Raw genomic sequence first — 107,567 nt, 5'->3', positions numbered from 1 at the left:
ACATGACCCTGACTTCAAGGAGTGACTGGCCCAGCAGAAACACTGAAGGGGCCACACCTCGTTTCCACGTTCGGCCACCTGCAACAGGCACCACCGCAGAGGCTCAGCCAGGGCCAGGGAGCTGGAGGGGGGCTGCGAGGGCTGAGGTGCTATCACACTCAACTTCCTCAGGACCCCTGTGGGTGCTGGAAGATGGCAGCTAGGGCAGGAGGGATGCACAGTGGGTGGGGCAGAGGCACGCCCAGCCTGAGGCTGTGCCAGGGGAGGGAACGTCTTCAGGCGTGGTCCCCTGCCCCTCTGATAGCCAAACCTCCCTGCCCCTGGTTGGCCCAGGGATCACTCCCTGGCTCCCACTGGTGGGCGGCTATGACCATTCAGCGTCCTGTCCTCACCCATGCCTCCCCTTCCATAATGACCTCCAGACCACCAAGGGCAGAGCTGGGGGCGACAGGGAGGCGAATACACCATCAGGAATCCAGATTCTAGAAGACTCAAGGGCTCCAGGCCTGCACCCACCACTTGGCTGGGCCTGACAAGCCCTTGTTCACCCACAAGCTGGAGCTGGAGCCCCTCCTTATCGGCATCAGGAACCCCCTCCCTGCCTCTTCTTCCAGTTGCAAGATCAGAGGTTGGAGAGGCAGGGTTCTGAAAAAACCCAGGCTTCTCCACCCTCAGACTTGCACACCCACCCGGTCACCTTTTTAAACTGTGATAATCCTGGATAATCTCTCTTTCTCAAATTCTTAACTTCGTCACCTCTGCAAAAGCCCCTTTCCCAAATAAGGTACCATTCACTGGTTCCAAGGACTCGTTGTTTAGTCACTAAGTCATGTCCAACTCTCTGTGACCTCATGGACCGCAGCACACCAGGCTCCTCTGTCCACCACTATCTCCCAGAGTTTGTTCAAATTCATGTCCATTGAATCAGTGATGCCATCCAACCATCTCATCCTCTGCGGCCCCTTCTCTTCTTGCCCTCAGTCTTTCACAGCATCAGGTGGCCAAAGTATTGGAGCTTTAGTTTCAGCATCAGTCCTTCCAATGAATATTCAGGGTTGATTTCCTTTAGGATTGACTAATTTGATCTCTGTGCTGTTTAAGGGACTCTAAAGGTTCAAGGACTAGGACCCAGTTGTCTTCAGGGACTGCTATTCAGCCTGCCACACTGCTCTGGGTGGGTGGGGGGGAATGATGACAGACTTTGTGAGATGGGGAGTGAGAGGTGAACGGGGACCCTAAGGACAGGTCCCCACCTCTGATTGAGGCTGGCTGGTGTAGCGGCTGCATTGTCCTGTGGTTTGGTGTGTGAACCTTGACCACAGGAGTGGTGTGGGCAGGGTCCAGGTTCACTTTGGCTTCTGGGAGTAGATAAGGGGCCAGCCAGGTAGCGGGCTTCATCACCTGCATGATCCAGCTCCCCATCCTCCCATCCTCACTCACTGCCTGGGGATGAGGCTTTGGCTGGGTTCTCCTCTCCTTTCCTCCCACCTGCCTCCCTCTGCCCAGATCTCTAGCCCCAGGCTCCAGGCCCCAGGCACACACTCAGGTCCAGAAGAAAGGCCACTCCTTGAATACCATGGTGGGGGTTGTGCCCAGTTTTCCATGGAGTCTGACTTCTAAGAGGACAAGTTGAGGGCCTCCCCTGCCTGGTTCCCATGATGGGGTGGGAGTCCTGGGGTTGGGGAAGTGGTACTGTCTGGGGCTGGGTTGTCTCCCTGGAAAGAGGGGGTTGAACGCCTGGCAGAGGAGTGAGCAAGGCTGAGAAAGGAGGGCTGGGCACCTGCCTTTGGCTGACTGGTGAGAGGCCCTCCCAGCGACCAGGGTATTTCACTAAGACAGAAGAGCCCTGTGTCCTCTGATGGGCACAGAAACGCCTGCATCTGTGTATAGCACACAAGTGTGCAGAGACACGGCAGAAACACAGATGACATATGTGGACATGCTGACACAATCCACACAGACATATCCTTACAAGCACAGGACACCCAAAGAAAAACACAGGCACATGTTTTCTCCTAGATGTGAAATCATACCTGGGCTCACAGGGGCCCACCCCACAGACAAGGGGTGAAACAGGAGGACACCCGGGTGCAAGGAGCAGCAGACCTTCAGAGAGACATACAGGTTCCCAGAAACATGCCAACGCATGGAGGGTACACACCACACAGACACAGCAGGTGGTTGGGAACGCTCATGCATGGAGCTTGCTTAGGGACACCTGATGGCACACGTCCACCCATCTGAGTGCCCAGTTCCCCAGGCACACTCCCAGCACCCTTCTGAAGCCAAGACTCTTCCCTCTCCAGGAGTGGCCCGGGTGCTACCTGCCACCTGCTCCATCCATGGGCACAGTACCTTCAGAGAGGGCTGGGGAGTGTGCCTCAGGTGGTGGGGAGCAAGTGGAGGCCAGGCAGGTAGGGGAATGGGAGGAGAGGTACCCACCCCTTATAGTGAAGGAGGGTGAGTTGACCCGGGTGAGGGATTGTTCACTACAATTCTTCCCACCTGGTTCAGCATGGGCCTCGCCTCCACTCCACCTGGTTCAGGGAGCAGGTGGGGCTGCCGTCATGCAATGCAGCGGTGGTGCTGACTGGGGGACGCAACTGCATCCTCCACGCTCCTCAGGAGAAACAGCAAGGCAGCTTCTGGGACAGAGAGGATCCCTCCTCGTTGTCATCATCAGGGAACACACCTGGGCCTGACCCCCACCTGAAGGATGGCCTTCTGGCAGGAACTACCTGTGTGAGACCAGAACCAGGCCTTGGAGCAGTTACAGTGACAGGAGTCCCAGTAAGTAAGCCCCTCTCCCCTGGACATGAGCCTGACTCAGCTGTGTCCCTGGCCAGGATCACACCTGTGGGGCCACCTCAGGAGAGAGAATTTCTGGCTGGATGACTTGTGGCAGGGCTCCCTTTCCAAGCTGATAAAAAGGGTAAGGTATCATGGCAGCTGGGCAGACCTTATCTCGACGCCTTTCTTGACTGACAGCCACAAGCTGCATTCTACCAACTATGACTCTCAAGGAGGCTGTGAATGGATACTGTCCCTATACATTGTTGTTTTTGTTCAGGCGCTCAGTCGTGTCCAACTCTTTGCAACCCCATAGACTGCAGCATGCCAGGCTTCCCTGTCCTTCACCATTTCCCGAAGCTTGCTCAAACTCATACTAATCAAATCGGTGATACCATTCAACCATCTCGTCTTCTGTCTTCCCCCTCTCCTCCTGCTTTCAATCTTTCCCAGCAACAGGATCTTTTCCAACGAGCCGGCTCTTCGCATCAGGTGGCCCAAGTATTGGAGTTTCGGCTTCAGCAATAGTCCTTCCAATGAATATTCAAGGTTGATTTCCTTTAGGAGTGACTGGTTTGATCTCCTTGCTGTCCAAGGGACTCTCAAGTCTTCTCCAACACCACAGTTCGAAAGCATCTTCTTCGGCGCTCAGCCTTCTTTATGGTCCAACTCTCACTTCCATACATGACTACTGCAAAAATTGTAGGCTCTACACATTGGGGCCTTAGAAACGCGTCTCAGATTTCGCCCACGCGGAGGCGCCGGCTACCTAGGGAAGAGTAGGGTTCCAGATGCCCTGCCCTCGTGCCAGGTCGCTCGTCCGAGGTGAAGGCCGAGCCTCCACTACCTAAGTTTCTCCTGGGTGTCACCCTGGATGGTCCAACTTGGCCGCCAGGAGAGGGGCGGGCCTGGGGAAACCGGCCAAAGTGGGAGGAGCTCGACTGTGAGGCATGGTGTGGGCGGGGCTCTGTGGGGCGGAGCCTTGCCGTCGGTCGGGGGCGGGGTTTTGGAGGCAGGGCACAGGGGAGGCGGAGCTCCAGCCTCCGGGCTCCGCCTTAGGGGCGGGTCCCGGCCGCCCGGGCGCTTTCCACCGCGGTGTTCCACCCTTCCGGCTCGGAGTTCCATTCACCGCCTCCACCTTCCGCCCCGCGCCGGCAGTCGGCGAGATCGTCGGCGCGTTCCATCATCCCGCGGCCCTTGCGGCGCCCGAGCCCGCAATGTCGGGCCCCAACGGGGACCTGGGCACGCCGGTGGAGGCGGGCGCGGAAGGCGAGGAAGAGGGCTTCGGGGAAGCAGGTGACTCGGGGTGGGGTGGGGTGGGGTGGGGGGAGCTGCTGAAGCGACGTTTGCTTTCTCGGGGGTGCCCTCCTGGGAGGAGGAATAGGGGCCGGAAAGAAACTGCAGAGCCCTCCCATCCCCCGCCCCAGGGAGGGTCCGGAGCTGCAGGCGCTTTCCTGAAATTCGGGGCGAGCACCTGCGAGCTGGCCCCTGGAAACCGCAGCCCTGGAGAACTGTGGTCAGTCGAGCCTGTTTTACAGATGAGGAAACTGAGGCCGCTTCAGGGATCACTCGCTTTTGGGGGGGCGGTGTATTAGGACCTGCTTCAGCCACCTCTTTCAGCCCCTGTGGAGATGGGGACTCCTAAGGGGGCGATGCTGGGTGTGGACCCTCCTGGGTTAGCACAAGGGGCTATCTTGGTGGGCGTGCCACCCTGCTGAGTCAGCATCCCCAGCCACCTTTGCTGGTAGTGGTCTGGAGTCCGGGCGAATGTGACTTGCTTACCCAGCATCCTGTTGCCTGCACAGCACTGCGAGGGGGAACGGGTGGGGGAGGTAGGAGGCTGGATAAGGAGAGAGAAAGATCAGCTCCCTTATCACCTTCTGGAGACTCAGTTTCCCCATCTGTAAAATATGAATAATGGTTTAGTGTCCACCCACACTGAGATGTATAAGGATTAAATGAGAAAACGAATGAATAGTAGGCTCCAAGCATGCAAGTGTTCTGTAAATGGTTAGTCCCTTTAGTGTAATAAAGATTAGTGTATTAACTTAGAGGTCAGGACTTAGTAAATGCGGGCTAAGTATAGACTCTGCTTTTGGCTGTTTTGGGTAACAGCTTTATTGAGCGATAATTCACAAACTATACAGTTAACTTATTTAAATTGTACAATTCAGTGGGTTTTAGGATATTCACAGAGTTGTGCACCCATCCATCAAGACCACAATAGTTTTAGAACACTTCCTCACTCAAGATCTGCATTTTTGTTAACAAAGAGGTAGAGTGAATGGGGTAAGCGGTGGGCTGCCCAGTTCCCCCTGGGCACTGCTGGTGAAGGGCAGCCAGGTGAGGTGCTGGGAGCTGTGATGGGGGCATCTGGAAGGACCTCCCAGGAGTCATGTTGAGCGGAAGTTGGCAGATTGACAGGACTTAGGACATAAAGGAAGAGGGTGTCCTCAACGGAAGGCAAAGACTTGGTGCTGAGAGGTACCCTTGACACTTGACTCAGACAAAGCCCAGCCCCAGGAGTGGAGACACCCGCCTCCCCCAGCCTCCTCCTCACTTGGGTCTCTTGACCAGAATATGAAATGTTGCTAATAGTGACCATCTACTAAGTGCTAGCTGTGGCCAGACCCTGAATTCTTGATATATGTATTTGATGTCTCCCAATAACCTACTTTTTGTCCCCTTTTCCCAGAAAAGTGCAGGAACTTGCTGGGATGGAGCGGAACTGGGACTGAAACCCAAGTGCCCCTGCTCCCCTAGCACCACCAACCAGCTGCAGGACCCTAGGCAGGTCTCTTCCTTCTTGGACCTCAGTTTCCCCATTTATACCACAAGGGAGTTGGACTCTAAGATCCAACAGACGCTTTCCAGGACTCTGTCCTCTGTGAGTTAGGACAACTCTGAGCAATGGGTACCCTTCCCCCAGAAGGCAGAAACCTTTGCACCCTTACCAAGACACACTTTTTTGACGCTGGCCATTCCCACACACCGCCAGCCACTTCCCCTCTGTCCCAAGCTGGCAGCTGAGTGTATCTGAGTCATGGGCTGGCTCAGAACTGGGTCCCGCAGTGGGCACAGGCCCAGACCTTGGGTCCTAAGAGACACTGTGTTGCTGAGAGAGGCAGGTCAGAAGTGTCAGTGGAGGAGACAGTGATGGTTTCTGATGGAGACCAGGGAAGGCTTCTTGGAAGAAGAGGCATTTGGAACTGGTCCTTGAATGACTGTTGTGGTTGAAGCATTCAGGGTGGCAGGGTCAGTTGAGAAAAGGCAGAAGGCTGGAAAGTCAGGCTCCATTCATTCAACAAATGCTTACTGTGTGACAGTGAGGGTACTGGGGAAACAGCAGTGGACACCGGACCCCTCTCGCAGGCACTCACTAGAGTCTGGTGGGAGAGACAGACCGGCACACAATCACAGCAGTCGAGCCGGAGATGAAGGCCATGGAGCTGTGAGAGCAAGGGGGTCAGGAACAGAGGCCTGACCCAGGCTGGGGCGCCATCCGCGCTACACTTGAAGGATGGGTGGGGCTCCTCCAGGAGAAGAGGAGGGAAGCAAGACAGAGGATACGGCACACTCCAGGCAGAGACCACAGCAGGTTCAAGGGGCCTGAGGTGGGCAAAGGCAGGTGTGAGAGAAGAAGGGAGGAGGCAGGGAAGAGGGGTAAGAGGAGGGAGCAGGACCTGGGAGTCTGCCAGGAACCTTATTCTGAGGGCAGGGGAGCCAGGCAGGGCTAGAGAGTAGGGTCTGCCTGGAGACAGAGGCCTGGATTGCCTGACTCAGGCGCATGGGCTCTGGCCTCTAGGCAGTTGATGCAGGAAGTAGAGAGACTCGGGACCTGGCAGGACTTCCCAGGCTGGACACTGTCTGCCTGACCTCCCTATGACCACCCCAACCCTAGAAAAAGATGACACACTAAGCTATTTCTTCAGTGCCTTTCTTCTTTCGATATACACCCATTTTCCAGATGATGACAGTGAAGCTCAAGAAGGAGTAGGGACTTGCCCGAAGCCCTTTTTGAAACAGGCTGGCAGACGTGGTGGTGGGGAGGGCGCCTGTGAGCCCTGAAGAGATATGGGACCTTGATTGTCTTTCCCCTTCCTTCCAGAATACGCTGCCATCAACTCCATGTTGGACCAGATCAACTCCTGTCTGGACCACCTGGAGGAGAAGAATGACCACCTCCATGCCCGCCTCCAGGAACTGCTTGAATCCAACCGGCAGACTCGCCTTGAGTTCCAGCAGCAGCTTGGGGAGACCCCTAGTGATGCCAACACCTAGGCTCTGGGGGCCCCAGCCAGGCCCCAACCCTGCCTTGCTGGTCCAGGCTCTGGCCTGAACACTCACCACCTGGCTTAGATACCTTCTCAAGGGCTGGCCGACAGATCTCCTGGGGGTTCTGCCTGCCTAGGCCACCTTTCTGGTACTTCCCTTGGTGTGTCTGGGCCAGCCCCCACCTCCCAGCATCCCCTCCTGGAGCCAGGTGTGGGCCAGCAGCTCACCCAGCATGCCTGCCTGCCCAACTCCTGGACGCTCCCCACTCTGCCCAGGCCTTGAGTGCCCACATTAAACGGGTCTCCAACACCACTGTGCCTTCTCTCTCTTCTGTATCCTGGGATGAGGACCCCAGTGGCCGCCAGAGGTGAACAGGGCAGTGGAGGCATTGATCACACGCTGGTGGTTCACAAGCCTGGTGGTGGGGCTGGGGTCCTTGGCCTTCTTGTATTTCTGGGCACAGAGGTATAGGTGAGGTCAGGGCTTCCTCCCCACTGGATATGCTCCTGGCCAGAGGTTGCTCCCCCAGACCAGCTGAGACAGCATCAGCCATGCTGTGTGACCCTGGGTGATGTGCTTAGCTTCTCTGGGCTCTAGGGCCTTAGAGCAGGACAACCAAGACCAAGATATGCTGTGTAGCCTTGGGTTCTGCCCTCCAGCTCTTGATCCTCAGTCTTGGTCCTCAGTCTCCCCATCTGGCCAATCACAGGGCTGGTCTGGCTGTCTGTGTCTAAGGGTCCTTCCAGATGGGGATGTAGAACTAAACAGCTTGCTCAGCCAGGGCTCCACTCACTGATGATTCATCATAAGGTCTCCTGACAAGAAGGGTGGGGCCTCTGCTAATGAACATGAACTTGGAGCCAGAGGGCCTGAGCAGTGAGGACCCCCCACTCCTGCACCAACTTTGGTAAGGTCCAGCTAGAGAGAGGCCAGGATGGGCGTCCAGAGCTCAGGCTTGGGGTCAAATCCTGGCCTGTCACCAGATGTGTGACCTTCCGCAGGCACTGGACTTTGCTAGGCCTCAGTTTCTTCGTCTGTAAATTGGGTATAACAACAAGACTTACCTCCTGGGGATACTGTGAAGATTAAATGAGATCTTACTTGAAGGTAGTACTTTCCTAGCCTGGGTACATGCTTAAGAGGAAAACTGAGGCTCAGGAGGTGAAACACCTCATAATCCCAGAGTCCCTGGTGAGGGACCCTGTCTTCAGCTTTCCACTTCTGCCTCCTCACTATCTGCAGAGGCTGGGCGCCAGCTGAGAGCTGGCTGGGGGCCCCCCTTCCCCTTTCCGTGCAGACAGAAGTGCTGGTGGAGACTATACAGGCCAAACTACCTTCCTTTATTGGATTTTCAGTAAAAATACCAACCATATCAAAGTCTCCACACAGACTCCTAAAAAGCATAGCCGATAGGGACCGAGATGGGGTGGGCGTGGGGTGCTCCCTCCATCAGGTTCTGAGGCGTCTGGAGCGCCGGCGCAGTGGGGGCCGAGGGGGTGTGGACGTCACCTTGCTGGGGGTTTTGGCTGTGTCCTGGGTGCTGGGCTGGCTGGGCGCACGGCCGCCGGAGGTGAACAGAGCGGTCAGGGCGTTCCGGGCGTTGATGGCACACCGGCGGCTCACGGGCCTGGTGGTGGGGCTGAGTTTCTTGGCCTTCTTGTACTTCTGGACACAGAGAGTGCGGGTGAGGTCCGGGCTTCCTCCCCACCTGGTGTGCCCGTGGCCACAGGCTGCTTCCCCGGCCCCACCGAGGCTGTCGGACAGGCTGTGTGACCCTGTGTGACGTGCTCGCCTCTCTGGGCCGGACCGCTAGTGCTAATCCTCCGGCCCTCAGCACCACCCGCTCCAGAACAACTGCAAAAAGACCTTGGCCCCAACCTGGCCCGGATTCCCTTTGTGGGTAGAGCCTCTCGTTGGGGGCTGTGCCCAGGGGCTGAGGCCAAGCCTGGGAAGGAGGCGGCCACCGGCCGGACTCACCTGCAGGTTCTCGAAGTGGGCCAAGGACTTGCAGTGGGAGAGCTGTGCTCCCGAGTTGCTGTGGTAGAACTTGTGGCAGATGCGGCAGACATAGCCCATCACGGGCACCAGGAAGTCCACCCCTGAGAGACAGTAGGGTCTAAGCGCTCACATCCCCACGCCAGCCTGGTGCCTCCCCCCCAACCTATGGGCCTATCCTCCCCTAATAGCCTCCAGGTGGGGAAAGAGACCAGGACAGGCTGCCTGGCCAGGACGCTGTGACTGGGACCCGAGAGGCCCATAGCTCCTGCAGGTGGGGTCAGGGCTGGGGTCTTACCGTATGCGGTGTTGGGGTTGTAGGTCTCCGAGCCTTTCCACTCCTCTAAGGATATGTCTCTGGATCTCATCTGGAAACACACCAATGCGGGCCCCGGTTGGTTCTGGCTTCCCTTAGTCTCCTCCTAAACACAGGCAGGGCCTGGAACCCACCCATGCTCTTCAACGCCAGCCCCTGGATTTCCAGGAGGAGGTTGCGGGTGGCATCCTCTAAGCCTTTGCCCATGCTGGTCCTGTGCCCCAGAGTGGCCTTCCCGATCTATACTTTCCAGGTGCGGCTCAGTCCGTCCCCTCCTCCGGGAAGCCCTCCTGTTCCCACAGTGGCCATAATCCATGCCCAACACATCACACGTGGCATTTCACTGAACCCTCGTGACAACTTTCTATGGTTCACGCATCTCACATGTGAGGAAACTAAGGCCCAGGCTCATTAACTCACTTGCCCAGGGTCACCCAGCTGGTTGATGCAGGAGCAGGGTAGTGAACCCTGGTGAACCCCAAGCCCTGGTTAGCCTTTACCATGAGCCTCCGCCAGCTCCCAGAGGCTGCAGAGACCACAGTCTTGCGGGGGGGGGTTCAAGTGATCACCTGCTCGACATGAGCCCCTTCCGGACAAGGCCATGCCTGGCAGTGCCCTCGACCACTTACCAGGCAAACAAATGTGCCTCTAAAAATGATGACCACCCCCAAGGCTGTGGCCCTTCCTTACAGTCTGAGCTGGGACTATTACTTCTAGGCAGAGAAAACAGAGGCTTAGAGAAACCAACGGGCTTGCCCAGGGTCATGCCACTATTGACTTCTGAGCAGCAAAGCTGGCATCACCCCCAATTTGTTTAGGGCTGGAGGCCACGCATGCAACCCTCCATCCACAGCCCCTCTGTGCATGCCCTCTTTGACTGCCCCCTCACCGCCCTGGACTGTGACTGGCAAGCCATATGAGGATAGGGGCCAGGCCTTGGGCCCCAGTATTCCTGGTATCCAGAACCAGGGCCTGGCCCAGAACAGGTGCTCCAGAAACACCTGTTAAACTGAAAAGCTCCTCCAGCTCCTCACTCATGGGAGACAGCAGAGCTGATGTATCCTAAGCACAGGCTGTGGAGTCTCGCTTCCTCGCATCCAAATGGGTGAGACTCTGCCAGGAAATGCCTGGTTACATGCCTAGCATACAGTAAGTGCTCAGCAAATGTTGACTGCGGGAGTTCCCTGGTACCCTAGTGGTTGGAATTCCAGGCATTCACTGCCATGGCTCAGGTTCAATCCTTGGTCAGGGAACTGAGATCCCACAAGCCATGTGGCATGGCAGAAAAAGGAAAAAAAAGTGTTGAGAGCTTCCCTAGTGGCTCAATGATAAAGAATCCACCTGCCAATGCAGGAGACATGGCTTTGATCCCTGGTCCAGGAAGATCCCACATGCTGAGGAGCAGCTAAGCCCGTGAGCCACAACTACTCTTGTTGCCCGTGATCTGCAACAAGAGAGGCCACTGCAATGAGACGCCTGCGCACCCAACTAGAGAGTAGCCCCCGCTCGCCACAACTAGACAAAGCCTGTGCGGGAATGCAGACCCAGAACAGGCAAAAATTAATAAATAAATAAAATTATTTTAAAAATCAGGCAATCTGGCAAGCTTTCTCTGTAAAGAGCTTGATAATAAGTACTTTTTAAAAAAAAAAGTTGACTGCTTTCGCCACCATCATCATTACCATCATCACCTTTCACCGACTTTCCTGTAAGGACCACGTAGCTCCCCTCTCCATGTCTCTGTGATGCTATTCTCTTGGCCTAGGATGCCTTTCTCTTCCACAACACAAGAAAAAATTTCAAGACCTTGCATATTTCACCTGCCACCCTACCGTCGTCATGATGCATATTTACACGTTGTCATATTGAAGATAGTTCCTAATAATACTAGATTGTGGCATGTCTTTGTGCTTGCAAATGCCAGCCCAGTGTCTCCTGGCCCCTGGGAGGTGGGGGAAGGTCTCTCCTGGTCTGGGAGTCCAGCCTCCAGCCTCCTTTCCACACCCCCTTTCCCCAAGCACCTGCTTGCAGAATTCCTCCTCAACCTCGATCTCTTCTTCCTCCTCGTCATCCTCCTCCTCTTCTTCATCGCCCTCAAAGCAGCCCACAGCGTCCACCGTGATGAAGTGGTCCTCGTCTTGGCCAGCTATATCCTTCTCCAGCGTCTTCAGCTTCCCGGGGTGGGTAAGGGCTCAGGTCAGCTCTGGGCAGCCACAATGTGACACCCAACCACCTCACACCCCAGAGAGCTCCAATCCCTCTGGCCCTGCTGTGAATTTGGACGGGAATACACCTCAATTTGCTGTGTGGCCTTGGCCAAGTCTCCGTAGTGCTCTGGGCCCCTGTCCTCTGAGGGAGCTGGGGTTACCTCCTTGGCTTTGTCCTTATGGCCTTGGGACTTCACATGCTCCACAAACTTGCGGGGGGTCTTGAAGTAGCGGTTGCAAATGGTGCAGAAAGGGCGCAGGGATTGTTTGGCGAGCTGAGGAATGTAAGGCAGGCCCAGTGGGCAGTGGCGGGGGCAGCATCCCCAGGTGCAACTGGGCAGGGCCCAGCGAGACGCCACCTCCCACCTGCAGGCCTCAGGTGTGCTATCTCCAGTGTCAGGGTTAGGGTTAGAGTTAAGCCACTCTGCAATCAGCAGACTGTGCTCCACAGAACACAAGCAAACACAAGATGGGATGGTGGATGGTAACAGAGAGACAGGACAGTCAGAAGACAGAGAGGGCAGGTGCCAGAGGACCCCATGAGCCCCGAGGCTGAATGCAGGGTGAGATGGTGCCTCGCCCTCACTGGACAGATGGGGAACCTGAAGCCCAGAGAGGAAACATGACTGATTCATCACGAGCTACAGCCATGCAGGGACAAAGACTGACATTTACTTTCTCCTTCCAACCTGGGCTCCCTCCTCCCCAGCCCTGGGCCTGGAGACCACAGATGGGGTGCCTCTGCAGCCAGCAGTGGGGGGCCCTGGTACCTTGTGGTCCTGCGTCCTGCGGTGCTGGATCAGGTCCCCCAGGTAGTAGAGCTGGCAGGTGTTGCACCAGCGCCTGGGTGGAGGCTCCCTGATGACAATCAAAACAAGTACAGTGTGACACCGCATTCTTGCTGGAAAGACAGCCGCTCTTCCGGATGCTCCATAAATGAAATGCGAGTCCAACAGAATCATTTTTTTTTGGAAACTTAACAAACGGATTCTAGGGTTCGTCTAGAAGAATGCTTAAGTATAAGAGAGAAAACTTGGGGGGAGGGATGAGATTTAGAAGCACTGGGGACACCAGGAGGCCACCAGGACAGGTGACAGAGCGGAAAATACCTGGCCTTGAGAACTCCTCTTTATCCTCCAGTTTGGACACCCTGCCTTTCCCAGAGCTTGTCTGAACCCTTCCCCAATTCCAGGACCTGTCTCCATGCCAGTAAGTCAGGCCCCGCTCTGGGACCCCCAAAGTGCCACTGCCATAGCACTGTCCACAATGGATTGGGAGGATCTGATTCCCTCTCTGCCCTCACTGGACTGGGAGCTCTGGGAGGCCAGGACCTCACCCCAGCATCCCTGGGGTTTGGCAGGGGATTGGTCCAGAGCTCCTGACTGTGAGGGAAGGACAGACAGCCCAAAGACAAGGACTGCCGCATTCTGGGCGGGGCTGAGTCAGGATCCAGCAGTGTCAGGACGCAGTGTAGCGAATCTTCTCCACCTGAAGCTTGTTTACAGCTTGGGCTACAGCCCTGCATTCTGTCGCAAGATCTATTTTTATATAGTCAAACTCATTCTGCAAATGCAATTTTGGATCCTGTTTGGTCCTGACATTGCATCATGCATATGTTTCCAATTGTCAGCAATTCCCTGCCGTTGCCCTATATATTATTAGTTCTTCCACCAAGTGGAAGAACGGATCTAAGTCCCTAGTTTGGGATATTTTATATCATTTCCAAGTAAATTTTTTCACCACTGCATGAACTCTGCAAGGAACATCTCTGTGAGTCACCTCTCTCCTGGCTTTATGCTAATTTGGCCCAAGTGTAACTCCTAGGTCAGCAAGCCAGGGGAGGCTTAAGGGTGGAGGCCATCCTACAAAGCCACAGGGAAATTCCTCTCGAACTGAGAACCAGCTAACAGAGACGCAGCCTTTGAAGAGAGCTCCCTGTCACTCAGGGAATGCAACCAGAGGCCACCCAAGGGCCCTTCCTGTCTCCTCACCCCACCCAGGGAGCTGCAAACTGTGACTCTCTGTAAATCCTCATGGCGGAGCCCCTGACCACTGACTCAGAGCCTATCTGACCAGGGAAAGGATCTGATTTGGCCTCCACAGGACTCATTTCTTATTTTTTTAATACTTTTTTTGGGGGGGGATATGGATCATTTCTAAAGTCTTGGTTAAATTTGTTACACTACTTCTTCTGTTCTATGTTTTGGATTTTTGGCCACAAGGCACATAGGATCTTAGTTCCCCAACCAGAGATCGAACCCACACCCTCTGCATTGGGAGGTGAAATCTTACCCACTGGACCACCAGGTCTGCTGTTCTGGTTTTAATTCTGAACTAGCTGTTAACATTATGAAACTGGGAGAATCACACACAAATCGGTTTCTAGATGCTTCTGAGAAACCAGGAAATCTGGAGCTGAGTGGCAGCTGTTTGGTGAGACAGCTCAGTCCCCTAGAGTGGACTGAGCCAATGTCATCCTGTTTCTCTCACTGCTGACGCCTCCCGGCTCCTGCAGGCCTCAGTGGCTGCCCACTGAGCATTCCAAGAGCCAGTCCCAGACTCTGGAGGGCTGACGTTTCTAATGGACCAAGCCCCCATGACCAAGAAAGGAGGAAACCCAGGGAAGTTCTAATCTCAGGCCATTAGATGAGCATGTCCTGCCTGACCATCAGGCCTGGTGGTTAGAGGCAGCACATATGCCAGGGGAGCGGGGGGTCTGTGCCACAACCCAATTCCCTCCCACATAGGGGGTCACACTGTTCCTGCCTGGATGGAGCCTTAAGAGACCGTCTAGGGCTGGCCTAGGGGTTCCCTGCTGGCCCAGGGGTTAAGAATCTGCCTGCCAATGCAGGGGACACAGATTCAATCTCTGATCCAGGAACTAAGATCCCACATGCCATGGGGCAACCAAGCCCATGAGCCACAACTACTGAAGCTGGCATGCTCTAGGAAATTTGTGCTCTGCAGCTTGAGAAGCCACCGCAACGAGAAGCCTATACTCCACAACTAGAGAGTAGCCCCACTTGCTGCAATTAGAGAAAGCCTGCACGCAGCAACAAAATAAATAAAAATAAATAAATAAATAAAATTTTTCTTTAAAAACAGAGAGGCTGTCTAGTTCATGAGTTCCTGCCGTATATCCCTCGCCAGGCCATTTTACAGATAAGGAAAACTGAGGGCCAAGGCCACACAGTTAGTGAAGAAGTATTTGGGAGAGGGCAATCATAATCCCTTAAGACCTTGTGGATGGTAGATCAGGGGCCCCCTCCGCCTGGGCTGGCTTGTGAGACTACCTCCCCTGCACCATCCAGAGCCTTTGGGACCCCCCACTCACTCATCCTCTCTCTCCAGGACATCCCGGGGCACAGGCAGCAGGGAAAGCAGGTAGGCTTGGCTCATGTGCTGGATCTCGCCGAGCCGCTGCTGGTGCTGGGCTCCCGACATGTGCTCCTGGAACTCCTACAGCAGGTGGGAGCGAGAAAGGGGTGTGAGCAGTGAGCCCCTGAACACTGGGGCTAGAGGAGGCTCCAACCTGGGCTTCCTGGTCACTCCACCGCCTCTGGGAGGACCTTTCTCTTATGACCCTGTATGGGCAAGAGAAGGATGGTAAACTGAGGCCCAGAGTGAGCACACGCCAGCCAGAGCCTCTGCTCCTGCTGGAGACCATGAGCACCTCGGAGGTGAGGAGCAGTCTGATCAAATTCCAGGTCCCCGTGGCTCTGCTCAGGCCAGGCACAGAGGGGTGGCGCTAACAATAGTGACAGTAATCATACCAGTGTGATGCTGCTATTAAGGCTGCACTCTCTCTGGGCCAGCCCAGGGACTCGAGATTTCAATGTCAAGTTGTTGAATCCCCAGAACCTCTCTGGGAGGTAGTTTTTCTTTTTCTAGAGGTGGGTTCTAAACGTTTTTTCTGATGCATGCACAAACTGAGGCACCAATGCCTCAGTTTGGAAGGTGGAATTCACCTTCCAAAACCCACATAGCCGGTCAGGGCTATTTGCACCAGGTCCACCCGACTCTGAAATTCTGCCCCCTTGGCTGGTCCAGAGATGTTTTGTGAGCAAAGGTACAGCTGCCGGAGGTGGGGCTTGGGGGCCCAAGTGAACACAGAGGCAGCCCTGGGAAAGGCAGGCTGGGTATCACATACAGACCCCAAACCCTCCACCCACCAGAGCGTACCTGCTGGCTACTGCAGCTGGCCTTGCAGATGTAGCAGAAGAACTGAAGGGCCTGCTTAGAGGGTGTGCTGGCTGCTGCAGGGGTGGCAGAGGTAGAGTCGCCAGCCCGGGGCGCAGGTGTGAGGGGTACAGTGCTAAAGGCCCGGCTGTCGCTGCTCTGCAGGATGGTGACCTTCAGGGAGCCCCCGGCCCCCCACACCTGCACGGGGAGCATGAACAGAGCTACCATCAGCTGAGCACTTATGGTGGGTCAGCCCTGTGCTGAACTTCTAGGAGCACTCCTGACAGCCCATTTTACAGGCGGGAAAACTGAGGCTCTGAGCCATTAGGTGATCACCCAGGCTTGCTCAGCCAGGCAGCACTGCAGTCAGTATTCAAAAACCCAGGTCCCCCTCAGTTCCCACTGCCTTCTGTGACAGATGCAAAGAAGGGAAGGGGGCTTGGCCACAGTTATACCATAAGGCTCCCCAGGTGGCGCCAGGGATAAAGAACCCGCTTGCCAATGCAGGAGACATAAGAGACGCAGGTTCAGTCCCTGCATCGAGAAGATCCCCTGGAGGAAGACATGGCTACCCACTCCAGCATTCTTGTCTGGAGAATCCCATGGACAGAAGAGCCTGGTGGGCTACAGTCCATAGGGTCGCAAAGAGTTGGATAGGACTGAAGCAACTTAGCACACAGAGCGGAAGGCAAGACTGGGCCCCAGGCCCCAGATGCAGGCTTCCACACCACACTCTCTCCGCTGGAGCATGTAAGCCATGGGGGGGCTCTGAGAGCTCTAGTTTTGGGGTGAGCAAGCTGGAATGGACCCTTATCACCAAAAGTGCCTCCAGATTGTCAGAGCAAAGGCACGTAAAGGCCCACATGAGAGCTGATGAATGCTGTCAAACCCAATCTGGCCTGCCTGCAAACCCAGGAGGAGGGCTGCCGTCACATCTCACAGGAGGGGAAACACAAGGGGGTCCCGGGTAGGGGGGCCATGGCAGGGGCAGAAGGAGGCCCTCCCACCACTGGGCACACCGTGTGGTCCTCATCAGCATCTCGACCCACCCCCAGCATCTCTCTCGCTCTTTTTTCACATTCTGCCACATCCAGGCCACCGGTCAACTCCTCCTGGCTCTCCTCCACGCTGACCTGGGTGCCCACTGGCTCTGGCGGGGCCTCCTCTGGGCCTGAAACGACAGATGTGCTCCATTTCCCAGGGCTCATCTCCCACTTGGGCCCTGAGGGATGCAGGCCTGAGAGTCACTTTCTCCGCGCATAGCCAGGACCTTGAAGCCTCCAGTGCACATGGACCGGAACCCTGGATCCAGGCCCAGTCCTCGGTCCCAGGCAGCACCCAGTCAGGGCTGGACAGGGCTGGGGGAGGAGCAGGGTCCCAGCAGAGCAAGTCCCATCACCGGGCCAGCTGGGAGTCAGTGCTCACTTACCTGCTCCAGCTTCTACTGTGTCAGGCAAAGTTTCTGGCGCTGTGGAGGAAACCAGAACTGGGGCTTTCTCCGACGCTGGCACCGACGCCTGTGGCTGAGTCTGAGGCCGTCCCTGGGTCGGTTCCGGGGGCTGCACCGGTAACCGCACCAGGGGTTGCTTGGGTGGCTGCTCTGGTGGCTGGAGCCTCGGCTGTGCTTCCGTCTGGACCTGCTGGTATGTCTGCGTCTGTGCCTGCTTCTGTAGCAGTGGCTGCACGTGCCTGGGGGGCTGCGGCTGTGCCTGTCTCCGTGGCTCTGCCTCCTCCTGCGGCTGCCGCTGCACCTGCTGCAGTGCTAAGTGCTCTGGAGAGGTCTGCGTTTGTGCCTGCTTCTGCAGCTTTGGCTGCACCTGGACATTTACGGGGAGCGTCTGCGGCTGGGTCTGTGGCTGCACCTGGGCTGCGATCTGCAGGACCCGGGGCTGAAATCGTGGCTGCACTTGGGCTTCCAGGGGCTCAGGCAGCAGCTCGGGTGTCTGTGTCTGCTTGGGTGCCATCATCCGGGTTTGCAGCTGGACCTCTGCCTGCAGCTGCCCTGGGGGCCCCTTCTCTGCGGGCTCCTCTGAGCTGGGAAGGGTCAGAAGATCACATTCATGTCTGCCAACTGGCCCCATGGGCTCCCAACAAAGGCCCTGACCTAGGCTCCAGTCCTGGCTCTGCCATGGACAAGCTGGGGTCTGGGCAGCCCCTACGGCTCTCTGGGCCCCAGCTTCCCCTAAGCAAACTGATCCCTTGCTCCCACCTCCCACAACCTACTAGTATGTATTCAAGGCCCTGGAAGCCTGCTGCTGCCTACCCTCTGGCCACACTCTGAGGTTCCAGGCGCACATTTTTACCCCTCCACACTGGCCCCCTCACCTCACTGTGAAGCCAGAGTCCATTTGGCCAAGGGCCTTCCCAGGTAAGATGCAAAATTAGGTTTGACCTCCCCCCACGCCAGAAACCAAGGTCCTTGCCTTGTTCCCTTGAAGGATCTCACCCCACCTCCCCCTACCCTTTGCCTTTGCAGGAATGAGGGTATAGAACACCTGGGTACAGGCAGGTTTTCAGCCTCAGTTACCTCTTTGACTTTTTAGCTGGTGGCTCAGAGGCTTCACAAGACTCAGGCTCAAGTGCTGGAGTGCGTTTCTCCTTAGTGATGTCATCTGGGCACTGGGGAGGTTCTTGGTCTGGGATGGAGGGCAGGTGAGAGACTGCCATGCCAGGTGGAGCACGTATGAGCTCCCAGTTCCAGGCGGAGGGGCCTGGGCTCACAACTCCCCCCGCCCCCTGCAAGAACCCTGCCTCCCAGATCTGCCTCCATGACTGCCCCCCGCACCCACCTCCCCCCAACCCTTGTCCCTCCGAAGGGCCAGCAGCTTCCCTCTCTCCCTCACCTTCAGGTGTGTCTGTTCGGGGCTCTGCGGCTTCTTCAGACCCCTCTGGGGGGTCTGACTTGTCCTCCACAGGCATCGTCTGAGAAGAAGAATCCTACTTCCTTTCAGAAACCATTTCTGATATCTGCCACCCACCCCAGTAAATATGTCCTTGCCCAAGAGCAGCTTCAACAGGTAGGCTCCAGGGGATGAAGGAGCCTGCCCCAGAGCTGCGAAGGGAAGACCCTAAACACCCTGGGAATCACGTCCAGGGGTTCCATCTAGCTGCCAGCCTGTTAAGTAAATGCAGGTTTGGGTGATGCAATACTTTCTCCGGGTCCATGGTGCTGCTCCCTGATTCCTTACCCTCTTCAAGAAGCAGCCAGAGGGACCCTTCTCAAATGCAGACCTGATCATGTCTCTTGTCTCTTTCAGGCTGAGACCCTCTCATGACTTCCCCTAGCCCTGGACTATTCCTTCCTTACCCCCAAGCCTGAAACTAACTCCCCTCCCCACGCCCCTACACAATCTGGCCCCTACCTCAGGCCTGTCCCTCCCAGCCTCAGCTCTCACGCTCCCTCTCCTCTCTGTGTCCACGCTGGCCTCTCTGGCTCCCCAAAGTCCTGGGTCTTCTCCCAGAGCCTCAGAGGCGTTTCTTGCAGGAAGCCCTCCGAACCCATAGTACAGGTTCCCCGGGGCCTTGGACTTCCTTTTTGCAGCATTTCCCATGGCCATCATTCATCAACTGGAGAATTATATATATTAAGGTCTCATCATCACTACCACCCTCCTCCCCAGCCCAGGATCTCCGGGAGAGCCGGGCCAGATGCCTTCTCTGCCCCAGAGAGTCCTCTGCCTGGCATTAACAGACATCCTCTAAGTGAACACAGGTCCAGATGGCTCCAGGGTACCCCAGGGAGCCCCAGGGGTCCACCTGCCGCTTCCCTCCCTCCTTCTAAGCCCAAGGGACCAGCGGTGAGTGGAAACATGCACCACATCAGCGCTCCACGCCCTTCGCAAACTACCCAGCTCTCACCCTGCATGACACAGGCCCTGGTCTGAGAGTCAGGAGGGCCGGACTCTGGGTCTGCCTGGACAGCTGTGCAGCCCAGGACAATCTCCACCCTTCTCTCTGAGCCTCAGTCTTCCCATATGTAAAATGGGAGCAAGGAGGGAAACAGTTGACAGGACCATGTTAGGACAAGCCCAACTGGAAGGTCAGAGGCTGTGACCCCTCTCTGGAGGGAAATGCCTCACCTCTGGATGTGGGTGGTGTCAGAGCCAGAAAAGGTGGATGCTGCCCCCTCTCCCAATTGGGGTGCTCTCAGGAGTGTGGTGTGTGTGAGGAGGTGTCTGGACATCCGGGGACAGGAGAGACATAGGAAGCATATTATTTCCTTTGAAAACCTCTCTGGTTCTTCCTGCTCAAATCAGGGAGCGCTCATTAAAGGCTCAGAAACGTGAGCTGGCAACAGGGTAGAGTTTAGGATTTTACAACATTGTTTTATCCCAATCACTTTTATTTCTATGCTTGGGGATTAATTCAGAGTTACTGTTACTGTGTTGCTTTTTTTTTTTTAATTTCAGATAGTGATTATTTCTTTTTTAATTTAATGTAACAGAAAAGCAGTGTTCATTTAAAGCTATACTACCCCAAACAGTAGCTAGTAGGTACATATGCCTGACTTTCGAGCACTGGAATTGTGGCAAGCTGAGTCGAGATGTAAGCATAAAATATATACCAATTTTAATGAATTAGTATTTTTTAAAAAAAACTCTCAAAAGAATATAAAATACCTTGTTCATTTTTTATATTGATTACATGTTGAAATGATAACTTTTAATACAATAGGTTAAATACAATATGTTAGTAAAATTAATTTTACCTATTTCTTTTTACTTTGTTACTGTGATTACCAGAAAATTTTAAATTACATATGTGGCTCACACTTAATTTCCACCGGGCAGTGCTGATTTAAAGAAAGTTGGTAAAATATACCTACAATGAATACAGTGTTATATGTCAATTACACCTCAGTCTTTTCAAAAAGAGAGAAATGTTAGTGAACAGTATTAGTAAATAATAGAAATTGTAAATAAAAAGAGAATAAATAGTTCGAGTGGTGTTCAGATATAGCAAAAATCACTTTGGGGTTCAGAAATATTTAAAGCTTTAGAAACACTAGACAAGTCTAACTCTCCCCCCCTATCATTTCATTGATAAGGAAATTGAGGGACAGAGAGGGCGATGATCAGCCCCAAGGCCAATGTGAGCTGGAGGGGGTACTGCTGGTGGGTCCCCAGATATGTCCTCTCCCAACCACACCTGCTCTGCACCCAGACACCACTCACCTTGCGATTGGGGGTCATAGAGGAGGAGGTCCGGGCCTGTTTCTGAGGGGTTCGCCCTGAAAGGTTGAGCTGGGAAGGGTTGATGGGGACCCCGACGGGAGGAGGGCCCAGCAGGGACTGCCGAGTGGCCTGAGGAAAGAATTGCTGGAGATTTGGGGTGGCCAGCTGTGGGGGTGTGAGGCTGGGGGGTGTCAGGTTGGGGGTTGCCAGGTTGTAGCCACGGAGGTTACCTGTGGGTGAAAAGAGGGCAGAAGGGGGATTACAACTGTGGTCGGGTGGTAAAGGTTAGGGTCAGGGGTCAGTGCCCCCATGATGCTTGGGGATCATGGATAATTTCAAAGGGGATCCTTCCCACCCAAGAGCAGCCAGAGGGGAAGAGATTAGAGCCAAAGGCCCAGTCCCACCTGAAGCACTGGTGGGAGGGGGCTTTCGGGCTGGTTTTCTGCTCCAGCTTGTGAGGGAGGGGCCCTTTTCCCTCCTCAAATGCCTCCCTACTCAGTGGCTTGGGCACCCCCAGAAACTCCGCTCACCCTTAGACGTGCTTTAGGGTACACTTTCAGGTATATAAAAGATTCAGCACAGGACCCAAAGGGAGAACCAGCAAGATGATTGGTCCCTGGAATAACAAGATAACTCTCCTACCAACACCAGCTACCTGTCATCAAAAGTCTCCTAGAGGGCCTCCCTGGAAGTCCAAGGGCTAAGACTCAACGTTCCCAATGCAGGGGGCCTGTGTTCGATCCCTGGTCAGGGAACTAGATCCCACAGGCCACAACTAAGACTTGGTGCTGCCAAATACACAAATAAATATTTTTTTACAAGGAAATGTCTAAAAAAAAAAAAAAAAAGGAAATGTTTTTTGGTGACCGGGCACTTGCTATAAAAACAGCCTTAGTCACACCACCCAGCCACCATCAGGGTAACTATTATCCTCTCTACTGATGATAAAACAGACACAAAGTGAAGGAGTGGCTTGTCCAGGATCTCTGGGAGCGGCACTGCTGTCCACTCGCTGGTTCCCGGGTAGGATTCTGGGGGTCCTCTTGACTCCCCTCTCTCTTTACCCTCCCCCATGTAAGCCAACACCATTTCTCTTAACCCTGACTCTTACCCTTCTTTGCAGTCTAGCCTGACTCCCCTTCAGATCTCCACTCCTATCGCCCCTCTTCCTTCCAAAGCCGCTTCATCCCACGTGTGAATTTCAGCCAGTCTCTGTACTGCGATCCTTCTAAAAACCACATTTTGACTTTTCCCCTCCCCCTGCTGAACCCTTCCATAGCTTCCTGATGCTCAGGAAGCCCATTCCTCACTCTGCAAGGTCCAGCCCTGGCCCCCTCGACTCCCTCTCTTGCAGTTCTCTCTCTCTCTCACACACACTCACACACACTGTATTCCAGCCACATGCTCCCATGCATGGGTCTGCCTCAAACAAGCCTGGGTCTGCCTGCCTCTGGGCCTTTGCACATGCTCTTCCTTCTGCTTGGACTGTTCTGCATCTGCATATTCCAGTCATCCTTCATTCCTCCCTTTAGGTGATTCTCCTTTGAGAGGGCTTCTCAGACCCTCTCTCTGTCCCCAGAAACCCAGCTTCCCTGTTTCCAGGCCAGCTGCACAATTCCTTGTCCACTTTCCATTGTCCACCACTTAACCACCCTGGGAACTCCTTAAGGGCAGGCACTTCATCTGACTCAGAGCACTGGGGAAGTATCTGATCCAATAAAGGACAGTTTAAATCCTTACCCCAGTGCTGGGATGGGAAACACAGGGGTTACAGGCATGTATGGGTCAGATGTGCTGGGAGAAATGGTTCAAATGCAGGCTCTACAGTACAAGTTCTGTGACCCTGGGCAAATAAGTTTCCCTGTCTCAGCCTCAGTTCCCTCATCTGTAAAACGGGAATAGTAATAGTGCCTGACTCACAATGTTTTATGAGGATTCACTGAAATATAGAAGTGTGCCTGGTATTTACTAAGCATTTTGTGAACATTAACTTAAATACATATACACATATGTGCAGAGAGAACGCCAGCCAGCTCTTAAACAGTGAGATAAAAGATGGCACACTCTAAAAGAGAAATGGACAAAGGACATGGACAAGTCACAAAATGAATTACGAACATTCAGCAGACACATATAAAATGTTCAAGCACACTAAGAAATGTAAACTAAAAGCACTCCAAGAAATGTAAACTAAAGCATTAGTGATATAGCCTTTTTGCCAAGCAAATTAGACTAGATGTATATATACATATATATTAGAAAAGAGCATAATACCCAGTGTTGCCGTGGGCATGGTCAGACCGGCACTGTCATACGTGGCTGGTGGCATTGCAAACTGGTCCAGTCCTTTGGGAAAGCAATTTGGCAATACTGATCAAGAACCATAAAACACCCATCCTCCCTGACCCAGTCATTCTACTTTGGGGAATCCATTCTAAGAAAATATTCTCAAACACGATATTCATCCCATTATTTAAAGCAGCAAAAAGGAGAAAGAAAAGGAAAAAAAAGAAAAAAGATAGAAGGAAACAGCTGAGAAAGTTTAAGGACATAAGGGCGCACACCTCCAGGGGAATATTAAACAGCTGTTGAAAATAATTTTTATCGAGACTGTCAAATCATATGGTAAATGAACATGCCATTCTGCTCAGTGCAAAAGAAACAAAATACAGCCTTTCATATATATCAGTAATCACAATCATATATAAATCCCCAAGTCTGTGCCTAAAAAAAGAAAAAATGGGAGGAAATATACCAACACTTTAATGGGTGTTCTTTTTCTCTAGAAGTGAGTCTACATATGATTTGGATTTTCTTGTCCTCTTTTTAAAATATTTCTTTCGCTCTTCTTTGAAGAGCATGACTTTTAAAATGAGAAAGAAAAGAGTGAAAAAAAGTATGTAAACATTGTGGGTTCCTGTATGTGGTCTTATCCCTCTATCCATCCCTCTATAATTTATAAGCCGGCTCTGAGGATCGTCCACACCCATGTGGCCATGCGAGGGCTAAAGAGTGACAACATCACATCTTCTGACCTGGCTGCATATCCTGCTGGGAGTCAGGATAGCCTGGGGTCTCAGAACAAAGCTCTATAGTAAGACCTCTAATGAACACCTAGGCCTCAGTTTCTTCATCTGTAAAATGGGGCCATGAGTGTATCTCCCCTTAGGGTTGTCAGCAGAGTCAAGAAACTGGATTTGTACGGGGCTCAGCACAGTGCTCAGCCCTGAAGGACCAGTCAGCTTATCACAGCTACCCTGTGGGAGGGGCTAGGTCTGAAGAAGAGCTGGCTCCATGTCTCTAGACCCCTGCCTCCTCCCAGAGTGGCTGAAGTATTGGGAGCAGCATCATGGAAAGAAAAGCTGAAAGACTGCTCTCCATGTGGAGAAACCCAGGTGAGGGCACAGGCTTAATGCAGAGGACTAGAGACACCCACTCAGAGATCCAGGGGTCAGGAGGCCCAGGCCTCCATCTAGCTCAGCCACTGGTGATGCTGTGTGACCCAGGGCAAATGACTTCCCTTCTCTGGACCTCAGTGTCCTCATCTGTCAAACAGGATGCAAAGGAGGGTGGTCAAAAGAGATCTTTCCATCCATCGTATCATCGAATCTCTCAATGTCAGCAAAATATCTGCTGAAGTGCCCACAGAGCTAGCATCACAGCCAAGGGCCCACCTCTGTGATCAGACAGACCTGCATTCAGCTGAGCAACCTAGGGACTTCCACCTCCCCGAGCCTCAGTGTCCTCATCTATAAACTGGGATATTGACAGTAGCTCCCTCTCAGCGTCGCTGTGTGGCTTGGATGAGACTCGGTGCAGCCGCAGCCATACCTTGTAACTGTTGCAGAAGCAAAGCTCTTTGCAGCGCTGAGCCGTTGAGGAGGGAGGTGGGGCTGGTCCCCTGGAGAGTCAGGAGCTGCTGCTGTGGCTGCTGCGGGGGGAGCCCCCTGTGTGTTGAGAGCAGGGTCAAAGGGTTATGGGGAGAGGCAGACCCTCCCGCTTCTCTGACCCCACTCCCCTCCCTTCTCTTCCCCTCTCTACTGCAGAGGATCCCCTTGGGGTGGGAACTGATGATGTCCAGGGCTCAGACAGGACTGCCCCTGGGCGAAAGGACTGGAAGGAGGCGACTCCAAGGCACGGGCCAGAGTCACCCTGCCCTCCAGTGGGGAGCTCACCTGCTGACGGTCATGGGCAGTGGGGCCTGCGGTGGGGACTGCTGGAGCAGCTGCTGGAGCTGCAGCAACTGCTGCTGTTGAAGCTGCTGCTGCTGGAGCTGCTGGAACTGCTGCTGCTGGTTGAACATGGTGGCTGCGAGAAGGGAGGGAGTCAGGCCGGAGGGATCCCGGGGTGGCTCTCGCGCGCTGCCGACTGAGCTTCACGGCTGCTCTCCCGGTCCGGCCCAGAGCGCGCCACGCGTGCGCTCCGTCCCTTCAATATCCCTCCAATCCCACCAGCCTCGAGGTTTAACCACCCTCCCGCCAACTGCCTCCAAATCTTCCCAACAGTTCCTCCTCCAAACGCCCAATCCCGCCCTCCGTCTCTCCACTCTCTCCGCTCCGGTCCCTCCAGGAGCGGCGCCTGACACTGATACACCTCCCACCGCGCCCTTCGGCCTTTCTTTAGGCCAATCACCTGCCGAACAAGCCAAGCCCCCGGCCACTCACACCGCTCTGATGCTCCCACCCCGTCCCGGGTGCGCGCGTTTTGTCAATAACCTCACCCCCACCCCCACCCCGCTGCAACCTTTGACTGTCTTCCGCGAACAAAGTAGGAGGAAGGCTTCCTTCCACTCTAACCCCCCCCCCATTTCACCAGCCTCTTTCTCTACGGACAGATCCAGCATCACATCCAAATGCGGTGTCCCCACCTGCCCACGAAGCCCGCAGTCTCCATCCGAGTGGCCCCCGGGTCCTCGGGCGTCCCCCCGAGCCGTGCCCGACCCGCGCACTTCGTCCCCGCCCGGGTAACCTCACTGCCACCTCCCCTCACCCGCTCCGCCGTCTCGTAGCCCTCACCGGCGGGGCGGGGTGGGCCGGGCCGCTCCGGCTCGCGGCTTCGTGGGTCCCCGTCTCCCCACGGCTCCGCCCGGGCCTGTCCACTCGGAAGGTCGGTCTGCGGGCCGGGCCCGGGCAGCGCCCCCTGGAGGACGGGAGGTCCAGGTCACGCTGCGGGGACGGCGATGCGGGGTGAGGGTGGGGGTGGGGGTGGGGGTGGGGGTGAGACTGCTCACCCGGCAACGCGGCCGGCGGCGGGAGTGGTTCCCGGCTGCGAGCGGGCTCCGGGCACCTAGCAGACCTTCCGCTCCGCATCCTCCGCATCAGGAAGGGGCGGCTCTGAGCCCCAGGTCCGTCAGTCTCCCAGAAGGGGGTCTGTCGTCTGGCAGGGACTTGGCCGGGGGCTTTGAGGAGGACCGTCCCCAACCGACTTCCCCGAGGACCCCACTGTCCCGCGATCCCAGGGGCCCCGCGTGGGGCTGGGGGTGGGAGGGGGTGAGGAGCCGCCCGCTGTACATTCGGGGGCCGAGACCCAGCGAGTGGACGCCCCCGGCACAAGAATTTGCCCTAGAAGAGGTGGTGGGGCCGGGGAGGGCTGGGGGTGGGGGCTCGGTTTGAAAGTCTTTTTTCGCATTTTCTCGGGTTTGGCGGCGGAGCCAGGGAGGAGGGCAGAGTTCAAAGATTTTAAAAACGGCGCTCATCGTCCTGCTCTCAAGGACCCTTTAATTTTGCCTCTGTCCGGTGTCCCGGTGCCTCGCTCCTCGGTCCCCACACTGGGTTACAGTGTGCGGTTACTCGGGAGCGATCCCTTTTCCCTTTTCCGTAACGCAAAGCCGACCACGGCTGTAACAGCCCAGGGCAACGCGCTCGCTTTGTATCCGGCGCCGACTGTGTGCCGCGCAGCTCACGCGGTGGCGCAAGGGCCCGAGGTCCGCCCAGCCGAGACCCGAGGGTCAACCAGTCATCGTAATCACGTGGCCAGCGCTGCCCTAAAGCTACGGACCCACGCTACTACAGCCCCTGGGGCGGCCGCACAGGTGCCTAAACTCGGCCTGGATTTAGGCGCCAACTGGGCTGGACGTGGGTGGGACTAAGGGGATGTCCCGCCTACGGGTGGAAGGGCGGCTGGGCGCTGCGGGCTTTGAAGCAGAGCCTGGTTTTTTTATACCTGAAGGGCAGGAAGCAACAGCGAAGTGTGTGTCGGCATCACTTCTGCCCAGATTCGGACACGGATCGAGATCCCCCGTTTTTCCAACCAAGCAGATCTCGGCGCTAGCCAGCATTGAACTGGGGCTCCTCTGCCTCCTGGCTAAGCGACCCTGGCAGACCCGGGAGTCCTCGCTAGCCAGCATTGAATTGGGGCTCCTCTGCCTCCTGGCTAAGCGACCCTGGCAGACCCGGGAGTCCTCTCTAAACCTGTTTCTTCCTCTGTAAAATGAGTGCCCCCTCCCGGGTGTGTGTGTGTGTGTGTGTGTGTGTGTGTGTGTGTGTGTGTGTGTGTGTGTGTGTGTGTGTGTGTGTGTGTGTGTGTGTGTGTGTGTGTGTTATTACATAATGTTTCGCACTGGCATCTCGCACAGGGCGAGCTTAGCAAATTGCCAAAATTAAAAATATATATAGTTCAGTTCAGTCGCTCAGTCCTGTCTGACTCTTTGGGACTCCATGGACTGCAGCATGGCCAGGCCTCCCTGTCCATCACCAATCCCCAGAATTTACTCAGACTCGTGTCCAGTGAGTCGGTGATGCCATCCAACCACCTCATCCTCTGTCGTCCCCTTCTCCTCCTGCCTTCAATCTTTCCCAGCATCAGGGTCTTTTCAAATGAGTCAGTTCTTCACATCAGGTAGCCAAAGGATTGGAGTTTCAGCTTCAGCATCAGTCCTTCCAATGAATATTTAGGGCTGATTTCCTTTAGGATGGGCTGTTTGGATCTCCTTGCCATCCAAGGGACTCTCAGGGGCCTTCTCCAACACCACAGTTGAAAAATATATATATAAACCTGAAACTAATGTTCATGTTGGTGAAAATAGGGATGCCAGCACTGGCTTCTTGTGTTGGTTCATCTTTCTGGAAAGTAATCTGCAAATTATCTATCAAGACTCTTGAACGTGTTCTGCCCCTTGACCTGGTAACCCCACTTGTAGGAATCTAGCCCAAGAAAATAATCAGAAACAAGTCTTTTTAAAAACCAGCAGGTGCGTAGAAACATCTATAATAGTGCTCCAGGAAATAATCAACTCTGGAGAATAGCTAAATAAATCATAGTGTCTGCCTCTTAAGGAATAGCACATAGCCTTCAGAAATTATGTCTTCAAAAGATATTTAAACACATATGGTATGACATGAACTCAGCAGGTTACAAAACTGCATGCACATTATGATCCCGGTTTTTGGAAAGAATAAATGTGTATAGTGGGTTCATGGGGGCGAAGATTCACTTTCCTTTTAAAAAAATAATTTGCTATGATCTGTTTGGATGACTTTTTCATGAGGAGAATGTGGACATTTTTTGGAATGTATGTGACCTTGTGCTGCCTCCCTGGAGATCAGAGAATGCTCTGAGGACATTGTTTGGGGCTAGACTCATGTTAATTGCTTTTTTTTTCTTTTTTCACTGAACATCAGGGCATGTGGGATCTAAGTTCCCAGACCCGCTCTAGTGGAAACACCGATTCTTAATCACTGTACTGCCAGGGGAGTCCCTCGTGTTAATTCCTTTAAATCAATCCCTTGCAAGCAAAGCCCCCCAGTGAAGTATATTCAGAGGGAGAAGAGAGGCCTCATCTCTGCATCCCAAATGAGGTCTGAGGATGTAGCATCACCTGGAGGCCTCATTCTTGCCTCCACGTTGAGATGCTCCTTCATCATGAAATAGACTTATACTCAGGTGACACCATGTCCAGACCTATTTGCTCCAGGAATCTGTCTCTTCTCATTATGATATCATATAGTGTGATTATTATGGTGGTGGTGGTGTTGCTAAGTCATGTCTGACTCTTGTGACCTCATGGACTGTAGCCTGCCAGGCTCCTCTGTCCATGGAGTCTCTAGGCAAGAAGCTGTCATCCACCTGTGCCTTTACCTGCTACTAAGTGAGCTGAGGGGAACAGAGAGCAGAGGTAAGGAGTGGCAGGGTGGGCAGGCCCTTGTTGCTGCTCCTACCCTTCAGAGTGACGTGGGGCAGGACCCCGCCTATGTGGGATCTGAGTGTGGCCATCTCTGCCGGACAGGACTGAGTGTGTAACAGGCTCTCCCAGCCCCCACCCCCTACTTACCAGCTTCAGCCACAGTGGCGACCTTCTGTCCCCAGAGGAACCAAATCTCCCTCACAATCTCCCCTTTCCTCACACTCATCACCAGGCTGATTCCTGTCCAGTCTTTGCCGCTCCATTCAAACATCACCTCAGGAGGCCTTTCTTTTTTTTTAACTCCTTTTAAAATTTTTTATTTATTTATTTTTTGCTATTCTGAGTCCTTGTTTCTGTGCAGGCTTTTCTGCAGTTGCAGCAAGCGGGGGCTCCTCTCTAGTTGTGATACTCGGGCTTCTCATTGCAGTGACTTCTCTTGCTGTAGAACACACATTCTAGGGTTCGTGGGCTTCAGGAGTTGTGGCTCCTGGGCTCTAGGGCACAGGCTCAATAGTTGAGTGCACTGGCTTAGTTGCTCTGCAGCATGTGGGATCTTCCAGGATCGAACCCATGTCTCCTGCACTGGCAGGCTGATTCTTTACCACTGAGCCACCAGAGAAGCCCTAGAGGCCTTTCTTGATTGTCAGGTGCACCCTCAAAGCTCTCTGTCCACATGGGGAATAACTGGACAATCTAGGGCTCACTGGGGCCTGAGATTCTCACAAGCTGAGCCATCCAGGGATAGAGTTGGCCCCCAATTCATGCCTCCAGACCTAGCTCTTTCTCTCCTGGACAAATCGTGGTGTGTCTACAATCCTTTAACATTCCCACCAAGAGGTGACAGCCCAGAACTTCCCTGCTGGCCGAGTGGCTAAGACTCCGCATTCCCAGTGCAGGAGGTCCAGGTTCAATCCCTTTTCGGGAAACTAGATCCCACATGCTGCAACTCAAAGTTCATATGCTGCAACTAAAGATCTCTCATACCACAACTAAGGCCTGGCACTGCTAAATGAATAAAATAAATTTTAAAAAAGAGAGGTGACATCCTTTGCTACCTTCATGAGGTTGAAGTTTCTTCAGACAGTACTGTGATAATGATGGTTATAATCACACTAATCGTGGCTCTAATTATTCACTGTTTCAGGCACTGTTCTCATATTTTCTCTGAATTATTACATCATTGAATCCTCCTCATATAATCCTATGAGGTAGTTAATAGTCTTATCCCCTTTTTGCAGATGCAGAAACTGAGGGCCAGGTAGGTGAAATGACTTGTCCAAGGTCACTGGGTTAGACAGTGGTTGGGGTGGGATTTGAACACTGGGCAGTCTAGCAACAGAACTGTGCCCTTGATCCTCAGTACACAAGAGTATCTGCCTTGTTCCAGGCTTATGGAGAGCTCCTCATTGTAAGGTGGGGCAATGCAAGCACAGATGCCTAGACCACTGGTGCCCCAAAGCCCCTGGGAAATCTTGGTGCCCAGCCCCCAGTCACACAGAGAAGGGCACTATGTGGGCCCCCAGCCTGGCCCGGCTGGCTTCAGCAGTGACCTTGCCCAACATGGCTATGTGTCTCGGCTTCTTCATCCACCTGGACTACTTTCTTGTCTTTCTCTCCCCTGTGATCCGTATTCTAGGAGAGTTCAACTCCTGCATCTTGTTAACCTCTTCATCCCCTTATGTCTTGCTTGAGGTCTGGCATGAAGTACCTGATCCAATACCTGTTGAAGAGGGACTTCCTTGATGGTCAGTGGCTAAGACTCCAAGCTCCCAATTCAGGAGCCCAGGCTTGATCCCTGGTCAGGGAACTAGACCCCACATGCCACAACTAAAGATCCTGAAATGTAGCAACTAAAACAAAAAAGATCACACCTGCAACGGAGATTGAAGACCCCATGTGCCACAACTGAGACCTGGCACAGCCAAACACATAAGTAAACATTAAAAAAAATTGCAGAAGAATGAATGAATCCACAGGGCCAGACTCAGAGCAGACTTCATGACTAAATATAATGGCTTGGCTCAAGTGCTGCATAATAAAGCCATTGTGCAGTTCAACACAATCAGCATTTATTGAGCACCTGCTGTATGCCCAAGAAAAACCCTATCAGAAGGGGATAGCGTTTTATTTCATGTGCATTAAAAGTATGCAGATTACAATAGCTGGTGCAGTATAGGATATAAACACGGAAGCCTGGAGTCTCACCAAGCTCCATTCACATATTCATGCCATCATTTTCTGACTTTGTGCCCTCAGCCACATCCCTCTTTGCACCTCAGTTGCTTCATCTGTCAAGGAGAACTAACAGGCACTCGTCCCCACTCCTGAGGGTTGACTCAGCACAGTAATCTGGCCCAGGGAGAAATGCCCAATGAGTGTTCCTGCTGCTGATCTGCCAGAACAGGTGGTGGTTACAGCTTCAAGGGCTCCAGAGAGAATTCTCCCTCGATAGTGCTCAAAGTAGAGGGTCTAAGCCATTTCTAAGACTCTCATTTAACTCATTGGTGTTTGGGACTCCCAGCTTCTCAGCACCTGGGAGAACCATCTGCAGTATCCTTCCTTTGGTCCTCACCAAGCCCTGTGGGAATGACTCGTGTGTGCGTGTGTGTGTGTGTGTGTGTGTGTGTGTGTGTGTGTGCTCAGTTGCTCAGTCGTGTCCGACTCTTTGTGACCCCATGGACTGTAGCTCTGCCAGATTCCTCTGTCCATGGGATTTCCCAGGCAAGAATCCTGGAGTGGGTTGCCATTTCCTCCTACAGGGGATCTTCCTGATCCAGGGATCAAACCTTTTTCTCCTGCATCTTCTGCATTGGCAGGAGGTTTCCTTACCACTGAGCCGCCTGGGAAGCCCCACGGGAATGAGGCCAGTGTCGATATCAGGTTCATTTCCTTTCTGATTCCACCTTTGCTTATGCTGGTTCCTCTGCCCAGAACATCAACCCTTCACCACACACACACCACCAGGTGGCATTGTATTGATCCATTCTTCAAGCCCAGCACAATCATTTTTACCAAACCAGAAAACAAAACCAAAGCACTACTAGACAGTGGGAAACTATGCAGCTGCGAACAAGGAACTTGACCACTCTGTTCTTACACTGAGAGACCTCAAAGACTTACTGTTGCTAAAAAAACAAGTTGTATTTAATAATATATATTAGAGCTCCTCCAGCTCTGATGTGCACAGGAATCTCAGGGGCTCTTGATTCTTGTTAAATGCAGGTTGTGATCCAGCAGGTCACGAGTGAGGCATGAGATTGTGTATTTCGGACCAACTCAGGGTGATACCCAGCCTGCTCGTCTGGCATGGGTGATTCAGCAAGACAGGATTTATAGTATGATCCCATTTCTGTAAAAAACAAAATGAAACAAAATGAATATACATGGGATAAACCAGGGAATAAATTCTAAATAGTGGTTATCTCTGGGTGGAAGGATGACCAGAAGTTTTCAAATACTGTGTAAAGTCTGATTTTTACAATACATTTCTCTACTGTAATTAGGAAAAACAAACCAGCCACGATGGCGCCCCTCTAGGCAGACATCTGTAACTGGCACTCTCTAACCAAATGAATGGCACCAATCCAGGCTTCATCTCTGCCCTCTCTGGTTCTCAGAGCATAACAACAGGCTGGCTAGGAGCAGCCACACAAGATGTGCAGTCCCACATCCACATCCAGTTCCCTGGAAGGCTGAGATCATCAGCATCCTCAGAGCAGTGGTTTAATAAGGATCGCCTGAGCCTCAGCCCGGGGTCATGCCCTTCACGGGCATTCCAGTCTATTATCCCCATGACCCAGATTAGATCACTGAGGCTCAAAGATATGGAGGGACCTGGATCACACAGCTCATCTAAGACCCAGGTCAGGCTCTTGGAATGGGATCCACTTATTCCTCTCTGCCCAGATGTTCCCCAGATGTCCACATGGGTTACTCCCATACTTCGTTCAGGCCTGCTCAAATTTTTACCTTGCCAGAATCCTCCTCCAACCACTGTATGCAAAATAGCAACACAGTCCCCACCTCCAACTTCTCCAGCTTCCTTGTCTTCCAAAGCACTCATGACTATCTGACAGTCATATTTATTGGCTCATTTGTACTTTGTCCTTTTTCTACTAGACTACAAGCCACATGAAGGTAAAGGCTTCATCCATTTTGCTCCCTGCTTTATCTCTGAGGCCTAGCAAAGTTCTGGTTTAATATGTATCAAATGAGTGAATGAACCACAGTCTCCAATTTATAGACTACTGATCTCCCAGCAGTGGCCCCCACTCTGTTCGCAGACGGTGACCTACTGATCCCCAGTAGAACAGGGTTGTTGTTGCTGTCCAGTCTCTAAGTCATGTCCAACTCTTTGCAACCTCAGGGACTGTAGCTCGCCAGGCTCCTCTGTTCTCCAGGGTTCTCTCTCTGTTCTCTCTTTCCTAGCCTCCTTGTGGGGAGTCCCAGTTAGGTTCCTTAAATGCAGAGGTGGACAACTTGGCTTGGGGACCCATGGTCTTTCCATGTGAAAAAAATAAATAGGGTAGGGTTTCAAGAGTTCTGGATTCGAGCCCTACTGTTTTACCACCACCCTGATGGTTTGGGGAGAAGACTTCACTTACCAGGACAAGACGTTCCAACTGTCCCAAGAAGGCCCTTCCAAGTGTCAGGGCCTTTGTGCCTGCTGTTCATTTGGCCTGGCTAGCTGCTTCTCACTATTCAGGTCTCTTCTCAACTGTCACCTCCACAGATAAGCCTTCTAACCTGCCAGGCTAAAGAGAACTCTTCATATGCTATGTTTGTTTCTCACATCACTATTAGTGTACACTATATTCATTTGTACTGTTTCATTTATCTGTTTATTCACTTACTGTCTGTCTTCACTGTAAGATCTATGAGGGTAGAGACCTGGTCTGTCTTGTTTACTGCTATATCTCCAGCACCCAGAACAGGGTATGACTTACAGATCCTGTTCAGTAAATATTTGTTGAATTAATGCTCTATATCTTTTCCTTCTAGAAACAGGGAGATTGAGGCCCAAAGGTGGGAAGGGAAATGCCGGAGATAAATTAGTGCTACAACCTAAAGTAGAAGGCAATGAAGCCGAGTGGAACTGAAGGTCAGAAGACTGTGACCTTGGAGGAGGCCCGTGCCTCCAAGCCTCAGTTTCCCCATTTGTCAGAGGGAGTGAAGCAGCCACGACTACTCTCCAAGAGGTCTGGTACTAAGGGTACCTGGTACCTAGGAGACCTTGCCCGTTTCCAGGAAAGATAACGTGCGGTGCAGCATCTGTGCCTCCCCCAAACACGGCTCGAGCGCCCCCAAAAGCCGCAGATGTTGAAAACTACAGTCCCCATAGTGCCACGGGCGGCGCCTGCGCACAGCTGCCGATCCGCGGCGCTGCGGGCGCCCCCTCGCGGCACTCCGGCGCAGCTCGGCGCTCCGATCCCCGAGGGGCGGGGGGATCCTCGGCGCAGAAAAGCGTCTGAGCGCGCTGCTGCATCCGCGGAGCCGAAGCCGGGAGCCCAAGCGGCGGCCGGATCGCAGCCCGCTGGGCCAGCAGCAGCCATGGGCAACCGTGGCATGGAGGATCTCATCCCGCTGGTCAACCGGCTGCAGGATGCCTTCTCCGCCATCGGCCAGAACGCGGACCTCGACCTGCCGCAGATCGCCGTGGTGGGCGGCCAGAGCGCCGGCAAGAGCTCGGTGCTCGAGAATTTCGTAGGCAGGTAGGAAGCGGCGCGCCCCTGGAACGCGGACTCCCCGCGCCAGGGTCCTCCGGGTCTCGGGACCCGGCCCCGACGGCGCCGCGACCTCGCAGCCCCTGGCGCTGCACCGCGGACGGCGCGGGCCCCCCGCCCCCACCTCCAGCCAGAAGGAGAAGGCGGCCCTCCCCCGCCACGAGAGCCCCTCGGGGGCGCAGCGCCCCACACCCCCCTCACCCCCGCTGGGCCGCAAACGTCAAGCCTGCGGCTGCGGGCTCACGCCCCCCTCCTCTGCTCCATCCTTTAGGAAGACAGCAGACGCGGGCAAAGGGCTGTCCACCCCCCCATACCCCCCATGGGCACCGAGGGGCTTGCATGACTCCCCTCGGTTCTGGGGGTGGTCTCTTGAAGCGGGCAGCACCCTGGGGCCGTGCCCGCAGGCTCTATGGACAGCTCCCCCTCCTCTTATAGGGATTCCTGGACTGCGGTGGGGGGACACCCCTCCCGTCGCCCCTGGGAGAGGACATGGCCCTTTGGGCATCGGGGACCAGATACAGTCTCCCCCGTCACACACACCTCTGCGGCTCCGGCCGCCATCCGTGCGCAGCGCGGAAGAGGGGGGAGGCGCGACTGCAGGATGAGGAAGAGCGGGTGGGGGGAGCCAGCGCCTCTGAGCCTTCCCGGAGCCGCCGGCCCCTTGCCCTGCCGCCGCCCCTGCGGGGTGGGGGGGGCCGCCTGTCAGTGTCGTCCTCCCCTTGGCCTGGCAGAGGGATTGGAATGGAGGGAGAAGGCGGTGGAGGACAGAGATGACTAAGACAGGGAGGGAGGCAGGCTGGCGGGGAGGGGTGGGGGGAGCCATTTGCACGACCTAATCCCCCTCCTGCCTCGGATCCCACAAGGCGCCGGGAGGGCCAGGTGGCAAGGAGTCAGGGGCAACCACCAAGACAAAGAGCCCTGGGTTTAGGGAGGCCGGCAGGGTCGTGATCACCCCCCAGGCTCTCCCCCAAGAAGGGGAGACAGAGATGGGCTTTCCGGGGGCTGAGAAGGAGAGAGAGGCGGGCCCTTTCGCGGGGGGGGGGGGGCTGGAGGCGGAGTGGGGGGGCTGGGCAGACAGGGAGGAGGCAAGAGAACTGACACTGACCTCCCCACTCTGTCATCTGCCTCCCTCACCTCTTTCAGAAACCCTAGCTTTCTTCCAATGACCTTCATGGGAAAAGAAGTGAATGACCTGTGGGAGAGAGGAAGGCAGGCAGGCAGAGTTTTCTCCTCCCCCCATCCCAGGGAGGACAGTTCTGGGCTGAGACATCCTGGATCCCAAGCCAGGTTCTGCTGTGAAACCTCCAGCGAGTCACTGCCCTGTCTCAGCCTCAGTTTCCCCACCTCTAATATGGTCGGTTAGACTGGACTGTCGTCCCCGCCCCTCAAATGACCTGGGAAGCCCAGTGTCAGCCTCAGGGGTGAGAGAGACGGATACTGCCTGGAGCGATATATCTGTGGGACTCGGGAGAGCCACTGTGGGGGCGGCCGGGCCCATCTGCTCAGCAGAGGGGGGACGCCGTCTGTCTCCCGGGGAAGGGCTTCCAGAGAACCCCTCTCCTGCTCATGTGACCCCCCCCCCCCCAAGAGCTGCAGAGACGCAGACAAGAGACACAGAGATGGTCCCTGTCCCTACCGCCTGACAGTCAGAGCGAGGGGGGTGGAAGGACCCTGGAGGCAATATAGCCCCCGAGGCCCTCATGCTTCAGATGACAGTCGTGGCCATCCTGCCCTTTTCAGGGTACAAACCGTAGGTCTGCCTTTCCCTCTGCTCACGCGTGCTCTGTGCCTGCTGCATGCTCTGGACAGGGCACACTGGGGGGCAGCTGACCTCAGCCACCATCTGCCGGGCCCTTCCCCTGTGCCCCCTGCCAGCCTTTATGGGACGGGTCACAAGAGCCCCATGAGGCAGGTACTGTGATGACCACCCTGCAGGGGAGAAAACTGAGACGCTGAGGTTAGAGGCCCTGTCCAAGGTCACAGGGCCAAGAAGGACCGCATCTGTCAGACTCCAACCTGGGGCCTGCACCACCTCTCAGAGCACAGGGGCGTGCAGGTGTATGGGCCCCCATGTTCCCCATCCGAGGAATGGGCCCACTGACAGCTGCTGCCCTGCCTTCCGGAGACATGGGTGCGGGGCTCCAGCGAGTTCAGGGTGTAAAAGCCCCCTTTTACAGACACGTGGAAGGGAGACACTGATATTCAGTTAGGTTTGGGGCCTGCATGGGCCAGAAGACCTAGCCACTGCCGTCTCAGAGTCCACCATCCAGCAGAGAGAGGTACCGGTAGACAGCACAGCAGGCCAGCCTGGCCACAGCTGACTTCGCAAATGTTAGCTTGTCAAGGGATCCAGTGAGATTTGGACTCTGCCCCCAGAGGCCTAGACCCTCTCGCTGCCCTCCACAGTCCAATAGCCTTTGACTGCAGCCCCATGGGAGGATACACAGGGTGTCCAGGCACAGGTCTGGGGCAGGGTAGGGGCATGGCCTGCTCTCCACCCTGGGCTGGCTCCCCAGACCCGTATGCATGGTAACAGCCACTCTGTCTCCTGAGGTTTCCCGGGAGTCAACCCCCCATGGAGAGGAAGTGGAAAATATATCAGAGGAAGCAGAGGCCTCTCCAGGCTTCCAGGCACCCAAGAGGGCCCTATTGTAATCTCTGTAGTGGAGGTGGCCCAGGCAGCTGCCCAGGACCCTGGCAGGGCTGCTCTAGGTCTATGCTTTCTCTTTGTCTCCCTTTTACAGAAAGGAAGACTAAGGCTGATTCATTCAGGCATCCAGCTGATGGACGTGAAGAAGAAAACGGGGGGCCATGGTCAATGCTGGGAGGGAAAAGGGCCACTTTCCACAGGGAGGTCAGAGAAGGCGTCTAGGAATCCGTGGCATCTGAGATGAGAACTGAAGGACAAGAAGTCATGTGACTATTTGGGGAGAAGCATTCTAAGCTGAGGGAACATCACATGCAAAGGCCCTGGGGCAGTAACGAATTTGGTATCTTTGAAGAACAGAAAGGAAGCACTGTGGCTGGTGTTTGGTGAGCAAGGTGGACACAGCATGGAAGAGGTAGACAGGGGTCTCAGATTAAGCTGAGGAACTATGTTTGTTTCTATTATTATCAGAAGCTCTAAAGCAGTGGAATGACTTGAGCTGCTTCCAGCAAGTGCGTGACGGGAAGGGGGACGGGAAACGGATGCGGAGGCTGCTGCGGCGGGCACAGGTGGCCTGGACCGGGCTTTAGCAGAGAGAAGGGGAGAATGGTGGGGTTCAGGATGCATTTTGGAGGACAGTCCTACAAAACCTGCTGGGGGATGGGATGTAGACGGTGAGGAAAGAAGAATCCAGGATGACTTTAGCACCTGTGACCCCGGTGGGTGTTGGAACCATTAACGGAGTCTGGGAGGAGCAGGCTGGGGGTCGGGGGGTAAGATCGGGAGTTTGGTTTTGAACTCGTTGAGTCTGAGATGTCAGGTGGGCAGTGTGGTGATGCAAGTCGGAAGCTCAGAGGGAAGGCAGGCTGGAAATATAAATTTGGAAGAGATGGGATGTCAACTCGTGAGCGTAGATGAGATCATCTCAGTGGTGAGCACAGACAGCGGAGTGCGCGTGGGCCCCCGGACACCCCAGCCCTTTGTGAGCAGATGTCTGGTGCCCCAGGTTTCCCTTCGTCTGCCCCCAGATGCATGCCCCCTCCCCACTATACCCATCTGGCACCAAGTCAGGTGTCCTGGGACAGGCTTCCAGGCTCCGGCACCCCTGGCCTCGCTCACTCTGAGGCCCAGGCATGCTGACTGTCGGGCACTGCCCGTCTTCCCTCCTGTTTGGCTCCCCCGGGAGGCCAGGGCTGGCAGGAGTGTGGCAGAGGGGCTGAGCGCTCAGGCTCTGGAATCAGACCTGAGTTTGCAGCTTAGTTCTGGCGCTTACATGCTGGGCAAACTTGGGCATGTTTCTTCAACCCTGCCCAGCTGCTATTTCCTCATCTGTAAAATGGGGATAATAATAGCACGTCCATCACGGGACTGTGGCGAGTGTTGACATCATGCCCTTGAAGCACTCGGGGTCAGGTCTGGCCCAGAGGATGTGCCCATTCTGTTCCTGCCTGGGCATAGGTACCAGCTGGGAGGAGGGGCAAGGATGCAGGTGGGGCAGGGAGCCTGGTGAGTGAGCCTCTGCCCAGAGCCCAGAGGGCAGCCTGGAGGATAGGGTCTTGGTTTCCTCTGCTGACTCTGTCTACCCCAGCTTAGGCTCACTAAGTTGTTGGTCAGTCACTAAGTCATGTCTAACTCTTTGCAACCCATGGACTGACTGTAGCCTGCCAGGCTCCTCCGTCCATGGGATTTCCCAGGCAAGAATACTGGAGTGGGTTGCCATTTCCTTCTCCAGGGGATCTTCCCGATCCAGAGACCAAACCAGCATCTCCTGCGGCTCCTGTATTGGCAGGCAGATTCTTTACCCCTGAGCCACCTGGAAAACCTTTTACTCAGGCTCCCTGCCTCCTACCAATCCCCTTTCTCTGCATTCTGGTCCCAGCACAGACCTTATGCCAGTCTCTGGCCTCTGAGAGCCCTTCTCTTGGTCAGACCCAGCCCCTGCCGTGGGGGACAGACCATTCTCCACTACTAAGATCTGTCTCTTCCTCTGAACACTTCAGGCTACATCCCATTTCCCAGATTCAGAGACTGAGGCCAAAGAGGATTAGGGCATAATTGAGACATCAGAAGTAGAGAGGCGGAGGGAACTGACATCTCCTTGGCACTTGCAGTGCGCCAGGCCCTGAGGATAGAACTGTGAACAAGCCAGACCCACCCCTGTTCTCGGGGGACTCACAGCTGAGTGGGACAGACAGAGGCTACATTACACAAAGAGCTCTTATGTTGTGGATTTGAAGAAGTGTACCAAGACCCTGATGTTGTACGGAGCAGGAGTCGTCAGGGGGCCAGAGAAGGCATCTGAGCGTTTAGGTCTGGGCCTGAGCGAAAACAGGACTTGGTCAGGCAAAGGAGTGAACCACTCCAGGTGCAGGGTCCCCCCTGAGGAAAGGCCGGAGGTGGAACCCGGAGGAGAGAAGGGCAGTGAGGAGCAGAGATCGCAGTGAGATCAGGCTGGTCTGGGAGGCACTGCGGGCCCTTCAGCCACCCCGACCCAGAGAACCCACAATGTTGTGCCCTTCCCTGCTCAGATCACGCTCCTGGCACATGCCCTCAGCCAGACCTGTGTGCCCATCCCTGCTAGAGGATGTCTTCTCCAACCCCCTGCCCCACCCAGTGGCCCCAAGGAGCTGGGAATGAAAGGTGACTCTGGCAGACAGCATCTGATCCCGGCGTCGGGAGAATCGAGTTTCCCTGGCCTTGGCTGGGGTTGGAGGGTCAGAAACAGGGGGAGGGGACACAGGCAGGCCTGTGCAGAGGGGTCAGGTGGGAGCGGAGGCCGCCAGTCACAGACGCGGTGTTATCAGGCCTGGAACAGGAGGCAGGAGAGGAGCCCACATGCCATATGTCTAAATATTCCAGTTATAAATCAAGCTAAGGAATTGCCAACGACAATGCATTCTGCCCTCCCACCTTGACAAACACACCTTCAAAGCAACCTGGCAGGATGGTGTGGAATTTAGAATTTCAAACTCCTCCCAGTTCTGAGATGGGGTGGGGACTCCCCGGGCTGCCCTCATCTTCCAGCTCCATCAACTGTAGCCTGGAGGTTGCCTCCTCACACTGAGGGCAGCCTGCAGGTGGGAGAGAACCTAGAGGTACCCTTGAGACTGAGAGAAAGTTCCAGGGCCCTTAAGTGTGGCCTAGGAGGGCTGTTCAGGCGCCTCCCTGGTGGCTTAGCGGCAGAGAATCCACCTGCCAATGCAGGAGATCGGTTTTGATGCCTGGGTCAGGAAGATCCCCTGGAGGAGGAAATGGCCACCCACTCCAGCATTCTTGCCTGGGAAATCCCAGAGACAGAGGAGCCTGGTGGGCCACAGTCCATGGGGTCGCCAAGAGTCAGGCTTATTGAGCAACCAAAACAACAGTAACAACAGGAGGGGTGCACAGGCTCCAGCCTGTGCCTCCAGACCAAGGCTCCAGCCTGTGCCTCCAGACCAAGGGCACCTTCCCTTGGTCCCCGGAACCCCTTGCTTCATGGGGAAGGTGAGGCCAAAGATCCCAACAAGGATGGGGCCAAGCCCCCAGGTCCAAGGGCGATGCTGATTATTGTCTTCTTGGAACCAGCAACCTCTTAGGAGGAGGAGCATCATCCCCAGTTTTCAAGTGGTGAAATGGCACCTAGAGGGTAAGGGACCTGCCTGAAGTCACACAGCGGTGCATCGGAGGCAGGACAGGAACCAGCACGGGTCTTCCGTCTCCATGTGAATGTCCACCCTCTGCACCCCAGCCCCTGTGCCGGCCTCTCCATACGCCTCAGCTTCTCCTCCTCTGCTTTCCCTGGTTATCTCTCGGGCACTCTTGCCCCCTCCTGGACTGAACTCTGGCTAAGGAACACCAACCGTTTGCAGCAGTCTGCTCTAGCCACTTGGAACTCCTATGTTGTTGTTCAGTCACCAAGTCGTGTCTGACTCTTTGCGAGCCCATGGACTGCAGCACATCAGGCCTCCCTGTCCCTCACCATCTCTCAGAGTTTGCCCAAGCTCATGTCCGTTGAATTGGTGATGCCATCCAACCATCTCATCCTCCATTACCTTCCCAGTGCCCCGGCCGGAGGCCCCGGGATCAGCTCCCAGCTCCTTTCACATCATCTCCATCCAATGCAGCCTACAGACCCTGTGGATTCTGCCCCAGTCCATCCCTTCTGTACCTGGGCCACCATCACCTGTGTCCTACCCACCACCCAGGACAGACTCCTCTCTTGCTATTCTCCATCGGGCAGCTCAGAACTCTCTAGGGCTTCCCATTCCGATGCCTCTGCTTGAAGCCCTTCTTAGCTCCCTGCCCTCCAAGCAGAGCCTTATCTCCTGAGCTGGGACCCTGAGGCTGGCCTTACCCAGCCAGGCTTCCCTCCGGCGGCCACCTAAGTATCTTGCAGCTCATGGGGAACCGGGCTGTCCCTCCCCCTCACTCTGCTATTCTCTCTGCCAGGAAGGTGCCTCACCCCACCTCCATCTTCTTCCTTCCCTGGCTCAACCTCCAGATCTCACATCAGCCAACACCTCCTCTAGGATGCCTTCCCTGACCACCCTCTAGCATGTGACCTTGGCATGTGGGGCAGGACTCAGTTTTCTCCCAGAATGAGGGACCACAGAGGAAGAAAGAGGCCCATGACCTTGGGCTGAGAGCTCCTGGCAGAGGAGACCCAACCAAGGTTATTATGAATGTTTTACCTGTTTATCTCTGTGCCACTGTTTTGTTCCCAATCTTAGCACAGGGAAATGAGGCCACCAGCCCAGATGGGGAGAAACATCTCAGCAGGTGAATGCAATGCTCCCTGGCACACGTAGGCACCAAGCCCAGGATGGGCACTCAGGTGACTCACGGCAGCGCCAATGGGCAGCCTGCTAGTTAGATCCTTCTACAGTCAGGGTCTTGAGGCATCCCCTCATTGGCCGTAGGAAGGAGCTGCTGGATTGTGTCCCATTTCACAGATGGGGAAACTGAGGTTCAGAGCAGGGAGATAATTTAGTGGAGCTGAGATTCCTTCACCTCAGGCTGTTTGTGATAAGAAATAAGGATCCAGGGACTTCCCTGGTGGTCCAGTGACTAAGACTCTGCGCTCCCAATGCAGGGGACCCAGGTTTGATCCCTGGTCAGGGAACTATATCTCACATGCCACATCTAAGAGTTCGCATGCTGCAACAAAGACCCAGCACTGAGAAATAAATGAAAGAAATAAGGATCCAGAAGTAACTCCATACTGAGCGACTTGGGAAAAGTCCACGCTGAGCTGTTAGGCAGAGCTGCTACCCAAGTGTGGCTCGGAGCCCGTGTTCGTGAGGGGCACCTGACTTTGTCTCTCTGTGCCTGTTTCTTCCCCTCCAAGTTGGGGAAACTGGCCATGCCAACCTCACACAGCCGTCTGAGCATCAATCAAGAGGCCGCAGGTTCCTTAAACAACTTTATTAAGGTAGAATTTACATGCTGTAAGATTCACCCATCTTTAGTGCACACTTCAATGATTTTTAGCATATTTGTGCAACCATCATCACAATCTAATTTTAGACCTCTTCCATCACCCCTGAAAGAAACCTCGTGATGATGCAGATTTCAGAGCCCCCGGAAGCATCCCTGGCCTGCAATCAACAATCCATCTGGGTTTGCCATGACTGTTCTTAAAAGTGATAAAACGTTTACAATGCTGAGCCCCAGGTGTTGGTGGTGATGGTCGCTTTTTATTTTTTCAACATCTTATGTATTTTCTGAAAAATTATTTAATGAGAGAGCATATGATTTTTTTAAAGCAGGGGCAAAAGAAATCGTTTCCATTTTGAAAGCATAAAGTCGTCAACACTTGAAAAAAAGGAAGGAAGGCGGGAAGAAAACAGGGAGAGAGGCAGGCAGGAAGGAAAAAGGCAAAGAAGAATGGTAGGAAGGATGGAAGGATAAGGTGAAAAGAAAGATGACACGTTTTCTTTAATACTGAAGAATAGTCGTTGTGGGGAGAGTGCTGGGCTTGGAATCCAGGGCCCGGGGCACCAGTCCTACCCTGTCACCAACTTGCACTGTGAACTTGGGCAACCCTCTTTCTTGTGCCTCAGTTTCCACATCTGTACAATGAGGGCGGTGATGGGGAAAATGGAGGAACTTCTTCCAATCATTCTTTCAGCCGACAGGGGTGTCCTGAGCGGCTGCTCCGTGCCAGGCTCCAAGTTGGGTGCTGGGAATACCGTGGTAAATAGGGCCAACCCAGGCCCTGCTCTCAGGACATTAGAATACCAGGGGAAGCTAAGGCCAGGGCTGCCCTGAAATCATCAAACCTCAGCTGGAAATTCATGGGCTGTGTGACATGGGCCAGCCCAGGGCCTCCTGGGGCGGCAGGAACAGAGAGGGACTTGTTGCCTGGGGGCAGTCTCACCTCCTCCCAACTGTATTTCTTGGCCCACCCACTCCCTCGCCTCCACCCAGGCTCCCTGCTTCAGAGGGCACCTCACAGTTGGGAGGTGTTGGGCCCCTTCCCTTCCACTTCCAAGGCAAAATTGGGTTGGAAATATTCTGGCCTCCACCCACTCTTCTGGCCAGCCCCCAGGAAACCTATCTTCTAGCTCCCTCCCTGCGGCATCAGTGGATGACATGGTCCTGGGAACCCAGGCTGTGTGCTCAGCTCACTCAACAAGTTTTATTTATAATCATTGCTACCATGCCTGGGTACAGACATTAAGTTATACAGGCCTCACAGAAACCCATTTTACTGATAAGGAAACTGAGATTCAGAGACATCTGATGATTTATCCACAGTCACACAGCTCGGACATCCAGTGCCAGGCCTATCTGACATCAGAATCCAGGAAACAAGAGACAAGGATGACGGCCGCCGGGCACACACCAGTCCAAGCAGGCTACTTGCTGGTGGTGGTTGAGCTCAGCAGGACTTGGGAGCCAAGGTCCCAGAGCAGTTGTAGACTAGGAGCAGCAGCTCTGGGTATAATTCCTCCAGGCCCCTCTGGGGTGACAGTGTCAGTTCGGATAGGCCGTGTGCGGGGCCTGGAGGTCGTGAGATGTGTTTATTTCACCTGCCTTTGCTTCAGGTTTGAAGGTGTCTCTGCAGATGGCAAGGCAAGGCCTCCCCAGGAAACCACCATCTGTCCAAACGAGTGGGAGGCACTGGCACGTCACCATTCACCCCTCCCACACGTCAGTCGAGGCTGGTGGGCCCAGCACACTTTTCTCTGAGCACCTGTTCTGTCCTCTCTTGGGCAAACCAGGAGCTGGGTGGGAGGTGCAGAGGTGGCTCTGGCGGGAGGCCAGATCAGGCCTGAATCCCCAGTGCAAAGGCGCTAGGGGACACCTTATTATTTTTTCAGTATTTATTTATTTTTCTGCGTCAGGTCTTAGTTGCAGCACAAGGGGTCTTCGTTTAGTTGTGGTATGTGGGATCTAGTTCCCTGACCAAGGATCGAACCTGGACCCCCTACCCCTGGCCACCAGGGAAGTCCCCAGGGGGCACTTTAACTGAGGCTATGGGCAGTCTGTCCAGGCGAAAGGTGGACGCTGTGGAGTCGCTCAGCCATGCTTGCTCCTTCCAGGATTGCCTGAGCCCCTACAATAGCCCATCCTGTGCCCAGCACGAGAATCCTGTGCCCAGCATGAGAATCCAGCAGGCAGTGAGGCACCGAGTCTGGATGTGGGAACAGTCGTGCTCATCACTGCCTGTCCAGGCGTGGGCCTAGCTGAGAAGCAGGCTTCCGGGTCCTGGGCCCATCTCAGCCATCCCTTCCATTGCTGTGTGGCCTCACAGCTCCCTGCCCCTCCCTGGGCCTCCGTCCCACCCCCTGGACAATGACGGGGAATGAGATGTTCTCTGAAAACTCCTCCTTCTTGTGGTCCATCGTTTCCAGGCAACATTATGTGGTCAGAATCCCGAGATCTGATTCAGTGCCCAAAGGAGGTGAGGCAGATGGTTCTTCAGGATCTTGGATTCCTTGCTGAATTTTGGGAGGATTCTCCAAAGGAGGGGTGCTGAGGACAGGAGGCTTTCCTTGGCAGCCCCCTCCAGCTGCTGAGTGCCCACTCTGTTCCAGGCATGGGCTAAGGCTCCAGGAATCATTCTGCAGCCACGTGTGGTCATATATGATGCCTCGTTTGGATCATGTGGTTTACAGCTGAGGACCCTGAGGCCCTGAGGGTGAAGCCACTGGCCCAGGGGCACCAGGCTGGAGAATGGCCAAGTCAGGACTCAAACCCAGGGCCTCTGCCTGGCGCCGGTTCTTCATCACTGAGCCAGGAGCCTTAAACTTGTTGGGAACATGGGGATTGTGTTTAGAATCCAGATTCCCACCTCCGCTCCCCTGCCCACCCCAACCCTGAAGATTCTAACCCAGCCTGTCTGAGGAATGTGCATTTGAACAAGCCACCCAGGGAATTCTGAGAGCCTGGGCCAGGGCCAAGATGGGGCCCCTGGCCACCTGGGCGCCCATCCCCACCCCGGCCTGGGAGATCTGGGTCTGAGTAGGCACTGCTTCCACACATGCCCTGTGCTCTAATCTCTGCTTCCCATAAGCTGCTTGTCCTTTAAGTAGCCCTGGGAGGCAGCAACTCGGAGCAGGCTGGCCCAGACCCCTGATCACCCCTCCAGCTGGGCCCTGGGTTCTCCACACCCTCTACGTGGCACCTCAGAGACCTCCTCCCCTCAGGCCTGCCAGGGCCAAATGGGTCCATCTGTGCAGGAAGGGGGTGGGGGTGGGAGGGTGGTGCTCTCAGGCTAAAGCTCCAGGGAAGGTTCATGTCTCTGCCTGGGGAGGGGCTCTCTGTGGGGAGTCCCATCCTTTCCAGCCCCGCCTGTAGTTTCCATGGCAACTACTGTTGCCATGGTATAGCTGGGTGAGGAGAAGGTGGGGAAGAAGGTAGACCCCAGGTCCCCATATCCTCCCCAGCCTCTGTGAGCCGAGATGCCCTATCTCTCCAGTCCTGGGGGGGGGGGGTTCCCAAGTACTAGGGGGTCACGCCTGCAAAGCAGTCAATGAGTAAGGGGTAAAGACAGAGACAGGAATTCCCCCCACCCAAAGTTAACCACCTCCCCCTCGGAGCTGCCTAGTGCACCTCCGTTCCAGCACATGTCACACTGCATCACATTATCTGTTTACTTGTCTGTCTCTCCCACCACGCTGTGAGCTCCTCGGGGTGGGAACCGTCTGACTCATCACCTCCCATCCCCAGAGCCCAGCACAGGGCCCGGCACAGAGCAGCTGCTCCCAAATATGTTCTACACTGAATTTAATTGAATTACATAAAAAGCCAAGTCTGGCTCTTCAGGTTTAGGGGGCAGCAGAGTTTGATGGGAAAGTTCCCAGGCTCTGGGGTCCAACAGCAGCGGGTTTGATTCCCTGGCTCTGCCATTCCTGACTGGGTGACCTTGGATGAGTCATTTCACCTCTCTGAGGCCTTGGTTACCTCATCTGTAAAGTTATCTTCTCCACATAAGAGCACTTTTTGAGGACTTGGGGATTCAGTTCCCTTTTATTATTTATTTTTGGTTCCATTGGGTTTTCATTGCTGCTCGCGGGCTTTCTCTAGTTGCAGTGATTTGGGGGCTGCTCTTCATAGCAGTGCACAGGCTTCTCATTGCGGTGGCTTCTCGTTGCAGAACATGGGCTCTAGATGCACAGGCTTCAGTAGTTGTGGCGCACTGGCTTAGTTGCTCTGTGGCATGTGGAATCTTCCCTGACCAGAGATCAAACCTGCATCTCCTGCATTGATAGAGGACTTCTTATCCACTGTACCACCAGGGAAGTCCTCAGTGCCCTTTTTTTAATTTAATTTTTTGGCCATGCCACATAGCATGTAAACTTTGTTCCCTGACAAGGAACTGAACCCACGCCCCCTCAGTGCCCATTTATTAAGCACCTCTTGTGACAGAAAAGTGTGAGCCCTGCCCTTCTGAGCCTCACAGTCTTGCGCAAATGAAAAGCATTTGCCTGGCACCTAGAAATGATGGATAAATGCAGGATTTGTCATCCTCCTTCCCCATAATGTGGCTGACTCCTCCTCATTAGTCTCTGCTCTCCCCAGAGGTGGGGCAGGGTGAGGACAGAGAAAGGAAGAGCCCTCCCCAGGGCCCCCAGATGAGGCCTTGAACCCAGAAGCCTGGGTCGATTCTGTTGTTCCTGGGACCCTCTGCCCTTAACCTGAGCACAGAAAGCTTTGTGAGTCCAGGTTGGGCTCTGAGCTCAGGATAGAGCATCCAGGTTTCTGCTCTGGCTCTGTCCCAGCCCTATAGTATCTTGAGTATATCCTTTCCCCTCCCTGGGCCTTCATGTGCCTCACCATGAAGGAGATCTCTGTGGCCTCTCAGCTCCCCTCTTTCCTGAATCCTGGGAATCCCATGATTCCAATCCCAGTAGCCTGATCCCTGGAGAGGCCTCCACCATCATACTTGTGCTGGCTTGGGTGGGGCTGTGGGTGCACGGGTGGGGTGATGAAAAGAGCTGACAGGACAGAGAGAAGTGGCACCCTGAAGAGTTAGCCAAAAGGACTGCTGAGGCTGAAATTGACATAGCAGATGTCTGAAGAGTAGACATCAGGTCTACAGGCAGGAAGTGACTTTGGGACCCCTCCATCCAGTCATTCAAAAGGAGCTGGGTCTGCTGGGAGATGATGGGCAGAAAGCCTTCACCAGAGAGTCAAACAGATCAACTGCAGAGTCTGGTAGATGCGGGCTGGACAACATGAATATCTCTGAGCCTCAGTTTCCTCATCTGTAAAATGGGGATAATAATACTGTCTTCCTAGTGAGGCTATTGTGTAGAGTCCATGAAATATTGCCCACAAAGAGTCTGGCATGCGGTAGGCACTTAAGAAGCAAGAGTCCTTTTCCTTGTTTCCTCCTTCCCCTCATCCCCCTCATCCTCAACCACAGCCAGATGGGGCCAGGAGAAGGGGAAGTGAGATGCTGCCTTTCCCCACAGCGGAAAGGAGGGGAGGAAGTGGAGGAAGTGCGGCTCCGTTTCCTTGGCACCCGCTCTGTGGCCACTGGACATTTGGGCATTGGCGTGGGGCACCTCATGCCTCAGTTTCTCCTGAGTTGAGTGGCAGTGACTGAGTTGGGGCAGGGACTTCCCGTTGGCTCAGAACCAACACAGGGCAGACTGTGAGAGAGGTCTGGGGGTCAGTTCAGACTCACAAATTCTGTGACCCAGAGGACTTGAGGGTGATCGTTTCCACCTTTCTCAGCTGCCATCTCCCCTTAGTGAATCTCTTGGGCTGAGGTGTGGTGAGGCACTTCTGGGGAGATTTGAGGTCCCCGGTGACAAGACAGGCATCCCTGGGACACAGGGAGCCTCCTCAGACCTTGACTTTCCTCTCACCCCCAACTCACTGCAGGGACTTCTTGCCCCGAGGATCTGGCATTGTCACGCGACGCCCCCTGGTCCTGCAGCTGGTCAATGCTACCACAGGTATGGGCTTCCCTTCTTTGGACCTCATTCCCCATTTGAACAGCGGGGATAAAAATGCATAACGGAGAGGTGGCCTTGTTGTCGGGGGAGGAAGAAGAAGGCAGTGGTGTGTGTGTTTGTGTGTGTGTGTGTGTGTGTGAAGGGTCTTTTCCCAGTGGGAGATGAGACCCAGTTAAGCTTTGGTTATGATGCTTTCTCCCCCGCGCCTGGCTCCTTCTGGGGTAGAATATGCCGAGTTCCTGCACTGCAAGGGGAAGAAATTCACTGACTTCGAAGAGGTTCGCCTGGAGATTGAGGCTGAGACCGACCGGGTAACAGGCACTAACAAGGGCATCTCTCCAGTGCCCATCAACCTCCGCGTCTACTCGCCGCACGGTGAGATCTGGCCCTGGCCCCGCCCCCAGCCTCTCAGCTCCCTCGCCGAGCCCCGCCCCTTGGGGGGAACTGTCTTCTTGGCCCCGCCCCTTAGCGACGCCTCAGGGCTTCACTCTTCCTCGGCGCGTCATATTATAGGTCCCCAACCGAGCCGTGGCTCCGCCCACCTCTGGCCACGCCTCTAAGGGGTCTCCGTTTTACCCCTCCGCGTTTCCGTAACCCCACCCACCTACGGCCACGCCCCCAAACGCGTCCTCTCTAAGCCTGGCCCTGTTCCTTAATCCGCCCGCCCACGGCCACGCCCCTCGCCTTGAGCCCGCCCTCTCGCCGCCCTGTCCAGTGCTGAACCTGACCCTAGTGGACTTGCCTGGAATGACCAAGGTCCCGGTGGGGGACCAACCTCCCGACATCGAGTTCCAGATCCGGGACATGCTTATGCAGTTCGTCACCAAGGAGAACTGCCTCATCTTGGCCGTGTCCCCGGCCAACTCCGACCTGGCCAACTCTGATGCCCTCAAGGTCGCCAAGGAGGTGGACCCCCAGGGTAGGTTCCCACAGGCGGCCGACATGCAGGGCCCCGGGGTTCTATTCACAGTGTAAGGCGGAGCCACTGGAGGGTCTAAGCGAATAGCAGTGGGATCATATTTACGCCTTTAAAAGTCGTTTGGGCCACCGTGGAGAATGAATGGGGGGCGGAGCACAGGCAGGCAGTGAGTGAAGGAGGGAGAGGACTTGGGAGATAGCGGGAGTGTGGTGGGATCCGGAGTGCCTGGGCTCTCCTGAATGAGGGCGAGTGCAGATGTAGACAACCCTCTTCTACCACACCCTCCCCCCCAGGTCAGCGCACCATCGGGGTCATCACTAAGCTGGACCTGATGGACGAGGGCACAGATGCCCGCGATGTTTTGGAGAACAAGCTGCTCCCGCTGCGCAGAGGTAGGCAGGCCATGCCCCTGACCCACGTGACAGCCCTTCCCTTTCACCTCTAGCCCCTCGCTCCCTGCAAGGCTGAATGACCCTTGACCTCCACCCCACCCACAGGCTACATTGGAGTCGTGAACAGAAGCCAGAAGGACATCGATGGTAAGAAAGATATCACAGCTGCCTTGGCTGCTGAACGCAAGTTCTTCCTCTCCCACCCTTCCTACCGCCACTTGGCTGACCGCATGGGCACACCCTACCTGCAGAAGGTCCTCAACCAGGTAGGGGCTCAGGCCAGGATGTGGTCTGGGAAACCAGCATGAGAGAGAGTCATTGAAGTGTATTTTGGGAGGGTTGCCCACTGTCCCACAGCAAGTTAGCACCTGAGCTTCGCTGCCCCTTCCCTGTCTGGGGCCAGGAGGGGAGCCCTGGCACCTTCCCAGGATGGAGGGTGGCATTGACAGGGGCTTGGGCTTAGGGGCTAGGACTGAAGTGTGCTTGGCTGAAGACCTTGGTTCCTTCTGAAATGGGGAGAGGCTGATCTGGGGACAGGTGATCCCAGGGGACTCCTTGGATATTTCTCTGCCTGGAATGGGGCTTCCAGAATCACTGGGGGGGGGGGGGGTGTTGACAGTAGGGAGGCAGTGTGACGTGGGGCAAAATTGGGGTTCCTGGAGGCCACACACCTTGCTTCCAATCTCAGCTTCGCCACTCACCCACCAAGACTTTCCAGCTCTCTGAGCTTCTATTTCTGCATCTGTAAAATGGTGATAAGACCCATTTCTTACAGTCATTGTGCGGTTCAGGGAGATACTGTGTGGGGGGACCTAACCAGAGTGAGACCCAGAACTCGAGAATTACCTTAAGGGAGGCTAGAGGGCACAAGGGGACAGTCTTCCAGTCATCACTGCCCCTGACTTATTTCACCTGGCTCTTGTGGTGTCTAACACTATTGAATTAGCCAAAATCAAATGATTTCCAATAAAAATCTAAATTTCTGGCTTCTATTAAAAATGGCATTATTGACTCATTAGTTCAATTAAAACACCTCTGTGAGCACCTACTGTGTGCCAGGCAGCTTTCATTCCGGTGGGCAGGGCAGTGGTGGGCAGGGCTGTAGCTCTGCACCTCACCATGTCCACACGGACCCCAGACATCCTGGTCCCTGCCTGGTCCTGTGGGCTTTCTGGGTCTCTGTGACCATGGTCTTCACGCTTTCCTCGCCCCTACCCCCAGCAACTGACAAACCACATCCGGGACACGCTGCCAGGGCTGCGAAACAAACTCCAGAGCCAGCTGCTGTCCATCGAGAAGGAGGTGGAGGAGTACAAAAACTTCCGCCCTGATGATCCAGCGCGCAAGACCAAGGCTCTGCTGCAGTGAGGGCTTCCCCAACCCCTGAATCCCTATTGCGGAGCTGCCCCTCCCACAGCCTCTCAGCACCACCGGGGCTCTCCCTGGGCTCCCTGCACTGGGCTGCTGCTGCCCCCTCAGGTGACACCACTCTCTCCCCAGGATGGTCCAACAGTTCGCTGTAGACTTTGAGAAGCGCATCGAAGGCTCAGGGGACCAGATTGACACATATGAACTGTCAGGGGGCGCCCGCATCAACCGGATCTTCCATGAGCGCTTCCCTTTCGAGTTGGTCAAGGTAGGCAGGCCCCCCCACCCCACCCTGGGGCAGGAGAGCTCACCTCCCTCCCACCCACTCACCTCCCTGGAACTCTCTCACACGTATGTTGGCTGACTTCACTAGAGGCTCTGCTGCCAGTCCTGGGAGTGGGGTGGAGCCTATCCTGACCTCCCAAGTACCAGCAGAGGCCCTGACCAGCCATCTCTTGGTCTCCTACACAGATGGAGTTTGACGAGAAGGAACTCCGAAGGGAGATCAGCTATGCCATCAAGAATATCCATGGCATTAGGCACGTATGGGGACCGGGGAGGGAAGCCGAACCCTGGAAGGCAGAAGGGGTCTAGCGCAGAGGTAGAGGGAGTGATGCAGTGAGCTCCCCTCGGGAAGGATGAGGAGCCCTAGTGCTCAGCCTTCTCAACCCCGACTTTCTGGCTTCCAACTTGGACAGGGTCTGGCAAGGGGCACTGGATAGGAGACCCGGGCTACCCCAATACCTGCAGCCTGCTGCCTTCCTTTGCCTGTTCCTAGGTACAAGGCTTGGCAGCTAGACTAACTGGGTAGAGCCCAAGGTACAGGTAGCAGGGGAAGCACCCTCTGGGCTTGGGTCCCCTGCCCGTCCCCAAGGTGAGACAGCTCCCACCAGTCGTCTCCAGCACAAAGTTGCCCAAACCAATGGGTAGGGCCTGAGATAGGCCACCAGGTGTTGGTCTGTGAACCTTTTGTGATGAAATGAGGCCTCTCAACCCTCCAGACCCTCCCATGATGCCCTTAGCCCAAAGTTGGCCCCATTCCGCCCCACTTCCCTCCTTCCAGCCAACACCAAGGCCAGTGGAGCAGGAAGGAAGACTGGGAAATACACGAGTCCTTAAAATCTTAGCCTCTGCTCCAGGGACCCAGAGCTACACTGATGCTTCAACAAGAAAATTTAAAACACCCACTATGTGCCTAGGCAGTGAACCAGACAAAAATGTCACTGCTTTTATGCAGGTTCCATTCCAAGGTTTGGCATGAAATTTACAGACTGCATTGGCTAAGGCACAGGGAAAAAAAAAAAAAAAAATCTCTCTGCTAGTCTTAAAATAAAACGCTTTCTTCCCAGAAAGGCTCTCAGAGACAACCCAGTTCAGCAGTTTTCAAACCATTTCTAGCCACAGAGCCTTTTGTAGGAACAGAATCTGAAGACAAAGCAGGACATATGCACCAACTATAAGCAAACCTTGTCTTGTCTTGAAAAGTACCAATTGAAAGACCTTCATTAGAGTCCCTCCTGCCCATTTTACAGGTGGGAACACTGAAGCCCAGAGAGGGGTAGTGGGAGGACCCCGAGGGCAGAGCTCAGGGGGTCGGGATGGGGCCGTGGCCTGGTGCTCCTGGCAGGAGCTGGCCTGTGACACTGTGCCCTTCTCCTGCTCCGGGCATTCAGAACCGGGCTCTTTACCCCAGACATGGCCTTTGAGACCATTGTGAAAAAGCAGGTGAAGAAGATCCGAGAACCTTGTCTCAAGTGTGTGGACATGGTTATCTCGGAGCTAATCAGCACCGTTAGACAGTGCACCAAGAAGGTAACCAGCGGCCCGGCCACCCCCAACCTCTGCCCCGCCCTGCTCTGCTGCCAGGCGCTCCTTCCCCACCCCACCCCACCGCCCCCGGTAGCATGTACAGACCTCAGCGGGGCGGGGGAGGCAGGCCACCGCAGTCCAGGAAAGCAGGGCTCTCTGAGGGGGCCTCAACCAGCCCTGGCCCACAGGCTGGGGGGACCAAGGGATTAGACATTGGAAAGACAGGTATGGTGGTGGTTATTTGCTCCGAGAACCCACCAAGAGCTCCCCCAGCTCAGGGAGAAGAAGGAACTCCGTCCCCTTCCTGCTCCCAGAGGTGGGGTCATCTTTGGGGTCTCCAGGGAGGGGTCTCGGGGAAGTCTTGGCCCTGGAGACGGACGAGGTACAGGACCTTCTTGGGTGCCGCCCTAGGGGCCTGGACGGCCAGAGGGATCCAGAGGACCCAGGTCAAGCAGGTATCCCAACTCCTCACCGTCCTTCATCTTCCCCATCTCACCCCCACCCTCACTCAGGACCCTCACTCAGGACCCTCACTCAGGACCTTCCCTGTCCCTTCCATCCACATCCAGCCTTCCAGGGACAGAATCCTCTTCCATCTGGCTCACAGAACCACTCAAGGAGGGCAGAGCAAGGCAGGGAAGATGGTACCCATTTCACAGCAGGAAAACTGAGGCTCGGGAGATCAAGTGACTTGCCCAAGGTCATGTGAGCTCGGAGGTGGCAGAGCTGTAACTCCGAGCCAAGGCTTTGGGCTCCACCCCCCAGCCTCCCCCCCTCTCCCCTCCCCACAGCCGTCCTGGCCCCTCTCTATCACCATCTTCACTCTTTTCTGTCTTTCCTCTTCTCTCTGTCTTTCCAAACTGAGCTCCTCCAGACTCCATTGGAGGAGAGGCACAGGATGCCCCTTGAGGAGAAAGGGAAGGGCCGGAGTAGAGCAGGAAGTAGAGAATGGAGACCAGGCAGCTACACAGCAAGCCCGGGAGGCGTCCTCTGCCCCGTAGTCTATGTAAACGGCGCCCCCTGGGGTTGTGCAGTGCACCGCCTGGGCAGTGGGCTGCCACGACCTTGGCACGTAGGGAATGGTGCTGGGCTCTGGAGGTGGGACGAAGCAAATACAGGAGGTTCTGGGAAACCTAGCGTTGAACAGAATGGAGGTGAGTGGAGTCTGGGCCTGGGTCAGCTCCTCAGCAGGACCCTGGGCTGTGACAAAGATGGCGCTGGAAAAGAGAGAGGGGGCAGGCTTCAGGGTAGCTGAAGAGTCGCGGAGCCAAGCCCTGGGAAAGAATATGAACTCAGTAAGGGCCCTTGGATGGGGCAGGGGCTTGATCCCTCAGACCCCTCCCATGCCCTCAGAGCCCTGGGGGGCGGGGGGGAGCGCTTGGCCACACCCGGGAGGTGCCAGTCTGGGTGGTAACAGGAGGGCCAGGCCCAACGCTCACATTGTCTTCTCTCCTCTCTCTTTCTCTGTGTCGGTGTCTCTCTCTCTTCCCTCGTGCCCCTACCATCCTCCGCCCTGCACCCTGGCTCCGCTTGGCCTTCACTCCCCTCCTCCTCCTCGCCCGCCACCCCTGGCTGCACCCCGCCCTGTTCCCCCTCCTCCTCCCGGGTGCAGGACGGGCCTCTTCACACCTGACCTCGCTTTTGAAGCCACAGTGAAAAAGCAGGTGCAGAAGCTTAAAGAGCCCAGTATCAAGTGTGTGGATATGGTAGTCAGTGAGCTCACGGCCACCATCAGAAAGTGTAGCGAAAAGGTATGATGGCCGCCTGGGAGGGGCTGGGCCTGGCCATCGCTTCCTCACGGCCCGGGCCTCCTGTGGTGGGCCGCAACCAGCTGCTGAGCAAGCCCGGCGGCCTCTCAGTCGCCCAGGTGGACCCAGGCCAGCCCGGGTAGCTCCTGGCTCTGAGATCCGGTGCCAGCTTCTAACCCTGGGTCTACGGTCCTCATAATTCCTTCAGGTCCCCACCTCTGCAGGGGCAGACTGCTCTCACCCAAGCACCCTCAGTGGTCCCTTTGACAACAATGATAATAAGGTGCTGGATGCTGTTTATTGAGCACCTACTGTGTGCTAAGGACTAGGCTAAGTGCCTGCCCTTGTTATCGGACTTCATCCTTTGAACAACCCTAAGCAGTGGATAGTCTTATCCCCATTTTACAGATGACAAAACCGAGTCTCAGAAAAGAACAGCAGAGTGGGATTCAGATTTACAGAGACCAGGGGAAGAGGTCTTGGATCAGGGCCTCCTGGGCCAGGGGAGCCATCCCAGTCCCTCAAAACTAACTTGCCTAAAAGCATATTGGATTACTCCCTTGATTGCAATCCATACACATTTGCTAGGATCAGCCTCTTTTGAGTAGTCTGTGACCTTTCAGATGCCTTTTTCCTATTTGTCTATTTTGGGGCATTTGGAGGATTTTTCACCAGATCATCTAAAGCAGTCCTTCCCAGAGGCCTGCATAAGTCCAGCCTCGCTTGTATTTGAGAAAGCTCCTACACTGGGAGGTGGGGGAATTTCTGCCTTCACTTCATGTCTCAAGTAAGGTATCACGGCTTTTGTGACTTGTACACAATTAGTCCTGTGTGCCCCTTTCACAATCCTGTCTCACTTTTGTGCCAGATGGGAATAGATTAAGCAAATTAGTGTCCACTCAGTGCCTGATCCAGGTGGAATCAAATCTGAGCTGGATTCTCTACTGTAGAGTATATATCATGATATCTAAATCATGGTCCCACAACATCATGACTACTAAGCAATATGATCTTAACTTTTGTTAAACTAAAAAATACTGAGGTTTGTTTTTTTTTTTTAATTTTTGGCTGCACCATGCATGTGTGATCTTAGTTCCCCAAATATGGATCAAACCCAAGCTCCCTGACACGGAGATATGGAGCCTTAACCATTAGACCACAGGAAAGTCCCACGCATTTATTTTAAGCTGCTTCAAATCTCTTTACAAAAGAAGACAATATATATCTAATTTTTTTTTAATTTTGGTTTTTCCCAATGAAAGTGATACGTTCTCAAATAGAGAAAATTTGGAAAACCCCTAGGAATAAAAAAGAGGCAACAACCCTCCCTTTCAAGAAAACCACATTGAAATTTTCGTACATTTTCTGTAAATACACTCCTCTTTTACTTATTTAAATTTAACTATTTTATTTATTTTTTCAACTTTTAAATTTTATGTTGGAGTATAGCCAATTAACAATGTTGTGATAGTTTCAGGTGCATAGCACAGCAACTCAGCCGTACATATATAAATTCCCCTCTCATCCAGACTGCCACATGCATGCTCCTTTGAAAAAAATGAAATTAGCAGTATTGATTTCATTCTGATCTTATATGATTGTTACCGAAATATTCAAACTGCACAGAGTGTGCAAAAGTCCCTATAACCCCACAACCCTAGAGATAAGAACTGCTGGCAGCACTCCTTCCCTAACTAATTACCAATATTCACCAGTTTTAACCAAAGAGACATCACACTGACCACACTGATCCCTGAACTCTTCTTTTTTACTGAATAGCATGAACTGAAATCCTTGCAGTAGCTACATAAAGACTATGCCCTTGGACAACTGTATTGTATTCCACTGTAGAAATATGACATGATTTACATATTCAGTATCTTATTGTCAGACACTTAGGTTATCTCAACTTTTTGTTTTTCCTGTTACAAACTTGCTGCAGTGAATAGCTTTATAAATGTATTTGCAGCATTTATCCTGTTGTTTCTTTTGAGCAAATTTCTAGTATAGAACTGGCTAGTCAATGGATGTAAGCATTTACATTTTTGGTAACTTCTGCAAGATTTGTCCTCCAGAAAGTTTTCACCAATTTATTCTTCCAAACTATTTTTTCTATACATATACTTATGTACATTATTAGGTATTCACACTGTGAATTTATTAGTATCCTGCCTTTTCTCTCAATAACATACATTTTGGTGGGTGTTATTACAAAGTCTATGTGAGCATTTTTAATGATTGTATGCTATTCTATTGAATAGATTTATTAATGTCATGGTTTACTTAACCATTTTCCTATTGATGAACACGGAAATTGTTTCCTGTTTTTCAGTATTATAAATACCCTAGCAATGAACATCTTTGTGTATAAAGAATTTTATTTTTCTTTCTCTAGGATTATTTCCTTAGGACAGATTCCTAGAAGACTGATTGCTAGATATAAAAATTGTGAAACACCGCTGAACTGCATTCCAAAAAAGCGGTAATTAGGATAAGTGGTAATATGTTGGAAACAACCCAGATGTCCATCAAGAGGATATTGATTATAGTATTATACAATGAAAGACTATAGTTGTTAAACGGGCAAGGGATATTTATTTCCATTCATATGTCCTTCCACAATGTACTGTGAGGGAAAAAGCAGGTTTCAGAAAATAATGTATAGAATTTAGGGGGAAAGTAATATATATAAACGATAAATATACAAAAAATGAAATACAATATAATAACCTATGTAAATTATAAAGTTCCAAAGGCATAGCTACTAACCATTATTTTGAGAGGGCATAGGAATTTTTCCATTTCTACTTCACAAACTTTAGTCATATTCAGATTTCTTGTAATGAGTTGATAAGTTTTTATAAGCAGACAACTGATCAACAAAAACTTTGGAGAGGAAAGTTTATAAATTAGTTATTTTAAAAATTGCCTTTTGTTGATTTAATGCATAGTAGGTGTTTGGTTTACATAGTGAAATTTACCCATCTTCATCTTTTTTTTTCCTCCCTAAGTCTTCCAAATTTAGCAAACCCCTTCTGCTAATGATTCCTAGCCCTGCTGGGCTTAGAGTTTTCATCTCTGGATGAAATCTGGAGTTCAGCACAGGTTGTGCTGCTCAATCCTCTCAACAATGCCAACAGGGAAGGTGCTATTATTACCCCCATTTCACACATGGAAAAACTGAGGCTCAGAGGGGTCCAATCACTTTTCCGAGGGCAGCAGGGCAGGGGGCTGGCTTTGAACCCAGAGCCATATGGCTCCATGGCCTGCCTTCCTGACTCCTAAACAGTGGGCTCCAGGCTGACTGCCCCATTTAGCCAAGAACTGAGAGAGAAAAGATCCATTTTAAAAACTGGCTGAAAGTCCTGGAAATGCTCAGAGGCAGCCAGAATGGAAAAAGATGCTCAAAGGGAACAGAACTGCTCAAAGGGGCTGAGGCTGCCCTGTCACTTGTGACATGTGGAAAACTTGACAACTGTAGCATCCAGGAGGTTAGTGGGAGAACTGGTCATGCTCTTTGGCAAATTGCTCCCTCCCCTCCCTCCCTGTCTCTACCCCAACCCTACCCTGGGAGGGAGCGCTTGGGACCATCTCAGAGGAGGCTTTTCTGGTGGCCGTGACTCAGTCTCGAAAAGGAACGATAGCGCATCTTGAGCTTTGTGGGGCAGCAGGGTCCACTGGACCCCTCCAGCCAGCATTCGTTTTTAAGCCCCTGGTCTCAGGCTGCCTCTCTCCCAGGTCCCCTGAGCTTGACCACATGAGCCACACCCTTGGCACACTCATGGGACGGTTGGGGGGATGTGGCATCTCTCAAGGCTGCTTCTCCTGGGCTGGCATCCAGGACGCTGCTTTCTTCCCCACCCTCCTGCCTCTCCTAAAGACCTCACCCCATCTCCTTGGCCTCCATCTTGCCCTCAGAATCCCTACTTGTGACCCAGGCACACTAACCTTCAACTCTCTTCCCACATAGGGGGATCTGCCTGAGAGATCTTAGCCAACCCTAGGAAGAGGGAAAAGGTGTGGGTCTAGTTTTGCCCAGCCTAAGCCCCGCCCGGCAGAGAAGCAGGTCCCTGGGAGTAGACTCCCATCCTCAGCAGTGCAGCGAGTCCCCCTCTCTGAGGAGCTGCTGGTTCATGAGTCACAGGGCAAAGGAGCCCATGTCTGCTCACCCTGGCAAGGAGGGCAGAGACATCCATCCTTCATTCATTCACTCATTCCTTCAACATTGCCCTCTTTGAGCACCATGGTGTGCCCAGCCCTGCCTCTGCCTTCAGGGCAATTACAGTCCAGTTTGGTGAGGGAAGAGGGTGTGTGTTGTGGGGGGTCGGGGAGGGGACATAGAGGTTATCATGGCGGACTTTCTGGAAGAGGTGACATTCAACAGAATCTTGAAGGGGGAGTCCATCTGGGTTTTTGTCCAGAGCCTGGCTGAGCTGGGGACAGAGTTCATAGGCCAAGGATTTGGAACAACTTCCCCTTTGGCCTCAGTTGATTAAAGACTAGGAGTGGGAGAAGGGTGTTGCTGAACTTCTGCCCCAAAGGAGTGGGGCAGACACAGGCAGGCTGGCCAGCCAGCTCGGAGCCAGACAAATGTGTCTGGGGAGTGGTAGTGCCAGGCCAAGGCATGCAAAGGGAAGCAGAGCAGGGTGGATTCTACCATGAGGACCTGGGGCCCAACCAGGCCCCCCGCAGGGTACTGCTCATGCTGCTGCCCTCCCCAACTCCGCATGCCCCCCCCCCCATGCATGCCTGTGCCTCCTGCATGTCCCTCGTGTGACGGTTGGTTTTCCCCTGCCTCCCCTCCCCCAGCTCTTACAAGGAGCATTGCCTGTCCCCAGCCTGACTCAGGAGGCCAGCTGGCACCTTGGGCCCTGCCCTCCCCAGATTCTCCCCGGATGGTAGTCTGCAGGCTGTTACCTGCCTGGTTCCCCACCTGAGTGTGCCTGCAAGCCTTTGAGAAGGCAAAGGGTAGCCCTGAGGATGAGAGAACGTGTGGGGAGCTAACTGTGCCCCCAAACAAAGGCCTCAATCGAATAGGTCTGTTTCCAAGATGGCTGCCAGCAAGATGGCTGCCGAGGAGCAGGCTGATTTCCAAGGCACTTGTGCTCATGGGAACTACCAGCCCCCATGAAGTTGCCCAGGTAGGCTAGCAAAGAGGGCCCGGACCCGGGACGACCCTTGAATTGCCATTTGGAACCCACGACTGAGGGAAAGGGGTGGCCGCGGCTTGGTGCCATCAGCTTCCTGGGCCCCCAAGTCTTGGGCATTCTGTGTGTCCCTCCCACCCCACCCTGGATTCTGGTGGACTTTGGGTGCCCCCTGCCCATGCCCCCTGTGTACCTGGCTCTCTCCCCTGCCACCCTCTCTCAGCTCCAGCAATACCCCCGGCTGCGGGAGGAGATGGAGCGTATTGTGACCACCCACATCCGGGAGCGCGAGGGTCGCACCAAGGAGCAGGTGAGCCCACTTGGCACTGCCCGCTCTTCCCCGGCCCTGAACTCCTGCCCCTGGGCTCACCTCCTCCTTCCCAGTTAGTCTCTTCTGTCTGTCTCTCTTACACTTTCTCTCCCCACATTAACTTTATGCGTCTCTCTTACTCTCTTTTATTGTGAGAAAAAAATACACATATATTTCACTGTTTTACCCACTTCAAATTGTACAGTTTACTGGTATTAAGGGCATTCAGATTGCAACCATCACCACCGTCTATCTCCAGAACTTTTTCATCTTCCTAAAATGAAACTCTGCCCGCCTCCACCTTAAACACTCCCTGGCAGTCCAGTGATGTAGACTCTGCGCTCCCAATGCAGGGGGCGCAGGTTTGATTCCCGGTTGGGAAACCAAGATCCTTCATGCTGCGTGGCGCAGCAAAAAAAAAACACAAAAAAACAATGACTCCCATCCCACCCTCTTCCCAGCCCCTGGCAACCACCATTCTCCTTTCTGTTTCTATGAATTTGACAAGTCTCGGTACCGCATATAAATGGAAGCAAACAACAACTGTCATTTTATGTCTGGCCTGCTTCACTTAGTATAATGTTCTCAAGGTTCATCCGTGTTGTAGCATGTGTCGGGATAACTCTCCTTTTTAAGGCTGAATCATATTCCATTGTATGGGTAGATCACATTTTGCTTATCCATTTGAGTTGTTTTTTTTTCACCCCACATTTGGGCTATTGTGAATAATGCTGCTATGAACACAGGTGCACAAATATCTCTTTGAGACCTTGCTTTCAATTCTTTGGAGTTTATTCCCAGAAATGGAGTCGCTGAATCATATGGTAATTCTATGTTTAATTTTTTGAGGATCTGCCATAGAGTTTTCTACAGAAGCTGTTCCATTTTACAATCCCACCATCTGCTTCTCAACTTTCTATACTCTGGTCATTCCTCTTTGGACCTCTCTATTTCCTGTTTCTCTGGGTCACCATACACCCCCGCATAGGCACCCTCCCTTCCTTTTATGTAGTCATCTATCAAATACTCATTCATTCATTCAATAAGAGGCATGTTCACGAGTGCTCCTCTGGGTTGAGAGGAACAGAAGTAAGCAGGCCCCCTTACAGCTCTCACAGAACTCACAGGTGAGTCCTTTTTCCTTGTCCATCTCCCTGTCATCCTTCCGTCTATACCCACTTCTGGCTCCCAGTCCCCAGCCTCATCCTTATACACTCCTTCTCCACAATGGTGCTGTCCTCAGTCACTCACTTTTTTCAATTTTAATTTTGTCTGTGCTGGGTCTTCGCTGTAGCATGCATGGGCTTCCCTTGTTGTGGAGCATGAGCTCGATGGCACGTGGGCACAGTAGTTAAGGCACACAGGCATTAGTTGCCCCACAGCATGTGGGATCTTAGTTCCCTGACCAGAGATCAAACCCGCATCCCCTGCCTTGGAAGGTGGATTCTTAACCACTAGACCACTGGGTAAGTCCCAAGTATATGCATTTTAATGTTGTCATATAGTGCTCGCTTCGGCAGCACATATACTAAAATTGGAACGATACAGAGAAGATTAGCATGGCCCCTGCGCAAGGATGACACGCAAATTCGTGAAGCGTTCCATATTTTTTGAACGTGGCATTGAATTTAGTGTCATTAGCAGCACTGAAGTCTAAACATTTTAATAATTAATTGAAGTCATAAAATGTATGAATTAACAGCTTTTTAATTTGATATGTTGAAATGCTTCTATAAACCTATCTGACTATATGTGGAGAAGATTGTCGAATCTAAAATATGTATACATTAAAAAGCAGGAAATTGTACTAGCTTACCCTAAATTTCAAATCTTAGCTGATTTTTGTGATTTTATTGCTTTTGAGAGAAAACTTAATATTTGGCTGACTTTTTCATTGAAGAATTCATGGTTATTTCTTATAAGTGAGCTGGCAGATCAGAGGATGGGATGGGTGGCTCTGTCTGTGTTGCTGACGCACCCAGACTGGTGGTCATGTGAGATAGTGGCTGCTGTTTTCCGTCATGGTATCAAATGGGATCTCACTTTCCCATGAATTTCTCTGCATAGTGTAGGCCTTTGCCAAATAAAACTGCAGTTTTTGCTGTTTTAGCCTAGTTTTTCACCCATCTACACTGGCTGATTTTGGATTCTTACCTAAGTTTAATAATAAATGATTGTTAATTGAACAGTGGGAAAAAAAATAATGTCATATATTGCCAAACTGCCCTCCAACAAGGTGATACACATTTATACTTCCATCTATGGTATGTCTTCCTACAGTTGTGCCCACATTGGTCCCAATGTTTATTATTAATTTGAGAGGTCAAAAAGGGTCTCATTTTAACTTACATTTCTTTGTGAGCAAGAGGGAGCATTTTTTACATATCCTTATTGATTATCTGCATTTCTTCTATGGCTCACCCATTCAGGTTCTTTGACTATTTTAGTTTGTGTTTCTTGTCTTCCATTTATTGATTTCTAGGAACTCTTTATTTATTATGGATACTATTATGGATATCTTTGTTTATTATGGTTTATAGATTTATTTCTTATGGATTCTTTATATGCTGCAAGTATGCTTCTCCCAGCTGTTCATGCATTTTAAAACTCTATGGTATCTTTTCCATTTACCTGCTGACCTGTGTATCCTTGAAGGTCATGCTCCTCATCGATATTGAGCTGGCTTACATGAATACCAACCATGAGGACTTCATAGGCTTTGCCAAGTGAGTGCTCCTTGGTCAGAGAAGGTGACACTTTGTGTGACTCTGTGTGTGTGTGTGTGTGTGTGTGTGTGTGTGTGTGTGTATAGGGCCCAGGCCTGCTGAGGCAAGCTTCTGGGTCTGGTGCCCACTGAACAGTAGCAATGAAGCTGGGCCTCTGGAGAGAGGTTCTGGGACTCTCCCTTCTCTCCTTATTAGTGCTCAGCAGAGAAGCAACCAGATGAACAAGAAGAAGGCTTCAGGGAACCAGGTGAGTGAACTCCAGTGCCCCAGCCGGAGGGATGGAGGGTGCCGGATGGACGCCAAGCTCTGAGAGCCCCCTCCCCCGAGGGGAAGGGTCCCACAGGGGCCAGGGAGCCTGTCAGATGCCAGCCACAAGCCTCCCACTCGGCCTCAGTAACCCTCTCTCCTCTCTCCCGATGCCTCTCGTGGTTGCTATGGTTACCTCTTTGCAGGATGAGATTCTGGTGAGTACCAGGACTGGGGCTCTTGGTTTGTATAGTGAGGGGGAGGAGGGGACCCATTTGTAGCAGGGATGCTCAGGGGTCAAGAAGACACCTTTGGTTTGAGCTGCTTGCACACAGCAACACATGAGTGTCCACACAGGCACTCAGGCTAGAGGCAGGACTTAGCCACACACAGAGTCCTACCAATCTGTCCTTTGGTGTGCATGAGCTAAGCATCTCCTTCATCCAGAGGGAGACCACATGGGCTGGAATGGGCCAGAATGTTTGGCAGAGACCTGGCATTGAGTAGGAGCTCTTTAATATCTGTGCGATGGATGGATGGATGGACGGATGGATGGATGAGAGAGAATGTTTTTAAGCTGGCATCCCTACCAGAGAGTTGAGGAAAGAGATGAATGAAATGTCAAGAGACTGGGGCCTCCTCACCTGCTCTGTCCTTCAGATCTCTGCTGAAACATCACTTCTCAGCCCCAGTTGTACCCGTAGCCATAGAGTCTGAGCTTTTCCAGAGGCCATAGTGTCTTTGTGATAATCTAGGTGTTTGTGTGCTTACTGACATCATATCATTTCCCTCTTGAGCCCTCTAAGGGGAAGGGCTGGGTCTGTCTTGTTTACCAGTAAATCCTTAGTCCCCAACACAGTGCCTGGCACCCAGTAGGTGCTCATTAGAAGGAAGGAGTTCATGCAATATCCCAGAGCAGTTTGATTCAGCAGACCCCTTGTAGGCTGGGCTTGCAGTCAGGCCCCAGGGGTAACAGGAGATTCCCGGCGCCCAGGCTCTGGAAAGGGGTTTTGGATGAGCAGGGAGGAGGGCAGAGCTGCGGTGGCCGAGGGAGCACAAAGGCTGGGAGTCAAGGCAGGAGCAGGGCACAGAGGTCTGCTGGTCAGATGCTGGAGATGGAGGGCCAGGGTATGGTATTCAGACTCAATTCCAAAGACAGTGACAAGATGCCGAGGGGATCCTCTCCAGATGGGGATAGGGTGGGAGAAGGCTCAAGGGGGCGCCTGGCTCTTTGTCCCTGTTAACCGCTAAGGCAGCTATTATCTGTGGTCTGCTGTGTGCCTCGGGTTCTCCACAGGCTTCTCAAGGGAGCCAGAGATGGAACAGGAGGGCTGAGAGCGGGGCAGGCTTTTGAGAGCCTCAGAAGCAGGCTTGACCCCAGAGGGCTTTCCTTCTAGCCTCAGTCTCCTCTGTCTTCTCTGGATGCTCAGGGGAGAAGCCAGGGAGGCCAGGGCTTGGGGGAGGGAGTGGAAGCAGCTCCCCCATCTCCTCAGTCTGGCCCACCATCAGGGTCTGCCCTTGGAGCAGAATCCACAGGCCCGGATCTGTGTCAGTGGCTCAGGACGGTCCCAGGGCCAGCTGTTTCCTGCTGTGAAAAGAGAACTTTGCCATTATTCTGGGTTTTCCCAGGGAAGAGGAGTCTAGGCAATTTGTGCTCAGCACCCCCCACCCCTGCCTCCCACTCTACCACCGCCCCCCTTGTCTGAGACCTGGAGACAAAAACTCCTAGAACCCCACTGTGGCAGCCTTCATGTATTCATGCCACAAATATTTATCGATCACTTACTCACTGTCTGCGGAGCACACTGCCAAGTACTAGGATACACCAGTAGAGGAGAGAGTTCACAGTTTAGCAAGGCAGACTGACATCAACTAGTAATCACACACACACACACACACACACACACACACACATATTCAAAATTCCAGTCATCATCATAGAAGAAAATGTCAGGGAGTGATGAAAGATTATAATATGGGTTCTGATTATCCTGGGAGCCAGGGAGAGCCTGTCTGAGAATGTGACTTCTGAGCCTATGCCCAGAGAATGGAGTTGGATTTGCCAGGCAAACAGGAGGAAGTGCTCTCTAGGCAGAGTCAGCATCAGCATGTGCAAAGTCCCTGAGACAAGTCTTTAAATAAGCTGACTCTTAAGCTGAGAAGATATACTCTGGGTCATGTTGCCCATTCAGCCACCTAAACTCAGCTTGCACACTTTTTAGCGCTGGGGAGCTCATCCCCTACCAAGGCCACCAGTTGCCTACTCAGATGGCTCCGACTGTCAGAGGCTCTTTATCCTGAACTGACCTCTGTCTTCTACTCTGTTCATTTGTGGTTCAAAACAGGGCAGGTCTGGCCCCCACCCTCCCTGACCAGCCAGGCCTCCAAGAGCTGAGGGAGGGGTGGCCTTTTGAGTGTCTCTCTTTGCCTACCCCATCTTCCATGGGGAATCTTGGCCTCTGTCCACTGACTTCCTGTCCCCCCCACCACCACCTTCCAGGTCATCCGGAAGGGCTGGCTGACCATCAACAATATTGGCATCATGAAGGGAGGCTCCAAGGAGTATTGGTTTGTGCTGACTGCCGAGAATCTGTCCTGGTATAAGGATGACGAGGTAAGTAAAGGGACATTTGTCATCAAGGGGTTTGTCTGGTGGCCAGAGTCAGGTTTAGATCCTACCACAGGCTTGGAGTGAACTGGACCACCAAATTGGCATATTTAATATCTATTTCATTGATTGATTGACTTATTTTTGGTTGTGTCCAGTACTTAGTTGCAGTGCAAGGACTTAGTTGCCCCAGGGCATGTGGAATCTTGGTTCCCCAACCAGGGATCAAACCCATGGAAGGCAGATTCTTAACCACTGGACCACCAGGGAAGTCTCCCAACAGGGGTATTTAAAAATCCCATCAAAGAGTTCTGAGTGGAAGCGGTAAGTAAGGACTGTAAGCAGGCAATTCTGGGGGCTCATCCAGGAGGGATGGGGAAGATGGCTTGGCCAGATGGGGGAGCGTGGGGGCTGAGCGCCCTAGAGAGGGTGAGCAGGGGTGCTGAGCGTCCCTCTCTGACCCCACCAGGCCCTCAGCCTTCCTGTTTTCTTGCTCCAGGGCGTGCCTGCTCCTCTGTGGCCCCCACAGGCCCATGACACACACAGTCCAGCTGCCAGACACGGTTAACCCCTGCACCCCAGTCCCCCAGGCCCCGCAGTCCGAGTGAGATGCCCAGGGTACCTCCAGCCAGAGGGTCCAAGACCAGTGGGGCCCATAGAGGCACCACACCAAACCTCTCCCTGCCCACCAGGCATAGACCCCCCTGCCACTTCCCTCCCCGGCTGTTGGTCTCCTTTAAGAACCAGTCTATTTGGCTTCCACATCTGGATTCCAGAGGTGACCAGAGAGAGCAGGGAAGGCTGGGATGGAGTTGGGGGGGGCAAGGGGGGGCTTGTGGTAATGAACTCCAGCTGGCCAAGGAGTGGGGGAAGGGACCCTCTTCCTCCTGAGGGGGCCATTGAAGGACAGCGGGAAGCAGAGCTTGGGGTGGTGGCCTGTGGTTTTGGTCTCCAAGCCCCCCTTGGTGATCCCTGCCCCGCTCTGAGTTGTCCCAGGCAGGGCCCCCCTCCCCACTTTGGGCGGGCCCCCTCTGTCGTCACTGGCGGGGGCGCCAAGCCATCTGGACCTCATTACCCCAACCCTGGCCTCTTCCAGAGCCCGGGGCCCCTTGAAGGGATGGAGTGTGAGGTGGCGGGGCACGCAGGGGGTGGGGGTCGCTTCCTGCTCTGCTGCCCAGGGAGGCTCCCTAGACGTGCGGTGGATGGGGGGGTGCCGACTGCTGGCCCCCACAACTCCTGGTGCCCCTGTGCTGCGGTTCCTTAAACAGGGCTGGGGGACATTGTGAGCTGGGCTGAGGGCCAGCGACTGGCTACACTGTGGGGGAGGAAGAAGTATATCTGAGAGGGGCCCCCCGGCCTCGTACGTGTGTACATGGAGGGTGTCTTTTGGGAGCTTTGTACATCTGAGTTGAGTCCTGTGTGATGCTGGCGCCGTCTGTGGGGGTGGGAGTGGGGTGGGCAGAGAGTACTGGGAGGTGGGGGCCGGGTGGACGTGGCGAGTGGGTGTTTGACAGGAGAGTGTTTGGGTTGTAAGCGTCAGGGCGTGTTTGGTATGTGAGGGTCTGCGTGTGTGTTTGGGGGCAGACCATGTGTGTCCGTGCTCACTGTGTAAGCACCAGTGTGTATGTGTGGTGAGTGGGCTCCAGGAGTGAGGACGTGCGTGTGGCACGCTTGAGAATATGTATTGTATGTACTGGGGATGTAAGGATGGGAGAGGACCAGAGTTCCATTGTGTGCGGGTGTGAGTGTGTGTGTGAGCTTGTGTGTGTGTGCGCACTTGTGTGTGTGCGTGGGACATTGGATGTGCGATTTAAAAATTGAATGCGGGAATGTACGTTTCTGAGTGGGGGTGGGTGTTGGTGCTGAGGTGAGGGTGCCTGTGTGTGTTGGATGTGAGTGGATTTTCTTTGTTTTTTTGCACTAAAACCGCTGGGGTCACGGAGGTGGTCCGGACAGGGGGGGGAGGCTGATCTGTCCCCCTTCTCCACCCAGCCACCAGCCATCTGCTCTTCGGGACTTGGGTGGCCCTCTGGACAGACAGTCGGTCACCCACAGCCCAGCCCTCACTGACCCCCCCATCTACTCAGTCTCCCTCCACCACCCATCAGCTCCCCCACCCCATCCGGCAGCAGCCTGGCACCCCCCACCCCCACCGCCCTCGGCGCCTCCTCCCAGCCTCCACCCTGTGCCCCCCAAGCCCCCTGTCCCGGCTCCAGGCTCCAGTTGTGGGATGGCGGGCGGGGGTCGGTCCAGGTCTCCAGCGGCGGCGCCGAGGGTCTAACCCAGCCCAGCCTAACCAATGTGCAGACTACTGTACAATTTGGGAGTCCTGAACAGATAGTCTAAACACTGGGTAGACGGAGTGGAGGGGTCCCACGATCCATCCAGGCAGCAGTGTCTGTCCGTCGGGTGTGAGTTCGGCCCTGTGTCCCGGAGATGCAAGGCCCCCCAGCCCAGCCCAACCAGCCCGGGGTCCCCTCTCTGCTCCGACTCCCCTTCTGCCTCCTTTGACGTGGCAGGGGCGAGCGGGAGCTGTGGCTGGGAAGGAGGGGCCTGGGGAGGGGGCCGGCCTGCGGGAAGGAGGAGGCTGCTCCTCACTGGGTCCAACCCCAGGGCGGGTGGCGGCGGGGCCTCCCTCGAATGCTTCCAGATGTTCCCTGGCCGTGTGTGCAACTTCCTCCTCTCCTCCCCCAGCCGCCCTCTGGGGCTCCCGGCCACCCGCCTGGCATAAAGAGGGCTTTATGTGGCTGGATGGGCCCGGCGGGTGGGTGGTGGATGGGGGTGGGCAGAGGGAGGTGGGTAGGATGACACCAGGACCATGGGGAGCAGGGTCCTCCTAAACCCAGCCGTGCCACCCACCCCCACCCCGACCCCACCGCCCAAGATCCTGGCCGAGGCCCGGAGTCCTCCAAACCTACACCGACACCCGGCCCCACCCGAGGGCATGGGCCCGGTGGAGTTTCCAGTGGGCTAAGGGGTACAGGCAGCAGACACCCTTCCTCTCCTCCCAGAGCCCCATCCCTGGGTACCTCCTCTGAAGACCCCGAAGCTCCTCCCCACTGTCTGTAGGACAGAGCAGCAGCCTACAGACTCATGTGCACATAAGCCTGGCACCCACATGCCACCCACAGATAAGCATAGCTCCTCCCAGACGATACAAATAAACCAGGTTCAGCCCGTTATGTAAACTATATGTACGTGTCCCAGAGGCACATCCGTGCAAACACACAGATATTTATAATTGCCGTGCACACCTAAAAAACTGCACTCGTACAAACATGCTCACCCGCACGGTCGGACTGGCACCTCCTCAGGCACCCTCATGCACACACAAGGACACACGGGCACAGGGACAATGGTGAGAGGGCACGTGCTCTGGCGGGCATGGATTTACACAAACACAACGCCACACACTGCACACACTCACCACCTCTCGGCTTGTGCTGTGTGTCTGTCTGATTGCTAACACATGGGCGGCTGTGGGGAGGGGGCTGAGCCAGCCCTTTGAAGACGCCAGGCCCTGGTGGCCCCCCCTTCCCTGTCTCTCCAGTCAGGAAATGAAGTCAGAGGCTTATCCAACGCAGGCCCCATCGGCCAGGCCGGGGGCAAGGGAGGCCGAGTGTGGGGGTCCCTGGCTGGGGCTGGCCTGGCTTGTATCCAGGGCTTGCTTGGGGCGGGATGTAGGAGCCAAGCTCAGCCTCGCCACCTCAGGCTCTTGAGCTCTGGCACAGATGCGGAGGTGGTGGGAAGGGCTTGAGCCAAGGTGTCCGGCAGGCCCAGGGCTCTGGGGCCAGGCTCTCACTAGATAGCGCCTGCGCAGTTCTAGGGGGCTGGTGGTCCCTAGTCCCAGGTGCCCACCCCAACCCCTCACCCCAGCGCAGAGCATCCTTATGGAGTGACGGGGGGCAGAGAACAGCACCAAGCTCACCATCACTCCTTGCTCTCCCTCAGGAGAAAGAGAAGAAGTACATGCTCTCCGTGGATAACCTGAAGTTGCGGGACGTGGAGAAGGGCTTCATGTCCAGCAAGCACATCTTTGCCCTCTTCAACACAGAGCAGAGGTGCCCACCTGCCCCCATGGGGCCCACAGACCCAGAAGGGAGAGGCACCTGCCCTGAGCCCCCCAGCACGTCATTCGTTTGACAAACATTTGTTGAGTTTCTACTCTGTGCTAGACTCTTGTCAAGATCTCCTCCCTGGCCTGTGCTCCCCGCCCCCATTTCCTTTCTCCTTCCCACCTGACCTCCCTCCCTCTCCTCGCCTGTCTCTCCTTCCCTCCTTCCTCCCCTTCTGCAAGCACTTGGTTAGTAACTGCCCTGGGTAAGATACTGACAGGACCAGGCCTCTCCCTTCCCAACCCAGGGCTGACTCTAACGGCTTTCTCCCACTCAGAGATGCAGATTCAGTACAGCTGCCAAGAGGGGAAAGCCAGGGAGGGGGAAGTGGGGCTTGAGATCTAAACCAGGGACTACACTGTCATGGGTGCCCCTTTGATGAGGGCTCAGTCCCTTTCTAATAGACTATTTTACTGCTCATTTCACTGCTCATGTCACTCATTCTCACAATGGCCCTATAAGGCAGGAATTGTTCCTATTTTAAAATTTTTATTAATTTATTTGGCTGTGCTGGGTCTAAGTTGCAGCACACAGGATCTCCGATCTTGTGGCATGCAAGTTCTCTAGTTGCGGGCTGTGGGATCTAGTTTCCTGACCAGGGATTGAACTTGGGCCCCTTGTATGGGGAGCATGGAGTCTTAACCACTGGACCATCAGGGAAGTCCCAGGAATTGTTATTATTAACCCATCTCCCAGATGAGAAAACTGAGGCTGGGAGAGAGGAAGGGACTTGCCGCAGCTGGGAAATAAGAAAGCCAGGACTGGCCCTGCAGTCATGATGACCCCTGTCCACGCGTGCCCTTAACTACCAAGGTGAAGGGGCTTTGCCCTGTCTCCCCTCACCACCGGCGCCACCTTGCAGGAATGTCTACAAGGATTATCGGCAGCTGGAGCTGGCCTGCGAGACACAGGAGGAGGTGGATAGCTGGAAGGCCTCCTTTCTAAGGGCTGGCGTGTACCCTGAGCGTGTTGGGGTAAGTGGCAGGGGAGGTAAGGGAGGGGCAAGCTGCTTAAAATAAGGGGTCCTGTGGGGGAGCCACCCTCAGTGATGTCAAGTCGTGCCATATTTTCGAGATATTGGGCTCAGAAATAGCAGAGATCCTCCCCCTACCTGCCCCGGGGTGGGATCAGAGTTAAGCCCTCCTCCCATCCTTCTCTAATGCCATTTTACATGACCCTTTCTCTACTGCAGGCATTTCCTATATCCCTTTCATATGATGGTTGTTTCTTGTGACTGCCCTCGCTTTTCTCCCCTCTTTCACTGTGACAAAGTCGAGAGTTGCCTTCGACTTGGGGTGCAGTGCCCAGATTGCTTACTCAGTCCCTCCTCTTTCCTCTATCTGCTTCGGCTACGCTCACTGGTGGCGGCGGCGGTGGTGGCAATGCTGGTGTGGTGACCTCTGTGGCTTTGGTGTGGGCCTCCCAGGACAAAGAGAAAGTGAGTGTGCCCCTCCCTCACCCTCTGCCAGGCATCTCTAGCCTAGGGCCAGATCTGGTCAGGTCTTTAGAATCTGGAAGGTACCTTGGAGATGTCCTTTTCATATCCTTTTCCTAATTTACGGACTGGAAAAGTAAGGCAAATTCTAGGTAGTAGAGTTAGAGCCAAGATGAGGCTGAATGAGAGTATGGGGTCCTGAGAGGCACTAGTGTGGGCACTCGGGCCTAGAGACCCAGAGCTATGGGGGAGCTGGTGTCTTTGTATATAGGCCAGCTGTTTCTCTCTGTGCTCCAGCATTCTAGCCATCCTTGAAGGGGCTGGGACCCTGGGGATGCCTCAAACCTGGCTTTGAGGGCCCAGCCACCCTGATGCCCTCTGTTCTCAACGGCAGGCCAGTGAGACGGAGGAGAACGGCTCGGACAGCTTCATGCACTCCATGGACCCACAGCTGGAGCGACAGGTGGAGACCATCCGGAACCTGGTGGATTCATACATGGCCATCGTCAATAAGACTGTCCGGGACCTCATGCCCAAGACGATCATGCATCTCATGATCAACAACGTGGGTTCACCACCATGTGGGGGGCAGTAGGACCAGGGAAGTGGGTGGCCAGCTTGGCCTTGGGTAGGCACAGGCCAGTCACGTGGGACTGAATCTGGGGAGGGAGGCAGGAGTCCAAGCCAGAGCTGTCCAATTGAAACGTTGTGTGAGCTTCACATATTACTCTGTAGATTCACACAACCAAATTGTTCCAGACATGCTTAAATTTTTCCAGGAAGGGCTCAAAATCTGCATCTCTTTGAGAACTCCCAGACCATGTTTTGAAATACATACCCCCCAGAACCACTTCCACTTGTATCTTAATGAAAACGCATGGCCCTAGGGGAATTAGAACTGTGTTGAAATCCTGGGCTTGCCACAAATTCCCTGGGTAATTCTAAGCAAACAACTACCCTCTCTGAGCCTCTGTTTCCTCATTTGTAAAATATGGATAGTAATAGAATTGAGAATTAAATGAGTATAAAGTGCATAACAACACAGTGCCTAGCATGTAATAGGTGCTCAACGTATATTTAAATAACAAATAAATGAGACACAAGCCAATGGCATAAAAAAACCTCCACAGATATTCTCTCCACAAATATTCCAGAGCCTGGACCAGGTAACATTGAGGGATTTTTAAGAACATTAACCCACCTCCTAGACACAGACTTGTATTTCACCCAGTCCTGGCACACATTCACACCTGGTACTCAAGGGCTCAGAACATTTTAAACTGTCATCTTCCTTATTTTGGTCCAGTGGAACATACAAGTCTTTGGAAAGGGTGTAACTACCCATTTTGGGCTTCCCAGGTGGCGTTAGTGGTAAAGAACCTGCCTGCCAATGTAGGAGACCTAAGAGACGCAGGTTTGCTTCCCTCTGGAGGAGGGCGTGTCCATGCACTCCAGTATTCTTGCCGGGAGAATCCCATGGACAGAAGAACCTGGTGGGCTACAGTCCATGGGGTCGCCAAGAGTCAGATACGACTGAAGCAACTTAGTACTCATTCACCTCATTTTACAGATGTGGAAACTGAGGCTGAATAAAGCTGAGTAATCAGTCCTGTTGCCTGATATTAATAGCCCCTGGGTGTTCCTCCTAGATCTATGACCTAAACAGTTCACTTTTCTTCTCTGGATCATCTGAGAAAAAGGGCAAGTGGGGGAGGGGGGGAAGCAAGGGAGATCTCTAAGTTTAGGGAATGGCAGAGTCCCATACCCGAGCTCCGATTCCTAGAAGGGCCGGGGAGGGGAGGGCAAATTGGTTGGTACAGGGCTCGGGGTCCAAGCCTCTCTCTTTGCCCACTCGCAGACCAAGGAATTCATCTTCTCGGAGCTGCTGGCCAACCTGTATTCGTGCGGGGACCAGAACACACTGATGGAGGAGTCGGCCGAGCAGGCGCAGCGGCGCGACGAGATGCTACGCATGTACCACGCACTGAAAGAGGCGCTCAGCATCATCGGCGACATCAACACGACCACTGTCAGCACGCCCATGCCCCCGCCTGTGGACGACTCCTGGCTGCAGGTGCAGAGCGTACCGACCGGACGCAGGTACCAGGGCCGGCTCCCACGGCCCCAAAGCCCCCCAGCCCGGGGCCCGCGGGAGGAGGGCCGGGACCGGGCAGTGGCGCGCCCGCGTCACCGGGCTGGCTCCCACCTGGAGCGAGGGGCGGGGCTTAGAGAGGGCGGGGCTTGTCGCGGGGCGGGGCTTGCCGTGGAGTGCTGGCTGCTGGGCCGGGTGGAGCAGGGAAGTTAGAGCCTCTAGTGGGGGGCGGGGTTAAACACCCGAGAGAACCCAGGGCCGATAGGGGCGGGGCTTGCGCGCATGGGCGTGGTCGGCACGAGGCTGGGGCGGGGCCTTGGTGTGGGGCGGAGCAGCTCATCTCTTCCCTGCTTGTCCTGTTTCTGTCGCCCGCAGGTCACCCACGTCCAGCCCCACGCCGCAGCGCCGAGCCCCTGCCGTGCCCCCAGCCCGGCCCGGGTCGCGGGGCCCTGCTCCTGGGCCTCCGCCTGCTGGGTCCGCCCTGGGGGGAGCGCCCCCCGTGCCCTCCAGGCCGGGGGCTTCCCCTGACCCCTTCGGTCCTCCCCCCCAGGTGCCCTCGCGCCCCAACCGCGCCCCGCCCGGGGTCCCCAGGTGAGTAGGGGCTGAAAGCGATGGCAGAGATCGCCGGGCGGGCGTGGCCGGGAGGGAGGTGGGGCCGGATCCTGGAGCATCGGCCTGGGTCTCCAGAGCCGGGCCTCTCTGTCCAAGTCACTCGGACCGTGGGTGCTAGAGTCACTGGGGGTGTTGCCGAGGACTGGCGGAGCCTGCCCTCAGGGAGCGCTGAGTCCCGCAGGTGGTCGTTTCTGGGAAGGGGGCGGTGGGGCTCATCCCACCTGCCCTCTTCTTTCCAGCACTTGCATGGCGCTTCCCTCCTTTTTCACTCTCTTTTTCCACACTGCATCCCTTCTTTCCTTTCCAGCCGCTCTTATTCGATCTCCATTCCATCCTCTACTGCTGTCTCCCAGCCCCTAGGGAGCCTACCTCAGGTCTGAGGATCTGAACCCAAATCCTCTCTGGATGGGTAGATTTTGTTCACTTACACTCAGGGCTACCCTGGTGCCCCCACTTCCCCAGTCCTGAACCTTTGGACCTGTCCTCAAGGTTGTCCGGCCTCTGTCCCACAGGAAAAGAGGCCAGGTTGTGACTGTGTGACCAGTAGGGTGTGTGATATGTGTGTGTGGGCGTGCACACGGGTGTGAGAGTGTAAGAATGGCACCCAGGCATGTGGTAGGGCATGGAGCAGCTGGGAAAGGGGTCTGGGAGCCATGGGAGAGCCTGATGGTTTTCTTCCTTCTCCTTGCTTCTGGCCCCACCCAGCCTGGACCAAGGTGGTGCGTGTGAGGGCAGAAGTTGGGTAAAGGCTGCCGATTCCCAGAAATTTCCAGGGAAAAGGATTCTGTGTCATCCCTTGCCTTTGCCTTCTTGACCCATGATCTTCTTTCAAGGAAGGTCACTCTGATGTCTAACTCAGTCTGCCCTGTTTCCACTGGCCATGTTCTCTGAGGAAGCACACATCAGACCAATAGCATCCATTTATGTTTCCATATGGCTGGAGGGGAGGGCCATGGATCTAACATCCATGAATCTAAAATGAAGCAGAGATGGGGCTTGCTCTGTGATGACCTGATGGCCAACGTGGAGGGGTTAAAGCAGGCAGCATGGTGGTGTTCAGGGACACTGGACTGGAGTAAGCCTTCAGGCAAGTCGCTTTCCCTTCCAGGGTCTCAGTTTCCCTTCTATGAAATGATATTTAACATTCTGCCTTCCCAGGGTTGGAGTCGGAATCAGGGGAGACAGTGACTATAGATAGAGATACCACATTAACTGCAAAAGTGGCCATAGAAACTCTCTGCCAACTTCCGACCTGAGTTCAGATCTCTAAGGGTATTTGAGATGCCCAAGCCCGTGCTGAGGTGTGACATGAGAGCTGTAATATTTGGTACCTGCTACAACTCTGGTCTGACTGACACATGGGAAGTCATGGCCTCAGGGAGAGAGCAGTCTGGGGAGCTTCAAGGCAGCTTGACTTCAGTGAGATCCCAGAGCTGATTGAGATAAGGTTCAGGTGGTGAAGAGCCAGGAGTGCTTTGGGGTAAGGAGCAACAGGTGGGCAGAGGTTTAGTGTGGAATGCATTAAGAGCTGCTGGTCAGAGCAGAGTGCAGATAGAATGAGGAAGAATCGAAAAAGATTGCGCTGGGTGGAGTGGAGCAGGTTGGAGAACCTTCAAAGTCCACTGAAGAGGTTGTCTTGTTGGGACTCAATGCCATGGGCAGTAGGGAGCCACATAAGGCTCTTGGGTGGAGATGTGAGAGCTGGACCCTAAGAAAGCGAGGCCTGTCCCCTCTGGAGCCATGCAGGTGGCCCTCTGAGCACGCTAGGCACGAGTGTGCAGGGAGCTGGTGCCAATTGCCTCCTGTGTGCGGGCAGGCGAGCAAGCTTCTGTGTTGTGACCGCAGCGCTGCGTGTGCTTCAGTGTGCCCAGTGGCTGCATGCCCCAGATCCACGCTGCACGTGCCACCGGCCAGCAAGGTTGCTGGGCCTGGGTGGGGTTGGGGGGGCGGTGTATGTGTGTTGTTTGTGGGCATGTGTGTCAGCGTGTGCATGCGGGGCCGTGGGGCCTCACCGCCTGTGTGTGCACGCCCGGGCGTGTGCGTGTGCGTGTCCCCCAGCCCCAGGCCCCGCCCCGTCCGTGCGTGTGAACTGCCATGTTGATTTCGTGCTGTCTTTCAGAATCACTATCAGTGACCCCTGAGGAGCGTCAGCCACGGTAGGTACAGGCCTCTCTGCCTGCTGCTTGAACGGTGTGTCTGCCCCCTGCCGCACCAGCTCCGCACTGCAGGGCGCACCTGGGACCTCAGAGGCAGGACCCCCTCCCTCTCCCTTCCGCAGCTCCAGACTTACTCTTTCCTCTTCCTGTTCTCGCTGCCAGCTGGCTCTCTCACCTCCCTTCTCAGCGAGCCTCGGGACTCAGCGCCGCCCACGAGCTCCTTGGCAAGAGCCTGGGGAGGTCCTGGGTCAGGCTCCACACCCAAGCTGGCAGCCCCCTGGGGTGCCCTCTGGAGCTGTCAGGAAGAGTGCAGAGCTCATGGTTCACGGTGTCAGGAGCAGGGAGCTTGGCGAGGGTGGTGTGTAGGGCTGGACTCAGGTGGCAGAGAGGCCTTGGAACCTCACCCTGGGGTGCCATACTCCTTCCCCAACCTGAGTGAGCCCTGCTGCCCGGACGGGGGCAGCCGGCTCTCCACCTGGGAGCTCTTCAGACCCGAAGAGTTTCAGGGCAGGGGAGGTCCAAAGTCCCACCTCCTCAAGCATGCCAGCAGCTGAGCAGCAGTTGGGGGTGAAGGCTCTGATGGTCAAATGTTCTTGGAGGGCCTGGGTGTCCCATCCACACCATCAGCCCAGAGCACACTTCACAGGCCAGGCAGGTCTCACAGCCTCTTCCCCAGCCTCCATAGTCTCATCACTCCAGCGTCCTCCTCGGCCCCAGGTGGAGCACGCTAGGTAGCCCGCAGGCTCCCCCCAACCTGGACCTGTTGCTCCTAGGGGGTGACCTACCCTTTTTGGCCAAAGGGGTGACAGTGTCTGCGGACCTGGGCAAGTTGGCTTCTCCAAGTTCTGCCCCGGCTGGGCCCCCCCCCAACTCACCCAGTGAACCCACCTGCCACTCTGCACCTGCGCTGACTCTTGCTCTTCTGCTTTTCCCCAGCAGGAAGGGCCCAGCCTCACCTACACGACCTGCGGTCCCCCGACCAGCTGAGGCTCCCCTGTTAGACTTATAAGCCTGTGGCCACTGGCATCCGGCCGCCTGCCCTCCCTGCCTCCCCAGGGTCCCTTCGGGAGACTCACGGGCTTTCCGCCCACCCAGAAGGGCCTCTAGTGCTCCCTCCAGCCATGCTGTTAGCTTTAGCCTCCTGGTTCAAACAGTGTTCTTTTTTTTCCTGTCTTTCTCCATCAGGTCTGGGGGCTGTTGCGTGGGGCTCACGGCCCCACACCCCCTGAGGCTAGGGATGGCCCCAGGCCAGTGGGTTGAAAGACATGGGGAGGGAGGCCAGAGAAGAGGGATGTCAGGGGGGGCCGAGCACGTGTCTGGAGCTGTGGGTGCACTGCCTGGTGGTGTGTGAGAGAACAGCGTGAGTGGTGGGGTGGGGGCTGCCCCCAGCTTTACTCCAGGCCTTCGTGAAGCTCTGGCCCCTGCCCATCTCCAGTTTCTTCCCTTCCACCTTCCCTTTCTCGTCTCTCTCCTCTCTTCCAGAACCCTTGCCCATGCCCTCGTCTCCCCCCGCCACCTCCGGACTTGGCTGCCTTTGCCTTACCAGCTCTCTCCTGCTTTTCTCTCTCCCATTCTCTCTTTGCTTTCTCTCCAACTGCCAGCCGATCGGGTCAGGCAAGTCCATCCCGTCCTGAGAGCCCCAGGCCCCCCTTCGACCTCTAATCAGATCCCTCCTATTCCTCGGAGACCTCCCTTTCCAAGCCTGCCCGGACGGCTGTTCTGTGACTTGGCAGTGGCTACCCAGCCCCCAGAGCCTCCCCTCCACCTGTGACTTAGTCTGTTGTAGTGGTGAGCTGACACATCCAGGCGTGACGTTGGTGAGACTTCGTGCCCCTCTCTGGTCTTGCTCCTGCCCCGTTCTATAAATATCTATAAATACTCATATATATATATATATGTAAACATAGCTATGGCCAAGCCTCGCCTCTGGTGTTGGGAATCAATCACCGTGCTGTCCTTGAGGAATCTTGTAGCCCAACTACAAGGGAACACTGTCACCCTGACATCCCCCTCCAAAGCGTGCCACCTCCAATGAGCCCGTGTCATGCCCGGCCTGTGGACAGCCAGCCCCCCTCTGCCATCCTCCTGTCCCAACCCCCTCCTCGGGCGTGGGGGTGCTGTGCTGGCAGCTGTATGGTTCTCTGACCGCTACCAGTCTTGCTGTCTCTCGGCTGAGAATAAAACCCATTTCTGGACAATGGGGAACAGCGTGTCCTCTGCGGCCTTGTGTTCGCTGCTGTGGCGCTTGGGGGGAGGTAAAGGTTTAAACATTGCGTGAGGGATGGGGGAGGGCCCAGCTATTGATACAATGCTTTAAGATGTTGGGGGGCGGGGAAAGCCCCATCCTTTCTGAGGCCTACTGGGAAAGCACCTGGAGTCAGCTGATCCTGCGAACCCTGCTCTGGCCACCAGGGGGCCCGGGAGGAGAGGCGCGAGCCGGCCAGGCACTGTGGAGGGACAGGGTGATGGAATGGAGAACACTTGAGCCGGAAGTCAACACTTGGTGCTGTGGCACTCTGCTTTCCCTCCCTGAGATCAGATCCAGCTTCTGAGTCACTCTGCTATTAAGGCAGGATGGCCCCTGAGAGCCCCTTGGGAGTCCCCCTGGCTTCACCAGGCAGCAATGGGTGACAGGCCTTGAAAGATCTCTAACAGCCCAGCTGGATGTGCCCTGACACCCTGGAGACTGGCACAACCAGAAGCCTGCCCTCTGCTCGCATGACCCGCTCCCTGTTTAGTGCTCATGGCACAGACCCCAGGACCCAGTGACAGAAAAAAGGCACATACCAGAACAAGCAGTATGGCTAAATTCATTTATTCAGAAATAAAAAGTGAAACAAATGAAACAGGAGCCGAATCACCCGGGCACAAACCCGTCCCCGCCTCCACCTTCTCTCTTTACCCTATACTATTAATAAATAAGTTTCCCCAGCCCCAAATATTTAATAGAAGTTCCTCCCCATTCACCAGCTCCAACCTCCACTGAGATACTGGGGGGCTGCCCTACCTCCAGAATATACAAAATGTTACACAGTTACAGTATAAACACTGGGGAGGGAACCCACTCCACCACCAGCTTATGTCCTTGCCTGGCCTCAATTTGCCCAACTGTCCCAAGGCCTGTGAGAGTGCTGCCCAGTTGTCAAGCTGGGCAAGGAGGGGGCACTTGGCCCCAAAGTGCCTCTGAATAGAGGATGCATAAGCCCCTCTTGAAAGGACTGCTTGGTAGGGGTGAGGAGGCCACCAGGGAGGCCCCTGCTCCCCAAGAAGGCCTGCCTCTTAAATAAACTGCCTTTAATTGAGCCTCTGGCTCTTTGTTTCTCTGGAACTAGTAACAGTCCAGAGGTCAAGACACAGCCCTGACCAAGATGGCAAGGGGTCTGCACCTGTTAGTCTCCCCTCATTGGACGGAGGGCTTATACCCCTTTCTTCAAGGGTTTCAGCGTGCTAGTCTAGGGATAAGGGGGGGCCAGGAAGGAGGGACGGGGAGACAGGGACGGGTGGGGGCAAAGCCCCCGGCCCCACGTCTGCAGTTTCTCTGCCTGCCAGTGTCAGGCCACTAGATCACCATGATCTTCACTTCGTCGTTGTCATCCGCTCGGTAGAAGAAGGGGATGCAAGGGTTGCTGCCCAAGCCTGGGTGCTCCTGGGGGTTGTGGATCTCACGCAGCAGCTGCATGATCTGTTGCGCGGTGGGGTTCTCAGGGGTGGCCTGGCCTGGCAGGGCCCCTTTGGGGGACTCCACATTGTCGGCGAGGCTTACCTCTTGGAGACCTTTGGGGAGAGAAGGCAGCAGGGCTTGGAGTGGTATGCCAGCTCACCCCTGCCTGCCCACCAGTCCCCCGAGGGCGCTACTCACCACCCTCATTAGCAGTGCCGGGCTCCTGGCAGGTGGCAGGCACTGTAGTGGGCTCACCAGCAGGGTTCTGGGCAGCCAGGAACTTGCCATACCATTCATTTCGCTCACCCACCAGCCGTAAAACCAGTTCTTGGAGCTCCAACAGCTTCACCTGGAGGGAAAGGTGCTCAGCAGCCCCACCGCACCTCACCCCCGCCTGCAGAGACAGGCAGAAGGACCCCTACCTTCATCTCCTCCTTGTCCTGAGCCAGCCGGCTAATGTACTCCTCCTTCTCCTGATGCCGGGCCTTCAGCACCGCCCTCTGACTCTGATAGAGGGCGATATACTCTCCTGCGGGAGGTGGGGAGGGCAGACGGGGCTCAGATGTGACGCGAAGCTGCCCCCAGCCAGCCCCTTGCCCCGGCCCCACATCCCCACTCACCAATAGTGTCCGTCTCTCCAGACAGCTGGATACAGCGATGTTCCAGCTCCTCTACCCGCTCCTTCAGATCCACTTTCTCCTGCATGAGCTCCGTAAAGCGGCCCTGAGGCCAGAAGGGCAGGGTTGGGGCTCAGCAGTGACCTTCCCACAGGGCCCCCCACCCTTCCTGGACCCTGCTGGGGGGCAGCTCACGCACCTGCAGCTTGTCCATAGCCACCTGGAGGGCCTGGTGGGCCTCCACAGGCACACTGTCTCCCCCAATCCTGGGGGCTGGGGTCTCCTTTTCCACCCTGTCCTGGGCTGCGGCTGCCAGGTGACTAAGGCGCTGGCAGCGCAGCTTCTGCTCCTTAAGTTGCCCGCGTAGCCGGGCCTGCTCATCCTCAGCGCTGGCCAAGGCCGAGTGGAAAAATTCCACCTGTGGGGGAGACAGTACACGTGCTTTTGTGGCGGGCACGCAGGACCAGAGAGGGGTGGGTGGGCAGACAGAGAGACACGCCCCTTCTCGGGGTCTTGGGGCGCATGCCTGTGGTTGGAGGATGACATGGTGGCTGACCATGGCTCCCAGGGGAGGTTGGGGGACGACCAGAGAAGCTGGAGGGAGGAAACCGCGAAGAAGAGTGTCTGAGAGGAACCACTGGGGGTGGGGTGGGGTGGCGGTGGGGGCGTGAGACAGGCGAGGAGCACGGAGGTCTGCTCACCAGGGCCTCTCGGCTCTCCAGCTCCTCCGGCACGCTCAGCTTAGGCCTCGGGGCCTCCTCATCCTGCTCCTCACTGTCCAGTCCATCTCCTGTTGGGAACAGACGGGGTCTTCAGGCCCCCCCGACCACGGAGGCGGAGCAGACCTGGAAGAAAGCTCAGAGGCCAGCTCTGCCCCCCAACCTCACTCTGCAGCCCTGGGCCAGCCAGTGGCCAGGGGAAGAGGATTCGCCATCCCCGTGGCCTCATCTCACTCAGGGCTGAACAACTCAGTGCTATGCTGCCAGACGTCCCCCTGCTCCTCGGGCCAGTGTCCTCCCTCCAGGCCTTCCCACTGACCTTCCCCAGGCACAGCCATGAGCGTCAGCTGGGCCTGAAGCTGCTGGTTCTGCTGGTTGGCAGCTTCCAGGCGCTCCTAAGGGGCCAGAGAAAAGAGTGAGGAGGGACACAGGCCGCAGGCCTTCCCTCTCAGGGGCCCAGCGCTCCGACGCCCTCACCTGGGTCTCCTGTAACTCCTGGCGGGCCACCTCCATCGCCACCTTGCCCTGGACTTCCTCGTGCTGCAGCCGGTCCAGGAGCTGGGTCTGCAGTAACACCTGCTTGTGCAGCGCCTCCTTCTCCGAGGCCAGCTGCTGGTAAGCGGCCACGTGCTGCTGGTAGGCGGCCACATACTGCTGCAGGTGGTTCAGGTACTCGTCCCGCTGCTGCTGCAGATCTTGAACCTCCTGGCCCTTCGCCTCCACCTGCAGGCAGACCCCAGGGGGTGAGGGCAGGTGGTGGCTTGCTTCCAGAGTCTGAGCCCCTGGACTGGGGAGGCCGGGGCGCAGACCCCTCGGCCGGGGCACAGACCCCTCGGCTGGAGAGAGACACTTTGCAAGGCTCTGCCAGCTGCCCGGGCCCCAGCTTCCTCTCCCAGAGCCCCGTGCTGCCTTCACCCAGCCTCACCCCTCATAGCAAGCTTCTTTCTATCTTAACTCATGGCTGTGGATGAGTGGAAAAGCAGAAGAGCTTTTCTGGCCAACAGCTGTGAGGTGCACACTTGAATGCCTGCAGCTTTACCTGAAGGATTCTCCTTTAATCCCCAATGGTTCTAGGAGAAAAATGCTAACTTCCTTTTAATATAAGGAAACTGAGCCTTAGAGATGCGAGGTTGAAATCCAGAGCTGAACCCAAGGAGCCAGCCACCCTATGTCTATCCTCTCTTCTCTAATTAGGGGCTTGATGCCTCTAGCAGGGACAAAGACCTACGGCATAGGGCTACCCAACTCTGAAAGTCAGAGGCCAGGGGGTAAATCAGTCACAGGCTCTGAAAGACCCTGGGGTCACCTGTTCTGGCTGCCCCCCACCTCCCTGCCTGGGGGGGGGGGTGCCTGTCTCCTAGGCCTTCCTTTGGGGGCAGGGGTTACCGTCTCCTTCAGCTCCCCCAGCTTCTCCTGCAGCTGGCCCAGCTTCTTGGCCAGCTCCTTCTTGACATGCTGCTCGGACTGTAGTGCACTGGTAATCTCCATGTTCTCATTGGACTGCACAGAGAGAGGGGCAGTGAGTGGCCACCCCATGCAGCTGGAGACCCCAGAACCTGGTGTCTGGCTCCCACAGCTCAGGAAAGTGTGGAGCCAGGTAGGAAAGTCCAACCCCCTGCACGGCCTCCCATGTCCCACCAAGCGGGGCTTTCTGGCTCCCGGGGTGCCTTTGTGGGCACCAGTCATGAAAGGTCCATATCACCCATTTTACAGGTAGGAAAACCAAAGCCGCCAGAGGGGTTAAGTGTCTCACTCCACCCCCAAAGGGCTTGGCCAGGGAGGAGAGCGGCTGGCCAAGCGGGGCTGCATACCAGCCTGACGAATCCGTTCTGCAGCTCAGCCAGCTGCTCCTTGAGCTCGCGGTTCTGGGAGAGCGCGCGGCTGATGGTGGTGCGGTCGCTCTGCATGCTCTCCAGAATCTGCTTGCGCGCCTCCGCCTGCTCCCCCCAGCACTCAGCCTCCCGCTCCAGCTCCAGCAGCCGCTGCTCCTGCTCCTGATTTAGGTGACTCAGACTTTCGTTGTCCTTCACCTGCGCCTGCAGCTGCCCGGCCAGGCTCTCCAGTTCCTTCTGGAGCCGCTCAGTCTCCGCCTGCAGCCACTGTTCTGCCTCCGAGGGCCCCGCCGGGGGCTCCTGGGGCTGGGGCGCAGCTGAGGAAGGGAACACGCCATCAGAGTCTCTTGGCTGGATTGTGTCCAAAGCACCCTCTTCGGGGTCCACAGCTCCTAACTCGGCCTCCTTGCCCCCAATCTTGGCTTCCTGTCTCAATCTTTCAAGACACGTTCAGAGCTCTTTATGCTTCAGACCACAGTGGGCACACTTCACCCCTTTCTGATTTTTACAGTTTGGGACACAGAATTGCAAGCCTTGCCAACTCCTGGTATGGACCTCTTTCCCTGGGCCATGATGCCCTTCCACCCACACACCTGCAAACCAGCCCCAACACCAGCCTTCTTCCCCAGGTCCCTGGGGCCCAGCTCACCGATCTGGTTCCTCAGTTCGGCCAAGCTGGTCTCCAGCTCCTGAGCCTGACTCACACTGCGCTCCTTTTCTTCCTTCAACTTGTTCATCTGCTCAAAGCACCGAGATGGGGGGTGGGGTGGGGGGCGGGATGCACATGGAGGGAGAGGTCAAGGGAGGGCTAGGTGACCGTACCCCCACCTCCAGATACACACATCCACCTCCAGCTATGCAGAGCAAACGACATGATGCCCAGGAAGATCAACTGACCTATCCAAGGTGGAGGGGGCGGGGCAGGGGGGGAAATCGAAGGTCACAGCTCACCTGTTCCAACACCTGCTGCATCTTCTGCTGCCATATGGCATTCTCCTCCTTCAGATTCGTCACATACTGGTCTCGTTCTGCCTGCAGCTGCTTCAGCGAATCCTTCAGCTATGAGAGGGGCGCAGAAGTTAGCAGGGGCTGTCACGGGGGGGGGCCCTCACCTGCTCCTGGTCACCTGGGGTCTCCCGTACCCCTCCCTCTACAAAGCCTCACCTGCTCCACATGGGTCTCCAGCTGTGCCCTCTCCTCCAAGGCCTGCTGTAGCTGCTGGTTGCTATCAGGGGCAGGTTGACTAGAAAACTAGATGGTAGAAAACGAGGTTAGATCTGGGGGGCCCAAGCTATTCCACACAATGCCCACCCCCAAAAAGTCAACATACAACTCAGGTTTATCCTTAATATTGTTAGTACCCTGTCTACAAACTTTATTTTCACTAAATACTCAGTGTGAACAATTCTGATAGTAAGTGTTCAAAGTTCTCCCAACCTCCCCAATCCAGTGTGTATCCTTCTTGACCCTTTTCCACAGGTATGCAAACATGCTTCACGGTTCACAGTGCAGTTACCAGGTATAGTATCATATATGGTTCTGCAACTTAATTTCACTTTGCCACAAACAAGATAACTTAGTTTTTATAATGGTTACATAGTACTCCAATATATGAACATACTTTAACCATACCCTTACAGATGGCAGGAAGGCAGAAACTTGCTGGGCATGCAGAAACAATGAAGAGGAAACTGACCTGGGCACTCTGGTCTACCTGGAGGCTTGGCATCCAAGAGGATGAAAGCAGAAACTCATGGGCTGGCCTTACAACTATTGGTTTGGTCAAAAACTTTGTTCAGGTTTTTCCTTGCAATGCTATGGAAAAACTCGAAGGACCTTTTTGGCCAACCCAATATCATCCATAAAACAACGGTTTTCAACTAGGATGCTTTAAAAAAATATATAAAAATAAATAAGCCGTTTCCCTGAGCTTCTGATTCCAGAGATCTGGGCAAGGTCCCACTTTTTCTCCTGTCTCTAGAGAAGTCTATGGCAGAGCCAGAACAAGGATCCAAACTTTCTGGTTCCTGGTCGGAGGGCACCACAATGACCCCGAGAGGCCCTGGCCCTGCCAGATGGGACGCGCACACCCCAGGGCTTCAGCTCCACCTGCTGCAGCAGCAGCTCCGACATCTCCAGCTTCTTCTGCAGCTCCTCCACACCCAGCTGCATGGCTGACTTCTCTATCATCAAGAGCCGCAGCTTCTCCTCCAGCTCTGAGTTTTGCTGCTTCAGGTCCTCGTTGTTCTTACTGTGGCCAGAGGCGACAGAAGGAGGCATGAGTACTGAACAGAGGGACGCTCCCATGATCCACCCACGACTCCTGCCAGAGAAGTCGCTTTGGAAGGGACCCCAGCACCAGAAGTCTCAAGTGGCAGCCCAGAGAGAAGACACAAGCTGCCTGAGGCCATGGCGGGGGTCAGGGGCTCTGCACACGTCCAGACTTGTACTCTTTCTCACCCCACTCCCTTGGATCTCCCCCACTTCCCAGCCCCTCCCCCCCCATTACCCCCCATCCTACTTGTTCTTGTATAATTCCAGCTTGAGGGCATCTCGTTCTCTGGTTAATTCTTTGTTGTACTGCGAACACAGAAAGGCGAGGTCAAGAGAAGGCAGGCAGAAAATGCAGACCAACAGCAGCAACAGAACAACTCCCAGCAACACATCCTCACCTGGTGTGAGGCTTTACGTTTTTTCAAAGCACATCCAAGCTCACGCTCTCCTTTGGTTTTAGTAAGAACTCGGAAAGGTTGGAAGAGGCAGGTGGGGCGGTCTGACTCTGGGCTGGCCACCGTTCTCACTGTTAGCAGCATCACATCTAAACCTCTTCTGAACACTTTCTTAGCCAACATTCCCATTTCCAACTCACAATCACCATGGGAGGCAGCTACTATCTCCATTTTATCGGTGAATGCGGAATATTAGAGGTTAAGGAGCTCGCCTAAAATCACTTAGACCTGGGATTCTTCGACCTTGTTTTCTGCCCTGGGGTTGGGGCATGGATACGAGGGATGGATTAAATAGAGTTGCAATCTTTTGTTCATTTTTTGAATGGAAGGGACACTCACACAGCCCCAAACTCAGAAGGTGCAAAAGTGACAGGTCTCTAAGCCACTCTATTCCTCTCCCTTGGGCTTTTTAAAAAAATGTTTATTTATTTATTTAGCTGTGCTGGGTCTTAGTTGCAACATGTGGGATCTAGTTCCCCCCTGCACTGGGAGCACAGAGTCTTAGCCTCTGGACCACCACAGAAGTCCCTTCCTTGGGTTTTATATGAGTCCTTTCCGACATGTCATATATATTACACACATGTACTTCTCCCTTTTTAGTGTGGTCACGGACTAAAAATACTGATCTGAACCTTCAAAGCCCGAACACCCAGCACCTGAGCCAGAGCCCATGTTCAGTTAAAGACAGGAATGGCTGGCACTCAGGCTCTGGGCTCATCCAGTGCTCGCTCTAGGTAGCATTTCCCCACCCCTCCCCCCAACTTGCCCAGGGCAACCAACTCCGTCCAGATTGCGTTTCACAACCACACAACTCTAAAGCAAGAAACGGCCAGTGCTGCCGTCTGGGCAGCAAGTCACTCCATCCTGCCACAGAGACCTTTAGGCTCACGACCCTTCCACATGACCTCCACGGGATGGGCAGGCTGCTGGGCTCACCCTGTCGGCCTGCTTCTGCTGTGTGGAGACAGCAGACAGTGTCCGCTCCAGCTCTCCCACACGCTGCCTGGAAGACTGCAGGCGGTTAGCAAGATCCTCTGACTCCCCTGAAAGGACAGCAGAGAGGAGAAGTCCAGAGAAGGAATCCCACCAAAGGCCTAGCCGATCCAGGGGTAAAAGGGTGCCTAGATTCCCACCTGCTTTCTGCCTGGCTGCCTGCTGGGTGTGAACCAGAGCTGTCTGTAACTCCGTCTTCTCTGACACCAGAATCCCGATAGTCTGAATGTGGACCTTTGGGAGAAAGGCCAAACGAGTGCTGAGAATGTGAAAAGCGATGTTTCCTGAGGGCCACAAGGGACCCTGGAAGAGCCCACTCACCTGCAGTTGTTCTCTCAGAGCCCCTTGTTCCTTTGCGAGCTTTTGCTCAAATTCCTTCTTTTCCTGCAGAAACAGAGAAGAAGCAAGTCTTACTGGGAGGAGGCAAAAGTGAAAGAAAAGGACATGTGCCCCTCCTGGGGATGCCACCACAGGTCCAGGACAGGCCCACCAATGAGAACAGATAATCAGCGCCCCGGGAATGGAGGACGGGCGAGGAGGGCAAGGGGGAAGACCCCTATTCCTCCAGGCTGTGAGCAGCCAAGAGGATGGTCCTCTATATCTGAATCCTCCCCCAAACCCATCAGCCATGGGTTGTTTAGTCGCTAAGTCGTGTCTGACTCTTTTGCGACCCCATGGACTGTAGCCTGCCAGGCTTCCTTTGTCCATGGGATTTCCCAGGCAAGAACACTGGAGTGGGTTGCCACCTCCTTCTCCAGGGGATCTTTCTGACCCAGGGATTGAATCCTCATCTCCTGCATTGGCAGGTGGATTCTTTACCACTGAGCCACCAGGGAAGCCCCATCAGCCATGGGAGAAACAAAGAAATCGCATTACTTTTTCCAGTTGATCCAAAGTTTCCTGGTTCTCTTGTTTCTGTGGGGAGAGGCAAAGGAAGGTGACTGAGGTTGTCCTCCTTCCCCACGATCCTCAGACAAAGGAGGAGGGGCCACACGCAGGGGCCAGGAAGGGGTGAGAAAGGGAGGGTTCACAGGGACACGAATGAACGAATGCTTCTCAAGCTGAGACTGAGTCTTGGGAGGTTTTGCTCATGGCTACAGCAGTGAGAGTCTGGATCTAATTCCCTTGAAGGGACAATCATATAAACCTCTAGAAATGGACTCTGAGAAGGTGAAGACCACCCTCTGCCAGCTCGCACTCAAAGTATGTTTGCTGAGCAAACACACCACAGGCGAGGTTCTGTTCTTAACACAGATATGACATGAATGAAAAGGACCTTGAAACCTTTTTTTGAGCTTAAAAGGGACCTTGGACACCCTCTGATTCTACCTCCTCAGGAAACTAAAGGCCAAGGAGGAGAGGTGACTTGTCCAAGGTCGAAGTTGGAACAAATCAGGGGCCGGGTCAGGGCTGGAACACACCAGTCAAGCTAGTGCCTCCCCTACAGGCAACAGACCCATGGCAAGGTGGGGAGGACTCGAGCAGAGGTGTCTGGAGAACAGAGTAGGCAAAGAGGGCAGCCACAGAGAGAGCCATGCTACATGCCATGCTTAGGGGTCCCTCCAGCTGAGACCTAGGCCCCCCAGCACCCTCTTCTCCCTTGGCATCAGGGATCCCCAGCCCCTTTCTTCAAGAGCCCCAAGGTGAGACCGGAGCCCCACACTGGCAGCATGGATCAGGGGACAACACCGGACTCTTACCAATTCCTCTATCTTGCTACTGAGTTGTTTGTTTGTTAGATTGCTGGAGTCCAGGGCTACTGATAGTTCTTGGTACCGGCTCTGAGGCGCATGCAGAAAGGAGGAGGAGGAGGTGGAGGAGGGGTGGGGGAGAGGTAGAGAGAGCAATCATTAGGGTTGGGGGGTGTCTGAGCTGTCTCAGCTGGGTGGGGCACCCAGCCCCCGCCACGGGAGGAGGTGGAGGGCAGGGCTGGCCTGCAGGGTCTCTGGGCCATGGTGCAGGCCCACTTACCTCCAGATTCTTTATGTTAGCAGGAGATGCTAGGCCCTCCCCATTGATGTAAGACGAAGACTAGGAGAGACGAAAGAGCTCACATGGAGATGTTTTCTGACCCCCTCCAGCATCTTGCCTTCCCCATCAACTGGCAACATTTCCTCTTCTGCCTAACTTGCCTCCTTCCCCTTAATCCCTCCCTGTGCCAGTTTCTCCTGGTTCTTAGCTCCCCCTTGTCCCTCCCCTCCCAAAGAGCTCTCATCTGCAGGATCAAATGATGTAACCAATCTCATCGTCCAACCCCTTCATTTGCACAGCTTCAAAGAGGAGACTCAGAGAAGCAATGATCAGCTAAACATTATCCAGTCAAGCTGCCCGGTCCCAGGATCTTCCCTGCCTTTGGGGAGTCTCTGCCTCAGTTTCTTTCTATCATATTTTCCCTCCTACAGTAACCCACGCTGAGCTCCAGTTTGGGGGGTACCTCGGACACAAGACCGTTGAGCTGCTGAGACAGCTGTCGCAGGCTCTCAGTAGATGAAAAGGATCTGGGGATGAACACAGCAGTCAGGGGTGCAGGAGGCTCGACGGGAAAGAGGGGGTCACGGGGCAGTGGCTTAGGGACTGCTGCCCCCGTGGGAGACACTCACGTGCTTTCGTCAATGGGACCAGAACTGTTGTCAGCATCATGATTCTGTTTGGGAAGAAACACAGGAATCGGTCATTCAATTTTTAGTAAGAACCACCCATAGGCACCAAGCTTATTCCAACCACTTTCCATTTCCCTGAAGCATAAGGGGAGTCTGGTTTGGGGCTCCCCCATCCCAGTCCTCAGGAAGGGCGCCTGGCTCACAGAGCCAAGCTACCTGGAAAAAGAGGATGAGGGTCCACAGGAGGTCCAGTCCTCCGGGAAAGAGGAGGGGGGCAAACACAGAGCGGCCAAGGGAGAAGAGGCACAAACCTGAGTTGATGCCATGCTAGTGACACGGGGGGGACTAGCACTGGGGGAAGGGACACCGCCAGGTGACACGGTGTCATCAGCAGACGGTGTAACAGGAGCGGCGCAGTCTTTGGGCGCCTGTCACAGAACAGAGCAGGGGGTTAGGGGGTCATGCAGGGTAAAGAGCGTCTCGCTGCCATGAGCGCAGGGGTGCAGAGCGGGCAGGACCGGTGTTGCACAGTCAGTGACAGTGACACGTGCTGGGAGCCTTGCTGGGGTGTGGCTACGGCTCGCCCAGAACTCGGGCCATTCTGCCACCTTCTGGACTGAGGCTCAGGGCGAGGGCCATGAGGCGGGCTTCCAGAACATGGGGTGTCATCCTCTTCAGAGCTCAGCCAGAGGCAGGGCCAGGCTGCCCTGTGGCAGCCGCAGCAGGTAAGAGGAAGGTGTGCCGGGTCAGGGAAAAGCAGTCACTACTTCTCCAGAGGGTCAGTCTGTGCCAGAGTAACCCTCCCCCAGGACCCTGCTGGGCAGAACATGGCAGTGATAAAGGAAGAGAGCATCTGCCTCCTCCTTCTTGCTCTCCCTTCCTTCCCTCCTCCCAACCACTGGGTGTGTCCTCGAGTCATGCCTTTTTTGGGAAAGAAGCTGCCAAACAAGAAGGCTCCTCCTGCCCTTAGAGGTAGAAAGAAAACTATGGCGACTACCCCACCCCAAGCTCCTAGCTCCTAAACACCTACCCAACCAAGAACAGCCGAGAGAAGAGAGAAGACATCTACTCTTGGCCTCCTGGAGAAGAATCATGGGTTTGAGGACCAGGGGCCAGAGAGAAGTTCCCTCTTCCCCCACCCAAGTGGATCAACCTGCTTGACCAGAGGCCTCTCTCCAGGCTCAGGCCTGACTGACATTGAGTCCAAGCCGCTGGCTCTAGAAGGTGAGTTCAATAGGTGAGACCAAAGAGGACTGACCAGCTGAAGATTGACCAGCGAAGAGGGCCAGGCAGCCAAGGCCTGGCCAGCCAAGGTGGATCTGGAAGGGAGAGGCTGCACCTCTCCTGAGGGAAAAGGCAGCCTGCTCTCTGGACGCCGCAGCCCTGGCCTCTGAAAACTCAAATCTACTGCCCTCCTTACAGCAAGCGCCACAGAGCCTGGGGAGCTGAAGAAGAATCAAACTGTCGGCATGGTAACTGTCCACACTGCGACCTCTGACCCCAGAACCTGGTGTTGCCTTGCCAACCTGTACTCCTGAATCTAACAGGTAAGAATAGTAGGAGTTCGGCAGCTGGAGAGGCGTGAGACTTTGGGGGGAGGGGAGCACACTCTTATCCATGGGCCCTGGGGAGCCCTGGGTCCCTCCTGGCATCTTGGTGCCCAGGGATCCCTAGCATTAGAAACAAGAGAGTTAAGAAGGAGAAAAAAGGACTTGTCTGAAAACTGAAATATACAGAATATGACAATTTAGTGAACCACCAAGTTATTTCATAATTTTGAATCATAAAACTAAGTATGGAATTTCAAAAAACACTGTCCACTCCCCTCAAATGTTCCATTCCATTAAAAAAGAAAAAAAAAATTTTTTTTTCTATCCATCATTCCTCATTTCTGAAAATGTCATCAGTTCTGCCTAGGATACTATAATCACAGGCCTAGTTTTTTTTTTTTTACTAGAGTAGAAAACTTAAGCAGGAAACAGGGATTGATATAGAGAGGATTTTAAAACAACAAGGGAACTTCCCTGGTGCTCCAGTGGTTAAGACTCCATGCTTCCAATGCAAAGGACATGGGTTCAATAATCCCTGGTTGGGGAACTAAGATCCCACAAGCTGTGTAGTGCAGCAAAAAAAAAAGTATAATAAATAAATAAAACAAGAAAGGAACATGGGGTTATGGGTCTTCATTTCCAGAAGAGCAGACGGATGCAGGCCAGGGCTTCGGGACTCCTGGAGGCCCACGTTCCCTCCCCAGGCCACCCAGCGTCTCCTCTGAGAGCCAACAGGGTGAGTCACAGCACCTGGGCAGACCTGAGTGACTGGGCGTGAGCAGTCCTGATGATTGAAGACTCTCTCACCCCAGCCACCAGGGCCCTGGCCCCACCCCTCTCCCCCTGCCCATCTCCAGCAGGACCTGGCCCCCTTCCAGTCATACTCCTCTGGCCTGGGAGATGTTCCCCAAGGAAGTTAATTAAGGAGGAAGTGCCAACATCATGTCCAGAGGAGGTCATCTCCTAGTCCAGGTGCATCCCAGGCTCCCCTTCTTTCTGGAAAGTACTCTGTGAGCTCATAGTCCTGGTGGTTACCTGTGACCACACCCTCTGCCTGGGTTCCCTACTCACAATAGGGATGAATGCTCCCCACTTCTAATCCTCAAACCAACTCCAAATGCCACCCTCTCCAGCCGGGAATCCATTTAGAACGAACCTCCGCCTCAGTTGAGCATTTGGAATGCCGCCACATCCTAGCTTGCTTCTTTCACCTGTTTTCTCTAGCACCTAGCACCAGCTGTCTGCTCTCAATGGCCCACTGAATACAGTTGTGTCCAGTGGATTTTTAAGAGAGAACAGGGGCAGAATGTCCTGATCACTCATGTGTTTGGTGAACCTCACATCCCTTACAGTGAGTTCCATTGAAAAAATAACCTCAATCCTTGTAACTAAAGCTCCTTTTCTCTTAACCCTACATTTCCTACTGCCAAACCAAAAGGAACCGATGAACTAAAAAAAAAAAAAAAAAAAAATCACAAACTGCTTTGTGGTCTACTGGTCTTTGGGGAATAGATGCCCAGGGGGCAAGACTTGAAGGTTTGGTTTTATTTAACCTTTCCCAGTCTGAGACCACCACCAGGCGTTCAAACTGGAGGCTCAAAGAGCCCTAGTCCCACACACCTGCTCCAGAAACTATTCCCAAGTTACCTTTAACCTCCAAGGAGCATCTCACCTTCTCCAAGATGATAAAGGATGGTGGGGGGGCAGGGTGGGGGGGAGGCAAGGGGAAGAACCCAATCATCCAAGCAGGTGAAAAAGCAGACGTGAACAGGCCGAGGGTTAATGACAGCAACATAAAATAAGCCAGAGACAAAGTCTCCCCCACAACAAAGACGCCTCAGGGCATGCAGAGCTGGGAGGGAGCAAGCCAGAGAGGGGGTCTTGGCACTGCCTCACCTTCCACTTGTCCAATGGGGGGATCGCTACCCCATTGGAGCGGTTAAGGTCGGACACCAGCACCTCCAGAATGTCCTGAATCTACAGGAGGCGAAAAGGGAAAAACAAGGGTGGGGGAGAAAGAGAAAAGTGGCTTAGAGAGGCAAGAGAGTCAAGGAAGGAAGAAGACACAGGTTGGGGCAATGGAACGCCAGAGAAGAGAGAAAAGGGTCAAAAGGGATTAATACCACCGCCTGGGTCCTTTTTCCAAGTAGCCACTTGCTGCCTTGCCAAAGGCAGAAATCAAGGGAAACAAAAAGATGGAAAAGTCCCCTGAACAATGCAGTCACATAGCTCCTCAGATGAACAATGCAGCTGTTAATAGCTTCTTAGACCCTCAGGCCTAGACTTTTAAAAACTAGACTTCAGAAAAAAGGGTCCACTTGAACAAAGTGGGGGGAGAGGGGCTACAGCTAAAAAATAAGCCTGAAAGACAATAATCTGATCCACCAGTATCATTTTACAGATGAGGAAACTGAGGCCCAGGGGAGGAAGTGATTTTCCCAGGGTCACCCAGCAAGCTGGTGGCAAAGATGGTCTTAAAGCTCAGATGGTCTCCTAATCCAAGTGCCTGAGGCCCTCTCCTCACCACACTCTGGGGCTCTACTGGGGCCTCTAAATGAAAAGTCTGAGGGCAAGCGGCTGTTTTCACTGCCTGGCTTTCCCCATGAGGCTGGGGAAGATCACCAGAGCAGTAAGTCAACTAGCAACTATGCTTTATTGAAAGTTTACTCTGCACCAGGCCCTGTTTTAAGGGATTATTATAAAAATGACGACAATCTCATTTCAACTTCCTTGGTGTAAGACAGTATTACCCCAATTTTACTAATGTGGAAACAGAGATCCAACGAGCTTAAACAATTTGCCCAAAACCATATCCCCCACAGAGGGAGAAGGAGAATTCAAACCCAAACTTCTTACCCAATATCTGACATTTCTTCCATAATCTTAACCACTACCCTCACTGTTGCCCTTTAAGTGCCTCATCCCCGGAAAGCGGTCAGGCAAGACTCACATCTTCAGGTGACGGACAATCACCAGAAGTGGTTGTCTCAGGGCTACTGCCATTCTTGATCTTTCTTTTTTTCTTAGCTCCTGCAGGACCACCAGGGCTGTTCTTCAGCTGATACTCCCGTAACTGTAAAAAGGAAAAGCAGTGAGGCTCATGAGAACTACACGCACCCCTGGATCCACAACCTACTTTACAAAGTTTACAAAATACTCTTCGCCTTCTGATTTAATGCCACAACAACCCTACAAGGGCTGTCGTCCTCAATGATTTGAAATGGACTGATAACATGGTTAGGAGCAAAAGGCGGGAATAAAAGGCAACAACAGAATTTAAACCCAGCCTTCTGACTCTGAGTTCTGGGATTACAACATCAATCAGCAGCTGCTAGGGGGCAAAATCAGCAGCAGAAGAGGAAAAGTAAACATTTAATCAGACATCAGGGTCCCTTCTTCCATCTCTATTAGAGCTGCACACCAGCAGTTCTCAAAATTTTACATCAATGTATCCTAATGGCAGAAGGCAGAGAAGACACACACCCCTAGTGAATCTGGGAACGTAACAGAAAGAGGACAACCCAAACACATTTCAGAGAGAAGTCCATTCATTATAATCATTCAAATCTATGCAAATGTCATCCCTAAGTATATTAGTATAAAAGATTTTTTCTCTCTCAAGAAAATCAAGCAAAACTGATCCATCAGTCCATAATTGATCAGTCCATAACTGATCCACCCATCCATAATTATCCTGTGGCACTTGGGCCGCCCCACATTGAGGTGATGATTTGTGAAAGATTCCCAGTTGTGAAGTTCAGTTCATAGGAGCACTGAATGCTGAGTGACGGGCCCTCTGGTCTCAGAAACACAACGAATTAGAATGTGAAGTAGAAACTTCCGATTAAAAATATGAAAGTCTCTCTGGATAGAGACCTGGGAGAAAATCAAACACCTTCTCCCCATGGCCACCCAGAGATACTGTCAATGTTTGGAGATCACTGGGGCAAGTGTAGGCTTTTTACACTATCAGCATCAAACGATGGGGGTACAAGTCTAGAGGTGAGGGAGCCTGAAACCCAGGTCCGACCTAGATCCCACAGCCCCCCGAGTTCCCTTTTTCAAGCTGGTGCCGTGACCCAGAAGGACCGGAAAGGTTGTGAAAACACAGTGGGAACTGGGTGGTAAAATTTAACACCGACTTTTCTCGGCATTAACTACAGTTCCGAGGGGCATTATGACGTAGCCACATGGCACTCATCCCTAGCGACGCCCGAGTCGCCGCTCCGCGTTGAAGGCGGGGGGGGGGGGGGGGGGGGGGGGAATGCCAAGGCCAGGACCGATGTTTTCGGAGTCCGGGAGTTAGAGAGACCAGGGAGCTGCGGAGGTCCGGTTCTGGGCGACAGGAGACGAAGGCCAAACCTGGTGTGGGAAGCCCCGGGGGTCACCGACCCAAAGTCACCTGGGGGTGACTAGTGAAGGCGGCGGAGACTGGGCAGCCGGGGGAGGCGGGGGAGTTGAGGGGTGGGGGGGGCGGGACTGGCTGCGAAGACTTTGTTGGGGAGGGCGCCAAGGGGCGCCGAGGGGCTCGCCCCGTGTGCCTCGGAGGCAGCACAGCAACTCTGGCCATGGCCCGGCCTTCGGAGGGGTCAGGGAGCCGCGAGCCCGCACGTTTTTACCTTTTTCTTGGCCGCAGCCAATTTGCTCTGTCGGGTTTCTTCCGACATCCCGGGACGGGGCGGGGGAAGGGGGGGCCACATCAGCACGATCCCGTCAACCTCTGCGGAATCGCTTCCGGCAGCCTCCGCGCTGCGGTGCCACTCAGCCAAAAGAAGGCGGTACCGGGGCGGTACTAGGAGGCCGCGGTGTGTGGGCGTGGCCTCAATTCTCTAACATCATTGGTTAATGGGAAAGATATGGGGCGGAGACGCACGGCTAAAGCCGCCACTTAGCCCGAAAGAAAGGGTGGAGTCACAAAAAACGCTAAACGCGCAGCCGCAGAGTAAGCGGCCTCTGTCCTGCCCACCTCGGCGGAGAGGACTGAGTCGGCTCTCGCGGGGTGCGCGCAGCTACGCTTTGTGACGTTCCTAGTCTCCGTCACAGGATTCCAAGTACCTGGCAGACCTGAGGAGATTCTTTTCCGTCCTCGCCCTGGACCCTCCTTCTCTGCAGTGCCCCCCCAGTCGGGGGCCCCGGACGCCAGGGCTGAGGAGGTGGGCGAGGAGCTGATAGCAGGGGGAAAGCACATCTCTTCCCAGTCCGTTTTCGTGACACCCCTGTAGCTCTGCCTCAGACTCTCTCCTCAGAGATCACCTCCAGAGACGCGCCCCCCGCCCCGCCATCTACTCCTCCCTGTCAGAAACTCCGCTTTTTCGAGAATCCCTACCCTGATCCCAGAACCATTCTCTGTCCCTTTCCCAACCGGATCCAGTCCCGGTTCATAGCTGTTCCTCCTCTCCATACCCCCACAGAACCCCCTTCCTCCCCAGGCGGCCTCTAGGTCCAATCAGACTTTTTCCTTCGGCTTCCTCTCCAGGATTCAACCAGGACTTTCCAGAAGTTGCGGCGGGGCCTTCCGATCCCCTGTGAGTATACCTGTGCCCCTCTCCCTGCCCTCCACCCTGTACGCTGCTCCCGGCCCTTCCCTCCTTCCCTAACAGCGGCTGACCCACCCCCCAGCTGACCTTATTCCGCAGAGAAACTCCAGGTCATTTCTCAGCCCTTCCCCATCATCTTTTCTTCCTGCCCGCCAGGCTTCAGAGAAGAAACAGCGTTCCTGTCCTTTGTCAGTGTTACCCCAGACCCTACAAAGGTGCTCTGTCTCTCCTCCTCCCTGACATCGCCACAAGTGGTTGGTTGGTTTTGTTCTTTTCACACCACCCTCCTTCCCTCACCCATTCCACCCACGTGGAAACCACTCTTATTCCCTCAAACACAGGTGCTCTCTCCTGCCCTACAGCACTTGCATATGCTGTCCCTTGTGTGGAATACTTTTTTCCAGATTTTTGACAAACTGATGCCTCCTCAACCTTTAAAGTTGAGCTTCCTCAGAGGAGTCTCAGCTCCACTTCAGGCTCAGGCCACTTGCTCTGTTAGGTGCCTCCTTAGCACACCGTACTTCAAAACACTTTCCAGACTGCTAGTTAGTTGATTGGTTGTTTTTCCTTCATTCATTCATTTGATGAATTCATTCGAAATAGTGCTTTCTATGTGCCAGGTCCCGGCTTCCCTAATGGCTTAGATGATAAGGAATACGCTTGCAATGCAGGAGACCCAGGTTCAATTCCTGGATCGGGAAGATCCCCTGGAGAAGGGAATGGCTACCCACTCCAGTATTCTTTTTTTTTTCCCACTAGTATTCTTGCCTGGAGAATTCCATGGACAAAGGAGCCAGGCGGGCTACAGTCCATGGGGTCACAGAGTCTGACACGACTGAAGCGACTTCCTTACTTATGTGCCAGGTCCTATTGTAGACACAGGGCCATCAGCTGTGAAAAAACAGAGTCCCTGCCCTCATGGTGTTCACCATCCAGTGGTATAAGTCCATCAGTGAAAATAATATTATTAATGAAATGTACAATGTGTCAGGTGGTGATAGATGTTAGAAAACATCAGGACAAGGGGTAGTGTGTGAGGAGTGGCCAGTTAGATGGGGTGGTCAGGGAAGGTTTTTCTGATGAAGTGTGACTGGTGAGCCCAGCTTTCCATGGAAATATCTGGAGGAAGAGCGTCATTGTTGAGTGTTGTATGTCTGGGACTAGACTCTATGTTCCATGAAGGCAGGGGGCCAGGCTTAACATCTTATCCATTGCTAAACCCCTGAGGTCTTTGGCAGTGCCTGGCAGCTAGTACTTACTCATGATTTGTTGACTAGTTAAAAACCCCAGTGTGGCTCCAACCAACATTTCTTGAAGATTAGCAGCATATCAGGCACTGCCTTCACAGCTTTTAGACGCAGAAAGGACAAAGATGAACTGTAGCCCCAGGGAAGCATTTTGTTACCCAATTAGATTTTCTTTTGAATATTTATTTATTTATTTGGCTGCACCACGTCTTAGTTGCAGCATGTAGCTTCTAATTCCATGACCAGGGGTCAAACCTGGGTTCCCTGTGTTGGGAGCATGGAGTCTTAGTCACTGGCCCACCAGGGAAATCCCCCAGTGAGGTTATAATCATAGATTGGAGAGGAGCATCCAAGAGGTAGACCTGAAGTGGATTCTCTGTGGTCAGATTGGGAACAGGATGGGCCCTTTAGTTAAAGTTGGGTTTAGCTGAAAGTGAAAGGAAACCCTGAATAATGGTGGCTGAAACAGTCATCGGGGACCCATGCCTCTAGCATCCAAGACACTGTTCAACTCCATTGTCCCTCCATTGGCAGGGAGGAAGAGGGCCATATAAAGGAGTACCCTCTCCCTGGAAGGACAGTTCCCAGTTCCCAGACATAGAATCCACTATTTCTGATTAAGTTGCACTTGCCAGAACTTAGTTATAGGACCACATCTAATTCCAAGGGAAGCTGGGAAATGTAGTCTTATTCTGAGTGGAGGTTGTCTGTTACCACCCTGAAGCCTGCTTCAGAGTGGCTTTTGGGGGGACAACGTGAAGGTTCTCAATTGTAGATAATTGGTCAGTCTGGCTTATGACTTTTTGTGCCATACAGCGGCCATCTCTCAAACCTGGCCAGGTTGACAGGGCCAGCGAGGAGTCTCTACACCTTGACGTTCAGAAACTCAAGGAGAAGAAGGACATGTTGGACAAGGAGATCACCCAACTATTTTCAGAGTAAGTCTCGTTGGGTTCTTCAGTGTGCTTAGAATAACTTTTTTTTTTTTTTGGCGTGAGCGGGGGTCACACCATGTGGCTTGTGGGATCTCAGTTCCCCAACCAGGGATTAAACCTAGGCCATAGCAGTGAAAGCACTGAGTCCTAATCACTGGACCACCAGAGAAGTTCTAGAAAACTTTTAACTAGTGCCCAGTAACTCATGGATGAGGATAAGAGGCTTGTGCAAGCTTCCTGATGGGAAGTGGGTGGCAGAGGATGAGCTATATAGATAGCATCATTGACTCCATATGGACATAAGTCTGAGCAAACTCAGGGAGGTGGTGAAGGACAGGGAAGCCTGGCGTGCTGCAGTGCATGCGGTCTCAAAGAGTCTGACAGGACTTAGCAACTGAACAACAGCAATGGTAACTGAAACCTAACTTAGCATAAAAACAGGACTGTGCCATTGGCATCCAGCAGCCTCAACAGCTGTCTCTGGTAAGGTGTGGTCAGGCTCGGGAGGACTAGGGGAACTGGGAGCTGAAGAGCTATGGCTCTCCCACTCTCTGTCTGGAACCCATGGTCTCTGACTCTGCTTCTGTCCACACGTGGGCTCTGCCTCCCCTCTGAAGGTGGGTTTTCAGTGCCAAGGTTCTTCCATACCTTCTGCATTTTCCCATGCTCCTTGCTCTAGCCACAGACCGAGGAACCTTTGAATACCTGTGTCACACTTGAGGGGATTTGACTAACCACTCATGTGCCCATCTGTGAATCCCTCAGCTGTGACCAGGGTTACATAGTACCAGTGTGCCTGGAGACCCCTCCCTAAGGATACAGGGAGAATTTGCCAGGAGTGAGACAGCGGGCAGATCCCCTGCCCTACCTTAAGCTTCACAAGGGCAGGGTCTGTCTTGGCCTTGCTGTGTTCCCAGTGCTGAGCACCCAGTCGGCCCTTAGTGAGTAAGGACCTTATTACCTCTGCAGTTGGAAGCCTTATCAGCTTTCCTAGCGATTCTCTCCCTCTCTCCCCCCATTTCCCACCCCAGAGGCTACAGTGTGGATGAACTGGAGGACCACATCTCCCAGCTCCACGAGTATAATGACATCAAGGATGTGGCCCAGATGCTGCTGGGAAGGCTAGGTGAGTAAGTCCCCATGGGCCAGGCTGGTGGGATTTTGCCCCTGGGTCTTTTGACTTGCCAACCCTCACCCCACCCCACCCCACCCCCAGTGTTCTCAGCTGCCGTGCTCCCCGAACACCCCTGCCCTTACTAGCAGACCAGCTGTACGGCTCTTATTGAGTCCCTGGGGTTCTTCCCCTCATGTGTAGAGCCTGCTTTGGAGCTGTAGGCAGGTTGGAGTCTGGGACTTGCCCGCCTGCCTGAGGACTCGGGTTCCTAGTGCCCCAGAGTCTGCTTAGACCAATGGAGACCCCAGCCTTGCCTCAAGTGGCTGGCATGCTACAGAGGCAGAAAGTGCAAGGGTGACTCTTGGCTTAAAGGGGTATTTTGTTCTTCTTTGAGCACAGCACCCACTATCCAGAGATCTGAGCCAGGGCACAGGCACCTGGGGTTGAGGAAATGTGTGCGTGGCCTCGGCCCCATCACCTGGCTCCCATTGTTTGACATGCTGACGTTTGACTGCCAGTGTCCAGCTGCGACAGTGCTCAGCGCTGGGCTGTCTGACCACCGGCTGCCTCACTGGTAGCACTTGTCACAGAATTCCCCATCAACATCTGAGATTCCATAGCAGAAAGGGCTTCTCAGTATTTCACTGGAGAATGGGTCCCTCAGGAGGGGAGGGAGAAAACGGAAAGAGGGAAAAAGAAGTGAAAAGAGGAGGATGATCTGGGCCCAAGAAGAAAGGAATGTGGGGACTTCCCTGGTGGTCCAGTTGCTAAGAGTCCGCACTCCCAATGCAGGGGGACCAGGTTCGATCCCTAGTCAGAGAACCAGATCCCACATGTCACAACCAAGAGTTTGCAACTAAAGATCCCGTGTGCTGCAAGTAAGACCTGGTGCAGCCAAATACTAAAAAAAAGAAGGAAGGAATGCGAGGGAACTGTAGCCTAGAGGCCAAGGGGAATAAGCTCTTGGTAGACAGAACCCAGCTTGAGCAGCCACATATTTAAAAAAGAAGAAAGGAATTCGAGGGGACTGTAGCCTAGAGGCCAAGGGCAATAAACTCTTGGTAGACAGAACCCAGCTTGAGACCTGTCCCTCTGGGTCACAGGACCTAGAGCAGGCAGCCTACCTTCTTTCATTCATTCAGTGAGTATTTCCTGAGCACCTGCTCTGTGCTACTCCACTGGATATGGGGACACTTTGGTGAACCAGACATCTGAATGTCTCTGTTCTCACATGACTTATGTTTTGATGTTGAGGTTGGAGAGGGGAACAGTTGCGAACTAAACAAACACAAATAAATGAATTATAAAATGTGTGAAGTGCCCTGAAGGAAACAAAGGTCAGAGATGGAAAATACTGAGGTGTGCACAGGGTGGCAAGTGGGGATGAGAGAGTGGTCAGGGAAGGCCTCTCAGGAGACAGACCCCTTTCCGTGGGAGGAGAGACGAGTCTTTGAGGAAGCAGGAGGAATGGCATCACCAAATGGCAAGGGCAGAGACTTCCCTGGTGGTCCAGCGGTTAGGACTTCACCTTCCCATTCAGGGGATGCGGGTTCAATCCCCGGCTGGGGAGTTAAGATCCCACATGCCTCCAGGTCATAAAACAGAAGCGATATTGTAACAAATTCAATAAAGACTTTTAAAATGTGCTGTGCGCTCTGCTAAGTTGATTCTGTCACGTCAGACTCTTTGTGACACTATGTACTGTAAGCCCTCCAGGTTCCTCTGTTCATGGGGTTCTCCAGGCAAGATTACTGGAGTGTGTTGCCATGCCCTCCTCCAGGGGATCTTCCTGACCCAGAGATTGAACCCATATCTCTTACATCTCCTGCATTGGCAAGTGGGTTCTTTGCCACCTGCTCCACATTAAAAACAAAAATCTTAAAAAAAACCTAGTGGTCAGACATGCACATGGGCCAGGGCTTGCAGTGTCACAGATACAATGTCAGTTTAGATTTACATTTTCAGCTGGTGACTCTTGTTGCTCTGGGTGGAAAAAGGATTCTGGGGGAGCTTTGTTTGCCTCCTCTGCCAAGTGGGTGAGGATTCAGTGAGTCCAGTTTGGAGTGAGTGGACAGGGCTCACAGTGGAGGAGCCTGGAAGGAATGGCAGGAAGATTATGTGGCCAAGAAGAAGAGCAGGAAAAAAGTGCAGGAGGGGGTCCTGGGTGGGCCAGGGCTTTGGCCATTCTCCCTCCCACTTCGCTCACTGGACATCTTTCCTTCCTTCCAGCTGTGATCCGAGGTGTCACCACTAAGGACTTGTATCCAGAATTTGGCCTAGACATGAATGACTGAGCTCACAGTCCTTTGTCCACAGCCCACTGAGACAGGCAGATGCGGACATGAGAAGAAGCAGTGAAAGCCCAACCAGCGAACCCACAGGCTTTCCAGCAAGAAAACATCAGAAGCCCTCTTTCTAGAGAGCCCAAGCCGAGTCAGGAGGGAGCCAGAGAAGGAGGGGAGCAGGAAGGGACCCCAACTCCAAGGTTCCCGAAACATTCCAATGATAACCTGTGTATGTGTATATGTATCCTGTTTATAAAATAAACAGTGATTTTGGTTCAAATCTATATGCTGATTCCCTCTCCTCTGATAGCCCCCTGATCCTAACCTGGAAAAAGAGGGCCTGCCCTATGTGATAACAGACTTCCACATGCCAGGGACTGTGCTAAGTGCCTTATATCCATTACCTCCAATGCTTCAGTCCATCCTATGAGGAATTAGTATTACTATCTCCATTTCACAGATGAGGAAACTGAGACTCAGAAAGGCACAGTGACTTGCCTAAGGTTAGACATCCAGTAAGTGGCCAAGCAGGAATTTGAGCCCAAGTCTTTAATTCTGAAGCTTCTAGTGTGCAACTCTGCCTTTGTGAGCTGGGAAATGAGCAGGTAAGAGCTGAGAGTGAAATAGCAACATTGGGAGGAATTCGTCCCTGATCCACAGATTTGGGGTTCCAGTCCCCTGTTGAAACCCTCTGCCAAGTGTGGGCGAGCCATGGTCATTTCTTCATTGTGCGATGCTCACCATGAACAGCCATCAACTGGCAGAAGTGCAACCTGATTGTTGTGACTGCTCAGTGCAAACAAGAATCGCAGGATCTCACTATTAACTAGTTATCCTGGCTATTCCCACTGCCCCTCTGCCCTGTCAGTGCTGAACATCCTCATAAGATTTAAGATGCGATAGCAGTGCTTGGGGACAGGCTGTCATGAGGTAGGTATAGTCTCTATCAATAAAAACCAGCCATGCAAGTCAGGTCTGGGTTTGAATTGCAGCTCTGCCCACTTAGAAGCTGTGTGACCATGGGCAGCTAGCTTGGCCTCCATAAATAGAAATTATAATAGCACTGTATGCATAAGGGCAATTTGCCTTAGCTACCTTAACAGACCCCCTTGTTAGTCACTCAGTCATGTCCGACTCTGTGACCCCATGGACTAGCCTGCCAGGCTCCTCTGTCAATGGGATTCTCCAGACAAGAATACTGGAGTGCATAGCCATACTCTTCTCCAGGGAGGGGATCTTCCCGACCCAGGGATTGAACCTGGGTCTCCTGCATTGCAGGTAGATTCTTTACTATCTGAGCCACCAGACTCCTTGGCTGAATGTGATCAAGGTTCTGTTGTCTCACAAAGTCTGGTGAGTATCTGGTAGCCCTCCTACATTTCAGAGCTTCACTGCTGGAATCCACAGTGGGGGTAAAAGAGATGGAGAAGACACATCAGCTCTGAACTGACTCACTCCCAAATGGGCAGACGTCACTTCTCACAGACAAATGTTCTAGAGCTGGCTATGTGGCCTAAACTGACTGAAGGCACCTGGGAAATGAGGCTGAGCACCCGGATATTTGATGGGGACTAGCTGCTGTCAGAGCCACAAGTACTACCTCCAAAGAGTGCTTCAGGGATTTAATGAGCAACTGCCTAGGACCCAGAGCCTGGGAACGTGAGTCCAGTTCCTCTTAAATGCTGGACAACAACTTGTCCTGCTCAGGGGATGGCATGACCCAGGCCCACACTCTGGTCCTGTGGCAGACTGCAGACAGTTGACTTGTCCTGCCTCTTTCTGAACAAAAAGGACCTGGGTCTCTGCCACACAGTGCTTATCTGCCAGCGGGAAGGAAGAAGCACTAACAGGGACTTCCCTGCTGGTCCAGTGGCTAAGACTCTGTGCTCCCAACGCAGGGGGCCTGGGTTTGATCCCTGCTTAGAGAACTAGATCCCACGTGTGGCAACTAAGAGTTCGCTTGCCTCAGCTAAAGATCCCAAGTGCCATATACAGCATGCACAGTTGTTGCACTGTCATCAGTACAACAGTTACAGGACCATGTCTCCACACCTCCACCACTTCTTACTTGCTTAGTTCGCAATCTAGCTCATGTTGACCTTTCTGTAGTTAATTGATCCTTTCTTTTATTTCTCCCACCTCATTTTGGTATCTAATTTCAAATCTTACAACAGGATATCTTTACCTTTTTCCTTGATACTAGTCATTTTGCTTAACTCTAACCTTATCTTCAATTCCAGAAATTACTAGAAAGCAAGGACACTTCTCCCTAGTCCACTAAAACCCCTGCCTCTTCACATTCTGTCGTGTTTTCTTTTGTTTATGTCTTCATCACCTACCTTGTGGGATCCTAGTTTCCCAGCCAGGAATGAACCCCGGGCCCCTGGGCAGTGAGCACGCAAAGCCCTAACCACTGGACCACCAGGGAATTCCCCCTGTCTCTTTGCAAATTATAGATCTCTAACAACTATGTGCTTGTTGTTGTTGTTTTTTTTTTTAAGACTGTATTTTGTTTGTTTGTCTTTGGCTGCACTGGGTCTTTGCCACTGCCCATGGGCTTTCTCCAGTTTCAGTGGGTGGGCTCCCATCGCGGTGGCTTCTCTTGTTGCAGAGCACGGGCTCTAGGCGCATGGGCTCAGTAGTTATGGCACATGGCTTAGTTTCTTCAGGGCTTGTGGGATCTTCCCCGATGAAGGATCAAACCCGTGTCCCCTGCATTAGCTGGAGGATTCTCAACCACTGGACCACCAGGGAAGTCCTATGTGCCTGTTTTCTGGTGATTGCCCTGAGTTGTATTTCTTCCGGAAGGCAATATAAGGCACTAAGGTAGGTTCCAAGTTCTCCAGTTGAGAAGGACTACACTACCAGTGCTCCAGAGACTTTTGCATTTGGGGCCAATTTTAAAGACACCCTTGGAGGATGCTTGGAAAGTATCACCGGGGTCCCTTTGTGTGAGGCCAGCACTCCCAGGTGTCATTGTGGGAAGAGGCCTCAAGGGGGCAGTGTCTACTCAGAGATATGCCTGACTGCCAGGGAAGCTGCCTCCCGAAGGGCCCTGGCTGGGAAGGTCTGGTCCTACCAAGCCACTGGCCGCAGATCCTCAGAGTGCCCCACAGAGAAGAAGGGGTTCTCTGTGGCAGCACCCCCCCACCCCGAGCCTGAAGTGATCCCAACCGCCATCCCAGGCAGTAAGGAGCCAACTGGTGGTGGAATGCGGACCGTGACGGGTGCCATTCATTGCTCAGGACGTGCCCCGATGGTGCTAGGAAACAGTTTGCCAGCTGACACTGTGAGAGTGGAAATGTTTGATCACCTCCAGTGTAAACCTTACCCCAAAACATTTGTCATTTGACATGTCCACTGGAGTTCAAAACACTAACAAAGGGCATTCTGTATTTTCATTCCTGAGGGCTGAAAGAGGTCATTTTCAGGCAGCCTGACATCACCAATGCAGTGTTACCCAACAGTAGGACACTTTGGGGAGGGGAGGAAGGCCAGATTGGGGCCCTCTTCTATGGGAGAACGGAGCCTGTGGGGCCCCAGGCTTGATGCCTGGGGCCAGTGTGATGAAAGCTCTGGTTACCGTCAGCCACGTGGGTAGCAAATCAGGGCAAAGGTGACAACCACCACCCAAGCCAGTCAGAAACTGGTTTCCCCAGAGCAGGGTTGATGGCAGTAACAACCTAACATTTCTGAAACCCTTTGGATCAGCTGGGAGATAAGAACTTCATCTCCGTCTCCAGCACCTCCCAACCAGACTGCCAGGAGGTGGAGTGTCCCCATTTCCAAACTGAGGCTCCGAGGGGTGGAGCAATTTGCTCAAGGTCACAGATCCAAGAAGCAACCAAACTGTCTGGTTCCAAAGCCTAGCCGATGGTGGGCTGTCCTGCCTCCCCGCTGAGTCTCACCAAAGGTCACACATTAGTAGAAGGAGTCAGAACTTGAATCCAGAACTCTGAGCCTTTAAGCCCAAGGTCTTAGCCACAGATCTCTGCTATGCTTCTTAAAAGTTGTACCTGGGACTTCCCTGGTTGCGCAGTGAATAAGAATCTGCCTGCCAAAGCAGGACACACGGGTTTGATCCCTGAGCCACAACTACTAAGCCTGAGCTCTAGGGCCAGTGAGTCACAACTACTGAAGCCTGCATGCCTAGAGCCTGTGCTCCGAAGCAAAAGAAGCCACCGCAATGAGAAGCCCTCATGCCACAACTAAAGACCGTGCAAAGCAACATAGACCCAGCATAGCCATAAATAAATAAATATTTTTTTTAAAAAAAAGGTTATACCTGCCCAAGCGCTTCCCAGGTGGCGCTAGTGGAAAAGAACCTCCCTGCCAACACAGGAGACTTAAGAGACATGAGTTCAATCCCTGGGTCAGGAAGATCCCCTGGAGGAGGGCGTGGCAACCCACTCCATTATTCTTGCCTGGAGAATTCCATAGACAGAGGGGCCTGGTGGGCTATAGTCCATAGGGTCGTAAAAAGTTGGGCACAACTGAAGCAACTCACGTATCTCACCAAAGATCTGACCTAGAGGCCAGGCCAGTGACCAAAAATGAACAGCCTCATTCAGCCTTGAGTTTGGCGTTGGTCCCTCTGTCCTGATTCCTGAGGAGGAGGTTTTTCTCCTTTCTCAGAGAAGGGGAAGAGGTGGAAGCAGTGACAGATTTCCTCTTCTTGGGCTCTAAAATCACTGCACTGTGGATGGTGATCACAGTCATGAAATTGGAAGACGTTCGTTTCTTGGCAGGAAAGCTATGACAAACCTAGACAGGGTGTTAAAAAGCAAAGACATCACTTTGCCAACAAAGGTCCGTCTAGTCAAAGCTATGGTTTTTCCAGTGGTCATGTATGGATATGAGAGCTGAACCATAAAGAAAGCTGAGCGCCAAAGAATTGATGCTTTCGAACTCTGGTGCTGGAGAAGACTCTTAAAGAGTCCCTTGAACAGGAGATCCAACCAGTCAATCTTCTTTTTCTCCCCTTAATTATTTATTTGTTATTTTTGGCTGTGCTGGGTCATCGTTACTACGCCAGCTCTTCTTTGGTAAGCGGGGGCTACTCTCTCGTTGCAGTGCACAGGCTTCTTATTGCAGTTGCTTCTCTTGTCACAAAGCACAAGTTCTAGAGCGCGCAGACTTCAGTAGTTGCGGCACATGGGCTCAATAGTTGCACTTCTTCGGCTCTAGGGCACAAGCTCAACAGTTGTTGCACACAGACTTCGTTGCTCCGTGGCATGTGAG

The 107,567-nt window shown here is 54.0% G+C and overlaps 5 protein-coding genes and 1 non-coding gene across 19 annotated transcripts; 4 read left to right on the top strand and 2 right to left on the bottom strand.

Moving 5' to 3' along the window:
- The first annotated feature begins 3,874 nt into the window (after positions 1-3,874).
- Positions 3,875-7,377, top strand: BBLN (bublin coiled coil protein). Its single transcript, XM_065927115.1, has 2 exons — positions 3,875-4,086; positions 6,899-7,377. The coding sequence occupies exons 1-2, from the start codon at positions 4,008-4,010 to the stop codon at positions 7,069-7,071; spliced, it is 252 nt and encodes an 83-aa protein (XP_065783187.1). The 5' UTR covers positions 3,875-4,007; the 3' UTR covers positions 7,072-7,377.
- Positions 7,378-8,386: 1,009 nt separating this feature from the next.
- Positions 8,387-26,058, bottom strand: CIZ1 (CDKN1A interacting zinc finger protein 1). Of its 6 annotated transcripts, none has more exons than XM_065928362.1 (17): positions 25,955-26,058; positions 25,115-25,247; positions 24,771-24,886; positions 23,214-23,285; positions 20,940-21,169; positions 18,609-18,702; positions 18,293-18,425; positions 17,195-17,799; positions 16,815-16,936; positions 15,766-15,963; positions 14,918-15,042; positions 12,354-12,441; positions 11,745-11,858; positions 11,398-11,547; positions 9,359-9,428; positions 9,043-9,164; positions 8,387-8,730 (listed from the first exon to the last, which is right to left on the bottom strand). In XM_065928362.1, exons 2-17 carry the CDS (start codon positions 25,240-25,242, stop codon positions 8,515-8,517), a joined length of 2,583 nt encoding a protein of 860 aa, XP_065784434.1. In that variant the 5' UTR covers positions 25,243-25,247; positions 25,955-26,058; the 3' UTR covers positions 8,387-8,514. The 6 variants fall into 6 exon arrangements, with proteins under 6 accessions (XP_065784434.1, XP_065784435.1, XP_065784433.1 ...); XM_065928363.1 differs by having other exon boundaries at positions 25,929-26,050; XM_065928361.1 differs by having other exon boundaries at positions 25,807-26,008.
- An 8,460-nt stretch (positions 26,059-34,518) lies between these two features.
- Positions 34,519-78,696, top strand: DNM1 (dynamin 1). 4 transcript variants are annotated; one of them, XM_065928360.1, is made up of 22 exons: positions 34,519-34,772; positions 48,751-48,824; positions 49,050-49,199; positions 49,540-49,743; positions 50,037-50,135; positions 50,241-50,401; positions 51,357-51,499; positions 51,636-51,771; positions 51,975-52,042; positions 54,925-55,063; positions 60,431-60,517; positions 63,173-63,243; positions 63,439-63,490; positions 63,696-63,707; positions 65,990-66,103; positions 70,049-70,158; positions 71,075-71,186; positions 71,639-71,650; positions 72,042-72,212; positions 73,506-73,747; positions 74,115-74,330; positions 78,109-78,696. In XM_065928360.1, exons 1-22 carry the CDS (start codon positions 34,612-34,614, stop codon positions 78,167-78,169), a joined length of 2,595 nt encoding a protein of 864 aa, XP_065784432.1. In that variant the 5' UTR covers positions 34,519-34,611; the 3' UTR covers positions 78,170-78,696. The 4 variants fall into 4 exon arrangements, with proteins under 4 accessions (XP_065784432.1, XP_065784430.1, XP_065784428.1 ...); XM_065928358.1 differs by lacking the exon at positions 54,925-55,063 and adding an exon at positions 53,177-53,315; XM_065928356.1 differs by lacking the exon at positions 54,925-55,063 and adding an exon at positions 53,177-53,315 and having other exon boundaries at positions 77,447-78,696.
- Positions 62,022-62,128, top strand: LOC136165596 (U6 spliceosomal RNA). Its single transcript, XR_010662604.1, has one exon. It is a non-coding gene; the product is annotated as a U6 spliceosomal RNA (small nuclear RNA).
- A 610-nt stretch (positions 78,697-79,306) lies between the features above and the next one.
- On the bottom strand, positions 79,307-95,986 carry GOLGA2 (golgin A2). Of its 6 annotated transcripts, XM_065928350.1 has the most exons (27): positions 95,828-95,986; positions 94,159-94,281; positions 93,105-93,185; positions 89,970-90,086; positions 89,659-89,702; positions 89,493-89,556; positions 89,030-89,089; positions 88,759-88,839; positions 87,935-87,973; positions 87,380-87,442; positions 87,199-87,292; positions 87,002-87,108; positions 85,858-85,916; positions 85,446-85,587; positions 84,501-84,587; positions 84,288-84,395; positions 83,986-84,073; positions 83,316-83,653; positions 82,891-83,004; positions 81,982-82,227; positions 81,824-81,899; positions 81,487-81,575; positions 80,985-81,203; positions 80,789-80,891; positions 80,591-80,697; positions 80,367-80,517; positions 79,307-80,281 (listed from the first exon to the last, which is right to left on the bottom strand). In XM_065928350.1, exons 1-27 carry the CDS (start codon positions 95,906-95,908, stop codon positions 80,067-80,069), a joined length of 3,096 nt encoding a protein of 1,031 aa, XP_065784422.1. In that variant the 5' UTR covers positions 95,909-95,986; the 3' UTR covers positions 79,307-80,066. The 6 variants fall into 6 exon arrangements, with proteins under 6 accessions (XP_065784422.1, XP_065784424.1, XP_065784425.1 ...); XM_065928352.1 differs by lacking the exon at positions 88,759-88,839; XM_065928353.1 differs by lacking the exon at positions 89,970-90,086.
- A 78-nt stretch (positions 95,987-96,064) lies between these two features.
- On the top strand, positions 96,065-102,610 carry SWI5 (SWI5 homologous recombination repair protein). Its single transcript, XM_065928735.1, has 7 exons — positions 96,065-96,077; positions 96,156-96,361; positions 96,685-96,733; positions 96,902-96,999; positions 98,809-98,930; positions 99,959-100,053; positions 102,271-102,610. The coding sequence occupies exons 1-7, from the start codon at positions 96,065-96,067 to the stop codon at positions 102,333-102,335; spliced, it is 648 nt and encodes a 215-aa protein (XP_065784807.1). The 3' UTR covers positions 102,336-102,610.
- Positions 102,611-107,567: the final 4,957 nt, after the last annotated feature.

This window comes from Muntiacus reevesi, chromosome 3 (assembly GCF_963930625.1).
Source record: "Muntiacus reevesi chromosome 3, mMunRee1.1, whole genome shotgun sequence".
Classification (NCBI taxonomy): domain Eukaryota; kingdom Metazoa; phylum Chordata; class Mammalia; order Artiodactyla; family Cervidae; genus Muntiacus; species Muntiacus reevesi.
The sequence above is the reverse complement of the archived record's forward strand: the minus strand, read 5'-3'. Positions and strand labels throughout refer to the sequence as shown.

Bases quoted from the DNA above. Each gene is read 5' to 3' on its own strand.
- BBLN (XM_065927115.1), top strand. From the start codon at position 4,008: ATGTCGGGCCCCAACGGGGACCTGGGCACGCCGGTGGAGGCGGGCGCG. The intron at 4,087-6,898 runs GTGACTCGGGGT...CCTTCCTTCCAG, and splicing joins AGAGGGCTTCGGGGAAGCAG to AATACGCTGCCATCAACTCC.
- CIZ1 (XM_065928362.1), bottom strand. From the start codon at position 25,242: ATGTTCAACCAGCAGCAGCAGTTCCAGCAGCTCCAGCAGCAGCAGCTT. The intron at 17,800-18,292 runs GTAACTGAGGCT...GACCCTTCCCAG, and splicing joins CCAGCTAAAAAGTCAAAGAG to CTCAGAGGAGCCCGCAGAGA. The intron at 11,548-11,744 runs GTAACCCCAGCT...CACCCCGGGAAG, and splicing joins ATAAGGACAAAGCCAAGGAG to CTGAAGACGCTGGAGAAGGA.
- DNM1 (XM_065928356.1), top strand. From the start codon at position 34,612: ATGGGCAACCGTGGCATGGAGGATCTCATCCCGCTGGTCAACCGGCTG. The intron at 48,825-49,049 runs GTATGGGCTTCC...CTTCTGGGGTAG, and splicing joins GCTGGTCAATGCTACCACAG to AATATGCCGAGTTCCTGCAC. The intron at 73,748-74,114 runs GTACCAGGGCCG...TGTCGCCCGCAG, and splicing joins AGCGTACCGACCGGACGCAG to GTCACCCACGTCCAGCCCCA.
- GOLGA2 (XM_065928350.1), bottom strand. From the start codon at position 95,908: ATGTGGCCCCCCCTTCCCCCGCCCCGTCCCGGGATGTCGGAAGAAACC. The intron at 89,090-89,492 runs GTACCCCCCAAA...CGTCTCTCCTAG, and splicing joins TCAACGGTCTTGTGTCCGAG to TCTTCGTCTTACATCAATGG. The intron at 80,892-80,984 runs GTGCGTGAGCTG...TTCTGGCCTCAG, and splicing joins TGGCTATGGACAAGCTGCAG to GGCCGCTTTACGGAGCTCAT.
- SWI5 (XM_065928735.1), top strand. The intron at 96,362-96,684 runs GTGGGCGAGGAG...CTTCCTCTCCAG, and splicing joins CGGACGCCAGGGCTGAGGAG to GATTCAACCAGGACTTTCCA. The intron at 98,931-99,958 runs GTAAGTCTCGTT...TTCCCACCCCAG, and splicing joins ATCACCCAACTATTTTCAGA to AGGCTACAGTGTGGATGAAC.